This window comes from Buteo buteo, chromosome 3, assembly GCF_964188355.1.
Source record: "Buteo buteo chromosome 3, bButBut1.hap1.1, whole genome shotgun sequence".
In the NCBI taxonomy this organism is placed as follows: domain Eukaryota; kingdom Metazoa; phylum Chordata; class Aves; order Accipitriformes; family Accipitridae; genus Buteo; species Buteo buteo.
The window spans coordinates 25,962,501-26,065,185 of record NC_134173.1 but is presented as its reverse complement, the minus strand read 5'-3'; the positions used below and the strand labels follow the sequence as shown (position 1 = coordinate 26,065,185).

Below are 102,685 nucleotides of genomic sequence, written 5' to 3'. Positions count from 1 at the left end.
TTTGCAAATTCACTTGACAGTTCTGCCTACACTTAGCAAGTTAAGTTCCTTTTGCTGGAAACCACTTTGTGACATGTCAGATAAGGTGGAATCTGCAGGGCATTTTAGCGAGTGTAGCCAGAGAGGATGTGAAACAAAATGTTGGCCTCAGGGCTTGACTAGTGGGAATTAGCAGTCTTGGTGAAGTTAACCAGGACAGGAATACCCAGCCAAGAGAAGAATTTAGAATGGGAATCATTTACTTCCCTTCATAAATTAAAGAGGAGTTAGTCCCATCAGAAGGAAAATTTTAAAACCCCTTTAAAGTATTACCTTTATGAAACATGACAAATGGTCTATTCTCACATAGGTGTATGGACAGTTACAGTGTGCTTAAACAGACCAGTATCTATAGCTGTGGAAGAGCTACTGCTTTTCGGTATAGGAATTAACTACTACTTCACTGTTCCCCTTTATCAACACAATTTACTACCAATGGCAGTTGTTGAAATAAAGCTTGTACCTTGAAGTCCAAGAAGCTTTATGCTGCTCCAAAGATCAGAAAGCTGTAAAAAGCAGACTTTACACAGCAGACTTTAATGTGAATAAAAGTGAAAATACACATATTTTATATTAATAGGTATGAGACTGCTATGATTTCAAGCAAAAAAATATGAATATTCAAAGAATTTGAATATATAGACTTAAACAGGAGTTACTCAAGGAATTTTGATTTGCAGAATATGGACACTGTTCACTGCTGCAAAGATAACTAGTATGACTGCAGGCTGTATTCAGAGCAGTATTTTAGACAAAACACGGGACATTGTTAGATCCTTTTGGGAAGCTATGAAAGGAGCCCATAGGCCTACTGAGTGAAGGGGGTGTTCTTGGACTTACTTCCTGATGAATAAGCTGTCCCAGCAGCTCCCTGTCCCTTGCACTCCCCAGCTGATGACTTAAAAACCTGTACAGGTGGCATTGGAAGTCGGTCCTTAGCAGCTCTGCATATCCATAGCATTTCTGAGTCCTTGCCATTTGCCCTGCTGACTGCTACACTCATTCTGCCTCACAATTTGGCCTTGTAGAGTTGCCTCTCTTCTGTCATTCCCCCTCCAAATGCATCCTTTTATAATTTCCCCGCTTTCCAAGGGCAATTTAATCAACTTGGAGATAGCAAAGAAATTTCTTACCACTTTGCTCAAATACCAACTCCCTCTATGTTCTACTTTCTTAGTCAAGCTTTTGTAACCCACATTATTTCTGACATGTTGTGATACATTGCAAAATTGGCCTTACTACAATACCAGAAAGAATATTAGTTATCTATCTGGTCATGTTAGATGAGGTGTCAGAAAAGAAGGAACTGTTTCTGAATTTTTGAAGCAAACACCTACCTGATCAGCCATCAAAATCAATAGTCTGTTAATTAGTCTGACTTCGTGAGTTTGCCACCATAGTGACTGGCATCTGTGAAGTGTCTGAATGTGGAATACAGCCCAGGTTTCAAGTACTTTTATCAATACCACAAACTGTTCACTTTCACCTGCTTGAAGTTTAATCCACACTTCTAACTTCCCTTTGTAGCCCACAGGTAGACAAATGCATGCTGTAACCGCTGTGTGGCAACATCTTTTTTAAGAAAAAAAAAAAAAAAGAACTATCACCGTAGTCAATTGCTACTGGAGTATTTTGTATAACTAACCTGCTTTCAAGGCTTTCAGATACTAGGATATAATTAAATATTATCAAGTGCTGGACTAATTCAGAGAGACCCCAAAGTCCATACTAGAGAAAGACAGTGCCCAATATCAAGACATCGAAAGCCCCTTGGTGCAGACCTACAGCATGCATGACATGAAACAAAGAAAATTACAGCAGTGCATGCAAGCTTATGCTCAGAAATCACAAGCATGACAGCTGAAGAAAATAATCAGACTAGCTTGGAGGGCGGGGAGAGAAAGATTTTCTCATTGTTGCTGCATTTTCCAGAGCCTTACTCCGGAATTTTTTGGCCATCAGCAGCACAGACAAGTTTTCATTCACACTTCCCAGCCTGCAGCTGTCAATTTGGAGATAGCTCAAGGCGTTAGCTTGTAGAAGCTGTTTAAATATCACTCTGCTGTGGCAGTGTAAGGGAAAAAATAAAAAGTTAAGACCTGAAGTCTCCCAAATTAACATATTACAAGAGCTTCTGGCAACTCATATAAAAACATTTGTACAGTGTCCCTCCTGTGTGTCTCAATAAAACCAAATTATTTTAATTACTGCACTTAAATGAGAGATCACATGAGAATTCAGATGAAGTGAAATTCAAGGATGTTGCCAATATTAAAAATAATCAGCTTATGCTTGTAATGTTAAGACCACTACACCTGACACAATGAACCGAGGTATACTGAAAAAAAAATTACTGTCCGCCAAAGGGTATAGTTGTACTGGAATTAGTTTGGAAATTCCTGCCCCTTAACTGGATGTTGAACTGCATAAGTGAAAGTGAAGCAAAAATGCCAAGTCAAAATGGCTCTTCCATTCCAGGATAAGGACAGGGGCTTAACCTATGCAAAGGTGGCTGAGTTTGTAGTGAAACCATTATGTAATGCTCGCACAAACTGATTGGGCAGCTCGGCCAGATAATTGCCTCACAGACTGCCTCAAAATCTTTTTAGGATTTAGGCTCCTTTAGGAGCCAACTCACCCCCATCTGGTCATCCAGCTGTGTCCCCAGGCAAGGACTTGGAGTACACTGGGGACTGGACTGTCTTAGCCCCACTCCAGCATGCTCAGGACTGCATAGCTTTGGCATATGCTTGCCTATGTGAATGAGCAGCTATTCCCATTTTGAGATAGCTAAAGTGAATATAGCAGTGATTCTGCTGTAGGAAATCATTCCTTCTTCTGGAGACCAGGCCAGCCAAATGAGAGATGGCCTTGTAGACAAGATATGTTTGGATAAGAGTCAGGGTTCAATTTCTAGCTGTGCTACAGATTTCCTGTCTGGAGCTTGGCTGAGCTGTTCAGTCAGTTCAGACCTCAGATTAATTTCCCGTGTTTGTAGTATGGATATGTCGTGGTTTAACCCCAGCCAGCAACTAAGCACCATGCAGCCGCTCACTCACTCCCCCCCCATTCAGTGGGATGGGGGAGAAAATCAGGAAAAAGTAGTAAAACTCGTGGGTTCAGATAAGAACGGTTTAATAGAACAGAAAAGAAGAAACTAATAATGATAACACTAATAAAATGACAACAGTAGTAATAAAGGATTGGAATGTACAAATGATGCACAGTGCAATTGCTCACCACCTGCTGATCGACGCCCAGCTAGTCCCCGAGCGGTGATTCCCCCGCCCCCACTCCCCCCAGTTCCTATACTAGATATGATGTCCCATGGTATGGAATACACCGTTGGCCAGTTTGGGTCAGGTGCCCTGGCTGTGCCCTGTGCCAACTCCTTGTGCCCCTCCAGCTTTCTCGCTGGCTGGGTATGAGAAGCTGAAAAATCCTTGACTTTAGTCTAAACACTACTTAGCAACAACTGAAAACATCAGTGTTATCAACATTCTTCTCATACTGAACTCAAAACATAGCACTGTACCAGCTACCAGGAAGACAGTTAACTCTATCCCAGCTGAAATTGGGACAGGATAATAGTACTCCCCTTATTGACAGGGGAATTCTGTGGATAAATACATTAAATGCTTATGTGGTTCTCAGATGTTATGGTGAAAAGAAGAAAAAGGTTATACAAATCACCAAATAAAGCCAGTATTCATGACTTGCCTTTACTTTGTAAAGCAAGGCTATATTAATGGGTAATTCAAACCCATCCTAATACATGTTCATTATAAAATACTCCCCTTCCCAAATTAAGTGTCCTATCTACTGGTAGACAACAGCTGAGAGTGAGAAGCAGAGTGAAATATGTTGATAGCAGGGCTTGGCACAAGAAACTGGCAGCAGAGAAACTATGCTAATACAGTCACTGTTGTCTCCAGTTGCTGCAGACAACCGAGAATTTGTTAATTCACATTGTTTGGCTCCGTAGATTTGGTGTCAAGACATGGCAAAGAGATGAGTGCAATAAAAAACAATTTCCTTTAAGTTGAAGATTGGTATTGTAAAAGGTACCAGCCTCTCTACTGACACCTCGCAATTTATGACATATCTGAGAATTAGTTCTAGACTTTGGACACATTAAAAATATTTCATGTGAGAAGCATTTAAATATAGCTGATGGCAGTGACTTACAACTAATGCTAGCAATGAGTTTCCTTGGGGGAAAGGAAAGGTTTCAACCTTATAAAATAGCTGCATATATACCAGTCAAATTCTTCCTAAGGCCAGACAGGGCACTGAGTGCACTGATACGCCTCACCCTGACCAGTCTCACCTGGGGCCCACACCCTCTGCCAATGGGCCTTAGTTTCTGCCTGGGCTGCATTGCAGGTGTACCTGCTTCCAGCTGTGGTACAGCTGTGGATGTGTCTGGCCAGGGACCAACCCCCAACCTGGCCTCATGTCCACAGTCCTGCTCTGCCATGGCCCTGCCCAGGCACACCCTGGGCTGTGTCTGACCTTGGTTGCACTCACTAGGCCTGATCCTGAACCCCACTGACATACTTCTGGCCTGGCCTGGCCTCAGCCCATCCCCGTCCTTGTCCCCAGGGGGGTGCCCAGTGCTTGGGGCTGGGGCTACCCCCTGTGCCCCGCCAACCCTGCTCCTGACTGGAGGTGGGATGGGCCTGGCTAGGAGGTCTCCGTCCTGCTGCCCCCATGGGGATCTCCCGCAGCTCCCAGTCCCCTGGTTGCAGCTGGCCCCTGTGGCACCCTGCCCATTATCTCTGGCTGTCTCAAGCCCTCGCCTAGCATCACAGAGCTAGGGCTGCACAAGACCTTACCCTACAAACCTGGCCTGGCTCTGGGCTCTGACCCTCCCACAGCACCAGTCGCTGCCTAAACCCAAGCTTCTGAGTGAACCCCTCACAGGGGGGCTTCAGGGGCCACCTGAGAATCCCCCCTTCGCCCCCTGCTCCGTAAGCTTGCCAAGCCTCTGGGGCTATTCAGGGTTTGCCTGAGCCCTCCACCTGGCTCTAATCCCCCCCTGCCATGTCCCTTTCCCATTTCCCTGTCCCTGCCCTGGCTCTGTGTCCCCTAAAATGCCCCCTACACCCCACAGCAATTAAATCACTCTTCAGCAAGTCCCATCTGAGCCCAGATCTCTGTCGGTGGGAGGACACATCCCTCTGGGAGGGAGTTGCCATCAGGGCACTGTGGGCAGGAGTGGACTTGCTGGCCCTGTCCAGCCTCATCGGAGGCCCTCCCCCACCATGCCTGCCCTTGGGACCCATCTCAGCTCAGGCCATGGCCCCCAGTCCCTGCCTGAGCTACCCCCAGGTGTGACTGTCTCCTGTCGCATTGCAGCTGTGCCAAGCCGTGGACCTTACTGATCCAGACCCTGAAACACAGGCTGATGGCACAGATCAATCTAGGTCCAACTTCATCACCGTGGACAGGCTGGCAGTCACTGGGCTGCATCTGACCCTGGTCTCTGTCACTGGGCCAGACCCTGCCCTCAGAGCTGTCTCCTCACCATGACCTTGTCTGGCAACCTTCTCAGCTGACGGCCCCAGACCTGCCCTGCTAGCCCTGCTGTCAGCTCCTGGCTCCCCAGCCCTCCCTGCACCCCTGACAGTGCCCCTGGTGCCACCAAGAGGATGAACTACAACTTGCTAACAGCATGATTTTCTGGATTTTGATCTTTACAGTTGAGTTAGTGCAGCACAAACAGAGTTGATACAAGAAGAGGAGCCAGGAACCTCTCCACTCTAAAAACCACACACACCTTCATATAGCCACTGCAAGGTCATGGCTACGCATGTGCTGCTGTGCTGAGCAAAAGACTTGCTTAAGCACCAAACCCACAGAGCAAATGGGAGCTGTCATAACTGTCTTTGGGCTACAGAGGATATCAGCTTCAGCAGCCCTGCAGCTCACTGCAGACCACATTGTCCGGCCTACTCTGTTCTGCACAGATGTTATGCAAGCTGTTTCATGGAGCTGCAGTGTGCTCCAAAGAGCAGCATGGACTTACTCTTGGTACCTTGCTTTTCTACCTTTCAGATGGGCAATCACAACCATGGATGCATTCTTTCATACTTCTCACTGATGTGAGAATATGAAATTTTAGCAGTTACTCTCATAATAATAATAAAAAAATCAGGTATTTCTAGGTTGTTCACAGAAATCATGTGTGGGAAGAATGAACCAGAGAGGTAAGGGAGGCAACCTTGGTAGGGAATAGCTGAAATAGATACCAAGTAATTTTCAGCTGTAGCATTTAACTTTAGTGAGAAATGCAGAGGAATTTTGGCACCAGCTCCAAGGTTATGTAGTAGTTGCATTAAACAAGTAGTAATTAGGAAAAAACCCAAAGCACTTATACATATACTCACGTTCTCTGGTTGCCACACCAATTTCTAGCAGTGCTAAGGCCTGCAAGGACATAACAAACATTCAAGACTTGCTTCTGGTTTTTAATTCCCAATGGAGTTACTCAGTAGCGTAAAGAATGAAATAACAGATGATTCAGCATACTGTTTTCTACTCATTTTATAGAAAATGTAACATGTTAAAAATTTTTTTATTGATTTTTTTTCAGCTTTCTCTGCTCCACAAGCCATGTAAAGGATTGTATAGCAGAGTGTGTGGATCAGTAAAGAAATGCACATACTGTACATCTGGGGTTTTAACAGTGCTGCTAAGTATAGTGTGTTGGGAGCACAAATTCTGAATCAAACTTCCAATTCCACTGGAAACCACACATTTTTTTTTAAAAAAAGGCCATTTCATACTAAATGTTGGCTGCCTTCCTCATGCAGGCATTACAGTCCTTTAACTTTTTTTTAGAAACAAACTATTTCTTTAAACTTAAGGGAATACATGTGCAGAATGCGTGTCAAGGTCCTGTAACAAATACATTTAATGGTACTCTGAATAACTAGTTCAACATGAACTCTGAATATGTGAAGTATCATCAGTACACTACCGTACCGACTGGAGTCACTCTATTATTATTGAAATAAAAAAAATTAACTCTCCAGCCTTTGAAATGTTTGCATGTCCTGTTTGGAAAGGCATATCCTCATCTGGAAAAGTTGGCTCCTTAATCCACAAGGGTTTAAACTCAGATGGTTTAGTGACCCACTCTATTGCTTCCTTTATTTCCCATTGTTTGTTTGCATCCAGCATCTGGGGATAAGGAAAATAAGAATCAAATACACTGAAGGATTCTATTGACATTTTTTTCCTGTCAAACTCTCATAAAGAGCTGCAAAATCAATATGAAGTGGTAGAAATTCAGGAAATAGGAAGGAAATGAAAAGCTGGAATTGCCATTCTGTTCCTATTGTACTTTTGGCCACACTTACACTGAGTTGGAATGACTACAGCAATATCCAGGCTAGGTTTGAACCAAGGAGGTCAGGAGCTGTAGGAAGTAGAGCAGAGTCTTCTGTGGGAATGGGTGTATCTTGGCAGCATGTACTTAAGTAAAACACCCTAAAACATGGACATGGCTGCCTGAAGTTTTCAACAGAAAAGATTCTTGACAAAAAAATGCAGTAGTTTAAATGAGTTGCTCAAGCAGCACCTCTCTCCCACACAAGGGAGAATTTTTCTCCCTACAAAAAGTGAAACATCTGAAAATGACACTACAGTTCCTCTGCAAGCTCTTCAGGTCCTTGCCATCCTGTATTCATGAAGTTCCTGGTTTGGCATTTCATGATATATGGCATCCCATGAAAGCTCCATGCTACACTGCAGCACCCAGAGTAGGTTGGCAGCTTTGGAGTGTCAGGGAACACATGGGGCAAAAAATCCAGCCCATAGCAGTCAACAGAGTAACATTTCCAAAGCAAAATGTGTGACTTCTATCTAATTACTCCTTTTCATTCAAATACTTTAGTTTGAAAAAATTTTCCAGTTTATTTTCAGCCAAGCATAAGTGAAAAAATATTAACAGGCTTTCCTCTGGAAGCCTCCCTGGATGTAAAAGGCACTTAAAATCTTCTAGAAGACAATCCTGGAAGTCCGGTTGCCCACAGTCTTGAATGGAAATTCTGGCACAGAAATACAGGATAAAATTCTTAGTACTACATCTAATTTGGTCATGTCCAGTACTGCTCTTTGTTGATATATATAAACATTTGTTGCCATTGTTATTCAGGATTTGAAGAAGGAAGAAAAAATATTTGTCAAGAAATGTATATAATGAGAGATATTTCATCAAATGGTTTTAAATGGAAAATAACATAGTATAGTAGCAAAAAGTGATATTCACCATTATTTTGTCTGGACCAATCATTTCTCCTACAAATCTGCATCTGCAAATATCAACCTGCAGATCTGCACCCACCTTTACTCTGAACCTAGATGCATATTTGGAACAAGATATAGATCACTTAATGATTAATGCAGCAGTAAACTGGAATCCATAAACTAGAATTTATAATTTCAGCATCACTGTCTTACAGAAAGAACTTTCTTATTACTTCTCTTCCCTTGTGAGCAAGCTTCATCCTACTGTGAAAATAAAAAAGCAATGCTTTTTTCAGAAATCAATGGAAACACATTTATCTTCATTTGTGATCAGCCCTCAGCTTTGCCATACCTTTACTGTTTTCTGCAATGCAGCTTTATGCAGTAGTAGAAGGGGGAAGTGCCTCTCAGACATCTCAGATACAGAAGCAAAGTCATCACTGTCCATATCATAGACCTGGAAGAGTTAAGACTAGGTCTAGTCCATCTGTTCAAAGCATAAAACACAGAAGAATAATACTCAATACAAACGTTTACTATACATTGTCCAGCCTTCTCTCAAGGCCTACGTGCGTAACTGCAAGCAAAGTTACATTGATTATACATCTCCAAATAACTATCACACTGCATCTAGAATAATATTAATTTACACATTTTCAGAGTAAGAATAAGCTTTTTATGTCTTCCTGAGAGGTAGCAGAAAACCATCAGAAAATGAGATCATATATATGAATAACATCCAGCTGAACCAAACTCCTCAACCCAGCTAACTGTGACATATGATAAATTTTTCTAACCTAGGTATGAACATCCCATGACTCAGCAACACTATTTCTAGATATACCAAGGTGTGTATTTCCCAGGAGATAAATCCCAGCTGTATTAACTAAATCTGATGCCAATAAACTGTCCAAAGGTTTCACAGTATTTCACAGAGAGCCAAGCACGTGCAACTCTCTCTGGCAATGAGGATGTTGTTTTATGAAGGAAGCTAAGGACCTTCTGCTGCTGACAGTTTCAGAGTATCCCTCAAAGCCAAGGCAACCAGAAGTTCTAGAAGAAACCAGCAATTATGAACTTTTGAGGTTCATGTTGTCTGTGAAGGAGACATCCCCATTTCTCATCTATGAAGTTACTGCAGGTTAAGGGCATCTGTGCTTCTGAACATAGCTATCCAAGCACAGATTTTATGTGTTTTCATTAACACTCCTAACGATCACACTTTTGGTTAATTCGTATCACTTTCCGGAGTATCCCTATGTGCATAAGCTCCTTGCTTAAACCAACACTGCTGCACCCATGCAAACTCGCTGTTATACACAATATACCAATGTAAAGAGACTTCTACTTCTAGCTTAATACCTTGTTCTCAATACTCATATTCCTTGGGTATATCCTTGATCATAGACAGGACTGTAACATTCTGCCTTACTGGGAAAATTACTTAAATGGCATTTGGCCTGCTTTTTACCTCCCAAAATGGATCTGCAATGTTACATTTTTATTCAGTCCAGCAAAACTTGCAGAGTGTTTAGGAGCGAGCAGCGAGAATTGATCATCATCTGTTAGCATTTCCCCACTTCACATACCATTTAAAATCTTACTATTGTAAAATCAAACATTCAAACCTGTTTTAACTGCTGGTCTGAGTAGCCCAGCCAGGCACAGGATGTTGTATAAGTCAGATATCCATGCTTCAACATTTGCTCTTCTGAAGTGGATGAGGATGGTTTCAAGTCAGGCTGTGTTTTAGTCAACAGAGGATTATTTTGTTAAATAGTATATCAAAGAATGTTCTTTGGGGAAACTGAAGGATTGGAGGTGTTTTGACTTTTTTTTCCTTGAAAGCCATAATTTTAATCAAATAGATGAATTTTGCTGAATAAGTCCTTCCCTCTTCTCCCTAAATATTTAATTGCAAGAGAACTCCTAACCAGATTGTGCTCGTTTTGGCTGGGATAGAGTTAAGTTTCTTTCTAGTAGCTAGTATAGTGATGTTTTGGATTAAATATTGGAATAATGTTGATAACACACTGATGGTTTTGGTTGTTGCTGAGTAGTGTTTAGACTAAGTCAAGGATTTTTCAGCTTCTCATGCCCAGCGGCACAAGAAGTTGGCACAGGACACAGCCAGGACAGCTGACCCAAACTGGCCAAAGGGATATTCCATACCATGTGATGTCATGTCCAGTGTATAAACTAGGGGGAGTTGGCCTGGGGGGGATCGCTGCTCAGGAACTAACTGGGCATCTGTCAGCAAGTGGTGAGCAATTGCATTGTGCATCGCTTGTTTTGTGTATTCTTTTATTATTATTACTGTAATTTATTATTATTAATAATAATTATCATTATTTTCTTCCTTTCTGTCCTATTAAACTGTCTTTATATCAACTGACAAGTTTTACTTTTTTTTTATTTTGTCCCCCATCCCACCTGGTGGGGGGGAGTAAGTGAGCAGCTGCGTGGTGTTTAGTTGCCAGCTGGGGTTAAACCATGACACAGATAAATCCTTGGAGGAAGCAGAGAACAGCACAATAACCTTGCTAACCCAACACAAGATGTTATATGGCAAAAAGTCACCAATGTAGCACAAACTGAATGTCTGACTTTGCATTCCTGGAACACGTGAGAAGGTGCAAGCAAACAACAGGCTTCATCTCACACAGTCCCCTTCCCATTCTCCTAGAGATGCAGAGTAATGGTTTTCATCAGGTATAGAACTGTTTAAGCTCACCCCTTTCCTTTTTCCCAAGCAGGCCACTTTAGAGTATTTCTGAAGTGGAACAAGCATAAATATCAAATTACACTGAACAACAACTTCTTCTCACCCTCCAGATTTCATCATTACAGTTGCCCCTTCAACCTCTCTTAGTCTCACAGGCTGGTGATATATTCCTGAGTGAGCTACTCCCATCAAAACTGATGAGAAAACTCAAAGATTAGGAAGATGGAGGGTACCAAAGTCCAGCTTTGAAGGAAAGATTACTTACTATAAGCTTCTTCATCTGTTAGAACATCAGTAATATATCTGAAATCCATGCAGAATAGCAATTGTTTGGCATCCTGATTCAAGGTTGACATATAAAATAAAAAAGCATAGCATAATAAAATAGTATGATGAAAAAAAGATTAAGTAGTGCTAGTCACTTGAGGAATGGCTGTCAATCTTTTCCTTATTTCTCTGAAGCAAGCAGGGAATTGACACAGTAGATACTGTAAGCCTTCCCTCCCAACCACCTCATTAGCCTGTGTTGCACTGCCAAACGTGTGTAAGCCTAATTTCATGGCTATGAGTAGTTGATAATAAGCCCTTTTCAGCTTCCTTTTAAACTCTATCCAAGCAGGATAAAAAAAACTAAACAGGAAAGCCAAGTCACAGTTTTCAGCTGTCAAATTAAGACAGAGAAGCACCCCTGTTGTCACACCTCCTGGAAAGGAAAAGCCAGGTTATTTTAGAACAGGCTCTTTTAGATCTTAATACTGAACAGAATTCCCCCCAAATGACTGACCACTTCAGCAAACAGATCAAAACGCAAGGCCCCAGCATTTGCTAGCAGACAATGATAGCATACACAGTTCAATTACTGAGTTTTAAGTAAGGAGTTATTTTTGGAAAAAGCCCCCAGCAATTAAAAAAATTAAAACAACCCCCCAGTTATCCAGACTTAAAGAAAAGCAGCTCCTTGGCCAAATCATAAACAAAGACCTACAGATTAAAGCACAATCTTTAAGTACACAGCTTCCTATTAGCACTAGACATCAGTTCCCGCTGCCCAGCTATAACATCAGAGCTGGACAAGACAACCTGTCCAGTTTCCCCACAAGAGGGGCTAGTTTACATCTCTGTATGATGGTAGACACATGAAGAAGGTAATGTTGGGAGGGAAGAACATCTCTGAGCAGAAAGTAACACCTGCCACCAGGGAAACAGCTTCTGTCTGAAATTAGCTGTAAGACCATTTTAGTTTGCACACCAACTAAAACATGTACTCTTCTAATATAGTTAAAAATAATAGGATCCAGTTGCCTTTAGACTGGAAATATAACAAGATTTCCTTACCATGTCAACTAGTAATTTCCACATAAACTAGAAAACAAAACAAATTAAATAACTGGAACCTCATGGCTGCTGTAAAAGAGATAACATACAGATGCTTTTTTCTTTATAAGGAAGTGTCATGAAGTGCAAGTGTGTTTACATTTGGCACACAACATTGATTACTAACACCAAAGCAATGTGGTTCTCAACTCCAAGCAAGAACATTAGACACTTTCCACTGAAAATCATTAAGGATTGAACATCCTTCTTAACCTGGTTTCATTATGGAAGCAATATTGGTGGGGTGATTATTAAAAAAGAAAAAAAAAAGCACCTCATGCCAGCAATCTGAAATGGTGACCTTCCCTCCGGCCTCCTCCCTTGCTGGAAATCATCATCATACCCTTTCAACATATAAGGTGTCTCTCTGAATTTTTTGATGAGCCTCTTTTTTTGGGCTGTGTTATGGTCTTGGGCTTTGGCAAGCTGAAGTTTGCTGATTGCTTTCACAAGCGATGATACATGAAGGCTCAATCCAGTAGAGCAGAAGTAAAGAAAAAGAGTGTATGTTGGCAGGTCTGAGCTGGTGGGACTCAAGCCCACTCTCCCCTGCAAGCTCTACAGTCAGGGTAGTGCGGTGGGATGTCCCAAGCCACATGCTACATGAGTGTGCACAGCGGCAACTCCAGTCAGTGCTAGCTACAGCTTTTTGCTGTTTCTGTCCTCTTAAATCAGAAGGTCTGCAAAACAGCAAGCTTGTCCAACTGTGCCTGTCAGGATATGGCCACAGCAACGTTGTACCAGGTATTACTTGTCCTCCTGCAGGGGCCTGACATGCTAGTTCTGGACTGGGACTCCACCATACCAAGGGTTTTAAGCTCACAGAGCAAAAGGCCAATTTCTGACTGTCACAAGCTAAAGGGTTACCTGGCTTACAGGTGTGGAGACATCACAACTGTGGGTTTGTAGGATTCTGTAATACTCAAGGACATGGAAGTTTTATCCTCTAAATTTCTCTACTTTATTATAGATTACCACAAATACCACAAAAATCACCACAAGCAAGTATACTACCACAAAAATCGCCATTAGCAAACATATCTACAATTAATAAAATTAATATGAATGAACATATATCAAGCTATTACAAATTACTATCAGTGATCAGTAGTACAGTATCGATCAGTACTATGGTATCGATCAATATTGTAGTACAACCAATAACAGCAGCAGCCAGGTAGCTATGTACTATTCCAGATTACTACAGTTTATCATTAATGAAGCAAAATTATAAACAATATAACAGCAGATATATTTAAGATAAATTACTTACATGAATATATAAAATATCTATATGAAGTGAATTAGACAGATTTCAGATCCCAGTGGGACACCAACCATCCCCAAAAGAGGGGAGGACAGACTGAGCCAGTAAGACAGCAGGCAGAGTCCCACTTCCAAAATGATCTGCATCCTAGACTCTGATTTCAGCCAGGCATCCCTGGGGACAGCCCAAGAGCTCATAGAAAGTTAGTCTGGGATTCAACTGGGAAGTTCTCAGAAAGAGAGAGGCTCCATTTTGGATAAAAATTGTGCCTTTTTTATATCACAGAGACATAAGAGGGAGTAGGACATTGAACAGCCAATAGATGCTGTTAATTTCTATTTTTCACCTGTAACAGCCAATAGATGATACTGTTTTCTGTTCCTTCAGAGCAATTTTTTTTTTTCAGACTGTTTTCCACCTTCTCAGATGAAAATTGGTGTTACAGTCCCTTGTTTTCCACTTATCAGTGGTATCTGTGGATGTCTCTGGTTTCTAGGTACCCCGGCTGCACTTCAAAGAGGCCAGCTGCACTTTTCAAGGATGTTTTCTTATAGTTCACAGTGCTAGTCCCCAGGCTCACAGCTCCAGGCTGGCAGCCCTTTCTTTGTCAGTATCTTTGAGCAGACAATCTCTTTTGTTTAGTAATTTCCCCTTCTAACCAGGCCACCTTTATGGTTGCTCACATCACTGCCTCAATAGGTTACTTTTAATATCCAGTAACATGCTAAGTATACAAGATTTGGCTCCCAGATCAACAGCATATTCAGTAGGGAAGTGGCTAAAAGTTTAAAATCTGAGATTAAAATCTCCAAGTAAGAAAGATTAAATCAAGAGAAGGGCATACAAAGAAATATCTGATAAGCAGGGCTAGGCAAAAATGTTTTCTTTCAGAAATGTCAGAACTCAGACAAAATTACTCTGAAATGTTTTGACCAATTCCACCACTAAGCACTGTGCAGTTGCTACAATTTTCCAGCTTGCAAAAATTGGGCATGTGCAGAGTCTCCAGGAACTCAGTGATGCCTGTACTTTATTTGATATTTTAAAGCTAAACATATGTATAAATTACTGCAAAATCAAGACCAGATGTGCAAATAGGAGCAACCAGGAGCAGGGAATCTCTCTGAATTAATGAGCATTCTTATATGGAGATCCCATGAGCATTACCTTTCCCTTTCACTTGTCCCATAGAGCATTCAGGACCACAGCTATGGCCAAGTGCACAGCACCTTTCTCTGGTCCAATCTGTTGAGCAAACAAATGTACATCCAGCAGTGTTGTCCACAGTGGTTTGATACTCACCGATGTCTCAGTTTCTGTTAAATGATATTTTGTTCACCAGAGATTAAAAGACAGCACTGTTGATAACACAGCAAGAGGAAAAGACACTGATACAGGAAAAAAAAAGGAATCTATATTAGTTAAAAATTACAAAATAAGAAGATGCTGAAATGTGCAACTTGCATCAAATACCCACCTAGAACTCTCGGAGTGGTCACTTTCACACTGGCTTGCTTTAGCACTAGATATGTTCCCAATTTCCAAGAATAAAAATGGAAATACTTTGTCAAAATGCACAACTTATATGTTTGTTACTGTCCTTTTCACAGCAGCACCTCCAATGTGTCTTACCCAGCAGAGCTGCCTCTCACTGGTGAGCTCTCTGTAGAAGTCTCCAAAGTTGTTGACAATTTCTCCCATGTCTCCATTGACCACATGACTAAAGAAAGCCTTGACAGAGCATATGACTGCAAAGTGTAGCAAAATTTACTACCTCGTGTCATGGTTTCAGCCCAGCCGGTAACAAAGCACCACGCAGCCGCTTGCTCTCTCACTCACTCCTCCCATCCATGGGATGGGGAGGAGAATCAAAAAGGAGAAAAACAAACAAACAAAAAAACCCTGGAACCTCGATTGTCGGGGGATGCAACGAGCCTACGGAATTCCTGACAGTTCGAGAACAGTGCGACCTTGAGCAGCTTGTAGTGTATCCTTGAGAGTCTGGAAAGATCTGAGAAGACCAGTACAAAAACAAGATAGTGATAAGAAGAACTGTCCTAACGAACTCACCAATCATGAGTTGTTAGTTACTAACCAAACCAATCATATACTAACACATACTCAAAAGAAGGGTATAAAAAGGTGTGTTAGAACAATAAAGTAGCCATTTTGCATGATCTATTACTTGTCGTGTCCGTCTCTACCGCGACACTCGATGGTTGAGATAAGGACAATTTACTGGGACAACACACAAAAAAAGAAGTAACAACAACAGTAGTAATAAAAGAATATACAAAAAGAGTGATGCACAGTGCAACTGCTCACCACCCGGAACCTGACACTCCACCACTTCCCCCACCGAAAGCCGAGAGGGCACCCCCTGGCCCACTCCCCATTTATATACTGAGCATGATGTCACATGGTATGGAATAGCTCCTTGGCTAGTTCAGGTCAGCTGTCCCGGCTGTGCCCACCCAACCTCCCAGGTTCCTGTAAAACTTAATTTTATCACAGCTGAACCCAGGACACCTCGTTACAGCCAAATGCCTGTAACAGAATGACTGTGGGCCCTTTCCTCAGCTGATACTTCGAGAAGTAACCTTTTCTGACAGTGTATGAATTTGAAGTATCAGCATCAAACCATTCACTTTGCACCCAGATCTGGGTGGCCACTGCCAATTTAGTTGCATGGCCATGTTTCATCTTATACTTGCCTGTTTCCAGATGCTGATCCCTTCCTCAAAAAAATTAATAATTATAAAGGGCTTTCAAGATGAATAGTTGCTCCTGTATCACCTCCCACTCCACAAAGGAAGAAAACAGCCACCCTAGACCAACAGACCAGAACACAGAGAACACTCTTAAAGAGACAGAGGCTATCAGATCACAACTCCTTTAAGGAAAACAGTGTTTCTATAAATGAGAGAGCCTTTACATACCGCCTCTTTCAAGCAACTGCTGCATCTCCCAGAGTTGTTTTAGCACTTGCAGTCACATTCAAGTTCTCATTTCGTCATAAGGCGTTCTGTTTCTGGCAGGGAGGTAATGGCAGTTGTCATCCAGCTGTTTTAAGTCCCCAAGACTCAGGGTTGAGGCTGAATTCTGTTTTTTTCCAGTCCCCCATACCACTACTTAACATCAACATATATTCCCAGCAAGGATTTTTGTTAGGGTAAACTGCACACAAATCATGTCTAACAAACTGCAGAGTCAGAGAAAGGACAGACACAGTATGAAGCCTTGTGCCAACCATCATTTTCTTTAGCAGCATGGAATAAAGAGAGTCTTAAGAAATATAAGACCATGAGTCCAATCCTGTGAGGTCTCCCCTGTTCAGGGTATTTGCTTGAGATCTGAGAAACCAGTGTCTGAACCTCAGTTTTGTAAGGACCTTTTTGTGTAATTTTGGCTAAGACAATTTACTTGCCTGTGTCTCAGTTCCTCTGCTGTTCCTACCTGCACCGTGGGAAGAACATCCCATCCCACTTTTCTTGGATGTGATGAATCATGTACTACAGTGGCTGAGGTCACTTATGTATCTAGGCAGGTTGTACCAAGCACATTTGACTCATGATGACAGAAGGGTGTTCAGCATCTTATATTATAACAGACCAGGTGATACACAGACTCCAATCTTAGACTGACTAAAGATAATGGTTTATCCTTAAAGAAGCTTAAAATAACTGAATATGTACTTGCCAGATTGCTTAGTGATTTTTTTTTTAAAAAAGTAGACATTTTTGTTAGAAACAATTGCAAAGGTAGATTGAAGGAGGAAAAGGCATGATATCATCAAGTCATAAGTTTTGTGGGTGTTCAGCTGATTGCTTAGAGAGTTTTGACATATTCAGCAGTGTCAGTGAAACTCTAGACTTGAGTGGCAAAGAAGGAATTGCTCATGCTATGTCATGCTATGGTCTAGGGCACCAACTGGCTGAAAGGGCACTAGAAAGCCCTTCTAAAGCACTGCTGCAAACCAATTACATATGGAAGTCACATCTGGTATGAGAAGGGAGCAACGAGAACTGCAGTGGAGCTCGTGCATGTGCTCAGTGGGTACTGCTCGTAGAACAACATTGCAGCCATGTTCTGTCATAACAAACTGCTTTGCCTAACAAAAGCCTCCTGCCCACCTGGCTGTGCGTACCATGGTGTCCGAGATGTGGCAGCCCAGCGAGCTGGGAAGGCAGATGCTGCTGACACTCACTGCCATCCTCAGAGGCCGAGGTCAAGCGCTTACCCACACGTGGGCTGTCTGTGTGGTGGCTAGGTGCACCCCAGGACCACCTGGGCTAGCCCCAGGCTAAGCATGCCAGGGCCTGGCAGGAGTTCTCAGCTCAAGCTCCATGCTGTCTGCACATAATGATTGATACACTGTCTTTGTGGCAGCCAAATTGCTGTGCGAGGCCCACAGACTTTACCCAGGTTTTTCCTTTGTTTTGGAGTAGCTCAGGTGTCCATTGTGGGGCATAATGGGAAATTACTGCAGACTTTTCTTTCTCTCCAAATCATCTCTGCAAGCTGAAGACCAGGAGTTGAGGTTGGTAGGCAATACTAAAAGATGGCCATCTGAAAGGAAATTCCCAGTAGACCAAATGCTAGATTCCGGATGCTGCTTGGTCATGGTCTTCAACTTGATCCTGGATGAGTCAAAATACCTCTTCTCCCTCTGGATTTGCCATCTGGAGATAATGAAACTGACCTCATTTGTGAAGCGTTTGAGAGTGAGAAATGCTATATATTAGATAATAAGGGTTGTTGGGCAAGATGGCAGATGCCTTGGAAACCCCAAAGAGAGATGCTGCGTATCAGTAGATTTCTGCCTATTGCCTGGCATAACAGTGTCTCTCTTGGGACAAAGAACAATGAGGGTTGTGATATTTTGTCCATAAATCAAGTGCATTTGCACAAGGCAGGCTGGACTGGCAAAGTGGATGTGTATCCCAGTACCTTCCTGAATGCCATTTATCATCCCCAAGCTGCAGAGAGGATCATTCCTTCTTAATGATCAATTGAACTGAGGGGGCATATCTATTGCGAAGTATACACACACTTGCTCTTCAAAACACTTAGTAGCAGTCTGAAAAGGCTGGGGCCATTCTAATGACAGTGGTGCCAGAGGTTTTATTTAGCCTATTAGTAATCTACTTAATATAACCTTAAACCCACTGAAGCTATTGATTGAACTTCAGTTTCATATGGAAAGAAATCTCCCCTTGCAATTGGTAGTCCTTTGACAAAGGTGGCAAGAAGATTAAATGCACAGATTTTGATGCAGTCACCTTAACAAATAACACTAAATTAAAATGTCAATATGCAAACTATTTCTATTGTACTTGAAGTCTTCTAGCACAAAGGAAAGAATATACATTTATGCTAGTCATAAGCCAGTTTGAAAGACAGAGCCATTCCAGAAGTGAAGAGGGTAATACAGAACAAAATCAAAACTCCAGTGAAAGTGATACGGATCTGACCTTGCTCTAATAAGGCTGCTCAATTTGCCAGGCACCTTCCACTTAAAAAAGAAAAAAAAAAAAGATGGTACATATGGCTGCTAAAGGCTTCTAATCTTTAATTCTGTGAATTCTCATATGTGTTCATGCTATTACTGCACAGCCACATGACGGAGAAATAAAAGCCAGGCAGTTGCAGTGAAGAGCAAGCACCTAGGCTAGAACTGAGAGGAGAGGAAGGTGGGTAGAGGGATGTAAGGGATGGAAGTCATCTAGTCGCCAGCTTCCACTCTTACAATGTGAGCCAACACTCTTGCCTTTTCTTGGGAACTCTTCAGAAGGACAGAACCAGAGACTTGGCCACCTTGCCAGGACTGAACAGGGACTGCAATCTAGCCCAGTCATTCACTATTTGACAACACACCTTGACTATCTCTGTGGGTGGCATATTCCACAGTTACTGGAGGAGCAGAGTGCCACCCTCACTGTTTTCATGATGAAGCAGTCAAATGATTAGATTTTCTCCTCATTTGTGGCACTTTCATCATAGGAGTCATGCTGAACTTAGATGTATCCTTTTTTGTCTTTGAAAGCGCAGAAATGCTTCCTTTCCCAGCAAATACAACCCTGGCACTTCCAAACACTGAAGCTGAGAGAAGGATCATCAGCCACGGAGCCCCTGGAAGGCTGCCCCAAATGTGAATAGATGTGGGGGTATTGAATGAATGGTGAATGCAGCAGCTGGCACCTGTCGAGGTCCAGGAAAAAAGTGAGTTGTTAGCATGCATGGCATTGATTTTCAGGGCCAAATGTAAGATGCACAGATCTATCCATTTCCCAGTATGTACCCATCAGTAGCTTCAGCTAGAGTCTCAATAACCTAGCAGCAAGGCAAAAAGGAGAGGGGTGAAGTGCTCCTACTAGGAGTAGCTTTTTGATAAAAAAAGGAATGTTTTCACAGCAGTCAGCTTCAATGTTGGTACATGACTGATTCATCAAGAGCGCTTGTATTCAGGTTTCCCTTTTAAATTCCAGTTTGTTCCTCAGACCCTGCTGAGTTTTAACTAGGTAACTGTCCTCTCTCCCCTAAGAAGAACAAATAAAAGCAACACAAGGGCCAACACGTGTTTCTACTCACTTAAAGTAAATGAAATACTAAGGGGAGAAGGACAATGTTCTGTAAAAGTACAGTGCTATGAATACTTTGATCTCCCAACAACAGTGGTTATTACAATTTGACAAAAAATATGCCTTTAAATTAAAAGAGAATGTTAAAAAAAAAATAACCAATGTGCTACCTACAAGAAGCACGTTTGCATGCAGAACTAACAAGGAAAATAAGCTCAAAGAGTAGGACCAGTAAAGAACAAGGGTCCCATGGGTAATGCCTAAACTCTGTTAAGTTCCTAGGCATGCTGTACCCACATGGAGGAGGGAAATCTAACACAAAATCCTACATCCACATACATCTACTAGGAAAGAAATGCTAAGCTACTGGCCAGCATCTGAAATGCCATCACTCCGGGGCTGAGCTCCAGAGGCAAGCATCCCTGTCAATTTGGTATGCAGGGACCAGTATCTCTCTGGTTATGCTCTCTGTAACTTTTTTTTTTTTTTTTCCTAAGAGCTGATCACACTTCACTCTTACAAATGACAACAGAATGATGCTTGGGACTCCCCAGCTAATATGCTGGGCTTTGCTGGGAACCAGTCGGGGTGAGCTGACCAGAACCACCAGAGAGAACAGAAGCAGCACTTGACATTAGCTTTGCTCCATTTCCATTGTGCACAAGGGAACAGATGCCCCTCAGTTCCTCTGCATTTCTACCTCCTTTTCAAAATATCAGAGAGAGGAAAACAGGTGACACCTGCTATGCCACACACCTCAACCTGCTTCCCTCTGCCCAGCTGAGTGTAGTACCTCAGCTGCTCACCTCCATCCTTCTGCCTCACTCTTCCCCTTTCCCTCCCCTATGCTAAGGGAGAAGCAGGGAAGCTGTTATGTTTCTCCAGCTAGCACTCTCCCTCTATGTGTCAGAAGGGAAAAGCGCAGAGGAAAAAAAAGAACCTGGTCCTTGAGCAAACACTTAAGCCTGTGGCTACGGGTGAAGTCCTGCAGTGAGTTCTGCTCCCCACTCTCAACAACCTCCTAACAGTCTCCCACAGCTGCCAACCACCTGTATAAGATCCACCAGTTATCCAGGATTCTTGATCAGAGCCCAGCTTTTACACTCAAGGCTGTTGTATCAAAAATAGATACAACCATCCCTTTTCCATCTACTGTCTCTTCCCACCGTGTCCTGAAAAGGTGTCTGCCAGAGATGCGCATCATGGGGGTTTCCAGCCCTGCACTGACCGCCAGCCTCCTGCAGGGCCTGGAGGGTCAACGGCAGTCTTGTTCCTGCATCAGGGTCGGGCTGAAGGAGGAGCATGATGTACTGCTATGAAGGCACCTGCACTGCTAGGCATTTGCACAAATAAGAGTCCAAGTACCTACTACACAAGATAATAGCTGTTGGATGAATCACAATTCTGGACTTTAGCAGTTATCTGCCCAGACCTGCTTATGGTGCCCAAATCAGTTATTCAAATTCAGTCCTAAATTCCTTAGCAAGGTGTGAGAATTTGAGTCTCTGTTTGCAATGTACTGCTTAGCTTAAGTGAGTGCTCCTGTGGTTTAAACCCAACATGACTGCATAGCTCTAAGCAAAGTCTTGTGTGTTGGGGGAAAGCTGGCACAAATAGAGACATCTACAGCATCTCCACAGAAAACTTAAAAACTGAGAAGTTTATTGGATTGAACAGATCAAAATAAATAAGAAAAATGGGGGCTCATTAAGTTTAGTTCTTTATATTCATTTATACTCATTCCAGCTGTGGGTAATGTGTTTTAGAATAAACAGTATTGTAGATGACTATGGGTAAGATAGCATTCCAGCTTGATTCTACCCATCAGCAAACTCTAGGAGACTTTCCAAGGCTACTTTTCAGTGGTAAGAGCTACTCACACCTAATGAAATGACAATTGAGTGGTTGCAAGAATAAGAACGCATAAGGTTCTTTTCATAATGCTTTATGCTAAAATAGGGGTGTATTTTATCTAAATAGTAGGATCATACACATTTTTATGTTTGGAAGTTTACTCAAAAATAGTATGAAAATATTCTTAAAATACTACAGCTTGAAACAATGCATGACAGAAAAAATCTGCAGGTGTAGCATGCAGAATGGGTATCACAATGTTCTGGTGGACAACAGGGAGAGTACAGATTACCAGAAGTTACATGATTGTTGTCATTAAAAATAGTAAACCATTAGTTACATTACAGGAAATACTAAAAATACAGTAAACTTTGCAGTTTATAGGTTCTGTAAGAAGAATGGTTTTAGTGTTGTATTAATTACTATTGAAACTCAAACAGTACTAGCTCCTTAATCTACAGTGGCACTGTATATACATGTCAGGATTTGTGGTTTGAGTTGTACTGGTCATTGAGACAGGTAACATTCAATGAAGTTGAGAAAACATCAGCTATCACAATAACAAATGTATAAAATTCCCTGAAAAATTGCACAGAAGCCAACAGTGGCTGCTAATACCAGATAAAGCAAGAGAGAGGAAATGTGTTTGCCCTACAGTGTGGCATTGACTGCCAGCTGAGAGTCTACGTTGGACTTGCTCTCACAAGAATCCCAAGTCTGTCTGTCTGTCTGTCACGGGAGTTAGTTTTAAGTCCAGACAGAATTATTCTAGCCCATTCCTGCCAAGGACTTCTGAACTGCTCTAGAAAATGTCTCCCTTTTCACAGCAATAATGCATCACGAACTCAGCATCTTGTATGAAAATACATTAAAATAGAGGATAAAAAATCCCCTTCTTTCCCCCTCAATATGAAGGCTACTGTGCTTTTGTCCCCCTACTGCCTTCCCCCCTGCTCAAATAAGAAGATGCAATCAAGGAGAAATTTATTTTGAACCAATTCTGCAAAACAGTTCAACAATGCCATACTTTATAAAAATACTTAGTTACATAATTAAACTTATTACTATTTATACAAAAAGTGTGAACGTGAATTTTAAACTCTGTTAGGGTAAGAACCACATCAAGGTCTTCAGGTGAAACAAATACATTTTCATAAACATACAAACTCTTTTGGAGAAGTCTTATAATACACAACCATTTACAATGAACATGTTCATTAAGTTAGTGTTTTATTCCTTTACTATACAAGTGTTATTACAATGAACTGTTCCATTCAGTAATTAAAAATGCAAACAATGCCAGTGTCATTTGTGGCATTTTTTGTTATAACTGTATTAATACATAAACTCATATGATTGTGTTATTAATTTTAAAATATTTAGAAAAATTAAAATTCCATTGTATTTGGGTTTTTTTATTATTTTTGTGTGTGTGGTTTTTTATTTTTGTTTTTCTTACATAAAGCCCTTTTAAAATCTGATAACCACATATGAGCAATGATGAAGGAAAATGAAAAATGATGGCACTGTTCTTACAAAGATCTGTTTGGAAGTGGTATTCAATGTAGTGTAAACCCACAAAGAATGTTAAGTTTAGTACCAGAACTATGTTACCAGTTTTTCTGAAATTCATTTGTTGGATAGCTTTACAATGATAATATGAATTCCAACCTGGTAGCTAAGTAAGAGTTTAGTGTTTCAAAATTAAAGTACATAAGTTGATCAGAAATTCAAGAACCTCATGCAAATTGTTGAGTAAAAGACATGATGTTATTGCTTGATATGTCAGTAGCCAAAGAGAATAAATCTAGATGTACTGTCAGCTGGGCTGCATCCCAGCAAATTTCAACGTCACTATTTGGACAATATGAAATATATTTTACCCCTTTAGTTTTTAAACTTCCACATTTTCTTTTGTTTATTTTTCATTAAATAATTCTGTAGGAAGGTCAGAAGTGGGAAGAGCAACTGCATGTAAGTGTGTCTTAATAGTCAAGAAAAGCAAAAGTGCAATCAAATCCCTGAACTAGTGACAGCTAGCATTTGCGGCACCCACCCTTGTTAACACATATAAGCCACATACAACAGTACCAAACCCGACTCTGAAAAAGGACTAAAAAGTGGCCATTTACCAGCTTCAGTCTTGCTTTCCTGGTGAGCTTTGTTCAGGTAGTCTTTCCATACAAAAGTTCGCTGTTGGATTGGAGCTTAAAAGATTAAAGGCTTCCCCCCTCGATTGTATTACATAGCTTCAAGTTCAAATATCATCATACTTTATCAACACAATTTTATAAAATATTACCTCATTTCCTAGTTACCTTCATTATTCTTAATTAGCTATGCAGAAAGAGAAAAAGAAAAATCTCTCATGCTACTTTCCAGTTATATTAATAAAAGTATTAACACAGTGCATTATGCTCTCTAATTTCACTATTGAGGTCTACCATTTAGATCAAGTTTGTCATTCACTGTTCCAATTTCTCTTTTAACCTGCCTACCCTAATTAAGTCCATGCAAGAGGGAGCTTAAAGATCAAGACTATATATCAAATACAGTTGTACCATCTTTTTTTTTTTTTTTTTTTTTTTGAGCGGTGGGGCGCGCACACATGTAATTTTTAACACAGGGAGTTTTACAGAACTGGAATAGAATTGCTTGGTCCCACAAAGTTCTTCTGCTTTAAAAATGTCTTAACCCAAGATCACTAATTCCAGACAATTCCCTCTTTAGTAGAATGATTATCAAACATTGGGAAAATAAAGGATTTGAAACATTGGTTTTTCTGATGTTGTTCACACCAACACTCATTTTTCTACCCTGTATTTTCGGTAAGCTTCCTTTGGACCCTGAAAATAAGCTGGGAAAGAGGAAAAAAAACCCCAACATCATTGGTAAGTTAGATTATAACACTTTAAAAGTGGTTTTGTGCAACTGCATTACGAAATTCCAGTTTGCCATTAAGAGCATGCAAAGTAACGAAGATTTTCTTTCCTTTGATTCCTTATAGACATCAGGAATTCTTTGCAAGTCTTTTACATTTGGCAGATTTGTGCATGTTATATAGACTATTGGCTTATAAATTGTCTCCAGGCTGGTACTGTGGTTCTGTAGCAGTAAAGTAGTCCTCCAAGAAAGACTGTATATATTCAAATGTTGGTCTCTCATCAGGGTCCTTCTTCCAACAGAGTTTCATTAACTCATGGAGAGACTCTGGGCAGCCTTGTGGGCAAGGCATCCTATATCCACGTTCTACTTGTTCCAGAACTTCCCGATTCACCATCCCTAAAAGGAAAGCATTTCAGCTCTGAATGACATTATACAAAGAACAGTTTCCCAAAGTTTTTAAAGTGTCTCTCCAGCTGCAATGCACGTGAATCTACCATAACAGAACCTTTAATGAACGCACTTTATAATGAATTAATTTTTTACATTTTGCATTAAATACATTTTCTGAAAATTATTTAATTACACTGGTAATTCCTCAATATCTGGTCCTTCTGCCATTTGTATGCTTTCTCATTCATATCCTTTCCCATTGCCTTGGGCCTGTCCTTTCAAAAAGGAGACTCAAGCACAAATACCTTCTGCCTGCCTTAGGTTCCATTCAAGGACCACTTAATTTGAAATCAGGCCAACAAAAAGGCATTTTATGCCTAACAGAACCGCCTTACAAATTCCAGTCATGGCAAAATATTTGACAAAATATGTTACATATGCTTAGTTTCAAAAACTGGTCTAGAGGGTTCATGCTACCGATGCTCACTGTAGCCTGGGAAAATGTCAAAAGTAGAAATTTCAGGAACAGACAGATAGGAAAACATAAGGATACCACCTAATCTGAAATGAACTATCAGTCACATTTACAAATGCTATTATCTTAAAACACTTTAAAAATATATAATAGTTAATCTGTAAATAAAACAAAGTAGCTTTGTGAACAAAAGAACCAGTGAAGCATGACTAAGTTTTTGTCTCTGCTTGTCAACTGTGGGCTCTGAATGAAGGCAAAAAGTACAGAAGGTAGCTTCAGAAGCACAGAATACAACAAAGAAAAGAAAAATCTATTATATTTTCCTCTTACCTGGATATGGCACTCTCCCCTTTGTTACCAGCTCTGTCAGTAAAATTCCAAATGACCACACATCTGACTTGATTGTAAACCGACCATATAATGCTGCTTCTGGAGCAGTCCATTTAATTGGAAATTTAGCTCCTACAAACATTGGGAAGACAGATACTCAATTTTCCCTTGCTTATGCATCATTTGCTTACACTTCAAAATATTTTAGAAAGAATACTGTACTCAAAAAATTTTTATATTTTGCTTTGTTGACAAAATGCGAGGTGGTTTAGTATTTTAGTATTTCAAACTTGAAACTTGAAACCAGTTTCAAACTAGGGGAGCGACTACCAGCTACAATTTTTGGAAGCAGCTAAGACATCTGGGATTCTTAATTAAATATATTTCAAAAAGTGGGATGATCTTCAGAATCTGATGAGCAACCTCTCTGGAATTTCAGCTCTCTTCAAACTGTAGCAAGTTTTACCCCCCAAAAATAACTAAAAACATTTTTGAAAACATAAGCAAACAATTTTGGACATTAAAAAGTTTACTAAAATTGCACTTAGGCGAGGGGACCAGTTAAACATAGCTATGAAAGCACATTTATATGCATAATCTTTATTCATGCAGACAGAATACACAGACACACTCTGCTAAATATAATAGTTCTAAGTAATTTGAAAGTAACTGGTCTTATTTATTCAGTAAATAAATCGGTCTTACCTTGTCTTGCAGTGTACTCATTGTCCTCTATTAACCTTGCTAAACCAAAGTCTGCTATTTTACACACAAGATTGTCTCCTACAAGAATGTTAGCTGCCCGGAGATCCCTGTGGATGTAGTTCATTCTTTCAATGTAAGCCATGCCATCAGCAATCTTAAAAATAAAGTTTTATTAAAGATTATTTTTCATGACTATATATGTTTCTCCCAAGCATTAAGCTGTACCCCTTTATCTTAACTCCATTCTCTTTGTGTAAGTATAGGAAGTATAGCATAGCAAGAGCTTGTGCCAGCACTGATGAGAGTGTGCCTGGCTATACCGTATCTGCTAATTGGGAACTATACTGTTTCTTTTTGAGAAATTACAAAGTTACAACAGAAGATGTAAGACAGAACAGCATACAATAGCCAGAGCGCTCAAGGTCTAGTTTAGTTTAGTTGATATCTCATATACTTTTAAATCTCTTTCCTAAGCAATAAATACAGTTTTCTCGGTTTATACAATGTACCTGAGCAGCCATGTCCACAAGCTGTGGGAGTTTTAAGTATTTCCCTTCTCCTTCTTTAAGGAAGTCTAGCAAGCTGCCTGTAAAAGATGACACATTTGGGGAAAAAAAGAAGGAAAAAAACCAAAACATTAATTTCACCTGAAAACATGAATGAATTTTTTTTTCCTAGACATTACAACTTAGACATTCATCTCTCAAAATCTGTGTTTGAAAAACCTGTCATTTAATAGAATACATGACTCGATGACTATACCTGTAGTTGACTCTGCCCTGATAACTAGTTAGTGCAAGTTTTATTCAAGTATTTTGGAATCCATTTCAATACTTCAGCTAACTAAACACTAATAAAACAGACTGCTGCTTGATGATTATATGGCAATACATAAGGATTTTTCCCAATATTCCTGGTATCAACACACTTCCTAGTTGGGCTTTTTTCCACAGTGAGATTTATAATTAGAGAACAAAAAACCTCCTATCCATTACTTAAATTTTTCTGCCAGCTCAATTATATACTAAAGAAATGATTCTGAAATTGTTGCTTTTATTTTGTTGCATTGTCTTCCTTACAGGGGAAAACCAAACTTGCATTCTTCCATTCTTTACTATATATTATCTTCTCCCATTTACATAATGCAATCATTTCCAGAACATTACAACATAAGTAGTATTTGAAATCAGTTCCAAGGACCTGTGCTCCTTTTAAGACATTAACCTTTACATGCGTGGTAAAACTTTGTCTCTGACATAAGAACTTTCCTTACAGGTGTTATTAAGCCATAAGGGTACAGGAACATGATCTCTTTATTAAGAAACTTGTGAAGACTGATAACTAATCAGTCTCATCACAGTCAAAATTACAATGACAAAATTGCAAGTGTGACGATGGTGGGGAAAACCACACTGAACTGCAGATCTTGCAGTGGATTCATGGCTGCAGCTGTGAATTAGATACCTCTGATGTGGTTTTAGTCACTTGCTGTATTTTTGCATTGAAAGTGAAAGTGTGGCAGGCCAGACCCACACTGCTGCTGATGTTTGCTGGGTGTGTTTGCACAGACTTTTCTCCATCTTGGTTCATGAGCTCAAAGGACTGAAGAAGACCAAAGATTTCATGTTGACCTCTAGTAACTTGTCCACATTTGAAAAAAGTTTTGGGTACTGTGCAGTTCATACCCACCTCTTTCCCTTGTAAAAGGAGAAAGAAAAAGAAAAGGAAAAAAAAGTTCTACTAACTTTCAAGTATGAACCACCAAAGAGGTTTTATGTTTTTGGTAAAATGTGAGAAGTTTTTGAAATGAAAACAGAGGCTTCCAATGGCATTTTGAATCCATAACTTAGATAAACATGCAACTACTTTTCCAATTCTTTACTTCTGCTTTTGCAAGGTAACATCCCAGTTCCAGTTTTAATCTTTACTTTTTCTTAGGCAGAATACTATAGAGCTTTTTTTTTTTTTTTTTCCTGACTGTCTGGCCAAAACCTGATTTCTGAACAATGAAAACTGATTTTACATGGCAGCTTTAAGATCTGACAGAGAGACTGTCTAGTGTTATTTAGGAACAACACCACAGAAGGAACTTTTTATATTTTCTACTCCTTTCTACCTTTTTAAACTTATACAATGCCTAAAAACCCCATCCAAGCAGGAAAAAAACCCCCACCCACATATTTGTGGCAGAGTACTGAACACAAACAGCCACTCTCTTGGACTTTAACACTGTTTCTATTTCTTATCAGGATAGCAAAATTTCTCTGTGAGCTGAACAGAAGTCTGCTTTTATTAAACTGGAATAATTGACTTGAAAATCTGCTGCTTCTTAACACTAATATGCTTATGATGTTTATTTCTACATTCAGCCTAAATCTCTAAATGTCTGTTTCAGCAGTGGGGGAGGGGGAAATGATATAGAGCAAGGGAAGAAGGATGAAAGACCGAAAACAAGGAGGTAAGGGAGGGAGTCTAGAAAAAAAACCTCAAGCTTTTTAAAATTTACTATTACACACCTGGAAAAGAAAAACTAAAAAAAAACCAAAACCCCAACAAACCCAAACCCAACTGATTCTGTTGCTGTGAGCACGATCTGTCTACAGGCAGGTGTATTCTCATAACAATATTCCCAGCTATACCATCCAATTTAAATGAAACAGGCAATACACACTAAAAAAATGAGGGGGAAAAACCCCCAATCTTGTACTTGGAAGATTAGCAAGGGTGACAGAGATGTGCAAAAAAATCATGCCTCCACCCACGATCTAAATCAGAACTGCTTCAAGTAGGTCAAGCGTTGCTCATTTTAATTTAATCAAAATTACCACTTCCACTCCAGTCAGCTTAAACCTAACATTAATTAAACATTTAGTTTGTTGCTGGGATCTTAAATAATCTTTTAAATGTAGTATCTTCAAACTGTTCTGTCACACACCTTTTGTCATGAATTCAGTGACAATGTAGATTGGTTCCTCAGAAACGACGGCATAGAGCGGAACAAGTTTGTCATGTCGTAACTTCTTCATGATCTGAGCCTCCTGCAGGAAAGCTTCTGGCATCATTGTACCAGGTTTTAGTGTCTTGATCGCTACTTTTGTGGTTCCATTCCATGTTCCTAGAGAAAGAAATTAGATTTTATTCTCCTCTATAATACTGAAGAGATTTTCTGTTGAAATTGCTTTTTGCTTCCGTTTTGTTAGCTAAGAGTATAATTATAAATTACAGCTATATTGAATATTATTTTTACCTTTATGTGACTGATTGTAATTGGTACTTTTTCTGTTCAATTCTTTATCAGATTATCTTTTTAGATCCCAATACTGATTTACTGAAAATACTATTAAAACATTCACATGAACAACTGAAAGGTGTCACATTAAGCTCTTACCCATCCATACTTCACCAAAACATCCTTGGCCCAACTTAACTTCCAGCCTCAAGGATTCTCTAGGAATTTCCCAGGCATCTTTTGCTAGTCCCTGTGTTTGTGGTTTCACAGTGGGACACACGGTTGTTAGCTTATGACACAGCCCATCAGCATGTTCTGGAAAATGGAAAAAATAAGTTTTGTCATTAAGCAGGGGTTAAGGCTATAACAAAAGTAAGATCCTAATGTTGATAAAAAGAACTAGTCCATTTACTGTTTGTCAAAATAAAGAAGAAATTTAATAATTTTGAATTTTAAAAATAAGCTACATACGCAGGTTTTTTTCCTCATGATAGTCACAAGGTAGCATTGGGACACTAGAACTTGGGCTTACCTCTGTAGTGTTTCACCAGCTTCTGCAGAGATTCAAATTGTGCTCTAGTTGTGATATAGTATCCACCATTGTCAAGTTTTCTGATTTTGTAGTGTTTCACATTATCACCTCTGACCTCATCCCAGTCACGTATGGAAAGGGAGTAAGCACCTAGGAAACAAGTCATACTTTGTTCTTCACCAAAAATTTAAAAACGTATTTAATGTATCTCCCCCACTGTCACTATACACATGTGCACATGCATATATAAAATGTGATAGATGTAAAAATGCTCATTATGTCCACCTTGGTGGGGTGGGGAGAGAAGAGATATACATACCTTTAGTGGTTTCGCTCTCTCTTACTAAGAAAATACCACGCTGGTTCCCAGGATTTAAAAGTAGCCTTTCTGCATCCTTCCTGCCCATTTTACCAAAATACCACCTAGAAAATATTAAAGGAAATATGTGTACGTAAAAGCTTCCTATGCTTTGGTAATCATACAAATACAAGATTTAGAAATCTCAAGCATTGACTGGACTACTAATATCCCAAAGCAGTTACAGAGCAACAAAAGTAATGACATCCATATAATCAAAATATTTAGATGACCTATTTCTATATGACTCTTATTTCTATTGTTTGCAAAATACATGTAAAGAGGCCTCTATCTGCAAATACTGTGTTTTTCTGATGGTTTAACAATGGACATCAATGGTACTTAACATTGAAAGTAACTTCTGATTAAGGAGTTCACAGGTCAAGCTGAATCAGATGACATACTTTGGTAGCACACTCAAAACACTGCAGCAGTTGAAACTAACTTCTGTAAGAAGTTCTGGCTGTATGTTAGAAAACAACATTTAATGCAAAGTGGGTGTGCATAAATTTCATTGGATCACAGGTTTATTCAGGTTGGAAAGGGCCCTTGGGAGGTCTCTGGTCCAGCCTCCTGCTGCAAGCAGGGCCAGCTGTGAGATCAGACCTGGTTGCTCATAGTGTTGTTCACTCCAGTCTTGAAATCCTTGTAGGATGGACCCTGCACAGCCAACCTGGGCAACCTCTGCCTCTGCCTGGCTGTCCTCAGGATAACAAGGTTCTTCTTACATCCAGGTGGAACGTCTCCTGTCTCAACTTCTATTGCCTCCCGTCCTTCTCTTTCTCAGTAGAGGGAGCACTTTTTTCTACTGATCATTTAGAAGCAACCCTGTGGTAGGTATCATTTACTTCTCTGAGTAACACTCCATCTTTGTTGCATCATTCTGATACTGAAAAGTAAGCAGATGTTTTAAAACACCACCTGCATTTTTTCTTGCCTTAAGTTCTTTCACAAAACGAATTTCTTCTTCTATGCTCCCACAGTGCGCTTATCCTGATGAACAGCCTACATACAGCTCTGTCCTGAGCCAGTGATAATTTTAAGGTCCATATCCCAGTGAAACCCCAGACTTTGGAATAACACTTATTTCTAACTACATTTTATTTTGATTGTGTGCCTCAGAAGTCACAAAATGATGCAAAGTGTAAATCTCAAATGTTTTCATTTGGCACCATCATAGCATCAAGCAGATCTGGCTTCATGAGTGTTGGGAGAAGAAAAGTAGTGTTGGAAACTGCTGCAAAACAATGGTTTAGTGGGTGAAACACTTTGCGGGGGGAAAAATGTAGGCAAGGAGGGATCATTTTGTTGGCCTGTGAACAGAATGGCCTGTGCAATCACTTGGGAATTTGAAACTTATTCTTGCTTTTTATTGTATTTGCAGTTTGACTGTTTAAGTAGATGTGGAAAGTTAGAATCGGATATAAGAGTACATACACCTGAGACAATTTGGATGTAACCAATAATCTTATTGAAGCAAACTTGAACCCTAGTTAATTACTTCACATGAAAATGCCTCTTCCCCAGACTACTACAACAATTTACAAACTATATTGTAAAGTGCTATTTTATTTCATTACCTACAAAATAACAGTAGGGTTTACTTGTTCTTTTTATGAGCATTAAACATTTATATTATAGTATCATTCAAAAGGCACATGGATAACATGGATCCCATCACAAGCAGTTTGTGATATAAATGCCTTCAGCTTAGAAAAGACCACTTAAAGAAAATCTTAGCAACCTGGGGCTGCGTATTGCTTTTGCACTTGTAACTCCAACTGCAATCACAACACAAAACCTATAAACACTATCAAAGCCCAGGGCTACCAAATGAACTCTAAAGCAAATTAACTCCATTCTGAATGCTGTGATGATATTTTAAAAAATTAGCACTAAAATAGTTTAAAAAAGCTTCTTCACTCATCACACCTCACTCTCACCTCCAGTCATCACATAAACCTATGACAAATCCCACCACCCTGTTTTGCCAGTCTTTAGGAGCAATACTTTCTTTGCAGAAACACGGCATTCTTAGTTTGCAAAGGGCTACTGTTTCCATTTTACCACCACTGCAGCTGTAATGACAATATGCTTTTATTGCATAGTTTAAAAAAAACAAACAAAAAACGCCCAACTTTTTTCCAAAAAAAATCTGAAGTCAATGATTTTAAAAGCAGCTGAAACTCAAGGGCATAAAATAACAGTGCATCTTTGATGCAATCATTTTTTAATAGCAAAGATCCAGGTGAAATCAGCAGCAACATGCTAAAGTCTCAGCTTGAGATTCAGGAAACATCTTGGAAATTGGGCACTTTGCCCAGAAGAGCAGTAGCAAACACAGAAGTGTGCAGATCACATATCAGGGAATTGCTTATTGGCAGTACCATACCTGTATATTGAAGCAAGAGCTGCGGAGCTTTATATTTCTAGTTCAACAAATACAACTAATCCGTTGGAATAAATATAACCTGAAACTGTACCCCAACTCACAGTTCCCACTGTTACTTTATGTGATTTTGTAAGCACTCTGTGATCTTTGTAAATAAATGTAGGAAGCACTGGTACCCAAAGCAACACAATTTTCCCAATTCATAGTAGCTCTTAGTGTGCCTAACAATTTTGTCAACAAAAAGTTGTTATAGATTAATAGATTAGTAATAACTGTCCACACAAATGATTTTTTAGAACGTAAGATTAGGTGCTACCAAGGAAATAACTGATCTTGAATTAGGGTTTGGCAAGCAAAAATAAGGATAAAAACCTAGAATTGATGGTGTGTGAACTCTTTAACTAAAAACCATCCACTTTTGCTTTATATGAAACACAATGCATGTCCCACAATTCTTATCTTCATTATTGCATTCTCCCAGCCTTTCTCCTTTAGCCCTACATATAGCAAGCAGGCATAAAACATTTGCATGACTGCCCACCTCAACATCATCCAAGTAGCATTGCTATCCTTCAATTTGCAGTATTATCCTACTTTACGCTTAAATGTTACATACACTGAATTAAAGGAATAGTGTCACTACAGGGCACGAAGTGTAGAATGCATAATAAGAACAGATTGACAGGATACAATGTCTTACTCTTCTGCTTGAATAGAGTCTGCAGGAGCTACATAATTGCTTGGGATGTAGCCTGTTTTTCCGGTAGCAATGGATCTTGCTTCCCACCAGTCTCCTTCCCTGCAATGAAACATCAGTTATCTCTTCCACATATAAATAATACATCATTCCCTAGCACCTATAACATCCTCACATATGAAAGACAGGTTAAATTTAGGTAATGTGTTATTTTAATTATGAAAGCATCTAAAATAGTTTGTGCTGCATCTAAATATATTTTTCTTTTCACTGTAAGCAACACGAGTGCCTCTTAGTGGAAGTTTGAATAGTAAAGGTTTGGGTTTTGCAGAACGCAAACCTACAACAAAACATTTTATGGCAGAGATGTGTAAATAAACTTCCCAGTTCTCTAGTCTTCATCTGCCTCTCCCAGATCATTCTGCCTGTGTGCTGACAGTGAGCAATAAAGGAAGCAGGAAGTCAGCTAATAAAATTAGAGAACCGGACGAATGAAAGCTGCTACATGTATGAATTAGAACTATTACCACAGCCAAAAGCTGCACGTAAAGAAATCTGCAGGGTGAACAAATTACTTCCTTTTCACTAGACTTCCAGAAATCAGGCTGTAATACTGTTAATGCTGCTGCAATTGAACTAGAACATCAAACTACTAATAAACTATCTGAGCACGGATTTACTGTGGAGGCCAGCTAGATGCACTTCCACGGTGAGATGTCCCTGCCTACAGGCAGTGCACTCACCTCCAGCATTTGCCAGTGCAGCGCTGCTGGCTGCACCCACCTCCCCATGAGATATGGAAACCTGTCAGAGAGAATCTGCAACGTGCAGAGCCTTGGATGGGACAGTATGTGTCTCCACCTCTGCTGCCTTGCTGGAGCAGGGAGTGGAAGGATGCCACCCAACCAACTGAGCACGAGAGGCTTAGAGCTGTCCCAGTCACTACAGTTCTATATCTGCACCCAAACCATGAGCTCAGCCTGAAGGTTATTGTCTTACCAGTATCAATATTTTAACCCCATGCTTGTTGAACATTGCATGCATTCAAGAAAAAGAAAAAAAATAAAAATCTACTCTTCACTGAAATAAGATACACAGATTTCAAGAAGAGTTGAGGATCTATTTATTGCCAACAACAACCAAGTGAAGTCTGTGAATGAGAACACTTACGTGTTATTTATTATCTGGAACCGTTCACCTTTCTTAAATGAAAGGTCATCTGTAGTTCTAGCTTCATAATCATATAAGGCCACAAATACAGTAACACCACCTTAGGAGAAAGAAAAAAACCCCATATGATATAGCAGTAACATTGCAACACTTGATTTAAGGACTTGTCTGTGAAACAACTCATCAGTTTTGATTTGGAAGCAACTAAACACTCTGGGTTGCCTCTCATTTTGGAAGCTGGATCAACAATCAGCTCATTTCTTAAGACAGCGGAAAACCTATAAACAGATACCCTAAAAATATGCTTCCACACCACAAAAGATAGCTAGATACGTCACTGGAAGTACATTAATAATTAGAGCACTTATATACAGAAACCTGCACAACATATCAGCAGTAAAAAAAAATAAATAATCTAGCTTCTTTATTAAGCTAGCTTCTTGTTAAGAGATGCAATTCTAGAAGATCCTACAGCACCACAACAGTAAACAATCAGAAGTAGTTTCCTGTTGAACTTAGCTATAAATAACTGATGTGTTCCCAACTTTCTGAGGTTATACATCAAGATCTACTCAAGGAACTGGACCAGAAATAAAAGTATTCTGTTGGGGACAAAGACATTTCTCTGCTTTAGGACTAGTGATTTTCTTAATTCCATCAAGTCTCCCCACCAGTGAAGCAGACCCTTGCTGAGGATGATCCATCAGGGCATTATTCTAGAGAACAAGGACTGAGATACGTCACAGGACGAGCAGCTGCACTCCACCAGCCCTAAGGAATTTGCCTCCCCATCCCACTTCTGGTATAGGGCATGTTGTTGAACATGTCCCACAAACACGATACTCGTGTGACAGATGGATGGTAGGGAGGCTCCTATACTTACAGTAGGAAAACTTTTTCTATACTTAAAAGAACTAATGTATAAAACTGGGCTAAAAGAGAAAGAGGGAAAGGAGAACAGGCTATATGAAATGTGCAAGCTACGAGCAAAAATAAAAAACTATGCACCATAACTAGGAGAAAGTTAAAATAGAAAACTGCAGATGGGCAATTCAGAAGGACTTTTTAAGCTCTAGAAATGCCATTTCACAGTCTAATGGACATTCAGGAAGCCTAATCATAGTCCAAGCAATAACTTATTTTTAAATGTATACTCTTACATCTCTAACATCATCATAACATAACATATGTACCAGGATATACATGGAAGACCACCAACAGAAACATGTTGCGTCTAATTTTAGATCTTATACTTAACACAACAGTGATCAGAAAGGAAAAAATGCAACAGGTATTGTCTACATCTAATATTCTTTTGCAATGTATACTTTCTGATGTAACAGCTCCTAATCACTTAAATATTTTCATTTGATTTAGGCTTCCTGTGATTACAGTCTCTCAGCAGGCCTCAGATGGAAATGAATTTACAGTTCCTCTAGGAAAAACAGAACAAAAAATCCCCACAGGAGGTTAAAGTAATTGAGGTTTTCTTTCTGAAGTGTGATTTATGAACTGAAAATGAATTAGAATATTCCCTAGAAGTTAACAGTTCCTAATCTAAGTTAAAAATCAACACAGTTCTACCAATTTTTGCCTGCATAACTATGTTACTGCATTATTTTGATGACAAAACCCGCTACATGGAGCAAGAAAATTGTGGGGATACATACCGTATTCGCACAAACAGAAACCAAATGTTACAGAAATAAACCATCCCCAGAGTTCTTCAGCAGATGAAGAAAATCAATACTCTCAAGTCACAATATCACAAGTTTTTAACTGCATATAAAGAAACTGGGAGACTCCAAGAACTTCAAAATAAACTGTACATCTAGAAAGATACTAATGTGGGAACAAGAGAAAGATTAATTCCTCTAGACAGTGTAGCACTAGTCAAAGTAATGGATTCAAATGTAAACCATGCAATAAAAGAATTATCAGTAATTATCAAAATTTATGTACTCTTAATTATTTTTAAAGAAAGAACTGTAAAAGCTAACATATAATCCTTGGAAAGTTTTGATTTCAGCAATTCAGCTACCATAAACCCTCTTTTTATTCTCACTCACAAATGTTATTTATTTCATAGCAAACGATAACAAAATACTTAAGGAGAACAGCATCAGCACAGAATGTTTTAAACAAACAGATACTGCTCAAATGATTTTTGAAGTCTCTTGCAGCTGTTTACTTTGTGAATCACTCCAAGGTGATCTTGTTTAGCTATTTGTGGTCATAATACTTCCCTTAAAGTTTATTCTTTCATTAGGTCAGTATTCCCATCCTCTAAACAACGACTGATTTTGGAGAGAAGACTTTACTTTCTTGTTCAGCATGAGGATTACAGAGCACTAGTGCTTACACTGCTTCATGGAAGGCAAGAACAGCAGTCCATTTTTCTGTTTTGATTTTCAGTAATAGTCTATGAATTCCAAGTATCTGATGACTGAGGATGTGTAATACAGGAGCAGTGTGACTAACTCAGATTTTTTTTTTTTTCTCCTTTCTGCTCTAGAGGAATAAAAGATGGCTCCACTCTTCCCAGCCTCACTACAGGCCATAATGACAACCATATCATCCCCTTGTCAGACATCACTGATGGACTGGGTAAGTACTACTGACACTTATGTCCTGTTTGACAAGCCCATCTATTCTCCTCTCTTGCAAAACAAAGGGCCACAGAATGCGATCCAGTGTTCTATTTGTCACAGATAGAAAAAGTTTAGAGCCAGAAGAAGTTTTTCATCTTATACATTCACAAAAACATCCAATTTTGACTGATCTGAAAATTGGTACTGAATGTACCAGTTGCTGGTGCAATTTTTATTTAAAACAACAACAACAAAACCCCAAAACAACAAAAAAGTATGTGTGTTTGTGGATGGGCTGGTTTTACAAAATGAGGACAAATTATTACATACGCAGTATCATTTTACTTGATTGCAAAATGATGGGGGCGTTCACCCAAATCAGTTTGCCTGGTGATAACTGAATCCACACTGATGAGATATTAGACTATCTTTTCATGAGAAATCTCTCCTGTTGACTCTGGTCCAAGATATAACATGCTTAACTACCAGCAGGAACAGGGACAGGCAAGAGAAATTCCCTTCCGGTCTCTGCAGCAAAGGATTTGTGGTACCTGCGGGGGGCCTACATCCCTGATGTCTGGTAATGCCCAGGAGTGCCTGCATGCACTGCTGGAGGTTCCCACGTGAACAAAGAATCAGATCTACTAAGAAGAAATACACAGAGTTTCTTGGAAGAGATGAAGATTTGTTTAAGCACGATAAACTTTTTTTAGTGGAGCTAAGGAATAAAAAGAAAAGCTGCCCTTATTTCATTTCTCCATATGTTCATCCAAAACAGGGATTCAGAGCTGGCTCAAAAATTTTGAGATAGGATAGATGCTCATTTTAATTGTTTGGTTTTTAATGAATTCCCAGAAAGGGAATATGAGGTGATCATTACCCAACAATTCATATTTGGTTTTCTGAATTGCTTAATGTCAAGGCCACAGTGAGTTTTCATGGATCTCAAATTTCTTGTGTTTAAAAGATTTTTAAATGCCACTGTAATGAAGCAAATATTTAAGCACTGTATTTGTGCTAATATTAGAGGTTTGTGGAAAGACTAGAAATAGACTAATAAGGAATTATTCACCGTGTTTTGTGAAGTGTCTGTGCAAAGCTTCTAGAATAAATTACTCTTTCCTTTCTTTCTCAAAAAAGAAAGAATTACGGCTTCCTCTCAAAAATACCCAGCAAAACTAAGTGAACTACTGAGATTAGCCATGTGCACAAAATCAATGTGTATGTAATGAAGTTTTAAATTTTCATATAAAGGTGGGTTTATAACATAAAATGTGTGTATTGCTTTAAAATGCTCTATCTTCAGAGACTATATCTCAGCGCCTAGTAAATTCTATTTTTACATTTTCAACTTTGGTTTTAATATGACCAACAACAATCAGAATTTTGCTGTTTTGTTTCACACATATTGTTCACATAGTAAAGTACACAGAATATACTGCATATCCTGTTTAGCTTTATAAATGAACAGATTCAATGTTGCATTAATATAAGTAACTTATAGGTAATCAAATAAGTCTGAAAAACAGTTTAAACTATACATTTCCTGAATTTGAAGTAGTTTTCATTTTGCACCTCTCTCTGAAAGTTTAAAGCCATTACCCCATGTGCATCCCTTCAATAGCTTAGAACTTCTACCACAATTTTATCAACTATTCCCATTACTGCCTGTCATGGTTTAACCCCAGCTGGCAACTAAACACCACGCAGCCGCTCACTTACTCCCCCCCACCCAGTGGGATGGAGGAAAGAATCAGAAGGAAAAAGGTAAAACTCGTGGGTTGAGATAAGAACAGTTTAATAGAACAGAAAGGAAGAAACTAATAATGATAATAACAACAACAATAATAAAATGACAATAATAATAATAAAAGAATTGGAATACACAAAACAAGTGATGCACAATGCAATTGCTCACCACTCGCCGACAGATGGCCAGTTAGTTCCTGAGCAGTGATCCCCCCCAGTTTATAAACTGGACATGATGTCACATGGTATGGAATACCCCTTAGGCCAGTTTGGGTCCGCTGTCTGGGCTGTGTCCCCTCCCAACTTCTTGTGCCCCTCCAGCCTTCTTGCTGGCTGGGCATGAGAAGCTCAAAAATCCTTGACTTAGTCTAAACACTACTCAGCAACAACCAAAACCATCAGTATGTTATCAACATTCTTCTCATACTGAGCCCAAAACATAACACTATACCAGCTACTAGAAAGAAAATTAACTCTATCCCAGCCACAACCAGGACACTGCCTTTAATAAGTCTTAAATTTCTCTGTGCTGTGATCCTACCCCCTGCCCACAAAACCAAAAGCCGAAACACCCAACACCCAAGCCCCAGTCACTAGTGAATATGGGCTGAATTATTATCTGAGCAATAAACATATTAGAAATCAGAAATCCCTAAAAGGCAATTTATTTTAAATTTGCAATTTATTTCTGTGTGGCAAGGGGTATAGTATTTTTTTTTATATGGTTGTCAAGCTTTACTACTACTACTACTACTACTAACAGCAGCAGCATCTTATGTAACACTCACCTGTTAAAGTACTAGGATATGGACTTGGCACAGCTGAAAATGAAGATGATGCTCCTCCAAAGGGTGTCATTCCTGAGGGCCCTCCAAAAGGAGTCATGGAATGACTATTAAAATTAACTGCTGATCCCTTTATTGACGGTGACTGTGTTGCTTGGCTGGAGTCTGATCCATAATGGCTGACGTGGGAAATAACAGGTTCTGGAGTATTATCAGTTCTGTATTTCATGGCTGGACCTTTATCTTCTTTGCTTTTAATGCACCCCATGGTCGCTTCTGTGAGAATGAGGGGAAAAAATAAGTTCATCTCCATGTTCCGTCTTTTGATAGTTAACACAGAAGATTCCCCAAACGTTGCTGAAAATGTTGATTTATTACTGGTTGAAAAAACCAAAACAACTCCAAGCAATTGCTCCCATGTGCAGTTTATAAACTCTGATGAAAAACTGCTCTGAAATAAAATCTAAGTCATTCCTAGACTAGAGAGGACATAATTATTTTCCCTTACAACAACACATACTAACAGCACATTTGGATTATTCTTCATCCCAGTTCCTTGGTGGACTGTAAATGGTAAAAAAGAAGAAGAAAAAAAAGAAAAAAAAAAAGAGGGAGTCAGGCAACAGGCAAGGAAAAGACACTGAAGACTTCTATAGCAGGATGGAAGGGGAAACAAAGGTGACAAATCCTGAGTCAATTGTATGAAAAAAATCCAAAGCAATTACACAAAGAAAATGAGTAGAGCATTCCTGCTTTCTTTTCTAAGCACCTGTGCAATAAGGTCATGACCTGGTGATGGTATTACAAATAATATCTTTAAAGACGTAGAGAAGTTTTCATCCATTGCCAGCCCCCAAAATACAACTCACAAACGAACCTGGCATATTCATGGCCACAGGATAGGGTTAAACTCTAAAGTCTAACTAGAGCTAGAAAAAAATTTAGGAGAGTAATTACAACATCTGTAGTGGTTTAGAAACTGAACTGTGCCCAGACAGGTTACAATCTATAGCCCTGATGGCCCAAGATTGCCACCAGCTCCCACTACAGGCAGACTGTGCCAGAGCTGTTTACTAGGGGGACACTATTACCCCCTGATGGAGGCAACCAGAGAGGAGACGTGTCATCAACAATTAAAATGACTGCGTCTTAAGAAGTCACCATCTGCCATTTATCAGGTGGTGACAACTGATAGCAGGCCTTTTCTGGCTTACCCTGGTGGGGAAACAAATCAGGAAGAAAACAGGAGTCTCTATTAGATGCAGCACTAGTCTGGCATGAAAATTCCTGTATTCTTGGGGGGGGGGGGGGGGAAGTTTAAAAATCTACTTTAACTTCAAAAGTAGAAACCTCCACAGAAATAGGGAACCAGTTAAAAAAAAATAAACAGCAGCAGTCTGAAAGCATTAAAAATACATCTTTTGATAACTAGAACAAGATTTTCATGGACTGTAACTAACAATTAGGGAAACACAGTGTTTCCCATTGTGTGCCTATCTATTTATTTCCTTTTCAGTTCTCCCTAACCTTGTTAACTATTAGAAACAGAAATAGGGAATAAAGTAAATCTTACTAAATAAATGCTGCCTTAATATAGTCACACTGAGAGAAACTAATGCCCTCTGTATAACTAACCATTATAATACTAAAGATCCTGTAATTTCCTCAAGAACTCCAGAAGAGTTGCTGCAAAGAAAGTGGTCCATAGCTGGTGGAACACCATATGAAATTTACTGCTCATAAAGATTAAGAACATTCACCCTGTCAATTCAGGCCCTAATGCTGTAATGTAATACAATTACTGGTGCAGAAACAAGCAGCAACAAAGTCAAATGACTGCCTTCTTACAAATCTCTTCGAAGAGTTTTACACAGAATAATGAACCATCACAAAAGCACACCTTAACTTTTTTTTTTTTACTTCTAGTACTATTATTGCCAACTTACTAATTGTGCACAAATGTTAACAGAGCAAGACTCAAACACATGCATGAAGAATGTAGTGTGTCTAAATACTTTACAAAAGATGCCTTACAAGCTACAGTAGAAAAGCCAGTTATTAATTCACAATATAAGTCAACCAAGCAGCCAATCACGTCCTTTTAATTTCTCTACCACTGCAAATAAACATTGTAATTTGAATCACTTTTTTTTGGCCACGTGGCTGCCTATTGTGAATTCTTGCCTTACTTTGAGGCCTATTTCTTTGATTCTCTTTAAAAAACCACAATCAAAGTTTTCTGCTAGCACTGAATAGAAGTCCAATCACCTTTGCAAAAATGTCTTTGCTAATAGCACTGATTCCTTGCCTTCAGCTGAAAGTTAAGCATCACGCATGATTCAAAAGTCCAGCACACTACTTATGTTAATAAAGTAGATTAAAAGGGAAATGCATGGACATTTGTACGATTACATGTTCATCAGAAATATTTATCCTCCCTTATTTGTGGCATTTGGTTAACTTATAACAGGCTGATAAGACTTCAAGATTAAAAAAAAAAAAAAAAAAAAAGGATAAAAACCAATTTACCAAGTCTGGTAAAACTGCTGGATTCTGCCCATGGTATTGCTGATTTGATTAAATGGCCAGTGACAAAGCTACCCTGTACTGCAGTTACAACTGCTATCACCCATACGTGCTCACCCACTTAAACTGTGGTTAGCAGCAAGAAATTACTATTGGTACAGTTCGGTGCCTCAAAAAAAAAAAAAGAGCCCTTATTGAAGACCTGAATTCTTTCTAGAGAAACAAAGTCAGCCTCTCCCTTGCTTCTCCCTTCCCCAGCCACTTCACTGTTAAGGTAATCTTCTTTCAGGGGTTAAAGAGATTAACAACAGAGATTCAATCAGCACTTCAAAGAGAAAGACATTCAGAAACAAGCAGACAAAAATTTAAAAGCTCTACTTTTAGAACTGCATACCCACAAAACAAAATTAAGGAAGTAAACTCGTTGGCTTTAAAAGTCAAAAACATAGGTGGAAATTACTATAAAACACTGTATGCATTTATGAGGAGGAATTAGAGGAATGAGGGGAGGGAAGATGACATAAACCAAGAGTGAGTAGTAGGGAAGGGAAAACTGATTGCTCACCGTATGGTGTGTGTGTGGGGGGGAACCCAATGACCTATTACTGTTTAGTCTTGTAATAAATTACTGGATAAAGAAAAAAAAATCCCTAAGCAGCTGGTATGCAATGTTGGATTTGATTATTCTGGTACTGCATTTGGTATCAAAAATGTATGTAACTGAAATAAATTTACCACTATTTTTATCACCCTTTGTCTGACTAGCAACTATTAAGGAACACATTTCTGTCATAAAATTCATGGAGCTCTTTCTGAGGCACTGAACCCTTTTTAGGAATAGCTACAGATGAGAAGTTCCTGTCTGCTCTGTAGAAGTCCATCTATTTAAAGAAATGTTGGCCTAAGGTATGTTATTCACAAGCCACTGACTTCCCATTAGTTAAATCATTATTTTAGACTAGACTGGTGTCTGAAGCAAACTACTTGAGTAACTTCAGCAGCTTGTTCTTTCTTTGAAACAGTACTCTCCTATTGGTTCTGATCAGCATGCCCATGCGTTTGATGGGGGGGTAAGGAGTCAGCTTGCTGAAGGTCTGTCAGGAAACCCTGTTCAGAAAGGCATGGACTAAAAGCACAGATGTCTTGTTCCACTTTCTAGATGAAACCAATCCTATGTTAGAATGTTTTCAAGAAGAAACAGAAGCTAAAATGATTACTGGAAGGACAGCTGAAGGTTAGCAGGATGCCCACAAAAATCAACAGAAGAATGAGACTCCTCCAGGAAGTAGTCATCAAATGAGATTTTAGTGACATCTAATTTGACTTGGGCTTTTTGGAGAAGTCCCACAAAGGGCAAAAGTTCATTGTCATTCAATACTCTACAAACACCTCAGACAATGACAGAGGACCCTTAATAACCCCTCTGCCAAACAAGAGAGCTCCACGAAAGTCAATACTGCCCTCTTATCTTCCCAATTCCTTTTTACAGCAGAGTGCTGGACTATGAGGAAAGCTTTGCTCAACAACAATTGAAAAGTGGGGTCAGTAAAGCCTTTCGGGGTTTTTTTTCTGCTTTCCTTTCAGAAAGATGACCTACCAGCCCAAGAAAAATGAGTTTTTCCTCAAGAGCCACCATATCCTAGGATACTGACAAACAGTTCCCTTGGGGTGTCTGCGGCCTCATCCATCCAGCCGAGAGAGGTAGGTGTCACAAGGGAACCACTCGTTCATCCAATGCATCTTTGCTCTTTCCAGTTGATAGCTACAGAAGTTATCTACTCATTGGTTCCTTGGGACACAAGGTTCTTGGGAGTGCTTCAAGAAAGGTCTCCTACTGGTGTGGAGAAAGATGCTAGAGCTTTCTTTGAAAGAGGTGATTTTAACGCAGGTGGATAAACTGACAATCTATTACAGCTAGCTGCCTCAGAGCAAAGCAGTCTGCAAATACTCAAAAGGGCTAGATGTTAGCCTCTGAAACCCTGAAGACCAAAAGCTGGGAGAGCCTCACATTTGTTTCACTTGCTGTAATGAACTTGATAACAAAACCCATTCACTAGAAAAAACCAAGAAAAATTAGTTTTCTCTTGGGGCCAACTGGAGGTACTCTTCTGATCTTGCACTTCTGTTATGATACAGCATATCCCCAAGTGCCTTCTGGAGACTTTGTCATGATGTAAGACCAGCTGCACATAGCTGTTCTGATGTACCACAAAGGGAAAGACACTCTAGGGAGTTGTTCTCTTTTCAACCGCTAGACTAAACCAGGTACTAAAACCGTACAAGAACTAAAGGGTAGAGCAAAAGAAAAATCACTAAGGGGAAGAGCGGGTTGCAACGCTTCTTTTTTCCATTCCTTTTGGTTACTGAATTTCAGTTCATACAGCCAAAACCAGCACATAACTCATTTTTCACTAAGAAAAAAGAGTCAAGTTAGAAGAACAAGCAAGTCAAATCTCTTTCCAGAAGGATAAAATAAGACTGCAAATATCCTCCTGCCTAAAAACAACAACAAAAAAACGCTGAAAAACACCCCCCCCCCCGCCCCCCCGCTACATAACATAAAAAAGAATTTCATTTCAGGTTCACAAATTGCTAATAAAAAGACAAAAAAACCCACTGAAGACTTCCACTGCTACTCTACCTTCACTACTCAGTGTTAGCAAAAAAATAAATTTTTTCTGTCAAGAAAAAATGTCTTACAAAAAGGTCCTCTTTCATTGAAAGTCATGATTTAAAGTTATTAAAATTTCATGCAATTGATGAAGATAGGATATTCTGTGGAAAGTTCGCTAATGGATCCATTAGCTGACAGCTGACTATTTCCTCAAAAATGTGCAGAGCTGACTCCATATGTCACTGGAGATGTGCAACCTATACTGGCTTTTCATACATTAGGCAAACAATACAGAGCATCTGCCAAACAGCTGGTTTCAGCTGAAGGTATTGAAAACTCATTTATTAGAAGTGACACAGGCTGAAACAAATGGAGATAACCAGAAAAGAGGCTAACAACTCCTCTGGCCAATACTATAACATCCAACTAATTCAGTCCACCTTTAACAGGTCACTGCTTTGGTATGAAAATATAGGTGGGCTTTCTTGTCTACAAAGCAACCCACCATGTTTGTAAAGGAAAATAATAGTAGATGCAATTTTTTAAAAATTATGCAGTTTTTATCATATGATATATTTTATCTTTTATGAGCTGTCATAAATTGCAGAGTTTGCTTACTTTACCACGAACAACTCATGGCATTTTAAAGAATGATGTTCTACTGGATTCAGTTTTATAATTAGCAATAACATTAGTGTAACGAGACCTTAGAAAGTCTGTATCATTACGCATTTAAAGTGCAACTGACATGACCTTGTAATTAATGATCTATTACAGAGCAAAAAGTGAAGATAAAGGAAGAAGCATAAAAAAAAAAGACACCGAAGCAAGGATTTTGTTTACTAGAATTTCAATGTTTACCATACATCTTCACACAGTTCTACCCAAAAAATAACTACAAAACAGCACTATTAGACCTTAGGTTGCCCATACACTAAAAATATATTTTAAAATAAAGAAACACCCTCTTTATCACTGACCAATGCAATCTGAAATTTTGATCCTAATGTTTCTACAGACCAAATCCTGCTTTTACCATGACTACACAAACATATTCAAGGAAAAATTCTGGGGCTGCTGTGGTAATGCTTTTGATTTCATAGAAGCAGAACAAACCCCAGACTGTTTGCTAATAAAGCTACAGCTAGCAAACCCAACGTAGCAAACAGAGGACTCTGTACAAACAGAGAAAAAACAATGAGTATGAAGTTGCTTTTCTAGTTGGACATTTTGTATTTCAGAGTTAAAAGCTGTTGTAAATATTACACATTGCTGTTCTAGTTCATGTTTTTTTACAGGAACCAGAACCTTAAATTTGCATTAAATTAACAATTGAGACTGATCATTCTACTGTAGGAGCTAGTTACCTGGCTGACAAGATCATTACAACAACTGTACTCTGAAGAAATACCAGATCCCAAAACTACCTGGAAAATGAGGATAAGCAGGAATTGCATAAAAAAGAGTAAAGGCCTTCAATCCTTCATGTCCTTCCATGATTTCTTGACTTTTTTTTTTTTGGAGTGGAAAACAAGAATTTTGATGGAAGTATGCTTCCTCTGAGGTTTGAACAGGTTGGATGTGGGAAACTTGCTCAGATGTATCAGACTTTGGACATCGTACCTATAAAGGAGACTGAGGATTTCCAGTCCTCCAGTTTGAATTGTCCCAGACAAAGGCTTCCCTCCTGAAGAAACACCTACTGTCAGTTTTGGAACTAACAGGTAGGAGATGGAGCTGCCCCAGCAGGCAGAACAACCCTCTTACCACACCAGGCCCTACTATCCGACTACAATGTCCCATTGGATGCCAGGTTACAAAGTTGAAGGAGAAATTAACTACTGCAACAAGTTCTAACAAAAAAAGTGGAATTAAGGATTATCAGTGAGGCAAAGTCAGGAGAGATGTGAGCACTCCATTTTGCCTCTCAGTCACATCTCCCTTTTATCTGGACCAAACATGTAGGATCTCCTCCCACTCACTCTGTATTTGGACAGCTGAATCTGGAGAGGCGGTCTTTAAAATGAAAGACAGGGAAAGGCTGCAGGAGCATATTGGAGACAATGATCATGTCATGGATGATGTGTGGCTGGCTCTGCAAAATACACACTCATAAAATTGTGTGTGTTTATAACCAGAGTTTCACATATGCTATCTGAGATAGTGCAGGTTTCCTTTGACCAGATGTTGTATGCAAACATAGCAAAAGGTGGCTTTTCCAATTAGACTAGTAAGTGGTCAGGAAAGACAGCCTAGAGGCGGAAGAAAGCAAGCCTACTGTAATTTTAAAGACTTTTCTAATCGAAGATCTAGTTCAGTATCCTGTCTTCAGTAGTCTCTGTCTCCTTTGTCTCTAACAAGGAGAACTTCCTTCACCATGGGCCTGGGCAGGGACTCTGACAGCAAATAGGGTTGCCCCTTTGCAGAATGAGTAACCAGCAGGAGACACCTTGGAAGATGAAAGAAGCAAGATGAGCACAGACTGCTCCAGCCTCCACCAATCTGTAGCTCAGAAAGTCCACAGTCAGACAGAGACTAAGGACTCAGCCACATGAGAAAAGTCCTACAGGTGGACCTAGCTTATGAATTTAAACTAATGTAGTTATTGTTGATGCAACATCTGCACGGGATTTGCATTCCAGTCTGAGTATGTCTTGACTTGAATTGTTTTATGCTGCCTGGTTTAAGTTAGAATAATCGTATCTAAGAAAATAAAAAGTTATTACTATAATGATACAGATTTAAACATTGTAACTTTCTGTTCTAGACAAGGCTTCTGAAAACCCACAGGAGGTGAGTGTTGTAGCCAAGACCTGGACTGAGATCTTCCAAGTGCGACTGTAGTGGTCTGACTTCTAGTCTGATACACCTGAGCAAGCCTTCCTCATCAAAGCTGTTCAAGCACCTGAAAAAACACACATCCATCATCAACCTCCTTGTCTTCTGGTTGCTCACATGAGCAGTCTCCACTTCAGCTGGAAGCTGCCTACCCCCTGTGCAAAGCAACAGAAAGCACAAAAGAAAGAAGATGGAAAAAAACAAACAAAAAAATACCCAACACCGCAAAGCCACCTGCAGTAGGCACAGAGCCTAGCTGGGGGTACCTGACTGACAGCCAGAGGGAGCTGCTTCTAGCTTCCAGAGCAGAGCAAATATGTCAAATTTAAATGTTTAAACTTCATTTTAAAAAACCCTTACCAACTGCTAAATAGAATTTCCACTTTAAGAAAGTTTGTTTTCAGGATCTATTCTGAATTTTCAGTGAAGTCAGCATATTGTTAACATCCAGAAAGAGGAAAAAATAATTTGTGCTTTTGCACATCCAACAAAACACCTGCCCACAAACCTAAGGCAGGTGATGCAAAATACACGACACTGATGGATTAATTTTCTGTATTCTGGCAGTCAAGATCATAAGGGAGAGATTAACTAAAATATCAGAATTACAAAAGCAATTTTATGTGCTGAAATATATAATACATATACATGAGACCATTTTTTAAATTTAGAGTTACAATGTCTAGCCATACAATTTCAAGCCTTTACCACACAGAGACATTTTATCTGACAGCAGATACCACAGACAAAAGAACCAATATCTTGTCTAGACAGCATTACTGCTGCTGCATTGTCTTGAATGTTTAAGTACACAGTCAATAAATAAATGCAAGCAGAAGAGGACAATTTCTTTTTTTTCAGTGTAATAGCTATTTTTATTAATTTGTAAATAATTACAATTATCTTAAAAACTAGAAGTCTGATATATTCAAGAAGTCTGGCCAAAAGATTGTTTCAGATTATAGTAAAATGCATGTCATACTTTGTCAAAGCTATCTAGCCCATTTCAGACAGGATTTAGAAACCAATTTATAAATACAAAGATTTTGTTTTCATCAAATCCTATTTGGAAAACAACAAAACGTATGCCTGGTTTTCACACGTTCAGTTTTCAACCATTCTATTTAAGTATATTATTTCCCCCAAAAATGCCTCCAAAAGTTATTTTAAAAGCAACTTTTAAATATTGTTTAGTAAAGTCACCTAACATTCTGTTTTCTGGGTCTCACAGCAGGAAGCATGCAAACTGCCTTCCCAAGGGACATCTGCATCACAGAAAAAGTAAAGTAAAACTTGCACAGTAGAAGAACAATTTGCAGCATTTTTGTTCTGAAAAATTCTATGAAAATTTAAGAAGTAATTTCTTTCAAAGTTCAACTATGAACTACATATGAAAAATGGACTACAACATTTGCAAGCTCCCCGAAATTCAGAGATACTGAAATTCATATGAATCTATAGTATTTTTCATCTTCTCAGCTGGGCATACAGCTGAAGTGGCAATTAAATTTTAAGATGACAGAGGAATTCAATATCAGCCAGAATCCAGTTTCAACTTCATTTAGTGAACTTAAAAATATGAAGGAAAGGAACAGTCACAGGAACTTAAAAGATGAATCAAAAAAGACCCTGTAATAAATGACTATTATATCCACCCCCATTATAGCACAGGAACACTGCTAGGGAATCTCATGGAACTTTGACATAATTTATTTGGTGTGTGTTTGACACACTGTTACTGTACATTTGCACATACCTGCTTTGTAGAGATGAATTTTCCTAGCTACTGTCTGCCAAATGTCACCCTAAGTTGAAAGCAAATTCTCCTTAATTCTGAATGCTATTTTACCTGAATATAATTGATGATTAGCATGTTAATAAAAAAATCAGTAATTAAAGTATTTAAATCCAATTTCTGACAAAATGTTGCCACTCATTTATTCAAGGGCCATATACCCAGACCTCCTTAAGCAATTACCTGTTTGCTGAACAACAGGAATTTCAAGAAGCCAGCTGGAAAACACCAACCTTTTGACTAAAACAAAAAGTAAAAATATGTATAAATAATTACAACTGTTCTTCATAATTCAATAACTTGTGTTTTCCTTTGTACACAAAAACCAAGTGAAAAGTACAATTAAATTGTAAAGAAATTCAAAATTAAACAAACAAACAAAAAAAGTAAGATGACACCTGCTAAATAACACCTGTATTAAAAGGGAAGAGCTGGATGAAGTTTTAACTAAACAAGAGTTACTACCCTAATAGCTATCATGACTGCTGTTCTATTGCTTTCTATACTGACAGATGTAATACTGTTCATAGGCAAAATGACCAGGAGAAATTACCTTAATTAGCTTGTCAGGCATCTTGCACAATAGAGGCCATAGGGCTGCCCTAAATTAATTTCTCTTTTTAAGGTTTTGAATGTACACACATGTTCAAATTCATTCAAAGTGACCTGTTATGAAAAGTTCACCCACACTGGACAAGTCCTAAATTTTAAACATAGTAATCACTAAAAGTACACGCCTCACGTCCCATCTGAATTTAATGCCAACATCCAGGCAGCGATCTTGTTACACCTTTGCCTTGGAGCCCTACCAGCACCCTGTTTCTGTTCCCTGTGTCAGCAAGCAGATCATGGCTCTCTTTAACCTTCCCCTTGGCAAGACTGATGCAGTCCCACTAGACTCCAGTCTAGCAAGTGCCTTTCCAGTCACTCAACAACCTCATTTTCTCCAAATACCTCCCATTAACAGAGATCACCAGGAACAGACATGGTATTCCAGGTAAGGGATATCTCTTAATCCTTCTTTCACAGAATCACAGAATGGTTTAAGTTGGAAGGGACCTTCACAGATCATCTAGTTCCAGCTCCCATGGCCACAGGCAGGGACATCTTCACTAGATCAGGTTGCTCAAAGTCCCATCTCACCCGACTTGGAACACTTCCAATATTGTGGCAGCCACAACTTCTCTGGGCAACCTCTTCCAGGGTCTTGCTACCCTCATCCTAATAAATTTCTTCCTTATGTCCAATGTAAATCTACCCTCTTTCAGTTTAAACCTGTTACCCCTTATCCTGTCACTACAGGCCCTGGTAAAAAGCCTGTCTCCATCTTTCTTATAAGCCCCCTTTTATATATTGAAAGGCTGCAGTAAGGTCTCCCTGGAGCCTTCTCTTCTCCAGGCTGAACAACCCCAACTCTCTCAGCCTGTCCTCACAGGAGAGGTGTTCCATCCCTCTGATCATTTTTGTGGCCCTCCTCTGGACCCGCTCCAAGAGGCCCATGTCTTCCCTGTGCTGAGGACCCCAGAGCTGGAGGCAGCACTCCAGGTGGGGTCTCACCAGAGAGGAGCAGAGGGGCAGAATCCCCTCCCTCGACCCGCTGGCCACAGTGCTTTGGATGCAGCCCAGGGTATGGTTGGCTTTCTGGGCTGCGAGCGCATGTTGCCGGCTCTTGCCCAGCTTTTCATCCACCAGTGCCCCCAAGTCCTTCTCCACAGGGCTGCTCTCAATCCCTTCATCCCCCACCTTGTATTGATACCGGGGATTGCCCTGACCAAGGTGCAGGACCTTGCACTTGACCTTGTTGAACTTCATGATGTTCACACGGGCCCATCTGAGACTCTAGCACTTATTTTGGCAGCAGCCACTGTCCCTTATCATTCTCAGGTCTTTTTCAGTACTGCTCTAGAACAGAAATTTCCACATCCTGAAAGCATGGCCCACATCCTTTTTGCTACAAGTACGATAATTTGCTGTATTAAATAGGCATGACTCAACTGGATTACTCCAATCATGGAGCTGTGAGACAAATTTGGGGGAAAAAAAAAATGAAAATCTATCACTCCTCTGAAAACAGAGACAACAGGACACAGTAAGAATCTCACCATTACCCTGCCCAGGGATTCTTACAGTTATCTCCAATACTCCATTGCCCTGTTCATCATCTACCCCACAAGCACCTGGCAATATGTTTTGCAACATGCATGGAGCTCAGCCACGCAGTTCTACCTTCCAAGCTCATCTGCTTCTGCAGGAGAAAGACATTTCTGCTGCACCTCAGCAAGCAGACTGCAGAAGGAAAGCATCCACCTTCTTCTGGTCTTGGGAGGCAAAACTGGCTTATTTGTAGATTAGAGTCACTTGTCCTAGGTCAGGGTTGGCTCCTGCAAAGTAGGTATATCCTCTGTCTTCAACGGACAAGTTTTGTTCCAAATGTGGGCATTTTGCTAATGATTTTGTGATCCCGCTACCAAAAAACCCAAACCAAAACAAAACCCACTTTAATTCTTTGCTTTCAAAAGCAAGGTGTTACTTTCCCTCATGTTCATGTTGTTCCACTTCTTAAGGAATCAAAATATTCAACTCTTTCCAGCTCCAGACTAGCAATTAAGGGTGACATGTACGGGTGTACCAAGCCCACAATGATGGCATGTAATGGAAAACCACAGAACGTTCACTTACTATTCCTTGTTGATTTTCCTTTAGACTCATCTTCTGCTGATTTTTCCTCTACCACTTAAAACTGTTGAAAGGGCTTTAAACACAGCTCATAAAAGCCCTTCTGAAAAAGATGTCAAAGACAAACTTTTCCTGAGGGTGTTCTTATTTGATGGAGCGAAACAAAGGAGAACCATCTCAGCATTTCCTGTGATGGGGAGGTTTATCAAAATACAGCTCAAAAAAATGTTCAAGTCTTAAGACATCTTCTAAGGATATGTTAAAGATGACATCAGTTTTCTGTTCATCTTTTTAAAAGGTTTTCCATATTAGGCAATGGGCCTTCCCTCTACTTCAGCATTTTCCAGCTCAGGTTACTCCCTACCATGCAGGCAATACAATCCAAGCATGAACTAGCCAGCAGCACGTAACACATTATTAGTCACTACTCTCCAAAGATGTGCAAAGCGAACACAATTGATAACTTTGATAAGTTAGTCATTGTACAGGATACAAAATAAAACAGGAATAGACAAGAAAACGGTGTGAAGAGGAGACTGAAGAGATGCTACAGCAAATACTGCAGTGCTACCAGTTCTCTTTAAAAGAGAGAATATTAGTAATCAAAGAACAAAGAAAAGAGCAATAGAAAGTAGTTTTGACATATTTCGTGTAGGTAAATACTGTTAACCTACAATAGGGTACACCACAGCACAAAAACATCCTTTGGTTTTTATCAACAGGTTCAGATAACGCTCTTCTAAATAGGTAAGTAAAATGCCTTGGCCATTTTGTGTTCGCAACCACTCTGGCACCTTGTTTTCAGGAGTACACAATGTATACTTAAAGATTCTCTTCAGGCTAAATAACTACTGTTTAGTAGCAAATTTTCTTGTTCCTAACCAGTAAGCAGAACTTTTAGCAATACTCTTTTGACTCCAAAAATATTGCCAGAAGGAAGTACAATTTCCATTTTAATTAAATGTTAATGGTAGAAACATTGAAGGGTAGGGGAAAGATATTAGGGATTCAGCAGAAGACTGCATGTCAAACAACTTATTCCTGAGTAACTTCCATGAGTTATTCAAATTTTGGTCACAGGTCAGAAGGATTTAAGTTATGAGTAATAAAGAAGGAAACAACAAATTAACAATATTTTAAAAGAATTAATGCTGCCCGATAAAAACATTGCAATGACAGAACTTCTCATCTTCAAAAATTAGAAGCATACTTAAAAGAGCTGAAATATGTACCTCGCTGCAGATTTGACAAGCTCCAACTGAAAATGTCAATAAAAGCAAGTATTTATTGAAAACAAATTTAAAAGATACAAACATTTTAAATAATTCTATTTTATCATGTTCCCATAAAACAAAAGAAAGGGAAGAAAGCTTTGTTCCATGTCTCTCCTGGAGAGTGGGGGAGAGGTATTTTAAGTCCTTTTACGTGGTTTTCTTATTCATTTCAGTGTTTTGGTTCTTCTCATACTGATCTAAACCAATGGTTTACAAATATGTAAAAACTCATATTTCTCACTTCTCACAAGCTTAAATAGGAAGCTGTATCTGAGAGAAAGTTAGAGGTGTTCCCTATCCAGCAGAAATGGGATTTCTTTGCTAAGCCTCAAATCTTCTAAACTTAGAAAATTCCTTAAGTCCTCACCGGTTTTATAAACTTAATGCTTCTAAATGTCATCTTTCAAGCAGGAAGCAATGCAGTACTATCATCCCACATCCCACTAACCATCCCAGGTTAGCTTTAAGAATCAATTTTGTATATTTTTAAAGAGTCTTTAGACTAAACATGAAATGAATCTGTTGAAAAACAGGTTCTGCTGTTTGGAGAAATTTGTGGACTGCTTGCTGTCAGAATCCACTGCTATTCACAAAGAATAATACTGATAACCCTGAGGCTGAGCAGAATTAGAAGTAAACACCCGTACCTTCAGCCACTAGCGGAGCGGCATAGTTCACTGGTGACAGGTCTGACAGGTAAGATGTGCACAATACAGCACATAACCCCAAATATACAGTAAGAAGAAAGGAAAAACCAGAAGAGAATAACTTCCTTGGAACAGTCTATAGGGAAGGAATAGGCAGCACTTCATATTCCTACCAAATACTGATTGTAACTCAACATGAAGAAGGGATTTTGTCCTCAAGCAAAGTCCTACCCGGTATCAAGCTAAGAGGTCAGCAATTGCTCCTTATCACACAAACTAACAGGTTTGCATTTTGTGCTCATACAACAGCCAGCATTAAACTGCCAGACTAGGGATGGGGAGAATTATCCAGCCATTCCCAATTGGAAGAGACTACTGGTTTTTTTTATATCCCCTCTTGCAGGGAAGGTACTTTTTTCTAGGAGTGCCTGGCAATTTCTATTTGACAAATCCTCTGCTAGTGTTAAGGGCTGGCGATGTGCTTCATCTGTCCTCATATCTTCCTGTAGCATGTCATAGCTGTGACTTCTGACTTCTACTATTTTAGTTAGAGAGCTGAGAACTGTTTTAGATATGTGTCGGTACAAGTAAGGAGTCCACCTGGTATCTGTACAGCATCCATGTCTCTCAGTTAGGAACCCCAATAACCCTTCAGTTCCAAGATTCCAACCAGTGATCTTCCCTAAGCTCCTAGTGAGGAGCTCCTCTTCACACCATGTTTGTATCTGGTGGAGGAAAATGTTCAAAGAATACAGGTTTCTATGATATACATAACCTGAAATGTTGTTCTAATCCCAAACTACTTTTCTAGAATGTTCAGGCTGACGTAGGAAATAAACAAATACTCACTTTAACGTAAAAAAAACCCAAACCCCAAAAACTTGACAGAGTTTCATCAGCCTTTGCTGTATAACTGAACATAAGTATAATTAATAGGATAGAAAAATAAAAGTGGTACAATAGCAGTGGGATAGTTAATAACTTCTTGGTTTTGATTCAGGTATAAGGATAAAGTCTGATGGCAGGACTTGATCAGTGTGATCAAGAGGATAAAGTTGCCACAAAGTATGACATAAAAAGCAGAGATCCCAAAAGGAAAGAAAGAGGAAAGAACAGGAGATTGCCACTGACAGGAATCAAGACCTATAAACAGGAAAAAAAGAAGGGGGGGGGGAAATGAAGAGTTTTCAAGCATGACAGAGTGAGCAAGCATGGCACAGCATGAAAAGTACTTAAAAAGGATACCAGCCATTCCAAGTGTCTGCTCCAGACAAGCAGAAACAAAAATTAAGGAAGGTATCTGCACTGCCTACCTTCTGGTCCTAAAAATTTGAAGGCTGGATCACCTTACACAGGCTTCCTGTGCAACCAGTGGAAAGGCACAGGCTCCTCTAGAGGAGCAGTGATTTTAAGGACACCTAAACACTTTTTTATTTTTTTCATCCCTAATATTTAACAGAAAGTTTAAAGCAGAAAGAAAATTGTGTTATATGCTCTGCTTTTCTCATTATGCTAGTCCCTGTCACCATCCCCCCACCCCAAAAATCAAACCAGTTAGCAACAAGACTAGTCAGATAGCCTCACACAGCTAGACGCTTAGAAATTAGGCAATGTGAATATACCCTGCTTGTTAAGTTTCAAATCTGCCATAAAACCAGAGAAGCTTCAAACAACACAAAATACGAAACAGGCTACAGAGTGCTGATTTTAAACCTCTGAAACCTAATTCATGGAAGAAAACCTAAGACTTCTACTCAATTGTTGTGCCAGTCAAGCTAGTGTCCTTTCAAATAATTCTGTATTTTAAACTAACGACATTTATATTCAGTAATGGACTTAAGGTGGAATCAATTTTCCAAATTTAGACATCCATCTGGGGGTGAGATGAATCATGCAGTGAAAGTGCTTGTTTCTCTCCACTGACTATAAAGGGAGCCTACAGAACTAGCTCACGTATAGGCAGCCAAAGCTGGCATTCACCAACCTGTCTCCTGACAGCTAATCCTCAAGTTCACATTGCATAGCATGCCTAATGGTCATCTGCTACCACTGAATCAAAAAATTAGGCTAGAAAAGTTTTCTTTCAACAAGGTGAGAAGCAGCACTGCCCTAAATCAGCATCTGGAATTAGCTTAAGTTGTATGTAAACATCAGCAGTCACTATTTTCCCCTTGCACAACAGTTAGAGGTCTGTTCATGGAAAAATAAGTACACATTTCAAATAAAACCCCCACATACCTCACATTTCTGTACAAATCTTAACACCTGTTGACCATGAAAGAACTATTTTAAAATAATGCAACCACATACAGAAAGCTATCCAGAAGCCCATAACTTCATAAAATGATAACGTAAGTGGATGAAAATATATTACTAACTCTACTAATTGCCTAAACTCAGCCTAAACTTTAAGAATGTTTCTACAGAAAGCAGGGACTTAGGATTCAAAAATCAGTGACACAGTAAAGTATACTACTAAATCAAAATAACCTATTAAGACTGAACCAAACAGTAAAAATCTTCTGTGATTTGCACAGCTGCCACCTTAACAAAAGGAACAGGACAGCTCTATTAAATAGCAGCCTCTTGTTTCAAATACTGTGAATCTTCTCAAAGGCAGTTTTTCTGTCTAGCACAATGTCCTCTTAATATTACTTCTCCATTTACAAGTAGAGAGGTCCCTTGATTATTTCAATAGTCACTACAGACATAAAGAAGTATACTTTTATCAATAAACTGGTAACATACAACTGAGAGATACAGGGGCTTAGCATGTCTGGCGGAGGTAAGGGCAATACAAAATCACCACAAAGGAGTCTAAAGGGAGAGCAGAAATAACCAGCCTGCAGACAGCCCAGACCATGCACTTGTTCGATCAATACCCACTCAAAAATGCCTCTTCCTTAAAACACCTCTTTCCCTAAAGGCCCTCTATTGTGTGTGCATGAGAGAAATGTGATTGGAAGTGCATTCATTGCACGACCAAAAAAGTACTACTCAGCAGTAACAGGACAAAATCCTAGGAAGTTAAGCCACCAACTGACATGTACCTGCAGTACTAACCCTGCCCTAAACATCACCCTTGCTTCCTGGAGATTTTATATTTTGGTGGCACATACAAGGTCACACAAAGAGGAGAATACGTAGCTAGTGGCAATAAAACACCTCCCTAAATAGGTTAGTGCCCCATTTGGGGCCAAAGTTTGAATGCTACTGGTAGAAAGGATTCTGGAAAACAAGAAAGAGAAATTAAAAAAAAAAAGGGGGGTGGGGTGGGAGGGCAGGCTTTAGAACAAAGGAACGGCTGTACTGAGCAAGACCTAAAGATCCATGCCCATTCAAATACCCTCTAACAGCAATCAATAATAGATACCGACCAAAGAGTGTAAGAACACAATAAATATATAGTAATACCTCCCCAGAATACTCCCTAAGCCCCCAACAGTTTGCAGAAGCAGGATTTCCTGAAGTAGAATAGGTATTTGCATTTGATGATTCTTCATCCATGAAACAGCAGTGTCCCTCTGCACTGATGTAATGTTTAGCCTCCTTAAATTCTTGAGGCAAGAAATTCTATAGCTTAATTACGCGTTCTGTGGAGAACCACCTCCTTTTGTCTGTTTTCAATACATCAGCTGCTAGTTTCATTAGATACCTCTTAGTGTGTGTGCACTAAAAAAAGACAGTGAATAAACACTCCCTATTTATGTCCTGTTGGCTGCTGAACACTTTACAGGATTCTGTCATGGTGCTTTTTGGTCACCATTTCTACCCTAATGAATTCATGCTGCTCGTCTTACAGCAACTGTTTCATATTTGCTCTTCCTTAAAACTACGGGGTTTTTTTAGAAAATGACAGGGTTATGGGTGAGTGGGGCAGAACTATATCAAATAATCAAATTTTTATTTTTTTTTTTAACAGTGTAATCATTATTCTCCCTTTCTTTCCTAACCATTTCCAGTGGCAATAGTCAGCTTTGAGCTCATCTTTTGAGATGCAAAGGTAAGCTTGCTCCTCCCCACCTTCAAATACACCACATGAAGCTATTTAAGGGAAATTTCATCTGCCATTTAAACATCCAGTTGCTGAGCACTGTCAAGTCCTTGTGCAATGCTGGGGTCTGCCTTTGCATCTATCACCCATCAGTACAGTCTGTGAGCTCACTTTTCTTCTATATCCTTTATGAACTTGAACATTCTCCATTAACATAACCCTAGAGAATTATTACCCAGGACCCTCCTCTCCCCCATTTACTCCAATTTTCCATTTCTTATATTTTAGTCATTAATTTCACCACATAAAGTCCTTTTCTCCTACCCTATTGCTGCTTAGTTTCTTCAAAATTCTTTGGTGGGGGCCCTTGTCAAATGCCCTTTGGAAATCCAAGTAAACTATTTCTGTCAGATATTACTTATTCACATGCTTGCCTTCAAAAAACCTCCAGTGAGTTTGCAAACCATGACATCCCTTCATAGCAGGCTCTTAACTATTCTTCAATATATCATGTTTATCCATGTTGTCGTCTTTATTATTTTGACTGATTTACTTAGTACAGTTGTCTGTAGTTCCCCAGATCTCTCCTGAAGCCTTTTTTTTAAATAAAATCGGTGTCACATGTAGTTTAAGACATTACAGATCATACATAAATAAATTTATATCTTAACTAGATGTTGTACTTGCTGCTTACTGTCTACAGTGCAATGATCCTTGCTTGCTTGCCGTTTTCCAAATGCACATGCAAGCCTCTCTAAAGAGATGTGAGCGTTGGCTTTTTTCCTTAGAAGGTTTAAGCAGTATCTTTGGGAAGATCAGTACATGATAAAGATTTACTATAACAGTAATAATACAAACATTTAGTTATATCAAAAGAACTCTCTTAGCCTTCCAGTCTGTAAATGATAGTTCCATAAATATGTGTTCCTGTGCAGCAGTAGCCACGACTATTTAATAGCTGTCCTAATTACCAGAAAACACAAATGAGCTTGCAAAAACACAGTTATTCATTTGCAAATGAGATACTGTTCAAAGGGAAGTATAACTTTTAATGTCTTGCTAGAAGACTGGAATTGAGAACTTCTGCAGAAATTACAAACACCAACCAGGCAACTTGAGACAAGGACTAAACCAAGTTCACCCATTTTTTTCTTTGGCATAGTGTTGACTTTCATCTTATTTTCTATTTATAAAGTCCAAAGACAAAGAGTTGAAAACAAACGAGTCCTATCTTACTAAACTGATCAGGTGCCTTTCTGTGATGCAAACTCAAATGCTAGGTTTCATTGTGACCATATTTCTATTGGTAATCTGTTAAACCTAAGAGTGTGTTTAAATCCATATGCAATTGTTTCAGCTCCTTTTTCACCTCTGTATTTTGTATTAGTCTAATGGAAGTTTGTAGTTCTAACACTAACAGAACAACAGCATGGATTCATCAATTCAGTATGTTTAGTCAAATGTAGGGAGAAAAACAAAACAATACCTTATCACCATTGGTAAAGAGACCATTGGAGCAAGTGTAGCATTCACACTATAAGTTTTTACAGCATTAAGAAGAAAAAAAATTACATTATCACAGATGTTGAAGAAACACCTTTCCAAATATGAGATTATAACATTTCCTTGACTCTGGTGCTGCTCATTCTTCCAGGCAGCAGAGAAGTTAACAGTACCCAACTCCTTGCCACTGCTGCCATGGGGGTGGGGAGAGGACACAACGGACAATAAAGCCATACACAGACTTCATATTAATAGCAGAAAGCAAAGAAACCCAAGAGAACAATGCAGTTGCAGAGTTATCTCCCTTCTTCCCAACTTGTCATAAGCAAGCTGGTAGAAACAACAACAAAAATGTGGCTGCCAAAACAAACAAACAAAAATATCCTGCCTTTCAACACCTGTGTTTTGTTTCATTTCAACTACCACACTGTTGTGGCCCTCTTAAATCCTTTCATGAAAATCAGAACAGCTGAAGTTGGAAGGGACTTCTGGAGGTCATCTACTCCAATCCCCCTGCTCAAAGCCATGTCAACAACAGCAAGTTGCGCAGGGCTGTGTCCAGCTGGGTTCTGAGTTATCGCCAAGGATGGAGACTCCACAACTTTTCTGGACCACCTGTTCCAGCGTTCCATCACCCTTACAATAAGAAACCCCACACTTTATTCTTATCTTTAAATGGAATTTCCTGCATTATAATTTGTGCCCATTGCCTCTTGTCCTGTCACTGGACACTACCGAGAGGAGCCTGGCTCTGTCCTCTTTATTCCACATCATCATGTATTTATACCCGTAAGAACCCCCTGAACCTTCCTTCTCTTCTCCAGGCTAAGCAGCCCCAGCTCTCTCAGGCTTTCCTCATAGGAGAGATGCTCCAGGCCCTTAGCCATCTTAGTGGCCCTTTGTTGGACTCTCTCCACTACGTCCATGTCTCACTTATATGGGGGAGCCCAGAAGCAGACACAGCACTCCTGGTGTGGCCTCACCAGTGCTAAGTAGAGCAGAAGGATCACCTCCTTGACCTGCTGGTAACTCTTTTCCTAATGCATCCAGGACATCACCGGCCTTCTTTGCTGTGAGGGCACATAGCTGCCTCATGTAAATCTTTTCCACCAGGACCCCCCGGTCCTTTTCTGCCAAGATGCTTTCTGGCTAGGTGGCCCCCAGCATGTACTGGTGCCTGTGGTTGCTTCTCCCCAGGGGTAGGACTTGGCATTTCCCCTTACTGAACTTCATGAGGCTCCTGTCAGCCAATTCCTCTGATCTGCCAAGGCTCCTCTGGATGGCAGCACAACCCTCCGGTCTATCAACCACGCCTCACAGTTTTGTATCCTCTGCAAACTTAATGAGGGTGCACCTCCGTTGACCACCTAGGTCAATAAGGAAGGAGTTAAACAGGACTGGCCCTGGTATCGAGCCCTGCAGTACATCACCAGACCGGCCTTCGGCTGGACTTTGTACCACTGATGACAACCCTTTGAGTCCAGCAGTTCAGCCAGTTTCCAGTCGCTCTCACTATTCACTTACCTGGTGTGTACTTTATCACTTTGTCTGTGAGGATGCTATGGGAGACCAGGCTGAAAGCCTTACTAAAGTCAAGATAAACAACATCCACTGCTCTGCTCTCATCCACTGAGCCAGTCATCTCATCACAGAAGGTGGTTAAGCATGATTTCCCCTTCATAAATCCATACTATACTGACAGCTCACAATCAACTTCTAGTCTTTCATATTTGGAAATTATTCTAGCTGCTGTTCTTCATCTTTTCCAGTCTAAGCATTTTTTTTCTGATGTATACAATACACACACTCATTAATAATTGCACATCTACTAATTGGGATGTCCTCAAAACAACTAACAATCTCACGGCACTGCTTAACAAACTACTTATTCCAGCCAGGCACTGAAATAACAATGCTTCTTTTTTGTCCACAAATGTATCTAAACTAACAGCAATGTTGTTGCAGCTGTAATGGCCTAATGATCTCAGAGCAGCAAGGAAAACACCTTCCTCCCTGCCCCCAGATACACTCACTGTTGGGAAAATACAAGTTTACCAGATATACCATTCAACCATCATGCCTGTAAGAATTTTTCTCTCCTTTAAACTGAGCATTTTGTTAATGGCATACTTTCTACACACCTCGTATAATTCTCATATTTTGTAAGGCTTTTGACAGAAGTAGCTCCTCTTCTCAGATTTCCTGGCCTCCCTGAAACAGAGACATCAGGAATTTCAGGGAGCACCTTCTCCACGTGTTTTTCCCTTAACTTTTTTCACCTTCTCTCTTCCTTTCAGAAGTGCAGTGAAGACATATCAGACCCCAAACTATGCTAAGAAAAGGCCCATGCTTACACTTATTGGGGAAGAAAGAATGCACAGCACCAAACCCTTTGCATTCAAGCAATGGTGTACCTAGAAGGTAAGCATCCTTTCAACCTCCACTAAAACTAAAAATGCATCAAAAAATTTTGGCTCGTAAAGAAGCAATGCAGTTTTCCTAAATTCTGTGCAGTTCTAAACATTTCCAGGTAGTGGATAATCCAGTAGCTGGTTTGGCTAAACGGTAGCTTAGCTCTGTAAGTCTTACAGTAATGGCAGGCTACAGTTGTGGTTTTACACTGTATTATACATCCAACTAAGTGTTTCAAACACATGCTGTGGCATTAAACCGAACTGGAAGAGCAGATTACAACACGAATCTGTATTCTTTTGCCAATTTAGTGACGTACTGCCAAAAAAGAGTCCATTTTAAAAGCTGTGTTGTACATTTGGCCAGGACACATCTGCTGTTGTTCCGACAGACCAAGCACGATCGTCTGACAACAGTTTCTGGGGTACTAATTCTCTCTGCAGCCAAGTGGTTGACTAAAATATTTTAAACAAATTTGGACATACTCCCAATCAGATTATAACAATTTCCAGGCAGCTGAAGCCCTGGGCCAACATTAGTTGACAGCATCCATTTAAACACTCTTTCACACTTGTGCAAAGTTAAATCAACTTGGCACTCTCTCTGGTAGGCAATTGTCTCCTTAAAGTATGAGCACTATTCATCCAAGTGAATTGCTGCATTAAGGGGACAGTTGGCTGGCATGGGGAGGACGGGACTGATTGACAATGCCTTAGTCACAAAGAAGTTGCAGCAAGAGTTTCTAAAAACCAAAAAGCAGTTAAAACCATGAATATATGAAGCTAGCTGAAGACGACGAAAGTACAGGATGTTTCCGGGAAGATGCTGGTAGTTCAATAAGCTTCCTAACTATGACTAATCTTAAAACAGTTCTTGTGTCTTGTTTTGTAAATTTAGCACCTCAAATGTTTCAGAGAATTTCAGTGTTCTACTTAACCCCTTAACACCAGCTAAATATTGCAGCAGCAGTTATTTGCGGAGGGGTTTATGCAGAACTATGTATGCTAAATGGCTAAGAGCTCTGTGGATCTGCATTCTTCCCAGGGAGGGGATTTTATTTCACATGTGAAATGTTAATAAAAAAACACAGAGCAGCATTTAAGGACTCATGCTCAAATTATTCTAAGGAGATTACAATGTTCCAGTCCCCCTTCCCTTTGTGAAACTTCAAAAGAGAAAATACAAGCAAGCCATACAGTGCTTAGGTCAAAATCATCAGACTGCTGAATTAATTCATCATCCCAACAGATACCAGAAGCACTGAAAGAAAAACTTGATATGCAAGAGTGACAAACGATACATTTTACAAGAAGCGTAGCAGAGTATTACATAAGTAATCATGTTGAGTTCATTTTTCAAATACTATTTCTCCATCGTTTGTGTACACAATACAGTTACCATTGTGTAAAGCCTAAGAAAAAGATGCCAAAGGCACTACCGTCTACTGTGGAAGTCAGTGGGATTACTCCGGATACCACCAGCAAACACACAGGACAACATGCAGTCCAACTTTTGGTGTAAATGAATTACTGTCTTCCCACCTCAGCAAGACTACAGAAAGCCACTCAGGACACCAGCCTGATACTGAAAATACAAAGTCCCTCAAATCCCATAAAACTTGTCATATAAAGCCTATTAAATTTAAACAGTACATGGATCCCTTTCAGCTACTTAAGGATAAACTGCTTGAACATTTGCTAACAGTTTAGAAAGTGTTTGAGTTTTCTTGTGATAATTCTTATGCCACATAGACAAAAGAGTTCACCAACAGATTCTATTCTGTAAAATATCTGTAGTCAAAAATAAGTGACATTTTATTCGCTGCTCAATGAAGTGAATTAGTATAACTATACTATCTAACTGGAAAAAGGAAAAAGTCTTTGATTCAACTGCTAAATTAACCTAGCTGTTTGAGCAAACAGATCCAATTCCATTGCCTGTAAAGGCAGGCAACACTTCTTTGTCTTCATTTTATACTTTAATGAAGTCTACTTCAATAGATTTGCCTCCACTTATCCCAGAGGACAATTTGGTCCTTTTGTGTGAAGCTAATACAGCTCTCCCTGAAGCCAAGGGGAATTTTGCACTTGACTTCAGTGTGAAAAAGGATCAAGTCCTAGAACAGCAATGCTAAAATATCTGTGATAAAAACAGGTTCAGATTTTCCACTTCCTAATTAGCTAAAAAAAATTAAAAAATATATACACACACACATAAAACTGATTCGATGAAACAAACAATTAAAAAAAAAGGGGGGGGGAAGTCTCATTTCCATTTCAGTATAAAGCATGTGAAAAGTTGCCTTACATGGCAATGTTTTCAAAAAGAGAATAAAAACCCTTTCAAATATTCTGACTGTAAAACTGTATTATCTAATGCATCTGCCTCATCTTTTCAGTTTCAGAGGAACTGGGGGAGGGAGTAACAATCCCTCAAGTCTAGGAAATACTTTAAGAGAAGCAACAGCTTAATGGCATGGTTTCCAAGCTGTAGAAATCATGTAGCAATAACATTTATAAACTTTTAAATTCTCCAGCAGTGCTGTTAGGGTTTCAAGAACATCTTACACTGTGATCAGTCCCCCAGCTCAAAAGTTTTGGCAGGTTACTCTGTCAGCCTGAATATAATTTGATTCTGTCACCCAAATTACCTGCTTACCTAGCTATACTATACTATATATAATGCAGTAAACAATGTTTATACCCATACTTAGATGTGTATAACAGCAAAAATAAAGTACAACAGACCCTCACAGCCAAATTAAGACTTAGGCTGATGGACACATGCCATGTTATAATGGAAAGTTATCCTTCTGATGGCATTTTTTTAATATTTAAAGTGAAGAAAGAAATCTTCTTTAAAATTGTAACATCAATTTATATTATCAATTTATATTAAGACCCAAACTTACTGTTAGGATAATGTATATTAAATTAAAAAATTATTCAAACAATGTTGTTAGCAACCAAAATTTTAGACAAATTCAAATCACCAAACTGGCGGAGCTCATTCATAACCACCTGGAATCAGAATTTGAACACCTAAATACCTAAAGTAACATAAGCTGTTACAAGTGTAGAGGATGCCACCCCCCATCCCCCAATTATTACTTAGATATTGATTCACTAGAATCTGAGAAACGTTTAGGGAAGATAAGGTTAAAAGACAGAGGAGTGATTTTTGTTTGTGTTTTCAAAGAAAAAAAAAACTTGCAAGTATGAGACCTGTTGATTCTAACACCTTAGAGGTTTTTGTGACGAAAATTAATTAACAATTAAAGCTAACGTTCCCTTTTGTAAATAAATCCATCAGATTTAAAACAAAATGTGTTTGGCATTTAGAATTATTGCCTTCTATATCCTTATCTAAAAGGCAACATATTAACTTGTACCTTAAAATGTAATGCTGGTTATTTATACGAATTTCAATCAGAATTTCCATTCAAATGCTACTGAACACAAATTAGGAAGAAAAAAAAATGTCCTGCATATAAATTAGGCTTTCATTGCTTAAATAATTATGTATATAACTTAAAAGAATTATTATGATACCTTATTATTACATTAAATATACATGCAGAATATCCAAGCCCCTGGCAAAAAGCTAACAAGATCAGTGTAAACCTAACATATAGTTAGAGTCAGTGTTTTTTACTGACCAGTAAGACTCAACCTCTTTCTTTGGGAAAAGAACAAAGCAGCACAAGTGTAAAACTAAGTTAAAATAATCATTTAAAACAACCATATAAAATCAAGGTGTCGTGCTTGTTAATGTAAGTCACTTTGTATTAACTTGGCTATGGCTTCACCATGTATACACAAAATTTAAACAGTATTCTGAAGCTATGTCAGACCTAAGCTACGGGGGGGAGGTAATCAAAGAGCCCTAGATTTAATAACCTATGCAAATTAACGCCAGAATATTTAAATACACCTACTTTGTATGAATAAGTCAAACGTTTCCAGGGAAATAATTTTTCGTCTATAAACTCTCACTTGTCTCATTTTACATACATCATGATAGCCTGAATCAATCAGTTCTACAGGTTTCTACAGCATACAAGCTAAGAATTATTTCCTAAAACGAAAAAGATTGATATCTTTAACAAATTACATAATATATGTAATTATTCAGCAAGCTATTTTGAAAGCTTATCACTTTAAATAACCTCAACCACTATGATTTATTAATTGTGTTTAAGTGTATAACTACACTTAAAATACAGTACAGAACTGTACTTGAAAATAAAGTATCCATATTACTATTGCATGTTAGCTTCTAAAGCCATATACAAGTCAGCATTTAATTTTTGTGTCTTCTGAAGTTGAGAATTTTGTACTTGCATTTTGCTCACTCATTTGAAAACCACTGAACTAAAAAAAAAACACAACAAACCCCAAACCCCCCCAAAACCCAAAACCCCAAACCACCACCCCCCCAAATAACCCTTTTTTTCCACCCCCTACAGAATATTATTACAATACTTACTTTTCAGGCTTGAAAAAGTGTGGCTGCTGAGAAAAGGAATTTTACTCAGGAAAATTTCCCCAACTGACTAGTGGTAACAGCTCAAGAATTATCCTGGTTTTCTCTTCTCTTTCCTTCATGGGTAATTGTTTTCAAAAGAAATAGTATGCTTTATGCTCTAAGTGTTCCTGAATAGAGTATTTAACTTTACTACGAAAACAGAATTAAACATGGGTGTCCACGATGAGACTAGTATACTCTTTTCCTCTCTCCAATGCATGTTTTTCAATCAGGTATGGATGAGGTGATCTGGCCAATACTATTACAACCTTTAATAATCCTTCAAACAAATATTTAACATCAGTATCAGTTAAACAAACTCCTCCCTCTCTTTGCTTTCACGACTTTGTCATTCTATTAATGCATCTTCTACCTAGAACTTATGGCAGGGGGGAACCCAAAAAACAAAATCAAAGAACATACTTCGGCAAAAATCGCAAGTATCACATGCCTCAGAAACCAGAGTGCACACTTATATTTTAGGATATTACTGCTGGAAGAAAACCTGAATACTTTTTATTTAAAACAGGTAGAATCAGAACTACCATCTGTTGCCGAAAGAACCCATTCTGAACTTTTCCCTTTAACTAAACTTCCAAAAACTTTTGTTTGAGACATTAAGAATTTCTCCTGAATTGAGGGGAAAAAGAATAAAAAAAGAGAGAGAGATTTGCCTAGATGGACTTCTGGTCCGATTCATGACAGCTGTTCTTTCAGTAGGCTTTACTTAATAAACATGCACATCAAAGAGGAGAAGCACTGTTAAGATTTAGGATAAAAAAACTGAACAAGAAAACCACAAGTCTTCTATCTCCATGCAGTACAGGACAGCCTTCTCACAAGAACGATACACAACTCACCTGGGTTAGTTGTCATGCAAAGTAGAAAATGGTCTTTGCCCTATGGATCTTATCTAAGCCTTGCATGAATTTGCATTAGGAAGAAGAAGAAAATAATAATCCATATTTTCAGGTTCACTTGTCACCGAAGTATTGCAAGATTTTCTATTAAGAGAAATTACCCACAAGTGCATAAGATGCACTATTACATATGTATGCAGCTTCACAACAGCACCAAAATAAGTTCACATCTCTAAGGAAACGTGGAGCACTTCAACTAAACTACTGGAATCAGAGCTAGTCACAAATACTAAATACTATCTATCAACAAAACCACCAGAAGTAGTAAAATATTCTGCTGGTACATTCTGTTTTCAGCTCAAGAAGTTATGGGAAAGGGGATACAAAACACTTACTTATCACCATAAGCTTTCCTCCCATTTCATCTCACCCTCACCTAGTCCTCACATGAATATAAATGCCACATTTCAACTGATTTTTTAAAATGTGAAGTTTGCTATTAGGTTTGGTGCAGACTTTTTAATTTTTAAGATGTTTGGAGACCACTGTTTTATACAAATTTCAGACCTACATGTCACACTTAATTCTCTCTTACTCACAGACTAACCTGGTTAAACTTGTAACTGAGAGACTACAAATTTTGCCTGTTAATATGCTTCTGAAGACCTCTGTTTGGAAATCAGGTTTGAATCTCAAACTGCAGACATTCAGAAAAACAGTATCAGAATCAAGACAAAGAAAGGAGATACAAGAGAACTGAAAAAATAACTTGGAAGATGTCCTGCTAAACTTACTGATTTGTTTTAAACGCTTTACAATGAAATACGGAACTTTTGTATTTATGTTCAGATTTCTTTCCTCAACCACAGCTCTTCATTAATGTTTTCTTTCCCGCAGTTTGGCAAATGTGGGATAAATGTATAGTTTGTAAACAAGAATATTTTCTGGACATCAATTCTATCTTCATTTTTCAGTGGAGCATGCTTTGACCAAAACCTTAACAGTGTTGCTCATCTTTGAGGCACGTGTTCATTAAACTAAGCCTACTGAAAGACCAGCTGTTATGAATCAGACCAATATAGTCCATCTAGCCCAAATACCTCTGAGTCAGACCAGAGGGTCACCACTGGTCCTCTCCGTCTGAGATACTGGGCAATACTGGATGCTCAGGAAGGAAGCCTAAGAACCAGGAAAGCCTGTGGCTGTGCTATCCTTGGTACAGTCTTTTAGCTTCTGGACTTTGGGGTACTGTTGCTGGCAAAATAGAGTATTTATGTTGAATAAGCTAAGCTGGTAAAAACCAACCAGAAACAGGAAGAGTGTAGAAAGGAAGAGCAAGGTATACAGAAGGACTTCGGAGGGGTTTTTTTGATTCTTCTGTGGTTACAAGTGTTGGTCACAATTTTAGGTTCCAATAAATCGTTCTTGAAAAGCAAGAAGATACACATAACAACTCAGACCTGTTTGCCTTTTGTCACATTTTAAGCATAAATATTAATTTTGTTATCTAACCATACTTAAAGTAACTTATTAAAACTAGATTGTTCACTATTAATTTGTTTTAAGTCTACTTTTCCTGGCTGACTGCCAAAACAGTTATAATGCTATACAATTGCAATACACAAGAGATTCATAGTACCCTCTAATTACTCTTTAAATACCTCACACGAGCATTGCCCTTTCTTACAATCATGAGGGCATTAAGTACAGTTGAAAATTTCAAAACCTTTAGCCCAGATACTGTATTTTTCTTTCTGAAGCTGAACTTTACATGCACCATCAAAAAGCTTGCCTGAACTATGGGCAAATATTTGGAACAGGACTGAACATGAACACCATCCTCCACTCCGACCCTTCTTTTGCCACGGGGCCATCAGTCCTGGTAAGCGTACCTGAGACCTGACTGCATTTATGCTCCGTCATTCACACCATTAATAAAACACTATTACTGTCTCAGTTTTGCAAGATTAGAAGGTGCTTTGGGCATGTGCAAACAAAGGAAATTAACCCCATTGAACCAAAGTCTTCCGATACGAAGACTGACTTTAATGTCTGATTAATGTCACAAAATGCTCCTGAAAGTTTCCCCAAAACAAAGTTAAAGGCCCTGATCTACAAAGATTTACTTATGTGGGTGTGTTTACTCAACTTCACTGTCAATGGAAGTCAATGAAGTTATTCACTTTTGTAAGCCTGGTCTAGCTGATCCTAAAATCTGAACTGAAGGGGCGGCTCAACACTTCTGAAGAATCATTTATTTCTCCCAGACTTCTCTAGACTTCTGGTGAGAAGATAGCCACAGAAACAAGTATCTTTAACCCTAGAATTTTTTCATCCCCCTGAAGTACCAATTTGAAAGACAAATTATTTGAAGTTCAGCAGCACTATCAGAATTAAAAATTTATGTAAACATTTAAGATGTAGATGTAGTCAATATAGACACTTATTAGAGTCTCATATGACACTATGATAATAGTATTTGCCTTGCAAAAATACAAAGATAAAATACAGCTAGGTTAGCAAAAAAAGTTATCCAATTTCCTATGCAACATCTTAGAGTACTCAAGAAGCTGAAATACAGATGATACCAGTCTGAGGTTTTAGTGGTCATTACTTCCTTGGCACTCTCTGACCATACCCTGTAACATTACCTAACACTACAGTCAAGAAAAATAGAAACAAAACCCCAGCCTCGGCCACAACAGTCAATGCAGCCTTGGATCTGCTTACTGATGATCCCTATGGCAGTATCCTGCTGGGCTGTGGGGCTCGGATACAAGCCAGGGCTAGCAGTCCTTGCAGGAGACCCTCAGCTCAAGGGCTCATTTCAGCTGAGCATGACTTTGATCCACTGACTTTTGGGACATGGCATGAAACCCGGTGCTCTGTGCAGGTGCCCACCCAAAGCGACAACAGAAAGAGTATTTACCATCCTATTTCCAGTTATCCTTTACATTTTTAAAGAATATGTGTTTAAAGGGAACAAAACTCATGCATAAGTAATAATGTTTACTTACTTCATTTCTAGCATTAATGTTACTATCATCTGGATCTCTGATCCTGCAATCAGCCATGCATGTTACCTTCACCTAAGGGTGCAGTCCCCCTCATTTCAATAACTTGCTTCGGTGCCAGTTTCTGCTTTGATGCACTGGCACTATTAAGGACAAACCCCCATAGGTGGAAATGGCAGTAAGAATGACCTCTTAAAACCTAAAATTAAACTTGTCCTACAGTTAGTTGACAGCATCTTTTCAATATGACTTTTTCCCTACTAAATTCAGCACACACATGGGAATTTGCCCAGGTTTGCCTTCAAAACCTGGCAATTGACAATACAATCTGGAACCCTAGAACTCTAAGTCATTGGTCTGAATGCAGCCGGGGACTGTAGTGATTGAAAGAAGTTACCATATGGCAACCATAAAGCAGTTCGTATTAAAAAAAAAAGTAGCGGCTGACATATCATAAAATCCATCACTACAAAACAGCATCCTACTGGCATTCTCAAGGAGAACAAAAAGGAAATAAATACCGAGAATGAGCTATTTACTTTTATTTGAAGGTGGTTCTTCCAGGACAAAAACTAAACCATTCTGTTACAGTAGTTTGAGAAACTACATTTCTCCCTCACTAATCAATCTTATCCATCAACTAGCAGAGAACTTCCAGCACTAGAAGCCTGAAACCTTTCATGAGGGCTTCACAGAAACCACAGACTGTGTGTGTATGCACGGAAGCTGTCCTATCTGAAAAAGGCTGCTTGATGTGATACAGCAGAATAAGGACGCGTTCCTAAAGTAGTCTTTGTGTTAATGCTGACACCAATTTTTAAATTAACATCAAGGTAGCTTACTCAAACTGTGATCAAAGTATGAGGCAAAACAGTTGGATCCAAGTAGGGAATACAGATGAAAGAACATATTTCTTTTAACTAACAGTTTCAACACAAGGACTTATCTATTGAAAATATAGAGCTTTTGTCGGCAGACAGCACATACAGAAAAGTAAAACCATGCAGCTACTTTGTTCATAAAGTAAACTTTGACCACATAAACTGACATGTGCCACACCGCAGACTTTCACATCACTGTCACATGACAGCCATCATTTATCGCAGTGAAGAGAGTGCCAATTTCATTCTTTGGGAGCTGCAGAAAGGATGCAAAGCTTAAAATAAGACTATTCCTCTAGTGCAGAAGTGTAGTTCTCTGCTCTGCTCCATGAATACTGATAAAAAACCTAAATTGTGAACTGCAGTTTTTCAGTAATTGTTACACAGTATGCAGCACACCAAAGATTTATTAAGTATTTTTCCAGTGATTTCAAGTAACGTAGCAATTTAAACATACTTTCAATTCCGTTCATTTGTTTCATAGCCAAAGAACTGTTGTTAGGCAATAAATATTCCCCTGGAAATCTCCTTTATAGTATGAAATACAGATTAAAGCTACCTTGGTCTCACTACTCTCATTCCAAACTAAGTTCTTCAGATTTCAAAGAGCAGTACTGGGGTCCAGATATTAAAAAGTTACTGAAAACTGGACCAAGTAGCTCTGCGAGCAGCAAAACCAGTGGGGGCCCATTTCCTGCCTCAATTTCCAGCTTTAGATAAGTGTTGATGTGAACTCTCTGGTGTGCAGGTTAAGAGGTCTCTTCCACCTGGCTTCCCTACTTTCACAAATTTTGTAGAAATTGCTCACCTGGGAGACCCCTGCTGCCAAATTTGTTTGATATCGGCTAACAGCCAGAAGAGTTATTAGAGGGACTGATGGCACACAGATACTGCAGTTGCATTTGGGCTGCCCCTCCTGAGGAAATAAAGCTAATGAAACTCATGGAATAATTACTGGCAATTGCTGCTACCAACTACTGTCACCCTTTCACATGCCTGGTGTATCACTGGATCTTTTTCTTCAATATTCAGCCCAGTGCTTCAATCTCCTTCTGTTTCCATCACAGATGCTATCTTGTCCCGAAATTAACTGTGACACCCTGGCTGTGCAAAACACACCCATAGCATCTGCTCTATTCTCATGTTCAGCAGGAATTTAGTTTAGCTCCTATAGCTAAATTTACAGACATGCATCAGAAACACGAGTAGAAGTGCAAGGTTTTGTTGTTTGGAAAGGAACAGTTCTTACATCTACGAAGCCTGCAGGAACATACAGTTATGGCAAAACTGTACTACCTACTATTGACAGAGATACTGCAAGTGTAACTGACAAGGCAATTTTATTAGAAATCCCTCTCCAAGGGCTTACTTTCCAAAAATGAAAGAAAAAGACTCTGAGGTAAGCTTTCGTATCTTGCTTCCCTGACTAAAGGTCAATTTTGCTTGCAAAATTTGCCTGACATTTCCTTCAGCTGTCTATTAATTATGAAGAGAAAGACTATACACCTTCCTGGGCAACATGCTCCAAGTTTTAAACTGGTTTTGGTTCACTCTGCCAGTTTAAGTAAATCCAAGTATCTATTTTTTTAATTAGTGACCAGCCTCTGCTTAGGGTCAAATCCAGCAGGTACACCTGAATACACCTTCTTAACAATCATGAGGTTCGGAAATATTTATAACCTAGTTTTCCCAATGCAAAGCGGCCTGTACCCACATGCATACCAGACATCTGGAACGGACCATTTTGAAATGAACGCAATAAACCCGTGTATTTGTAGTGCTGTATAATGGAGAAGACGATGTGCTAGCCCTTGGCCTGAGGGATGTGTGTGCACAACTTTCCACACAGCAAGCCTGCGCGTCCACACAGTGCAGAAAGTTACGTGCAGCCTCTGCAGGAACGGGGGCCTGTGTGTGCCCAATAAGGTTGTTTTAACTGTAAGGAAGGTGAGGAGCCTCGATAAAGTGTTATGATTGAACATTTAAATTAAAGACTTGGAAATTTAAAGCAGTTGTGTTCCTGTTCAATGCAGGGATACCAACCAGAACAGTCAGAATAAAAAAAAATTTAAAAAAAGACGGTAATTCCACGCAGGCCAAGCTACAGGCGACTCGCAACTCAGCTTCCTGAATTTCGCCTTTTAACACCCTCCGGCCCCGGCCGGCTGTTCCAAGCGGTGCCGGCACTCGGCTGCCCGCGCCCGGGAGCTGAGCGGGCACCGGCTCACGCCGAGCACCAACGCGGGCGGTGGACGCCACCACCGGGCAACGAGCAACCGCCCCGCGATCGCGGCAGCCCGGCGGGAGGGGGCGGCGGAGGGAGCCCAGCGGAGAGCGGCGGGTGGGGCGCAGCAGAGGCCTCCCCTCACAAACTTACTTCCCCTCCGCCCGCCCCCCGCAGCCGGCCCAGCCCCGGGCGGCGCGGAACCCCGCGGCTCGCTCTCACCCGCCCGCCGCCGCCCGACCCCTCGGCCCCGCGGGCGGGGGCTCGGGCCCGGAAGAAAGTTGCTGAGGAACTTTTTCTAGAGGAAGGGGCCGGGGGTGAGGGACGCCCCCCCCACCCCGGGGCGCGGCGCCGGGGCCGCCCGGCGGGAAGAGGCCGGGGGCGGGCGGGCGGCCGGGGCCTAGCGCCTCGGCGGGCGCCGCCGCCGCCGCCATCGCGGCCGCCTCTCCCGCGGGGCGGGGGAGCGGGGACGCGGCCGGGTCCTCACCTGCCTCTCCTCGGCGTGGCGGGTGGGAGAAGGAGGGGGGGAGGGAAGGAAGCGGGGCCCCCCCCGCTCCTCCCGGAGCCAAGGCGACTCGGGGAGGGAAGGGGGGGAGGAGGGTAAGGGAGGAGGGACGAGGAGCAGGAGGAGGGAGCCGGGCGCTCCGGTGCGTGCGGGGAGCCGGAGCCTCGCTGCGGGAGGAGGAGGAGACTCCCCGCCCCTACGGCCGGGCTCTCCGGCGGGCACCACGGCCCCTCCTCCGCGGCGCGCTTCCCCCCGCCCCCGCGGCCGCCCCATGCGCGGCCGGGGCATCGTCTCCACGCCCGAGTCGGAGGCCGCGGGGAGGAGCCGGGCGGCCCCCGCGGAGCCGGGCTGGCGGCGGCGGAGGCGGCCTCGGCCCCCTCCACCGCGCCGCTGTGCGTGGAGCAGCCGCCCCCCTGGCGGGCCCGCGGTGCGGCGGCGGCGGGGAGGGAGCCGGGGCTTGGCTTGCCCTGCCCTGTGCTGCGCTGCGCTGCGCTGCCCCGCGGCTCGGCCGAAGACAGCCGCCTCCCCCTGTCCTTAGCTGGTCGGACTGGACACGGGGTTGGGTCGCGGGACCCTTGTCGGACTAAACACGGGGAGGGGGAGCGGGGGGCGGCTGAGCCGCTGAGCTGCTTCCACCGCGTCCCGACGTGTCGGACGGGTGAGCTCGCTAAGTCTCTCTCGACGGAGAAGCTGAACCTGAACGATTTCGGCAGCGGAGCCCTTCGGCGCGGTGTGGGAAAGGCGAGCAAAAATAACTTTAAAACTCCTCAACCAGGCATCTCTAGGTGGGCCACGGCTTAGGCTGGGTAAATTTAATTTCTTTCGGTCAAACAGCTGCAAAACGATCCTTCTGGAGTGCGGGTGCTGCAGCGGGCTGAGGCGCTGCGGCGGCGGGCGCAAAGCAGCGCCGGCGGCTCGGAAAAGCCCAGCGCTGCACCAAAGAGTAAACCTGTCGCCCAGACACTGAGCGAACAAAGAACCAGCCTGTAAATAACGCACCAGTAACTCTGTGGTATTTTACGTTCGGAGTTTCCCACTCATCGCAATTCCAGAAGTCAGCTTTTCGCATGTTAAGAAATAAAATATTGGATTTGTGTCAAGGCGGGCTTTACGGAGAAAGGTCATTCAAGTGCATCTAGCCTTCCGAATTCCAGACTGCAGGAAGAAGCAAAAGAAAAGAAGAAGAAAAAAATAACCCTAAAGAACCAAAGTTATTGAAGTTTAGGTGGGGAAATCAGCAGTCCTCATTCAGCATTATCTTTTATTGCTTTCAGCTCTCTAATAGTCAAGTTTGGCACTGGAATAGCATTTATGTCTCTTGCCTCTTTATTTGGTTCAAAGGCTGAATATAAAACAGTAATTGTATTGATCACTAATAATAATTTAATATAATATATTTTTAATCTAAAAAAAAAAAATTGAAAGAGGATGTCCAATTTATCTTCCAGGCAATGCTGTGGAGTAAAGCCATTTGTATTTTTTAATTTAAGATAAAGCAAATACATGTGTTTGCTTTCACAGGGCCATAAATACACTGAGCAGATAATACAAAAAAGCCAAAGTGTTTTATGTTTGGAGATGCCTTACCATAAATCGTACTCATGTAATCCTGTTGGAGTGGTGGAGTTTATCATGTTCCTGTTCTGTCAGGAGCTGTCGTGGTTTAACCCCAGCCAGCAACTAAGCACCACGCAGCTGCTCACTCTCTCCCCCCCCCACCCAGTGGGATGGGGGAGAAAATCAGGAAAAGAATTAAAACTCGAGGGTTGAGATAAGAACGGTTTAATAGAACAGAAAAGAAGAAACTAATAATGATAACAATAACACTAATAAAATGGCAACAGTAATAGTAAAAGGATTGGAACGTACAAATGATGCGCAGTGCAATTGCTCACCACCTGCTGATCGACACCCAGTTAGTCCCCGAGCAGCGATCCCCCCGCCCCCACTCCCCCCAGTTTATATACTAGATGTGACGTCACATGGTATGGAATGCCACGTTGGGTCAGCTGCCCTGGCTGTGTCCTGTGCCAGCTTCTTGTGCCCCTCCAGCTTTCTCGCTGGCTGGGCTTGAGAAGCTGAAAAATCCTTGACTTTAGACTAAAGACTACTTAGCAACAACTGAAAACATCAGTGTTATCAACATTCTTCTCATACTGAACCCAAAACATAGCACTGTACCAGCTACTAGGAAGACAATTAACTCTATTCCAGCTGAAACCAGGATAGGAGCCTAAATCACATTACACAGAATTGATTTTTAATTTAGAAATCAACAGCAAGTTTTACAAATTGACCTGGGCAATGAATTACTTAACTGAGGAGGAGTGTTTGCAGACTGGTCGCAGCTCTGGGTCTGCCATGTCTTCACGGCACCGGCTGGGCTTACAGTAGTCTTGAGGGAGAGCAAGGTTTGAACTCCAGCATCAGTTGTGGGGTTTTTATACACAAGGCAAGCACTGCTGTGTGGTTAATTTTACAGCACAATGGTAAAACTTGCATATCTGAAAAACAGAATGAGCCATAAGTATGTCATCATCTTCATTATGTTTTGAAGTTACTTATTTTTCTTAAGAAATTTTTCAGCATTGGGCTAAAGCTTTACAGTTAGAGGGATATTGGCTCTTGCCAGCTGTCACTGTAATTTAACTTCTAGGTTTCAAGCCCAGGGTCAATGGATGGGATTACATAGCTGTCCTTTCTCCTGGTGCCTGGCTGTGCCCATGTAGCAACAAAAAGTTTGTTGGGATTCTCAGTCCATCACACCTCTCCCATTGCTTTCTCTCCTTAGAACCAATATAAGGAATGATTTGGTGGGTTTCTGAAAGATTGAGCCGTTAACTGTGGCCTCCGCTTGCTGTCTTATGTGCATGTGTGCTATCAGCTGCCACAGGTAGTACTGGGACTGCAACAGTGATCGACTTTGGTCGATAGTGGAGAGACTGGCATGCTTAATTTCAAGCATAGTGTGATTAAAATAGCAGAGCAGTTGGGGTGAAGATGAGATGACCAGTCCCTTAACTGACAGCAAGCTGACAGCAAGACCCGCACCATATGGGCATGAAAGAATAGATAGGGGTTTGAGTCAGGAGTCTTGGAGGCTAGACATGCTTTCATTGCAGTGGAAAAATTGGCTACTTCTTAAATTGTCTTGCACTTGTCACTGATAGTCTGAGTGTTCCTCATTTTTATAAGGAAATGTTGAACAGGTGACTTAAAGCCATCAAACTGCTGGCGGTTCAGTCCATTTAATCCTGCTCTGGAGGGGGCTCGGGGGGTCATTGCCACCTTCTGCTTGCAAGCCAGCCTGCAACCTGTCGCCATGTTTTACCTAGGTAAAACTCCCTTATGCTGCTACACTGCTGTTACTGAGTGGGCTCTCAAATCTGTTGCAGTGCTGTGAGTGCTATGAGCCATGCAGGTAGACTGACACCACTTGGTATTCACTCAGGAGGCACCTGCTGAAACTGGCACCAGTCTCAGCTGAGAGTCAGCCAAGGACAGTGCCCACTTTTAGGAATTTCCCATCCTTTTTATCCTTTTGGTTTAAATTAATATTTTTTACTTTGTCCAGGAAGGGGAGGGAGGAGCTGCCCCTGTATGCTTTAGCATGGCTGGAATATGGTGTGAGATGCTACTGCTGTAGGGGTTCATTGCTGCCATTTGCTGGATACAGTTTCCCAAATAGCCCTTCAGACAGGCTCAGCGTTCACTAACTCCTCAACTGCGTTGTGTTTTTAGTTGACATTAACATAATCTTAAAGATTTTTGCAAATAGTACATGGAGAATGCCTTCTGAAATGTAGGCTATCTTTGAAAATTTTCACATATTTGAATTAATTTCTAAAGAAGGTGATAATTTATATTTATACAATCCTTAATGGTTTTTTTTTGTTCAAATTACTCAATAATTGGTACGATCAAGTACATGTTACAACAAATGAAGTGTTTTTAGGGCTATAAGGGTGAATACAGGTTTAAGAGCAGAAGGAAAGAAGGAGGAACAGAGGAATAGAGATGGAGGAAGGCAGACTAAGGTATTTCAGGCACTGATGTGGGTTCAGTGATTTGTGATTGGAGAATACAGGACTTGTATCCTGAGGTTTTGAAGGAGATGGGCACACTGATTTTCTGAAGAGCTTTAACAGTACATGCCGAAGGTTAATCTGTGGTACACATTGTAGTAACTTGGAAACATTGAGACATTCTTGAAAACACTGGTGGGATTGTTTTCCAATAAATTGGAATAAACAGAAAAATATTGTAGTGGTTCATGGTCTCCTGCAAACAATTTTTTCTTTTAAAAGAAATAAAAAGCTTTGCTGGACCTAAATTCATTCTTTCATTTTGAGAAATAACTATGGTTGCCAAGGCCTCATCCTAGCTATACCTTAGTCTTTAAAAGTGTGGAAAACTGTTAGTTTTATAGCAGCATCTCCTAAAATTCATTGGCCAAATTCCCATTTCTCATTGTACTGTGGGATCATACTACAAAAAGCAGTTCTTCTTGGAATTAATTAGTATTAGTCACATGCTTACTTTTAAGTACTTGCATCAGTATTTTTAAGAATAGGGAGTTTAGCAAAGCATAGATATTTCTTTTGAATCTGAATATTCTGTTAGTTGAATAAGTGGGTAGTTTTTGTTTTGTCATGTTACTTTCTTCAAGTGAAGCTATTAATAAAATCATTGATTTTTATAAGTGAAATGTCTTACTTGGATGGAAGATTTATTTGGATATAATGCAAATTACATATGAATATAGTAGTTCAGTAACAGAATGGAATGCTAAGTCACTGCATGATGGATCTGTCATTGTTTGCTATTCTAAAGCAAGTATTCTATTTAAGCTTTATGTTAAACTTCAAAATGTTTTTGTCATAAATGTCTTGTTTTGCCTTAAAATGCTTCTGCATCTCCAAATGGCCAGGATCTTTGTGTTTGCTGAGTACTTCTATTTGCAAGATTAAATATTCTGTTCTTTCTCAAATAGCATTTCTGTTTGATCATCTGTAACTTGTTTAATTACTTATGCATATTATACTTTTAGCAAATATGTGGAGGATTCTTTTTGAAAAACATTGATTCAAACATTGGTTTTGAAATTATTTAAAGTTATTTTTGAAAGCATGCTAGACTTTATCTCGGAATACCCCATACTTCCAAACCTGTTGCTATCTACATTTGTGTCACATCCAGTTATATCAGACACGCTGGATTACATTGTATAATGAAAGCTGTATTGCTGTATTCTAATCTTTATATCTGATCTCCTTTGAATTGCACATGAGTATTGCTTATGGTTACTTAAAATAACTACTGCTTTTGTTTCAAGGGTAGTGCTATACATGATAAACACTTAACACTCAACCCTGCTTTGGCAGCAGCTACACATCCTATATCTTTGGTTCTTGCATGATTTAATTTGGAAGCTGCACAGATACATTCTTTTTTTATTTTTCATTTAAATTTCATATTTAAAAATCTGAAACCTGTGAAATCATACATCTCCAGAAAAATTTAATGCATTTACTTGGGCCACTGTGCTCTTCTGAGAGATTTGGAACGTATGCTCCACACAAAGCAGGTCATGTACTCTTAGAAAGGAAAGGGATAAATAGTAGGAAAAAAAGAAGTATGTGTGGTAAAGCTGACCTGAACTGACTTTGTTTTTGACATCACTGCTAGAGTCATTCATAGCATGTAAGAGACTTCTGACCTCATTTGGTAGCCAGTATAAAGGAGCAATTTCAGCTAACTTTGGGGGACTTGCACATATATGTATTGGTTATACTTATTTTGTTATTCTTGTGCTGAATGCCTAAGATATTACTGTGAAATAAATGCTTAATAATGTTATTAGCTGCAAATCCCAAGTTAATACAGCATTTAGGGCATTCTGCATCAATGTCTCCTCTTTTCCAGGGCACCCTGAATTTTATCTGTTGAACACACATGCTGTTGCGGTGCTTTTATACATGACTTCATAAACCAAAGCCAAGTGAAACAGAATTCAACAACTTTCTTTTTACAAAGACATAGCAAATGTATATAGAGTCTTAATGTGGCCCTGTGGGACCAGCCTTTCCTAATCAGCCTCTCCTCCGTCCACCCCATCATTCTTGTCCCTGTCGTATTCCCCCATCTTATTGGCATCATCATCATTGGTAGTTAGTTCTTATGCTCAGCCTTGCTCAAGACTCTGTATGGTCCTTTCCTCTGAGCTACCACCCTGACTAAAAATGGACAAATTCCTCAGGCCTGTGTCAGTGCTCTTTATTGTGCATTAATGCTTAACAGATCTTCTGAATTTTCCATGCCAGGTTGTTATTCTTGCTCTAATGTTTTGAGGATAATTGTCTGTCACAACCCTGGGCACCAGAAAGCCTTCCTTCTTAATTTAGAGGTGAATGTGATGAAGTTTATTACTTTGGGAATAGGTCCAGAAACAAAATCATCCTCTCAGTCTGGAATGCCAGACAAATCCTTAGAGTGGAGCTTTGATCAGGATGAGGCTGTTCGCTGTCATGGTGTTCACCGCCACAGGTGGACATAACTGTTGTGCACCATTTAGAGATCTTGGAAAACTGGACAGCTGTCAGATGTGTGGGTTTTTTTCTCAGCATGCCCTGTATCTCTGTTGTTTCTCTCCCATCTTTCATTTTCTCATCACCATTCCTTCAACTGGAGGTTACAGTCACCTCAGGTCTGCTGGCATAACTACAACTATAGTTTTCTTCCTATGGTTTTGCAGTTCTGCCAATGTGATTTTAGTCAGTTTAAGTGCCATAATAGTTTTCTAAAAAAATGAGATTATGTTGATGCAGCTTTGCTTGGGAGTGACATATATACAGTTGTGCTCCCTGACATGAGGAAAGAGGTAATAACATAGGGTGAACACCAGTGACTTCTTATCCCACCTCAGCTGCACCCAGAACAGTCTGAATTTTTGGAAATGTCAGAATTTAGGAAACCCCAATGTGATTGCATTGATAGATGAGGAGAGAGCAGTGGTGGCGGGGGAATAGGAAAGACTAGATGGCTCTGTTTTCCTGATGTTTAACTGTTGCTTGGTTCTGCATGCATCTTTCTCAGTTCCCACCCCACTCCAGATAAATACCCTTTGGTTTCCATATCATTATCTGTCTTGCTCCCCTGAAGCAGCTGCAGTCTCTTCCACTCTTCCCTGAGAATCTGTGTCAGGGTGAATGAGAGAGTCATGAACGAGGCAGCCGAGGTAACAACTACTCAAGAAGAGGCACTTGTGGAAAACCTGATTTTTAAAACCTGAAAAACACATTAAGAGATAGAAGAAGCCTGGGTTTATTAAAAGCAGAGCCAGTAGCCTTTCCTGTGGTTAATGATAGCTAGTACTGTTTGTAAGAGTTTTCAGTTGCCTATAACCACCCAACTTCAACTTCTTAGGCTAAGATTGCTCTTGGCAATTGCCTGTCTCAGTGCTCTGACACTTGCAATGTGAAAATCTGCTGCTTTCTCATGTTAGAAGGAAGCAACTTTGCTAGCTGAGCTGTAGAGAAGCACCTCTACTTCCAAACTGGAAGCAGTCATCTGAAATTTAGCAAGACTCCCATATAGACGTCAGGGATATGCCTTTTGCAATATATATTAATAATACATCCACATCTGACCTGACAGTAAGTTAGCCTCTACACAGTCTCACTTCGCATGTAGGGTCTTAGTAGATCTAAGGCGAGTACTCCAAAAACTCTTGTCTGCATATTCTCCCACAAGTCCTCCTTGCCAAGGAGGCTGGAGATGCTCCATTCCAAGGCTTCAAAGGTTAAGCTAGCATTTCTTTGCAATTAGGTAGGAACGCAGAGATGGAATGGACCTTCCACCATGCAACAACTATTGTGGGAAAATGGTAGCATCTCTTCCCTTCTTCACCCCTTGCTTAAAAAGAAAAAACATACAGGAATGAATAAATAAGGAGAACTTCTGAGTTGCTCTCTTTTTATTCTGCATGCTTCTGATCTGTCCTGCTCATTATCACTGTACTTCTTGAGTATCTGGCTCTTGGGGGGGAAGGAGCAGAACAGAACCCAACCTGAGCCCCCCTCCATGAGTGCTGAAGCCAGTGATGATACATAAGTCATGGCTGCTCAGAACCTTTTTTGTTCATATTCTTCAAAAGCAAAAAAAAGGCTGCTATGAAGGTTCAGGAGAACTAAGTACATGCCATGAATTCAGAACTAGAAGCTGTAAAAAGGACAATTTTTTTTTTTTTTTTTTAAGAAAGGAGAGGTTTTTATCAACATACATTTCTCCAAATTTTGAGTTATTCTAAGAAAGGGAGCTGGCAAGTATATCTTTTTTTTCTTCTTCTTTGAATATGCAAGTAATTGAACCTGTTGTTTCAGAGAGTTTTAAAACTTTGGAGGGAATATAAATTTTTTTTTTTTTTAAAGTAACATCATATTTCACTATTTTCTTATGTTTCCTACATTTCATTAAACAGTTTGTGGAAGCCAGATAACATTGGATATCTGACATTTTGTTTCTCATGGAATGAATTGTAAATGATGGGATAAAAAGATACATTTATCATTCTTATAATAACAGGGCAATGCTAGTTAATAATTTGCAGACAAATGTAGCTAAAGAAAAGAAGAAAAGTACTAGCTAAAGAAAAATACATGGCATTAAAGATAACCTTAGTATGGCTCACATGATGCTTCCTTCTGCCTGTTTTTTCGTTCACTTTTGGTTAAAGTGGGATTTTCCAAAGCACAAGAGTTTGCTTATCCTACTCCTCATTCCTTCAAAATAGAGCCTATTAAAAATCAGACTGTGTTCTACATTGTTCCATGTTTTTGTTTTTGTTTTCTAATTGGGAAGAAAAATAAAACATGGAAATTTCAAAACTATTTTGGTTTTAAAATGTGGGCTTGGGACATCTTTGATGCACCATCATAACACAGTTAGAACGGACTCTATTGTTCTTGATGGAAAAAAATAATCAATTCAGGAACCCCAGATAATGGGGAGGGAAATGAGGGACCTAAACCATGACAAACTCACAACAAGTAATGACAAACCATCCTGAAGCAAAACATTTAGATTCACTTGGACAGTTCAAAACATTTTGGATTCTTTTTTATTTTCCCAAAGGGCATTACATTGTTTTGGCATAACCAACTTTTTCCTGTGGAAAAAAGTCAATATTACAGAAAACACTTTCCTGTTAAAAACCATGAACAGAAAATTCTGGAGCAGCAATAGAGGGAAGCAGTCAAGCCAAAACCAAGTGCATTTGAAAATGTCCTCCCTAGAGAATCTTAGGACTGCTCCAACCTAGCAATACGAATTTTATGTGAAGATAAGTATATTTCATAGCCACCAAACATAATGTGATGAAATCCATGTGGTACAACTTAGTATGTTTCAACACATTTAAAATATGATGTTTCACAGCGGCACTTGAAAACTCTATTTGTTTAAAAAATGTGGAAGAGCTCTGGTAGACAGCTTGGGCCTTTGAGGTGAAAAATCGCATCTGAGATTTCACAACTGTTTTGCTAGGACTGGGCATTTTTACAAAACTGAACCCTGCTTTTAAAAAAAAAATATCTCTGTCCACAAAGCAAAAGCTTGTATGTTTAGAAACATACTTCTAGCCTTAGAAACATACAGCACAATTCATTGTTATTTAATGTTTAGAAACATACTCCTAAATTCAGTTCTAAAAAATGGGCACAAACCTCTTTTTAACAATGACAGCAGAGTATTTTGGGGAAAGACATGGAATGCAGTACTCTTACTGAATTTTTAGGATACGGGTAGTTAGGATAACCTGCCAGGCCATTTTATAGCCTTGTAAAAGTGGCCATGAGTCACTGACTTTCTGGAACTGGTGTCCATCTCAATGTCTACTTTTCAGGGCAACTTCTGCTTTAAATGTGACAAACTTTGTCCTGGGTTTTTCTGTGTCAGGGCAAGCTTCACCTTGACAATAGTGGGTAGAAGACAGAGCCTGTTATTTCCCATTACCCAAGTTAATCATATGCTTTTCTGAGTAAAATAAATGGGTAATTCACAGAATTTCAGAGTAGAAATGACCAACAGACCAGCCAGAGTCAAGTGCTCTGAATATCTATCACCACCTCTTAGATTTCACCCACAGTTGAGCCCAGTCACTTGTGCCAGACCAAAGTGTCCCATATTGATCAGAAGGCACTGAGATGGGGAGTGCACAGCCTTGGGTGGCATGGGCATAAGGGACCAACAAGCAAGAAGATCAGAGCAACAAACCAAATCAGGAGTTTGATGGATGTTTGAAGACGACTGTTGGCATCTTGCCTGTTGGCACATGGATCGTTGGTCAGCTAAGTTATACAATTTTTCACCTGGTGTGTATAATTTTTTTTGTTCTTTGTGTGTAGTTTTCACAATGGGATGCTAGTCCCCATGGCTGGTCTGTTAGATGCTTTCATAAAAACTATAGTAATATAAACAGCCCTTGCTAGTGCGACATGCCAAATGGCCACTAACAACTCTGAGCTTCATCACACCCCTGAAAATGTAGGGTGAACTGTTGAAATGCCTAGGGTCATTGCAGATTTATGCTGGTAAAGTCAGAAAATGCTCTACTTGCTGCATGATGTTTCTGGGAATGTCTGGGAAGTCAAATTAAAATGGAAGAGTGGATTTCATAGCTGAGGGCTTCCCCTTGGAGCACATGTGGCTCTTCACTAGCTCGAAGAAAACAGATTACAAGTGGATCCTGATGAGGTTTGAAAGGTATTTTAAGTGTATTAGGTTTTTTTAGTCAACATCAGCTGACAAACAGTGCTGTTTATTAATACATTCAGTATATTTCAATGTAATTTTTCTCGTCTCTCACTTGATGAGGGTTTTTTTGTTCTATAATTGTCTTGTTAGTCATTTCTGTAGGTAGCTAGGCAGCTGTTGCTGCAATCCGTTTATTAGTTGCTGTTGGCTCTGGATTTAACAAAATGCAACTGCACCCTCTTGTGGAAGCTAGTAAGATTATTTTGGTTTCCTGGTGTCACCTGATTTTTTTTTTCTGAACAAGTCAAATAAAAACAAATAACAGAAGTGTGGTGAGGCCACACAGCAACAAAGCTTCCTGAAGAACTTCAAAAAAATAAGCTGCGACTTCGGAATGTCTGAACTCGGACAGCCTTTGAAGACAAACTTCTGTGGGGAAGACTTTCAAAGGCACCCTGGGAGACCTTCCTGCCCTTGGCTTTTGTGGGAATCCCTATCATAATATATTCTTCAAGAGAAACAGAATTGGTATGGCCATATGCACAGAAATGGTACTTTTACAACTAAGTCTGAGGACAATAATTCAATATGAGTATCCAGCATGGACCTGAAAAATAGTTTATGTTCATTCTTTATATGTGCAAATCCCTGAACACAGATGTTGGTCTCCCTGTATGCGCTAATGGAAGTAGTGCATGTTCTTGAAGGCAAATACGGTTGTGAAGGGAGTAGGTTAGGCTGCACATTAAAGATTTAACTTCTAACACTTGTAGATCTTGACATTACGTTTTTTTCTGCAACTCCTGTGGACACTTTATTTAAAATAAGTGCATTAAAATTCATTAATGCATTTGTACTCTGGTGTCTGAGGAGTGCTGGCAGGGGAAGCAAGAACTCCTTCTACTGGTGAAGCAAGTATATTGGCATGTCCAACTCTCTGCAGTATATGGGCTTGCAGAGAGAGGCTCATAAAATACTTTTCTTCCTTAAAAAAAAAAAAAAAAAGACATCGTTTACAGGAAATTAATTTTCCTGAAAAAAAGCCTCAAACTTTTTTTTTTCCACTGTTAGTGCAAACACAAGGACTTTCTGACTAAGGTAAAATGAAGGAAATATGGATTATTTTTTTTAAAATAATAATTCATCATGTACTCCATAAGCAGAGACACTCACTGATAAAAGGGTAAAACCACCCCACAAGTAACAAGATTTGTGAAAATATCACTTTCCATGAGTAAATTTTAAAGAAATGATACTGAGAAATTTTGTATAGTTTTAATACACAAAGTATTCAAATGCATTAAACTCCCATGTAAGCAACAGCTGATTTCTATGGGCCACAGCACTGCTATTCTTTCTCAGAGCAAAAAAGTAACCCAGAGCTTGCTCTGACGTCAGTTAGAAAGCTGGAGGAATTTGTCTTACTCTCTGCAAATGGTTAATTAAAAAAAAAAGAAAAAAGTAACTGTTATACACCATTTGATCCCCTAAGTAGAACTTAATGAGGTGCGTTGATTTGCATTTTTATGTCTGAACATGTTCTTGCACTGCCAGCATGTCTCACTGAGCAGTGAAATACAACTTATCGACACCTTTGGGCGGGGTAACAGAATTCAAGATGCTAGTCTGAAAGTCGTGTTTAAGGAGTCCTGGTCCTATACTAACATTGCCTTACCTGTGGCATGGCTTCTGTGCTTTCTGAAATTCCATAGTGATCATCACAGTGTTTAAAATTTGTATCTCTTCTTGCTTCTCTGTTGTACTTTTGCTCTGTGCTTCAAAGGGCTCTTTGCCATCCTCAGATGGTGTATGTTTCTGCAGTCAGTAATATGGTACTTTACCTCAGATGAGGCTATGAGCCTCATTTTAGTATCTCTGTTGGATATTTGCATTCATCCTGTATGCTGTACTTTGTGTATTTCTGGCAGACCAGCGGTAAGGCTGGCACCATTCCAGCTGACCCAGGAGAAGCAGCTATGGTGCAGGTCTCTGGAGGGGGTGGCTCACACGGCCTGGCCAGCTTTGAGCTCCATGGGCTATTGCAAAGGGAAAGAAACAGGTCAAGTACTCTCATGACTGTTGACATAATTTTGTTATGCTTTTCCACAGGGCATACAAGTATGCACAGGTGGATGGGCAGAAAGAGTTGCGAGCACCCTCATATATGGGAAAGCTGCTTCTTGGACCTCAACATGCATCCCTTCATGCCGCCAAACTCAGAAGGGCTCCTTTTATCATGCTTCAATCATGGGAGCTTGCTCCTTCTCTAGAATGAGCATGGATGTGTAGTTTATGCAGCTGTATCCCTCTTTCAAGTTAATTATATCACTCCGAGTGCTCCAACTATGATCCCACACTGCAGTGCCTCATGCTTGAACCAGCCTGCCTATTTCCCTGGGCGCCTGCCACAGAGGTTACCTCCCTGCTGAAATCTTGGCATGTTACCTAGTCCTCTGTAATCTGAGTTTCTTTCAAGCTCACGTACCCAGAATTCACCACTGTAGCCAGACCTCAAGTCTCTGCATGCTTTCAGCTGATTTCCCCATCTCCCTTGGGGAAAGGAGCATGTCCAGTCTCATTTAAAAAAACCCATTGCTGAAAGCCAAGGATCTACAAGAAGATTCAACTATCTGAAAGAGTTCCTGCATGGCTAATAAATAATGAAAAGCCATTTTCAACTCCTACCATTGATCCACCACTTTATAATCCTGAGCATCTCTATCAGATACAACCCCACACACCTCGCACCAGCTCCTCATCCCATACTCCAAATGTAATGCCATTTCCAACCGTAGCTTTAAGCAAAAAAAATTTTAAAAAATTGTGAAATGCAGGAAGCAAAAATTTTGTGTCCTTTCCACCCAGAATCCACGATCCCAGTCCTAGAATGGCTATAAAGCAGTCGCCTCCATTTCTCCCAACTCATCTTAAACAAACTTGCTGTGGCCACGGCACTCTTCTTCACAAGCCTTCTGGCCTTGGAAAATCCACAAAGAAACTCAGATCTTTGTTCACAGGCAACTTGAATCCTACCAAATATCCTATCTCTCCTTCCAACTTAAACATTACCCATGGATCCCCACTTGTGTTCCAGTTAAGATAATTGGGTGCTCCTGGCATTAAGCTTCGCAAAACAACAATCAGCAAAACTCCTTCTCAGCTCATTTCTTCTGAAACCCTAACTTAAGAATATTAACCATCCTCTGCTAGATGCAGCCTTCCCAAATCTTGTATCATCACTCACCCCTCCCAGCAGAAGCTCTTACCTAGCACCATGCACCTTCCAGGGACTAAGAATGAATGTGACTCATTGGTCTCAGCATTGCTGGTGAATTTTACTTCTAATTGTAACCTTGGCTGCATCACAGGCTGAAAATCACCAACTCCTTACATTTAAACATTGTGCTTTCCCACAGCAACCCCAGCCCTTCTCATCATGGATGCTGCAGGGGCTTGGTGAATTTCTTCATTCCTTGCTGTCACAGAAATGAGACAATGGCTGGGGGTGTCAGGGGTGAACTGAGAAGGGTCAGTTCTGATCCTAGTGTTAGGATTGGGGTAAAGATTTATTTTGGGTTTGTGTGGCGGAGTTTTTGGTAGCGGGGGAGGGGCTGCAGGGGTGGCTCCTGTGAGAAGCTGCTAGAAACTTCCCTGGCTCCAAGTTGGACCCGCCTCTGGCCAAGGCAGAGCCCATCAGTGATGGTGGTAGTGCCTCTGGGAGAACAGATTTAAGAAGGGGAACCTGCAGTGGGGGAGGAGGTTGGAATGTGAGAGGACCCCCCTCTGCAGACACCAAGGTCAGTGAGGAAGGAGGGGAGGAGGTGCACCGGAGGAGGGGACACCCCTGCAGCCCGTGGTGAGATGGCAGGCTGTCCCCCCCAGCCCATGGAGGTGAGTGGGGGAGCAGATGCCCACCTGCAGCCCGGGGAGGAGCCCATGCTGGAGCAGGGGATTGCCCCTGAAGATGGCCATGACTCCATGGGAAAGCCTGTGCTGGGGCAGTCTGTGACTGAAGATTGGCCCATGGAAAGGACCCATGCCAGGGAAGTTGGTGAAGAACTGCAGGCCATGGGAAGGACCCATGCCAGAGAAATTCATGGAGGACCATCTCCCGTGGGAGGGACCCCACACTGGAGCAGGGGAAGAGTGAGGAGTCCTCCCCCTGAGAATGAAGGAGTGGCAGAGACATTTGATTAACTGAGCCCAACCCCCATTCCCCGTTCCCCTGCGCCACTTGGGCAGAGGAGGTAGAGAAATCAGAAGTAGAGTTAAGCCGGGAAGGAGGGAGGAGTGGGGAGAAGGTGTTTTAAGGTTTGGGTTTCACTTCTCAATTTCCTTGTTTTGATTTGATTGGTAGTAAATTAAATTGACTTTGTTTTTCCCACAAGCTGAGTCTGTCTTTTGTCCGTGACCATAAGTGGTGAGTGATCCCTCCCTGTCCTTGTCTCAACCCATGAGCATTTCTTTATATTTTCTGCTACTCATCCCACCAGGGCTGGGGGGGAGGAGTGAGTGAGAGGCTTTGTGGTGCTTTGTTGCTGGCTGGGCTTAAGCTACAACAAGATTTGGGTTTTGAAAAAGAAAGCATGAAAATCTGTGTTTATTGCGTATTCCTACAAGACCATTAAAGCTAGAATGGGGACTACTGCTGGTAGGGAACATTTCAGGGTAACAAGACAGGATAGGATGTGGGTCCTTGCAGTGAAGGCTGGAGTTGCAGCTAGAGGTTCAGATGGAAAGAGCTGATCCAGAAAAGGTAGCAGGGGATGGAGAAGCTAGCCACAACAGTAGGTTAAATTCTAAGCTCTGATTGAAGCTAGGGTTAGAGTTTGGCCCTAACCCAGGGCTTAAGGGGGCTGAAAAGATGACTACTGGATCCAAAAGACACACGGAGTTAATCTGCGGACTGATCCTGGCAGGGGGAAACAGCTCACTGTTTGGGCTGGTGTTGGAGGGGATTGGTACAATACATGTAAATGCTGTTGTTAGTTTAGGGTTAATGTTTGGTTCACAGAGGTCTGAAGAACTCAGGAAAATTCGGGATCTTCTAAGACCTGTAGGACTTTGATGAGGTATGAAGCAAGGGTAGGCTGGATTTAAGTTCAGGGTAACAAAAGCTAGATAGCTTGATCTATTCTGGGGTAGAATAAAATTAGTTTTACATCAAGGATTTGAGATTAGGTTTGGATTCAGGAAAACAGGAATTGAAGGATTCAGTTTACTGCTGAATTCTGCAAGATGTACAGGAAAATCACAATCTCTGTTGGCAAATGATGGCTCATTCAGAGTCAGTTAGGAGTTCCTGGATGATGGTTTAGTGTAAGGATTAGGACACCAAGGGCTAAAGCACTCAGTTTACTTCAGGTTAAGTGCAGCAGTTGATTTCAAGCAAAGGAATGATTTATGCTTAGTTCTATAGTTACATTTGACTTTAAGTTCAGCAGGGCTTAATTTCTTGCTACTTTGGTACAAAAGAGTTTGGTTTCTTGCTAAACCTGATAAGCGTAGATGCTAAGATGAGAAGTATTAGACTAGTTTAAGATTATTTTGGTTAGTGTTTGCTTCATTCTATATTGGCTCTGACAAGGGAAGCAGGGACCTCCTAAGGAGAGTTCAGCTATTGTAATTTTGGGGAAGGAGAGAAGGGATTAGGTTGGACAAAGCCAATTTTGAAGAGTTTAAAGCTAGAGCTGGTTCTGAGTGAACATAGTTTGTGACTCCACCAATAAATAACACTTAAGTATTCTAAGGTTTTAGTCAGATGTCAGGTATGCTGGCTAAGATCAGCAGGAAAAACAAACACACCTGTATAAAAAGTGTTTGTGCAAATCAAATATGAACTAGTGTTCTCAGGGTCCCATACAGGAAATGCACACACACGTATTTACACACAAACATATGGTTAATTATATGGGCTCCAAGAAAGTTGAGGAATTGAGGCATCACTGTGGAAGGGTTTCAGAAAATCAGAATATTTCAGCTCAAGGCCTAGCTACCAATTTTAGCAAAGACAGTGTCTACTACTCAAATTCTCATTAAGTGCCATAGTTACCATCATAGAAATCAGACAGTAGTAATTACCAAATTATTTATACATTTTCCACAGTTAATTTGAAATTAAAACACATTCACTCATCTTTCTAAGTATTCTGAGTTACATTTCCTTTTAACAATGATTCATGATGGATAAGAAGTATCATACATAAGTAATAAACTGCATAATGCACAGTGCATAGAGGAATGCAGTAGCTTATGCACTTACACAACAAATTTCATGGCTAACTTGGTTTGGAATTTATAGAAAATCCTAGTGGCCCTTCAAAATTGTTGAATCAATATTTCAGGAATACTAAGTTACAAAACTTGCTTAGAGCAATTCTTTCATACTATAATATTTAATAGTACACTTTGGAGGTATATATTCAATTTCACATGAAGACCACGAATCAGTTTATATATTATACCTCAGAACAGCCCATGGTATCATTTAGATTTCTTATAAAACCTTTATTTAAAAGACAGTAGGATTTTTCTCTTGCCTTTTTGGGGTAATGACTTACATTCACCAATGGATGAATCCTACAGCCTATAAAGCAGTATCACCGACCTCAGTGGAGCTGCTCATGAGATAAAATGCTGTTGAGGAGAGCATACCCTTTAATGAAAAGGAATGTAACTTGGAAAGTACTGAGGTGAAGTTACACCCTTGTCCTCCTCACTGCAACAGGCACTTTTGCCTTCAAATACACCGTTACATGTATCACATGTGCTTGTCCTGTAGAGCTAAATAGCAGACAAATGCATAAGAGAGAGGGGGACCTTTGACATCTTTAAGTGTGGAGTAAGAAGAAGCCTATCGCTAGGATAGGTGCTCTTATACTAGACAACAGGGCTTGTGGAGAAGGGGGAACAATCTAGCCTCCTTTCTGTCGGTAGTGGCTCTATTTCTAAGCACAGCCTTCGGGAGTTACACTGCAGGCCACCATTCCCAATGTGTACTTATCCCTTAAGGCTCCTTCACTGCAGAGCTTTCTGCCTGAGGAAGTACCACGACAACCACCCTGACACTGATTTCAGGTGGGAAGCCTGATTCAGAAATCTGTGCAGGTCTTTGGTCTGGTACAGCATCGGTAATCCCAAGTGCAGGGTTTCCTCCCTGCCTCCATGTCTGTGATTTGCTTAAGTCACAGGAGGTCTTCTGTCAATCTGAATGATGCAATTAGTATTACTTAATTTTTTTTTTGCATGCCTCTCTGCCTTACAAGCTGCAATTATAAATATCAATTGAATGACACACTTAAAAGAGTGTATCATTTAACATAACAGACACTTTCAATTTTAAGAACTCATTTCAATATGGGTTTCTTCCAGCAAAAGATAATTGATGAAGACAAAAATATATGTTTTGTCAGAAGATCTCTAAAGATTTGCCCAGTTTCTTGTAAAAATCCCCCAAACTTTAAGCTGAAAAAAACCCAATAAATAAAATGTTTGGTTTGGGGTTTTTATTTGGTTGTTGGTTGGTTGGTTTTTTTGTTTGTTTGTTTGTTTTAAATAAATGTGCTGAATTTCTAAATACAGGTTTTTTCTCCCATTCTTTTTTAGTGGAAAGTTTTAGAAACAAATATTCTCAAGCATCCTGACTAGCTTCCTGGTTGCTGTCAACACTAAGAGCCTTCAGGAAAACATTCAAGGGATAACTCTACAGCCTTTTACAGGCAGATATAAGCTTACTCTGCCAAAGGCACAAGCTGACTCTTGGTTGTATTAACTCAGTACAGAGTCAGTATATGACTTAGCTCAGTTTCAGAAAAATGATGACTAGAGCTACAGGGCTTCCAGTTTGCTAACAGTAAGTGGACAATCTAGTTACAAGTTACGGCCACTCACATTTCTAAAAGGAGAACCTACACCAGAAATAGAGCAGTCCAAGGGCAAGTCTACTTTTTAATGCCACATTAGAGTATGGATGAAGAAATGCATTAATGAAAACATTGGCTAAATGCTAAGTACCTCATTGGACATGAAAGGAAACAATGAATGCAGGCTGTGCACACAGTTGCTCCACTGTGGACCAAGACAATAGCTAGTATTGGACAAGCTTAAAAATAACTCTGCTAAAAGAAAAGCCCAATACTCGCTATGTTTGCACAAACCAACTTGTGCCTGTTTTTGAAGCATCTATCCTGGAAATGTTGAAATTCAAGGAAGTTCTTGTTTCTGTGCACATTGTATTTATTTCACAGCCATTTCTCAGCACCTTGTGTCTGCCAGTCTTTTGGTCTCTTATTGCACACGGGGTATTTATAAATTGTCTCTGTGAATGCTTGCAGATTGTTTTAGTTAGTCTGTCCCTCCAAGGAGAAGTTTAAGTAGATTTTCCTTCTTTTTTTTCAAAGCTGACCACTGCTCGCTGGGAGGCTATTCTCTTGCGTGGGAGATGGGACACTGGGAAGCTCCTCTCAGGCTTAGTGTGCTAAGCTCTCTTTTTACCACTACTGCATGGGGATACTGAAATTTTCGTAACATTTGTAAACTTTTATAAGAAACTAGTATGAGGGTTAAAATAAAATTTAAAAAACTTTTCCATGATCCAAAGTTCTTGTTGGAATTGCTGGAACAAATTGGATAAATCTGAGTGGATTTTCATATCCCGCGGGTGTACGACAAACTGAGCCTAAGTGCCACGCCTGCGCATTGTGCATGTGTCCACCTCCCCAGTCTGACAGCTTTTTGCTCGTTCCGTGGTCTACAGGAGACATCTTGTGGTCAAAAAGCAAAATCGCAGCGCATAGTCTGTGGAGGCTGAAAAGGAGAGTAATCAGTCTTGCACTGCCTCCCAAGCTTTTAGTTTTCTTTTCACTGCCAGGCAATAAGGGAAGAGGAAGCTATCCATCTGTCTGAAGGGGCTCTTTGAATTAGGGCAGACTGGCTGAGCTGGGGCAGAAAGGAGCTTTGAGGCTATGGAGGCAGCGCATGGGACATAGCCTTCTTTGTAGGGAGGACCTATGAAATCTGGTGCAGCTTGCTTGGAGTCAGACGTTTCTTAGATGAGGTGATGGCCTTGCTAACTGTGTGTCTGCTTACTTGCAGCCACCTCTCTCCAGCATGGAGCACTGACTTAGTATGCTGCAGAGCATGGGAAATGGAGCGAAGCGCAACAAATGAGAATGCATTCATATTTCACTTCAGTACAGTATTTTTTCTGTGAGACTGTGAAGATGGACAATATTCATGCAATCACCTAAAGCTCACTTACGACTTTGTGGAATTAGGGTGCTACCCAGTGCTCCTACCAGGTAAATACAGAGGGGAGTTCCACTGAGGAAGCCTGTTTTGTAAAGGTATCTGTTTAGGAAAAAAAGTAGATTAAAAAAACATAAAGAAAAGCAAGAAGAAGGAAGATAAGAACACCACAGGGAAGCAGAAAGACAAGGCTGTTTTAGACATTTTTATGATTAGTAATAGGTATCTCTGATGATTATAATTTTTACACAATTATGTAACAGCATTTCTCAGCTGGCTTGGCCTTTCGCTGTGGTAGGTGCCATTCAGATATACAGAAAATGACAGTACTTGCCTCAAAGAGACTATCAGCTGTAAGACAAGATAGAGTAGATGAATGAGAAAAATAAGTGGGTTGTAATGGAGTGATGGAAGATGTGGTAACAGTAATAAAAAGATAGGTGCAATGCTAAACTTATCACTATACCATGCTCTGTTATTAAAAACCTTGTGAGAAAGCAGAGAAATAATGAGTGTCCATGCTAGGTGAGTTGGGAACAATAGCAGCAGCCAAAGGTAACTCCTAGAAGATGCATAATAAAAGCTGACTACAGAAACCATTCAGTAGAAGCTGTGTCAGGTCAGGCAGTCTGGTAATGAGCCTGTACAGTTATCATTTGTCCCCAAGCTGCTATTATCCATGCTGAGCAAATCTGATTCTTGCAAGTGTGCAATGAAAAAAACCATGACCTTCCAGACCCCCATGAAGTCACAGTTTATTAATAGAGCCTTGCAGAAGATGGAAGTTCCATTTGGCAAAGGACTGGCCACTCGTCCTCATTAGCTATGGCACCAATAACTTCACAGGTTCTGTGCAGAAGGGTATTTCATGAAGGATTAGTGTCAGGTTGACCTGGATATTTCATTTTGAGATGTGGACATTTCAGATTTTATAATACAATATAAAATTAGACAGTCCTTTTGGGGGGGGGGGGGGAGACAAAAACCCCAAACCTCAGAAGTGACAGAAGGGCATTCTGCAAAATTTTCACAGTTCCTCTCCCTTTTCTTTCCCCTTTGTTGAATGAAATTACTGAGAACATTATGCCATTTTGCCGATGTGTCAATGATCATGAATGTGAATTCTCTATTCCAACACTGTTTTCCCAACAAGCTCTATTAACGAGCTCTCACTTGTCTTTCAGAGCTAAATTTTTCCCCTTCCTTGAAAACTGAGAAAATTAATGTTTGGTTCAGCAGTATACAGCTGTTAACAGCTCTCCACACACTGCCTCAAAAGAGAGCAGCCCTTCTGCAGCTGAATGCAAACTACACATGTGGAAGACAGTGCATCTCTGGCAAGATAGCTTCTTGGAGCAAGACTGGGGAAATGGCACAAATACGAGCTGGTCCTTCTAATCTCCTTGGAGCTTACTGTGGCTGCCCTGATTTAAGTCACAGAATCACAGAACCATAGAACAGCCCAGGTTGGAAGGGACCTTGAAAGGTCATATGGACCAACCTTTCATGGGGAAGGAAGCCCCAGTGAGATTATCTAGCCCCTTGTTCTTGTCTTGAAAACTTCCCAATGATGGGGACTTGACCACGTGCCTGAGGAGGTTGTTCCAGTGATTGGTTGTTCTCACTGTAAAAAATTTCTTTCTTGTATCAAGATGAAACCTCTCCCAGTGCAACTTGTACCCATTGCCCCTTGTCTTCTGTGTGTGGCTGCTTGTGAAGAGAAAGCCTCTGTTCACTTTGTAGCTGAGAAAGCCTCTGTCCTCTTTGTAGCTGCTATAGCTGTAGCTGTAGCTTTGTAAGCTATAGTACTTAAAGTACTCGAATACTGTGATGACGTCCCCCTGAGCCTTCTCTTCTCCATGGAGAAAAGACCTAACTAACTCTTTCAGTCTTTCCTCATGGGGCAGGTTCTCCAGCCCTTTGATCATCTTTGTGGCCCTCCTTTGGACCCTCTCCAGTCTGTCCATGTCTTTCCCGAATTGTGGGGACCACGGCTGGACACAGTACTCCAGGTGCAGCCTGATCTGTGCTGAGTGGGATGATCACATCTCTATCTCCACTAGTAATGGCCCTGCAGATGCAGCCCAGGATTTGCTTTGCCTTTGTTGCTGCAGTGGTGTTCTGCTGACTCACATTCAGCTTGTTGTCCACCAGAACCCCCAGGTCCCTTTCAGCAAGGCTGCTCCACAGCTACACAGCTCCAAGCCTGTACTGGCTCTTTAGTTATTTTAAATCTCTGCTGCATTTGCCCCTCTCGGTTGCTGAAACAGCTGGGAATGGCTAACAAAAGAGAAAGACCATACAAACCAAAATCTGTCTGTTCTGAAACAGTTGTGCTAGGGGCTCCAGCAGAGGATGAGCTGTGGCCTGAGGGTTTCATTCCCTGTGCTTCTTGGCCATCATCTTCTTTCTAGCCAGCGCTAACATTGAAATCAATGGCGTAATACATCTGAAAGAGCTGTTCAGACCTTGTCCTTACCTACACAATGGTGGACAGATCCACATCAACCCTGGGCCTTCCAAGGAGTCCTTATAAACTGCGAGAAAGGAATTTCTGTGTGTCAGAGGTGCCTGTATGTGCTCCAGGGTGGCAGACTTGTCAGCATAAAGCAGGCACAATATATTGCTCTGAAGTAAAAACTGAGATGTAGCACTGTCCTGGTTTCAGCTGGGATAGAATTAACTGTCTTCCTAGTAGCTGGTACAGTGCTATGTTTTGAGTTCAGTATGTGAAGAATGTTGATAACACTGATGTTTTCAGTTGTTGCTCAGTAGTGTTTAGACTATAGTCAAGGATTTTTCAGCTTCTCATGCCCAGCCAGGGCACCTGACCCAAACTGGCCAACAGGGTATTCCATACCATGGGACGTCCCATCTAGTTTAGGAACTGGGAAGGGGGGGGGGGCAGGGATTCGCCGCTCGGGGACTGGCTGGGTGTCGGTCGGCGGGTGGTGAGCAATTGCCCTGAGCATCATTTGTACATTTCAATCCTTTTATTACTACTGCTGTCATTTTATTAGTGTTATCATTATCATTATTAGTTTCTTCTTTTCTGTTCTATTAAACCGTTCTTATCTCAACCCAGGAGTTTTACTCCTTTTCCTGATTTTCTCCCCCATCCCACTGGGTGGGGGGGGAGTGAGTGAGCGGCTGCGTGGTGCTTAGTTGCTGGCTGGGGTTAAACCACGACAGTCCTTTTTGGCGCCCAACGTGGGGCACGAAGGGTTGAGATAACGACAAACCTGACCAGAGCTTGTTAAAACAAATTTGTTTTAAGCATTCATTATGTTGATTTATGTATTTTTCGAGTTGTTGCTCTGGTTTTTAGGGCTCTGTTATGTATCACCTCGCTTGTTGTATGTAGTTCCTCTTCTACTGCTTATCATCCATGGGAGGTGGATTAAGGTTTTTGCTTTGATGTATGATATAACTCTGGTTTATGGTATGATAAAGTCATCAGCTGTGGGATTAATCCGGTACTTGCATTTAGCATTGTCACCTTTATACTGTGGGAGCCATCTGTGGGAAACTATTAATAATTATACCATTTACCTTTCCTCCATGGAAAACCAGTCTGTGGGTGGGGTACCTTTCTTCCCCTCTCCTTTCTCCTTCAGTCCAGTTACAATGGTGTTTGAGAATTTTGAAAAATTTGAATACGCCTGGAATGTTGGGACTAGCACGGTCCTAGCCCTACTGCTAGGAATTAGCATACTTCTGAATGTGGTTCAGCTCTCGTTTAAGGTTAAACAGCTATTTAAGAAGATCACCCAGAGATCTGCCCCAAGGCTGGATAATTATGAGTGGCAGGGTGTGTGGGGTAGCATGGGCAAGTACCTAGGAAAGTGGGCACCTCCAATGTTTTGGAAATTCACCCCTGAACAAGTGCAGGATCCAGAAGAGCTAGTAAAATATTTGGAAGAGGTATGCTGTCACCCCGGCAGCTCCAGAGAGATACAAATCACTGCAACGTGCTGGGGCCTGGCCCATGCCTATCGAGCCCTGTTCAACACCACTCAGTACCCTCAAGGGGAAGAGAAAGTCTCTGGATCTAACAACAAAACAATGAGCACCGCGGCCACCCAAACCTTGGCAACAGGCGCTGCGGCCCCTCCAGCCCTGGCAAGGAGCATTGCAGGCACCCAGACCTTGGTGACAGGCACCGTGACCCCTCCAGCCCCGGTGACGAGAACTCGGGCTACCCAAACCTCAACAACAGGCACTGCGGTCCCTCCAGCCCCGGCAATGAGCACAGCAGCTACCCAAACCTCGGCGACAGACACTGCGGTTATCCAAAACCCAGTGAGGGATACTGCAACTGAACCAGCGGACCAACCTGCACCAGCATCAGTTGCCCCCATACAGAAAAAGAAATATACAAAAAAATCAGTTCGCTTGGCGAAGGATGAAGATGAACCAGGGTCATTACGGGAACTGGAGGAAGAGGCAGAACCAGAGGTAATAACCCAGTCCCTATCCTTGAGTGAGCTGTGGGATTTGCGAAAAGACTTTGGCCGCCGTATAGGTGAGCATATTATCACCTGGCTCCTCCGATGCTGGGACAATAGGACTAATAGCTTGGAATTAGAAGGTAGGGAAGCCAAGCAGCTGGGATCGCTTGCCAGGGAAGGTGGCATTGACAAGGCAATTGGAAGAGGGACACAAGCCATCAGCCTCTGGAGGCGACTCCTGTCAAGTGTGAAGGAAAGGTACCCCTTTAAGGAAGACGTTATATGTCAATCAAGCAAGTGGACCACCATGGAAAAAGGTATTCAATATCTGAGGGAATTAGCTGTGCTAGAGACAATTCATCATGACCCGGACAACCCACAATTACCCAAAGATCCAGATGAAGTCCAATGCACACAACCCATGTGGCGGAAGTTTGTACGGAGCGCATCATCGTCCTATGCCAACGCATTGGCAATAATGGCCTGGAAGGATGAAGAGGCACCGACAGTGGAGGAAGTGGCTCGCCAACTCCGTCAATACGAAGAAAATCTCTCCTCCTCCCTACAAGCCTGCATTGCAGCTGTGGAGAAGCTGTCTGAGGATTTCCAGCAATTCAAAGAGGATATGTCCTACTCCACACATGTAAGGACCAATGTCTCAGCTATTAGGAGTGAGCGTTCCTCTGCCCAAGAGAGAGAATATAGAAGGTACACACCGCGAGGTGCCCTGTGGTTTTACCTATGTGATCAGGGAGAGGACATGAGGAAATGGGACGGAAAACCTACCTCGGTCCTAAATGCACGGGTACGTGAACTGTGAGGAAAAACCACCACAAAAGGGGATTCTACCAGGAAAAATGCCGCTCCAGTTTCCAAACAGAGTAGAAGGGCTGATTTTATTTCCGATCCTCTTGAAGGGACTTCTGAGCCAATTTTATGACAAGTGAATACTGAATACTCTGACCGGAATTAGAGGGGCCCTGCCTCCAGCCAGGTGGAGGAAAGGAATAACTGGGTCTATTGGACTGTGTGGATTCGATGGCCTGGCACGTCAGACCCACAGGAGTATAAGGCTCTAGTAGATACTGGCGCACAGTGCACTCTAATGCCATCAAGTTATAGAGGGACAGAATCCATTTGTATTTCTGGTGTGACAGGGGGATCCCAAGAGTTAACTGTATTGGAAGCTGAAGTAAGCCTAACTGGGAATGAATGGCAGAAACACCCCATTGTGACTGGTCCAGAGGCTCCGTGTATCCTTGGCATAGACTACCTCAGGAGGGGGTATTTTAAGGACCCGAAGGGGTATCGATGGGCTTTTGGTATAGCTGCCTTGGAGACAGAGGGCACTGAACAGCTGTCTACCCTGCCTGGTCTCTCTCAAGACCCTTCGATTGTGGGGTTGCTCAAGGTTGAAGAACAACAAGTGCCAATTGCTACCACGATGGTGCACCGGCGGCAATATCACACCAACCGAGACTCTCTGATTCCCATCCACAAGTTGATTCGCCAACTGGAGAGCCAAGGAGTGATCAGCAAAACTCACTCACCTTTTAATAGTCCCATATGGCCAGTGCGGAAGTCTAATGGGGAGTGGAGACTAACAGTTGACTATCGTGGCCTGAATGAAGTTACACCACCGCTGAGTGCTGCCATTCCAGATACGCTAGAACTTCAATACGAACTGGAGTCAAAGGCAGCCAAGTGGTATGCCACAATTGACATTGCTAATGCGTTTTTCTCAATCCCTCTGGTGGCAGAGTGTCGTCCACAATTTGCCTTTACTTGGAGGGGTGTCCAGTACACTTGGATTCGATTGCCCCAGGGGTGGAAACACAGCCCCACCATTTGCCATGGACTGATCCAGACTGCACTAGAAAAAGGTGAAGCTCCGGAACACCTGCAATACATTGATGACATCATCGTATGGGGCAACACGGCAGAAGAAGTTTTTGAGAAAGGGAAGAAAATAATCCAAATCCTTCTGAATGCCGGTTTTGCCATAAAAGAAAGTAAGGTCAAGGGACCTGCACAGGAGATCCAGTTTCTGGGAATAAAATGGCAAGATGGACGTCGTCAGATCCCAATGGATGTGATTAATAAAATAGCAGCTATGTCTCCCCCGACTAATAAAAAGGACACACAGGCCTTCTTAGGTGTTGTGGGGTTTTGGAGAATGCATATTCCAAATTACAGTTTGATTGTAAGCCCTCTCTATCAAGTGACCCGGAAGAAGAATGATTTTAAATGGGGCCCTGAACAACAACAAGCCTTTGAACAAATTAAACGGGAGATTGTTTATGCCGTAGCCCTTGGGCCAGTCCGGACAGGACAAGATGTTAAAAACGTGCTCTATACTGCAGCCGGGGAGAATGGCCCTACCTGGAGCCTCTGGCAGAAAGCACCTGGGGAGACCTGAGCCTGACCCCTGGGGTTTTGGAGTCGAGGATATCGAGGATCCGAGGCTCGCTATACTCCAACTGAAAAAGAGATATTGGCAGCGTATGAAGGAGTTCGAGCCGCCTCAGAAGTGGTTGGTACTGAGACACAGCTCCTCTTAGCACCCCGACTGCCAGTGCTGGGCTGGATGTTCAAAGGGAGGGTCTCCTCTACACATCACGCGACTGACGCCACATGGAGTAAGTGGATCGCGCTGATCACACAACGGGCTCGTATAGGAAACCCCAGTAGCCCAGGAATTTTAGAAGTGATCACAGACTGGCCAGAAGGCAAAGATTTTAGAATGTCACCAGAGGAGGAGGCGCCACATGCTGAAGAAGCCCCGCTGTATAATAAACTGCCAGAAAATGAGAAGCAATATGCCCTGTTCACTGATGGGTCCTGTCGCATTGTGGGAAAGCATCGGAGGTGGAAGGCTGCTGTATGGAGTCCTACACGACAAGTTGCAGAAACTGATGAAGGAGAGGGTGAATCGAGTCAGTTTGCAGAGGTGAAAGCCATCCAGCTAGCGTTAGATATTGCTGAAAGAGAAAAGTGGCCAGTCCTCTATCTCTATACTGACTCATGGATGGTGGCAAATGCCCTGTGGGGGTGGTTACAGCAATGGAAGCAGAGCAAGTGGCAGCGCAGAGGTAAACCAATTTGGGCTGCTGCACTGTGGCAAGATATTGCGTCCCGGCTAGAGGATCTGGTTGTAAAAGTACGTCATGTAGAGGCTCACGTACCCAAGGGTCGGGCCACTGAAGAACAACAAAACAACGAACAGGTGGATCAGGCTGCCAAGATTGAAGTGGCTCAGGTGGACCTGGACTGGCAACATAAGGGTGAGCTATTTATGGCTTGATGGGCCCATGATACTTCAGGCCATCAGGGAAGAGATGCAACATATAGATGGGCTCGAGATCGAGGGGTGGACCTGACCATGGACACTATCTCACAGGTTATCCATGAATGTGAAACATGTGCTGCAATTAAGCAAGCCAAGTGGTTAAAGCCCCTCTGGTATGGAGGGCGATGGCTGAAATATAAATTCGGGGAAGCCTGGCAGATTGACTATATCACACTCCCACAAACTCGCCAAGGCAAGCGCTATGTGCTTAC

General features: G+C 40.7%; 2 protein-coding genes across 3 annotated transcripts; both read right to left on the bottom strand.

The window, feature by feature from the left end:
* Window positions 1–1,511: 1,511 nt before the first annotated feature.
* On the bottom strand, window positions 1,512–16,625 carry ENOSF1 (enolase superfamily member 1). Its single transcript, XM_075024267.1, is given in 15 exon segments — window positions 1,512–1,767; window positions 1,960–2,138; window positions 6,432–6,471; window positions 7,081–7,227; window positions 8,318–8,405; window positions 8,838–8,860; window positions 9,454–9,465; window positions 9,924–10,006; window positions 11,030–11,068; window positions 11,286–11,358; window positions 12,356–12,382; window positions 13,733–13,835; window positions 14,842–14,906; window positions 15,294–15,409; window positions 16,601–16,625. Coding segments are annotated over 15 exon segments (1,251 nt in total). The 3' UTR covers window positions 1,512–1,536.
* A 6,438-nt stretch (window positions 16,626–23,063) lies between these two features.
* YES1 (YES proto-oncogene 1, Src family tyrosine kinase) lies at window positions 23,064–74,920 on the bottom strand. Of its 2 annotated transcripts, none has more exons than XM_075023092.1 (12): window positions 74,658–74,920; window positions 40,389–40,661; window positions 35,261–35,360; window positions 34,094–34,192; window positions 30,963–31,066; window positions 30,644–30,793; window positions 30,271–30,426; window positions 29,818–29,997; window positions 27,392–27,468; window positions 26,883–27,036; window positions 26,178–26,309; window positions 23,064–25,378 (listed from the first exon to the last, which is right to left on the bottom strand). In XM_075023092.1, the coding sequence occupies exons 2-12, from the start codon at window positions 40,651–40,653 to the stop codon at window positions 25,170–25,172; spliced, it is 1,626 nt and encodes a 541-aa protein (XP_074879193.1). In that variant the 5' UTR covers window positions 40,654–40,661; window positions 74,658–74,920; the 3' UTR covers window positions 23,064–25,169. The 2 variants fall into 2 exon arrangements, with proteins under 2 accessions (XP_074879193.1, XP_074879194.1); XM_075023093.1 differs by lacking the exon at window positions 74,658–74,920 and adding an exon at window positions 50,342–50,362.
* Between the last annotated feature and the right edge of the window lie 27,765 nt (window positions 74,921–102,685).

What these genes read in the sequence shown, in the direction of transcription:
- YES1 (XM_075023092.1), bottom strand. Translation starts at nt 40,653, where the DNA reads ATGGGGTGCATTAAAAGCAAAGAAGATAAAGGTCCAGCCATGAAATAC. An exon ending in AGAGAGCGAAACCACTAAAG is followed by an intron (nt 30,794 to 30,962) that starts GTATGTATATCT and finishes CTTGTTTCCTAG; the next exon opens with GTGCTTACTCCCTTTCCATA. An exon ending in TTGTGGACATGGCTGCTCAG is followed by an intron (nt 27,037 to 27,391) that starts GTACATTGTATA and finishes TTTATTTTTAAG; the next exon opens with ATTGCTGATGGCATGGCTTA.